The following is a 138,524-nucleotide window of genomic DNA, read 5'->3' as shown; positions in this document are numbered from 1 at the left end:
AGCTTAGTGTATTGTTACATTTCTTTAAAATAACTTTATTTAAAGACCAACAATATTACAATACTTTACAACTTTTACACAATGACACCGCGAAACCCATAGACGAATTAGAGCTGAGATAAGAAAAACTAAAGAGAAATGGTTCTCGGAGAGATGCGAAGAAATCGAACAGTGCGAAAAGGTATACGACTATCACAATATGCATAAGAAGATAAAGGAACTCACAACAAAGAAAAGCTACAATATTTTATCGAAAGGGCTATGCGATGATAATGGAAATCTACAACTAGACCCCGACCAAATAGTTAGAATCTGGGAAACTTATGTGGAACAACTGTTTAATGATGACCGTCCTAGTGGGTATACACTGAGCAATGATGATACTGGCCCTTCTATTCTAAAATCAGAAGTGGAGAATGCTATAAAGGGTCTTAAAAATAACAAAAGACCAGGCAACGATAACGTATACGGGGAAGTATTGAAAATGCTGTGCGAAACAAACAGTCAATTTCTAGACTCACTCGTCAGACTCTTTAACAATATTTATAACAGCGGGGAGTTTCCTGAAGACTGGCTAGAGTCAACTTTTGTTGCCATACCGAAAAAACCAAAATCAAAGTCTTGTGATCAACATCGGATGATAAGTCTAATTAACTACATTTCGAAGGCATACACCAAGGTTATTTACAACAGAATAAGCAAAAAATGCGAGGATAACATTGGAGATTCGCAGTTTGGGTTTCGGAATTCTCTTGGGACAAGAGAAGCACTTTTTAGTCTACAGGTACTCATCCAGCGCTGCAGAGATATGAACAAAGACGTGTACATATGCTTTATAGACTACGCAAAAGCATTCGATAACGTAAAGCACGAAAAGATAATTGAAGTTCTCCATAAGATCGGAGTCGACTACAGAGACATTCGAACAATAGCGAGTCTCTATTGGGGCCAAACAGCTAAAGTGAACGTAGGATCTACATTGACCAATAAAATTGAGATCAAGAAAGGGGTACGACAGGGCTGTATCTTGTCTCCTATTGTCTTTAATATATACTCAGAAGAAGTATTTAAGACAGCGCTGGAGGAAAGCACAGAAGGCATAAAGATAAATGGAGAAATAATTAATAACATAAGGTATGCTGATGACACTGTGATTCTAGCAACTAGCATGGAGGAACTGAGTTGCCTAATGAGTAAGATACAAAAAACAAGTGCACAATACGGACTAAATATCACAAAAACCAAATGGATATTAGTAAGCAAAACCCAACAACCACCACAGCAACTGATATTAGACAATGAAAGAATTGAACACGTGGATTCGTACATCTACTTGGGAACAACAGTTAACTCAAATTGGGATCAAGCGAAGGAAATACGTATAAGAGTAGAAAAGGCAAGAGCATCGTTCACTAGCATGAAGCAAATTTTCACCTCTAAAAGCCTCACCCTACCTCTCAAAATTCGACTTCTGAAATGTTATGTATTCCCGGTTTTGTTATATGGAATGGAGGCGTGGACAATGACCGCAACATTGATGAAAAAAGTAGAGGCCTTCGAAATGTGGGCTTACCGACGTATATTACGTATATCCTGGACTGAGCACGTGACCAACGAAGAGGTACTACGCCAGATATTTAAAGAGAGAGAGGTAGGAATAAGTATAAAGAAAAGAAAGTTGGAATACTTGGGTCACGTTATGAGACATAATAAATATAGAGTACTACAACTGATCGTTTAAGGGAAAATAGACAGCAGAAGGGGTCCAGGGAGGAGAAGACACTCGTGGCTCCAAAACTTGCGTCAATGGTTCGGATTGTCATCTGCTGAACTATTCAGATCTGCCGTAAACAAAGTCAGAATAGCCATGTTGATTGCCAACGTTCGGAACGGACAAGGCACATGAAGAAGACACAATGACAACTATTTAAAAATACTACTGTTCTTCAAACTGTTACGTTCCTGTGCGGATATACATCTTTTGACATTCCAGACATTACTAGACAATTCGAGATTTTTTTATGATATCTCGAATATTCTAGATTTTTTTGATACTTCTTCTTTTTCGTCAAAAGACTTTTCTATATGGAATAAATCTCACGGAACTGTCGTATCACTGCCACCTCCTTTATAGTTATTCGCCATTAATAACTGGTCTATCACGAACCGATAAAAGCCAACAAGGTGGATCAGTTCCATGGTATGGAGCTAACCTTTCGATATATACTACTTTGGGTTTATTTCTATCGTTTGGATCGTTTATTTTCTGTGGGACGGTGTATAGGCTTTCCCAGTTTTGTTGAAGTTTCGGACGAAGTTCTTTCTTACGTTTGGGTGTGTATGAGTTACCACTTTCGAAAGTTGTGCCAGTAGCGTACATGTCGAGCCTGGCCTTGGTTTTTTTAGTTTGAAGCTTCAAACTTTTACGAGGAAATTTATAGACTTTTTTCAATTTTTCTTTCAAATTTTCGATGTACGTCAAGAATGAAAGTTCTTCTTCGCAAGGAGGCCATTTTTCGAAAATAAGATATTCAGGAAGCTTCATATCTTCTCCGATGATCATCATTGATGGAAAATGACTGGAACTTCTTTTAGATTAAGACAATTTAATCTTGACATTCAATATTTCAAATACTTCAATGTCAGTTTTTATTTGCGAAATCTTTTAAATTCTGTAAGTGTTTTAAAATGTATTTGTACGCCATTTTTTGTAATAATCAAATTGTTTTTAGTTTACTCCTGAGGAAGCTTTTAAATAAATAGCGAAATATTGAGTAATTTAGAAAAAAGAAAGATTTTTATTATAGACCACTATACCCGATAATTTGAACGTATTTATATATATATATATATATATATATATATATATATATACAAGGATTTCCACAGTTTTCACTGTATTCCTTCACTCAACCGTTTTCTCCAATTTTTCCTGTTTAGCCAGTCCCCTTCCTGTAGGTTTCTTCTACTCATTTTTTCGTCCACTTTATCTCTGAAAGATCTTCGGGGTCTGCCTCTCTTTCTTCTTCCTATCGGGCTCCACTCTGTTATTCTATTTATCCACCGATTTTGGTCTGCTCTTCTGACATGTCCGTACCAGGTTAACCTCTTCTGTTCGATGTAGTCTATTATGTCGGAGTTCATTCCCATTCTCCTCTTAATCTCCATGTTATTTATTCTATCTCTTCTTGTTACTCTGCAGCTTCTCCTTAGGAATTCCATCTCTGTTGCTCTTATTTTGTTTTTGGTTTTCTTATTTATTGTCCAATTTTCACACCCATAAGTGAGGATACTTCTTGTCATGGTATTATATATTTAAGAATTAAAGAAGAATTAAAGTATCCCAATGATTTTGATTATTAGCGACAAACATTGAAAGTATTGACAGTTCTATTATGTATTTCGACTATTCCGTCTGATTGAGGATGGAGAGGCGTAGTGCGAGTTTTTTTTAAACTCAAGATTTTCAATAATTCTTGCATTAATTATTATTTAAAAGTTCGTCCTTAATCAGAATGCAACTCTAAAGGAACTCTATGTCTTGATACGACATCTGTTATGAGTGTTTTTGCTATTGTGGTCGCTTCTTGATTAGGAAGGGGTGTAATATTAGGTCATTTAAAAAAATAATCCATTGCAACCATTAAGTACTTGTTTCCTCCCTCTGTGATCGAGAATATCCACTATAAGTCGTTCAAAAGGCTCTCTGGAAAGATATTGTGCCATTCTACAACGACTCTCTGTTCTAGTGTCTTTTCTACCGTTACATATACACAGTAAGTAAGCAGATTCAGTTATAAGGTGAATAAGAGTTTTTTATCGGAGCAGTTAAAGCAGAAGACATTCTACGCTATCCTAGAGAAACGATTGAATACCGGAGGAGAGTGGAGTTAAGAAAAGTAGAAAGGTAGATGAAATATTTTTTATACCAATCTTCTACATCTCGGCGACAATTGATCCAGTATAATGTGTATCGAACTCTGGAAAGTGTTTTTTTGACTTCAAAATGTTCTCCAGTAAGGCTGCTATGAAGTTATTGCAACATACGTTTAATGTGTTATTTTGTCGGCACCACTGTTGAACTGTACATACTTTATCGGGACTTTTCACTTCCTGTAAACTTGACCATTGGAAAGACATAGAGATCTCTATTGAGTTCAGTACGCCTTTATAGTTCCACTGTATTTCCTGCCAAATAGGTTTTACTCCATTTTTAAGCATGACCTTTAAGACATTATCTTTTTTTGACTCTTTTTAAGGTTTTCCAGAGAAGTCTGACCATTTCTTTTTTCCTGTTTAACTGTCATTGCCTGGAGACTTACTTTTTTGGTAACATTCTCGTTTTCTTCAAGCTGACACTGATTTTGAACCTGTAATTCAATCAAAGCATCTTGAAATTCTGGTAATTAGTCATTGCCCAAAATTGATACCTGTTCACTTAACTTTTTTATTTCTTTTTATTAATCGCTAGTTGATACTTTAAATGTGCAACTCCAAATTGCAGAGTATCTTTTTTACTTCTGTGGTCACTTATGGGAAATTGATTTCTTGGAGACATAGATCTACTAAAATTTTTAGTAGGACTATGTGACGGGATTCTGGATATCAATCTAGGCGATCTTGTGTTTTGAAATTGTTTTGCAAATGTCCCATTTTTCAGACATGTTCTCATTTTGAGTATTTTGTTGAAGATTTTGCGGTAAGCTTAAAATTTGGGGTAAAATAGGTTGTTGATTATCTGCGGTTGTGACTTCTTCATTTTCACGAAATCTTCATTCTTTTAATTTTGGACAAGATCTGGAAATTATTTTTGCCGCTTCATACTCCTAATACCTCTCTTCAAAAAGAGAGACAAATCGGACCCGGAAAATTCCAAAGAAATTAATTTATTAAACACAACACTAAAATTAAGAACTTAAGTGATAACAAATAAACTGAATGAAATTATAACACTAGCAGAAGAATAACAAGATTTACTTTTAAGTCTATTGACATTATTATTAAAGTTCTTACCATTATTGCAATAATGAAAATAAATTATCTTTATTAGATTTTTATATTATTTCCTTAAGATGTTTTAGTAAAGATTTTAGGGTATTAATTTTTTTAACAAGCCTTCTATTTTGTTGTTGCAACATTTTGATTTGTTTGTTTTTTTTTTAAATAATTTGTTTACTACCACTTTATATTCCTAATCTCTGTTAGATGATTCTTGTTCAACAAAGTCACCAAGATAATAATGTAAACTTTTAGAGCCTGTTGTTTTGTCTGAGACAGTTTCTTTTTTCACTGAAAATTTTCTAGTTTTAACTTGCTTAATTAAACGGTTTGGAAAATCGAAAATGTTGGGTACAGCATCTTTTTTGAGTTGTTTTTTTGAACTCCATCCGCCAGTAATAAACGAATCCACCGTGAAATGCTTAGAGCAAATTTTAGAACTATTTGATGGTTTAAAATTTTCACGGTGCATCGTTATAATCCTTTTTTTTTGCAATGATGAATCTTTAGGAAATCTAAAACAATTTATTTTCTTTATCCTTCAGTTTTCAAAGTAATTATAAAATAAAAATTATATAAGACTCCCATATGTGTCTATTTTAAACACTTTGGATGCTAAATGGGTGCTAAATTTCTGGTAGGTTTTCCAAGTTTAATTTATAAATTTTTTTTACCCATTAAATGATATATCTGTCCCCTTTTTGTGTCGCTGCGTACAATTAAATGCACTGAAAGATAATATGATAATTTAAAAAAAAATAATGTATTGAAAAAGTTTTAAATTGGAACTTAACACTTATAAAAAGTTTGCAAATACCTATAAGCACTTCTAGTTTCTAACGTTCTCTACCATAAATGACGTCACGCATAGCTGCGCAAAGCAATTTATGTTTGCTTCACTCTTTGAAACAGGGGGTATAGCATACGGCGTGTCTATAAGCTTTAATGGTCTAAGAAAATTACCAATAGATCAATGACAGTCTTTATAATTTTATAGTCCAAAAGTTAAAATGTTCAATAGTTCAAGTTTATGCCCCTACAGCTCAGAGTGAAGACAAGGATATCGAAGAATATTACCGTCAAATTGAATAAGTATTAAAATATAATAAAAAGATGAAATACTTATTATAAGGGTGATTTACGGAACTTATACAACTAAGAACTAAGACACTAAATTACAAATAAGTAAATAAGAAATCAATAAAAATTGCCAAAAAAAAATAATAAAAAAGACTGGATGAAATACTTAAGTTGATGGAGAACATAAGGCTCATTAAAACTGTGAACAAAACGAGATGTGCCAAGATTTACACAAAAATACAAAATAAAAATTGGGAAATCAAAGGAAAATTTTTTGAATGAGAAATGCTGTGGACAATAAAAAATCTACAAAAATTGCACGTTGTGTTTAACATACATAAGATTACAGATTAATCAAAACGATCGAAAATATCTACCAAAACAACACAATAAAAATAAAAGTAGAAGAAGAATTAACTGACCCAATTAAAGCTGTCAATGCGATAAGATATGGAGATTCCCTAAGCTTCAAATAATAAAAACTGTAAGAACTAAAAATGGATACCAAATGGGAGAAAAACAACAACAAATACTAAGATGTAAATTGAAGCTGGAACTTCAGATGTTGGAACAAGTGATGGAGTTTAAATATCTAGGCATCACACTATCTAATCTATTTGCGGAATGTTTGAAGCAGAAGTAGAAGATCAAGTGAATAGAGCAAACAGAGAAACAGGTTGCCTGAATGAAATAATATAGAAAAATTAAAATATCAGGAAATAAATGAAAGGCTGAATTTACAAAATAGTCATTAGACCAATAATGACATACTCAACAAAAACACTACCTGGCACAGAGAACAAAAATGATGTTAGAGACACCAAAGATGAAAACTCTTAGAAAAATTGATAAGACACTATGGGACAAAGCTAAAAATACAGATATACGACGTAGATGCAAGATGGAAAACATCAAGGACTGAATATATGATTACTATAATCAGTATTATATATATAATACTAATTATATAAGCCGAATTACAACAAATAGAGTAGTAAAGACCAAGAGAGACGGTTCCCCAATAGAAAGACTATTAGTAGTAAAACCACGAAAACGATGGAGCGACAACTTACTGGGTAGAAAAATAGGCACATTGAAAAACAGACAGAGTCATGTCTACATTGTGGCATGTTAATTTCTCTTGAAATTCTTGAGTTTAAAACTTTTAACAATCCTGTATTTTCAGCTAACTGTGTCTATAGAAAATGTCACACTGAGAGTGCAGTACAGGTAAGATACGGCAATGCTTTTCTTATGGAGAATAAACGCGCAGGGTTGTCGGTTTTCTCCAGCTGTTGATTGCTCATTGTCCACAGGACCGGCTTGGATAAAATGCATCTGCCGGCAGTACGAGTAAAATATTTTATATCATGTATACGTATACAGTACAATAAAAAGGCATTGATGAGTTATTGACAACGAAAACTATGAATTTTGCATATAAAACGTCAACATGAGATATACAATTGAATCATATTCATAAGAGTAACATTTGAACACCTCTTTACAAGAACAACATACAATAACTGTAGTTTTAATGTTTTACATAAAATAGAAAAAACCTACATAATTTCTAGGAAGGAATTTGGAAACTTGGAAATGATATTATTTATAGATATTATATATAATATTCAAATTTCCAATTCTTTCATAGAAATTAGATTTTTTCTATTGTATGTAAAATATTAAAAATACAGTTATGTTGTTTCTATAAATAGGTCTTCATTTCTTTTGTAAAACTTCTGCTACAAATTACCATCATTAACATAATCACCTAAATATGGCCATAAACTTGTTTGTCATAATTAGTATTTGATAAACTCCAAGCTTTCCCTATTTCACCCCCTACCCATACTTAGGGTGAAAGTGCATTTGGAAAACGAAACTACACTTCAAAATTTAGTCCGAGTTTCAACAGATAGCATGGAGTCCCATAAGTTTAAATCCGGTGAATTATTTAACGGTTGCGCTAAACTCGTAGTGTTAAATGTGTTGTGTTTTTTTACAAAATACGGAACAACTTAATGTAAGTGCTGCTGTAAGACGTACTTCGTTGATGACTGGTGTTAGCGAAAGAAGCATTTACAATTTCAAAAAAGAAAAAGAACAGAGTGGAACGTTGAAATCGCCAAAAAAACGTAAAAAACGAGTGTGTCAATCAAATTCTAGAATATTCACATATGACGAGGGTGTAAGAAGTATTCTACGGAGAATTGTTCATTGTGAATTTTTCATGAAAAATTTGCCGCCATTCTTAAAGCATATACATAACTTCATACAAGGTAATGAGAATATACAGCCGTTGTCTCTTTCTACTTTATACAGACTTCTGAAAGATATTGGATTTGTTTATAAGAAACGTGGCCGAAGAAGCATCATGGTGGAGCGAGAGGATATTATTCATTGGCGCCATAATTAGCGCCATAATTAGTTTGCGAAAAGACCATTGCAATATCATATATTTTCGAGGATATATTTTTTTCGAGGAGTGTTATTTGAAATCCGAGCTATTAGAAGTAGCGCGTGCTTTTAAAGATCAATACGATAAGTATCATCTTGATGAGTATGCTTCACAACATAATGTTTATATTTTAAGGCTTCCTCCATATCACTGCGAATTGAATCCTATAGAAATGGTGTGGAACCAAGTTAAGCGATATGTAGGTACCCATAATACCACTTTTAAAAACGACGAGGTACGCCAGTTGATCGACGACGGTTTGTTGAACATGTTGTTGAGAAAACGAAAACTGAGGTGTGGACTGCGGACAACCTGCAAGATGACGTAGACCAATTGATAATACACGCGAACACAGGGGAGAGTAGCGAAAGCGAATCCGACATCTCGGATGTAGAGGACGACTTTAGTATAATTAATTGAAAATCAGAGTATGGGCTTTTCGGATATTGGGCTGGGTGCACGGAAATCTAGTTCCCGGAGGTTCCACCCTGTATATTTATAGCTATCAAGAAATGTAATTTAAAATATATTTGTTAGTTTAATAAAGTATAAATATAATATAATGTTAAATAACTTACACTATAAACCTTATACCTGCTCATCTGGTCAAGTGTGGGCAAGGAAAACAATTATCCCATATGGAATAACACAAGGTTTCGCTGAAAACTACCAGGTTGCTATGACAAGGAACTAGGTAAACTTATGTTGTGTGTAAAAAATGCGAGACTGCATTATGTTTTAACAAGGACAAAAACTGCACTTCAGATTTCCACAAAAAAAAATTTCATAGTAGGTGTTAAAATTTCGCAGTGATTCAAGTGCGCAACTTGTTTTTTGACGTGACAACGTCTTAAATTAGGTTGTGGCTCGGAGTCACTCATGAAAAAGTGTAACGCCCGCTCACGTCTGTTACGATGAGTCACCGAACGAGAGAGAGGCCCGCCGGACCGGCGAATGCCTTGCGTCTCTCTCCCACTCAAACATGATCGGTCCGCTGCGCACGCAGCACTAGAGAATTAGGCGCGTTGAATCGGTGCGTGCTTGTGTCTCTGTCTTTCTCGAGCGTTCTTGGCGTTGGAAAACCGAGAAAGCGTCATAATACAAGTTCACACGTGTGGTTAAAGTATCGTCAGCTGTGTCTGTAGTGAAAATGTGGAGTGCTTAGATTACTACTAACAATACTACAACAATAAAGGTAAATAATTGTACACTAATATTTCATTATCGTAAACTATGATTGATTGATTAATTGTTAGATTGACACAAAAGTTGAGAAACTGAGTTTATAGGTTATGTCATACTATTGACAAATGTTGATAGTGTTAAGTAAATTATTAGTTTAAATCACTCTGCAATCAATCGTAATTCAGTCGATTGAGAAGAAACAGCGCTTTTCAACTGCAAACAACTATTGTGCAATTTAATAATATTCATATCAATAAATATTCTACCGAGAAAAAGACGTTGTCACGTAAAATCTTCGCCCGTAAAACCGACTTTACAGGCAACCGATTTTTTTATTAACATCGCCGGGATTAAAAAATGTGCAAAGTTTTTTCGATATTCCCGTTTCTGATAATTTTTCACATATTTACAAAAGAAAAAGTTTTTCTTGGATATTGGACTGGGTGCACGGAAATCGAGTTACCGGAGGTTCCACCCGGTATATTTATAGCTATCAAGAAATGTAATTTAAAATACATTTGTTAGTTTAATAAAGTATACAGTTTTATAATAAAATTCTCGCTAAAAACTTAGGGTCTTTTTATTCAAATTCATGCCTCTTATTTGGCTACTTGAAGGCAATTATTTTATCAATATATTATTTTATAATAAATAACAAAGCCCGGCGTAGAGATCTGGGTACGGTTCTGTGACTACCACTTGGACCTGTTTGTATCGCCAAGCACAAGGCGTGAAATCCGGCAATTGTGCATTCCTATATTAGCCGTACTGCACTCTCGGTGTGACATTTTCTATAGGAACTATAATTTTTATAGCTTTGAATACGTCAATTTTATGTACTTAAAAATTTCCTTTTTGTTATAAATTATGTTTGGGATTAGACTATTCAATTTTCAAAGTACTCTATCACGGTTCTCTTTTAATTTAATCCACTTAAATAAGATTTTAATAATAATTTTAATAAGACTTGGACATTAAAAGAATGCAATTTAAAAATAATCGAGGCTTTCGAACTCTGGTTATACAGCAGAGTATTAAAACTATCATGAATTGATAGAATTACAAATAAAAAAGTACTGGAGAGGGTTGGTAAAAAAACAGAACTAATCACCACTATACAAACCAGAAAACTGGAATACCTAGGCCACGTGATGAGGGGACCAAAATATGAAATTTTGAGACTCATAATACAGGAAAAGATTCAAGGAAGAAGATCTGTTGGCCTAAGGCAGAACTCATGGTTGAAGAATCTACGTGATTGGTATCAATGCAGATCGATTGATTTGTTTAGAGCAGCAAGTTCAAAAATAAAAATAGCCATTATGATTGCCAACCTCCTTACGGAGATGGCACTCTAAGAAGAAGAATTCACCTGTCTGTCTTTAATCTGTACTTTTTTACCATCTATATCCTTACCCCAATGAAGCTCCTGACTTGAGTAACGTGGTCTTCGTTAAATATTGGTAAACGAGTAGCTTTTATTTTCTACTTTTGTCAGCGTTTTCGCCATAACATAAAACAAAGAAGAAAAATCGGTTGCCTGTAAAGTCGGTTTTACGGGCGAAAATTTTACGTGACAACGTCTTTTTCTCGGTAGAATAATATTGATTTAAACTAATAATTTACTTAACACTATCAACATTTGTCAATAGTATGACATAACCTATAAACTCAGTTTCTCAACTTTTGTGTCAATCTAACAATTAATCAATCAATCATAGTTTACGATAATGAAATATTAGTGTACAATTATTTACCTTTATTGTTGTAGTTGTTGTAAATGACGAATCTAAGTACTCCACATTTTCACTACAGACACAGCTGACGATACTTTCAACGATTTTCAACTTTAGCGATTCAACGCGCCTAATTCTCTAGTGCCGCGCGCAGCGGACCGATCATGTTTGAGTGGGAGAGAGACGCAAGGCATTCGCCGGTCCGGCGGGCCTCTCTCTCGTTCGGCGACTCACTGTAACAGACGTGAGCGGGCGTTACACTTTTTCTTAAATGACTCCGAGCCACAACCTAATTTAAGACGTTGTCACGTCAAAAACATTAGAGAATTCACTGGAAGCTACAGACGAAGGTACGAAAATAAACATGCCTCTTAATTCTTTCGCTAGATATTTGACTTCTCTCTGAAAAGTTCTCTAGTTTCTTGCATGTTGTTCCAGTTGTGGACATAATGTTATTAATATAATTATTTTTGTCCCTTCTGCTAAGTGTATTAAAGTTGTGTTTATGGTGCCTATCTCTATTTCTTTTTGTATTGAATTTGATGTGTCGCTTCTAAGTTTTCGTCTTTCTTTGGTTGAGGGTCTTTTCATTTATCCAATGTTTTTTCCTATAAATTTTTATTTTTGGGGTTTGTATTGATGGTGGCCTTAATAATCCACTGCTTTGTATATTCCCATTTTTGGTAGGGTCTTCGGTAGTCACTGGTAGGTAGCGTTTGCTATTGATTCTCTAAAAATTTCTGGATGTTTTAGAACCAATTTTTGGCTTGTATTTGTAATTTTCTTACTGTTTACCTAATTCTATAATATTTTATTTTTATTTTTGTTTGTTTTAGTTTATTTAAAATAATTTGTGATAAATTGATTAATTTTACACTCCGATTTTTCACTGTTTTTTTTACAATATAATTGATATGTAGTTCTTGTGAAGCCAGTATTTTGGCGTTTCCATTAATGTTTAACGACCAGTGGGCTTTTCTACAATTCCCTCCTTGTTATTGTCAGTTTTGCCATAATTGTGTATGCTCTAACCACAATTCATTTACATTTTTGTCCAATAAATACTATTTCCGTAAAAATAAATTTATCTTTCGCCGCAAGGACTGATACATGTCATGTTTTACTAACTGGTGCTTCTATAAAATAAAAAAATATATTTTTGTAATAAAATTGTTCGTGTTTGTACACCTGGCATCATCAAAACAGTAGTAGAGTAAATACTTACCTTTAAAGAAATACAGTTGTAGAATAACAAGTCGAACCGACAAATTGTAATTCTACGAACAATTTTCGCAAGGTCAATGATCAAATAAGTAATATCTTTAAATGAACTGTGGAGCACTCTTATATTATTACCACTAATTAAAAAATATTGTTTTTAGTACAGTATTGAAGATTACTAATATTCAATTTTCAATTAATTACTCAAACATTGAGCGCTAACGCTTAGAGAAAATATATGTAGACCAGGAAAATAAGATTTTTTTCCTGACACTGACCCGACCAGGAAAACGGCAGTTGATTTGAGTAGTATGGACCTCTATAACAAGAACCTATAAGTTATGTTTCTTGCAGTCGATTAATTATTAACTAATTAAGGTCAAAAAATGGTAAATTTTCGCTTTTTTGTCTATCAGCAAAAAGTAAATCATTTGAAACAAATTTAAGAGCAATAATCTTATAAATCATAGAAAAATTCTCAAAATGACGTTTTTTAAATGTTTTTATCCTTATTTGTTGCATAAAAAGTTGCAAAATAAGTCAGAAATTTCGGTTTTTTATAAATGGTAATAACTTTTTAAAAAATGAACTTAAAGCTTTCATATTACACGGAATGTTGGGTCTTGTAGTGCTTAAAATATGACCAAAATTTCAAAGCGATCGGTTAAATAGTTTATAAAAAGTTGTTTTATTTGTTTATCCCAAATAATTTTTTTGTAACAATAAAAGTTAGAAAATGATTAAGTTACAATTTCTACGGATAGCTTATGCAAGAAGAAGGATTATTCTATTAACATCATTAAAAAGAAAAACTATTTTAAATATTGCAAAATTATTTTGCAAAAACATGTCGTTTTTTTGTTTATAAACAACAACCAGAATAACATTTTAACTGTTGCCTACACGAAAACTGTTTTTTTTTTATATTTTTCGAAGGTTTACATTTTTATACAAATTTAGAAAAACAAAATTTGGGACGAAATTAGTCCCTTTTTTTATTGACAGCAGCTTTGTTTACAATAAATAAAAGATCTAATTAGCGTCATTTGAAAGAACATACTTATAAAGTTTTAATCTGGCAAATTAAAAAAAAATTCATTTTAACGGAATTGTCCACAAAGCTTTAAAGTGTGGTCTTGTTTTTGGATTTCGTATCTTGTTTTAATTTATATATAATTTTTGCGTACATTACGACTATGTATTATTTAAATAAATAAATTGTTAAATAAACCATCTAATTTGTTTAAACAATTTTTAAAATTTTTTTTGTAATATTTTTGAGGTAATTTTTATTGTAGAACCTAAATATTTATCATTAATATATACTTCTTCAATAAATATTACTATTATATTATATATTGTATATTATATATATAATATATTATATATTACTTTACAAATAAAAAAAACTCAAATAAAAATTTGAGATTTTTCTCAATGGAAAAATTTTCCCAATTGAATTATTTATTATTATATATTTATTTAACAATTTTTAAACAAATTATAAAAAATATATTTTTTTACATCTAAATTACTTTAGTCATTCTAAGACAAAATTTATTCTTATATTTTCTTCGCAAAATACTTACTTTAAACGCAAAATACATATAAACAATTAAAAAAGACGAAAAAAAAATCCGACTTAAATGTTTTTCGAGGCTATTTTTCAATAGGTTAGACATCGAATTTAAAAAGCAAAAATTATGAGGTGAAAGCTTAAGTATTTTACTTTTAGTTTTAATTAAACACATTTCTAGAAACAGTCTTTTGTTGTAATTTCTTTTCCTTCTCAATATTTCTGCTTGTCATAGTTAGGCGTGTGGCCCATCGTAATAGAATGTTAACTTAATGCACAGGCTTGTACTTTAATCAGATTAATATCACTCTTGTGCGATGTTAATTTTCCGGACAAATTTCTGGACATTTCTCCAATATATATTTATTTGCAATTACAGGGTAGAGAGTACACTTCATTGGAGCTTTCTTTAATATTTAAGGGTGTTTTAAGTTTGGTGTGTAATTTCGATATTTTTTTTATATTTCTGGTTCCAATTTTGATATTAGGTACTTCTCTAAATGCATTTAATAGTCTATTTGTTAAACCTGGAATATGGTAAAGAGTGATACAATGTAATTTGGTTGTTTGTTGAAACTTCTGTTTGATCTGTGGTTATGTCTTGTGAGACATTAAAAATGTCTTAGAAGGTTCGCTGGGAATGAATGCTCTAACATGATCGTTTTAGTTTTTTAAGACCGGCTGTTCTATATTTAGCATGTGACAAAGTTATAACCCTACTTATATATATATATATATATATATATATATATATATATATATATATTTATATATTATTATTATTATAGGGACAGGACAAGATATTAGGCAGGGAGATACCATCTCTTCTAAACTATTCGCCGCTTTATTACAGAGCGCTATGAGAAACAATAGCTAGAAAAATATTGGAACTAAAATAAATGGAGACTTTCTAAACAACTTGAGGATTGCAGACGACGTAGTCCTAATTTCAGACAGGGTAGATTACGTCCGCCACCTTCTTTTAGACCTTCAGAGCTCATCACCAACCTTTACTGGCCAAAATATTTCAACTAATGGCACGCAAATTGAGCTGGTGTATAACATAAGTATATGGGCCACGAGATTAAATTATGAAGAGACAATCAAACAACAGAGTTAAATAAGAGAATAGAACTAACATGGGCGGCATGCGGAAAATTGAGGGAAGTCTTTAGAACAGATATTCCCATGTGATTTAAAAGAAAGGTCTTTGATCAATGTGTACTCCCAGTTCTAACGTATGGAGCAAAAATATTGATCCTTACAAGAAAAGTTATCAATAATATGCAAGTGGCACAGAGAATGAGGACGCTGAGATGGAACTGCCTAATCTCCCTAACACTTCTGTATTCGTAACTCTATCTACTCATGGAATCCTTAACAATTTTCTAGATGTCCAGATTTTAAACCCGTTAAGTCGATTTATTGTATTTCGGCTTAATGTCCATGATTCAGTTCCATAGTAGAGTACACTGTGTACATAGCATTTAATAAGCCTTATTCTGAGTGCCAATGTCAGATCTTTGCTGCATAAAATCTTTTTCATTTTCACGAAGTTGGCACGTGCTTTTTCAATTCTGCCTCTTATTTCTCCAGTATAATCGTTATTTTCTGTGATTATCGTTCCCAATTAAGTATATCTTTTTACTCTATTAATCTGATGGCCGCCTATCGTTAATATTTCGTTTGTATTGTTGTTCTTGCTAATTTTCATGAATTTGGTTTTTTTGGTGTTAAGAGAGAGTCCGTATTCTCCACTATATCTTAATATTTTGTTCATTATTCTTTCTAAGCTTTCCAAGTTGTCGGCTATTATGACTGTATCGTCGGTATACCTAATGTTGTTAATGAAACTTCCGTTCACTTTTATGCCGACTTTTGTTTTGTGGATCGAGTAGCTCGACAGAACTGTTGCTGGTCCCAAGCCTGGATAAAAGAGGAAGGATCTACAGCCACTTTAGCACCTTACTGATAGAATTTAAAACCAAACAGATTATAGAAACAGGATTATGCCCCGGAAGAGGAATGATTTCATTGCGACGTCTAACGCGAGAAAGAGGACAACGAATTTATGGAAAACGAGAAATGAAACTTTTTGACTAGTTTAATTCATATGAATGTTGAAATTGTTTGCCTTTTCATTTGAAATAGACAGTTTGGAACGAATTTAAAGGATACTTAATTAATATCGCTGTTAAACGCTATCAATAACATTACGAATAACTAAACTTTTTGCAAATTTATGTCAATGTAACTTTTGACGTGATGGAAAAAAATTGTCAATAACAGTAGCAAACACAGGCGTAATGTTTAGTTTTTAAGAGCTGTAACACTTTTAATAAACTGATACATTTTTACAACAACAGTTAATATGAAGAGAACAAATGGATGTCTAAATTCTCCAGCGAAATACCTTTCTAATGATTTGCCACACATAGTCTATTTAAACTGTAGGTTTTATGGTACTGAAAGAAAAAGGGGTTGAGAAATGATAGATGATCGATAAAAGACGATCCCATAAAAGAATAAAAATCGACCTGTTTCAGCATTTTCTCAAATATTCGGTTGGATTCTTTTGAGTTGGTGCAGTCGTCAGATATTTGACCTCTAAAAATCATAGAACAAATTTTGCGGGGAATGTCAATTTTAGAACCTCAAAAAATATGCAAAAAGTTAATCAAAAAGAATTTGTACGCCGTAGAAAAAAATGTTTTAAATAAAAACTGTAGCTGAGATAAAGAATGTTTGTTAGCACTTTAGTGAAGAATATACTGTTCTCTCAGAAACAACGCTTGAAGGGGTCAGCTATTTTGAATGTCAGTTACGCGCGCGAAAGAAATTTTAAATAAAAACTTGTATTAACTCGACGGAAAAAATTGACAAATTTTGATCCAAATGTCATATCGACACTGATCAAAATGGATTTTAACAGGAAAGCATGCAAATTTTGTGTGCAACTTTTGTATTTTACCCCAAATAAAGTCAGTTTTTATAAATCTGTGCAATAAATAAACATTGCTCGATTTTTGCCACTTTTAACATACCTCATAAGTTCAATAAAATTTATCACTTTCATTTAACGAAATTTATTACTTCCATTGACCGGTCGTAGTGAAATTTCTATTTTTGGAGTTTGATCTTCCAAATCTATAATATAAAATTTCAATTTTACGCCTTTTTTGTACGGCGTACAGATTCTTGTGATTTTTCCGTTTTTCTCTCCCTGGGAAGGGAACTTTTAGGGGGAAGCCGAAGAGTGAAAGTAATAAACTTGTTTGAATATTGTTTGGAGTACAAAATTTTTACCTATATACTAAAAAAACGACTCCAACAACTAACTGAAAATATTGTCGGGGAATATCAAACCGGTTTCCGACAAGGAATATCTACAACTGACCAACTAGTCATAGTGAAACAAATTCTAAACAAATCGTGGGAATACGACATTGAAGTCCACTCAATTAATAGGAACAAGTTATATCAAATATTGCAGAGCTTTAATATCCCCCAAAAATACATCCGACTGGTAAAAAAACAATGGATTCGTCAATAGCAACTGTCAGAGTCCAAAATGAGCTCACTGAAAACTTTACAATAGTCCAAGGATTAAAGCAAGGAGACGGGCTGGCGCCGACACTATTCAACCTGACCTTGGAATATGTGATAAGACAGCTGAATATAGTAAGAGGTAATCTAACAAATAAATCAATACAGATTGCCGCCTATGCCGATGATATCAGCATCATGTCTCGCAGAACAGAAGAGGCGGCAGAAATATATTCACAATTAAAAACAAAGGCAAAAGAGACCGGACTATACGGAAATAAATATTCAAAAGACAAAAAAAAAAGTTAGATTTGGATTGAGAGATCAAAAGAGATTGCGCAAAAACACTTTTTTTAGATCTCATGTTTTTTTTTTAATATAAGAGTTTTGCATTTGAGGTATTTTAATTAGTATATCTAACATCCCAAATAATCCCACGTAACACATTTTCACATTAAACTTTGGAAAACTTAAAATTTGTGCTTTTTTTCGAAATATTCGCAGACTATCCTAGCTTTACTTTACCTCATAAGATCAATAAATCACTTTCATTGACCGAAATTTATTACTTATATTGTTTGGAGTCCCAAAATTAATATTCTCTACAAAATTCAGCTTGTTTGTATGATTTTTAGAGGTTCAGTAGCATTTTCGTCTCTTATGACTGGAGTACTGGAGTAAGTAGACAAATCCTGTATATTTTTAATATGCTTAATTAATCAATTAGTAAAAATGCGCATAAATATATTTATAATTAATCTATTTAATAGTTTTATACCGTTTCTTCTTTATTGGTTAAAAAATTCTAATTAGTTTATTGGTAATATTGTTAAAACAGTTCCAATTTTTTTCTATGTAATACATAAATATTCTAACATCGTTATGTCAGTATAACTGACCTCCTAAACCTATAAGTTTGGTGTAGAATGTTAATATAAGTGATTCATTTTGTCGCCGAATCACATTTTAAGAAATATCACTAATAGGCATATTACGGAAAGACCAGACAGTTTTAGCGAATGTGTTACAAAATTTTACATATTAAATAGGAGCAATCGTTACGAAATTTTGAATAGTTTGAATATTTATTTCATATATACGGATTTAATAATTAATTATGGGAGAAAGTAAAATGTACAATATGACAAATAATTCTTTCACTCTCACAGAGAGATATAATTGATAGATCAATGTTTAGAATATCAAATTGTTGGAATAGTTGGAATTTTTTTAATAGTTTCTATTTTTTTAATCATAAAATGTGTATTTAATATGGCCACTAATAACATAGAGGACCATCTGTAATATTAAAATTACATAGAACTATCCATAACAACAATCAGTAAATTGAATGGACCAGTACTAAGAGATCTTATTGAAGATGAAATAAAGGTCAAAAAGAAGAAAAAAAGACAAAGCGGATTTCGTATGAAGCGACAGTATATTCTATTTCAAACAAATTATTGAGAAACCACTACAACTAAAAGAAAACTACATGTATAACTACATATAACACAAAGAAAATATACATCTAACTTAAATAACATTTTTCATATATAACAACTAAAAGTGTCGGTTATTTCCATTAAATAAAGTAAATTACATAAAAATTCCACTAGAAAATAGCTTTAGAATAACATTCGTAAACTTATACAAAGCATACGATGTAATACCAACAGTGAAACACTGAAAAATATTAAAAGGTACTTTCACAAACATAAATCACACTCTCATTACAGCTCCACAAAGTATTTATAATGCAGCTAAATCAAGAGTAAAAATAGGAAAATATCATGATCATCAGTAGCCTTATTAGTCCACTGCTGAACATAGGCCTTATGTAAATAATTCCATTGATGCAATATTGAGCACCCTGAATCCAGCACAACAATCCAGTTGTTTGTTGTGGATGCTGTTACAAGGAAAATTGATTTCAGCTAGACTTCGTACGACAGTTTCACGCTATTCCCGTTCTTTATTCATTGCACAAGCTGGTTGATTTTCATCTTCATCACTATCTGTGCATTTTCTACAATTCTTGACACAACCAGTTTTTTCAAATTTAAAAATATTGTTGTGGCTTGTAAATTTTACTTTATTTCCAGAATAATACCATTTAATAATTTGAATTTTATGTTCAGTTGTAAAAACGTGAAATATCAATTTCTTTATTCTGATTTTTTGCGAATAAAAACAGAATTATTACTAATAAAAAAAAATAAACGTATATTTGACGTTTTCGTTACCAAAACTGAATGGTACTTTGACAAAACCAGAATTCAATCTTAGGTGTTAAAAACAAGCTCGTATATCGGTATTAATTTCATACTATATTCGGTGTCTCTCTGTTCAGCAGAACAACCTCATACTATTCTTTTCGCACTAATTATGCGTGCTATATGCTGTTTTCAGATTCCACAACTGTGTACCCAACAGCCTTCAAAATTAAATATATGTGAGCAGGAATTTATGGATATCGTATTGTTGGATCATTTTTTTTGCAAAAAAATTTGAACAGAGAAGCATATTTTTACATACAGAAGCATACAATTTTTAGAGAACTATATTTATAATATTTAACATTTTTTAATATAGTTATATTTTGATTTTATTTAGTCAAAAATCCCAGACGTAGTGATTAAGCAAAACTTATAACTAAACCAGATCTGGTTAGATTACTTTCTTTTTAACTGACGGATCAACATCGGCAACTTTATCTTAATTCTTATTGTACCTTGTAACAGCTACAAACTATAATCGGATTGCAACGTATTTTAATGAATCACCACACCCCGAAAATTCCTCAAAAATCGTTCACGGTAAAAATTTAAATATATACGTGGACACACAAAACTGGAATGTTTTTCATTCCCGGTATATGTATATGTGTAGGAATCTGGTGAGGAAAATACCCGACCTCAAAATTTTGCCACTTCTAATTAACGTTATTGGTTTTATAAAAAAATTGTTTGTGCCGAGAATGATATTGTTTTATAATCATTATAGTAAAAACCTGCCATCGTAAACATAGTTTATCTATATAGGGTGAACCATGAGGAATTGTACATGTACATACTTCTTAATTTCATTAATTGATCTGGGTTTTGCAGCGTTCCGAAGTTGATCGGGTTTTTAAATACTCGAAGAATACAATAAAAACGAACCATTAGGCTTAATTTTCTATTATATATTTTTTTATTTATATAAATTTATTATTATCTTAAAATTTGTATATTATTATTAATTTATTATCGACCCTTTTCCCCACTACCTATGAGGTAGAGTCTGAAGACGCGTTTTTTTACGTGATATTCCCAGTAGGCCTAATCTACGGACCATTTCCAACCGAGATAACTTTGAGCATAATTATACAGTAAGGTCTCTCTTTATGCGGATTATTTTTAAGCAATTTTAAAGTTGTGTGGTTTGTATTTCATCCAAAAATTTCTATTATTAATTATTATAATTAAATATTAACTATTCACATCCAGATGTCAGTAAAGTGAGCCTTTGCAATTCGGGGATTCCCTTGTTACATGATGTCCCTAATACATCATTGCAAGTTTTGTATTGAAAGGTATAACCTGTTATTGTGTTAAAATAATTTTTCTCTTAGCCGTGCTTTGTTTTATACACTCGCGATCATAAAATCCGGGTCACCTTGAAAATTACCGATATTTCATTTTTAACGAGCTTTATCGTAAATAATAATAAAACAAATACAAACTAATGCATGTTTCTGAGAATTGTTGCGGTTTCCTTTGTAACAAAGAATTCCAATAGTGTCGATTTCGCGGTAAAGTGCACACTTCCCAAAATGAACGCTACCTGTAACTCCGCTTGTTTTAAATGTGCAACGGACAAACGTTTATTATTACCACCATTAGTGTTTATTAGTGCCATTATTAGTGTTTATTTTTTGACAAAAATGCCTTTGACTGTTGAAACGGCACAAATTGTTGCACTTGTGGAAGACGGTCACACTCAACGGCAAGTTACAAGAACTGTTGGCGTAAGCCTTTCTACGGTTCAACGTGTGCTTCAACGCTTTCAGGAGGCAAGTTTGCTAACCAGGCGACCTGGCTCTAGACGAAGGAGAACGACGACGGCACTAGATGACCGTTTCCTTGTGTTTCAGTCTTTACGAAACCGGACCTCAACAGCGGTTATGCATTAAAATCGTCTAGAGGAAGTACGAAATCGCAATTTTAGTGTTGCAACAGTCAGAAGAAGACTTCGTTCTTCTTGACTATCTTCTCGGGTAATGGCTACAGGACCGCCACTTCGCCGGGTGCCTCGAGTTGCACGACTAGCTTTTGCTCAACAATACGCGCATTGGGGAATTAACGATTGTAGCAAAGTGTTATTCTCAGATGAATCCCGTTTCTGCCTAACTGGATCCGATGGACGTGTACGAGTTTGGAGGAGAACCGGTGAACAATTTTCACAAGCTTGCATTGCTCCAATAATGCCATTTGGTAGAGGCTCGGCCATGGCTTGGGGAGGTATATCTTCCGACTTCCACACAGAATTACCCTTCATCGAAAATGGGTCCCTAACTGCACGAAGGTACATTACGGAGATTCCGGAAGAACATGTTATGCCCAACATGGCAGGGCTTGGAGAAAACGCCGTTTTTATGCAGGACAACGTGCGATTGCACGTTGCCAGGATCAGTATGTAATGCTTGGACGAAGTTAGAATTACGAGGGTAGCCTGGCCAGCTAGGTCTCCAGACCTGAATCCCATCGAACATCTCTGGGACGATTTGAAAAAACGTATTCAAACCCATACACCTCCTCCTAACAACGCACAGGAGCTTAAGGATCTGTTAGTGAGAGAGTGGAATAACATACCACAACATGTAATCCGGAGAAAAACTGAGAGTATGCACCGTCGTCTGCAAGAGGTTATTAGAGCAAGAGGAGGCAATACACGATATTGGTCATTGAAATTTCACTGATTTTTTACCACGTTCTGTATTTTCCATATTTTTTCGTATGTCTGTTTTATCAACAATTTGACTTATTTTCTGTTTTTTTCAATAAATACAATAAAAAACCATTTTTTTTTCTTTCAAAACAAACATCGATGACAAATAAGAAATACATTAGCCAAAAAAAAGGTTATTACTGCACCAGAGGCAAAAATATTTAAGAAACTTGAAATTTTCAAGATGACCCGGATTTTATGATCGCGAGTGTATTAAGTTGTTTAAAATTTTGCTGATTCCAAGTTACAGTATAATAAACAGCACGGTTTTAGGATTGCAAGATTTTAAGTGAGTGTCGTAAAGTTTTATTTTTCATTAGAAGAGGTTTTTACCATTTCAATATCATAAGCCTAATTTTTTTTATTTCTTTTTTTTAAGATTTTATTTGGCCCAATGAAAAAAAAACATCAAAGACAATCAATTTCGTTGGAAACGAAAATTGCAATTTTAGATCGCTTAGAAAAAGGAGAAAGTTGTACGGCAATTGGAAAACATTTTAATTAAGGCGAATCAACTGTAAGAGCAATTAAGAAGAATGAAGTTGCTATAAGAAAATCTATAATTTCAGGTACAAAATTGCGACAGAGAAAACCGAAGCCATCATTCTGAAGGGGACAAGGAATAGGCAAAATATTGAATTAAAATGTGCGGGAGCATGTCTAACACCTAAGAAACATGTAAAGTATCTAGGAGTGACATTGCACCAGAATGGAAAATGGGGAGAGCACGTGCGGGAGGTGGTCCGGAAGGCTGCGAATAGTACGGCTGCGTTGGGGAGGGTGATGCCGAACATTGGAGGACCCAAATCCGAAAGGAGGAGGGTTTTACACGGTGTTGTACAATCGATCGTCCTCTACGCGGCACCAGTCTGGAGCGAGGCCGTAGAGATAACTGCCTGTAGGAGTCTCATGACACGAGTAGACAGAACAAGTCTGTTGCGAGTGGCATGCGCCTACAGGACTGTGTCTGCGGCAGCCTTATGGACCATCACTGGATGTGTTCCGTTGCATGTTTTGGCGGTGGAAAGAAAAGAGCTGTATGAGAGAAGAGGTCCAAACCTTACTGTGGCCGAGAAAAGACAGGAAAGGGAAAGGTCAGTTGAAAGATGGCAAGAAGAATGGAACAACACGGAAGATGTGGCACAGTGGACGAAAATGCTGATCTCAAACATAAGAGATTGGGTGGACTGTGGCCACAGGCGACTGGATTATTTCCTGACGCAGGTGCTCACAGGACACGGGTGTTTTAGGGCCTACCTCTATAGGATCGGAAAGGCTGATACAGATGAATGCCTATACTGTGGATACTCGGACACTGTGACACATACGATGTTAGATTGCAGCAGATGGATAGTGGAAAGGAACAGAATGGAGAGAGAGACAGGTGTGAATTTTGTTACAGTGAGAGAAATGATTGAGAGAATGATTGAAAATAAATTAGTTTGGACTAATATACACAGCTATATCCGTGCAGTAATCAAGAAAAAGAAAGAGGAAGAAAGACTGCTAAACCAACGCTAAAGGTAAGAGTGAATGATGCTGAAAGGTGAAGCTAGAAAAGTGGGTCACACTGTGTGAGTTGGAATGCGTGAGTCAGACTGTGGGGAAGGAGGAAATGCCCATCTGGAAATAATGCCGAACTAGGAGCGATGAGTGTCTTCTACGCGCTACCTGGAACGAGACAGGGAACCTCCTTGCTGATGAATAGAGTGTGGATATGTATGAATGGAGAATGAATGAATAAAGGTAGTGATTCGGAAGTGATGCCGGCCTTACAGCGGCCATTCCGCTTCCGGATCGCTGGATGACAGAGGAGGGTCTGGTTTAGCAGGTAGGCGTTCGGCGTAGACTCGGCGACGAGAGGGCATTTTAAAGTACCTCGGGAACTATCGCCGGGAGTACGAAGAACGAATCCTGCACTAAAGTTAGTCAGGCGGCGTCCTGGACTGAGATGTCTTTTGAAGATTCCAGACCCCCCCTCTATAAAGACGAAAAAAAAAAAAAAAGGTACAAAATTAAGCGCCAAATTTTCATCTACTTAAGGGATGTATTATTAGAAAGAACAGAAAGAGCCATCGCAGTTTGGATTGAAGAACTAATTTAAAAAAGAATTCCTGTAAGTGGTTATTTAATCCATGAAAAAGCTCTTCAGTTTTATCTCTTACAGGAGATAGAGTGCTACAGCGTATAAAGCAGAAGCAAAAACATTTATACAGGAGCTATCGAAAATTATTGAAGATGGGGACTATTGTGCCCATCAAGTATTTAACGCTAATAAAACGGAACAGTACTGTAAAAAATGCCTAACCGTACTCACATCGCAAAGGATAAAAACTGCAAGTGGACATAAAGCAAGTAAAGATCGAGTAACATTATTACATGCTTTGTAGAAATACATTAGGAGATAGGATGTTGAAACCGCTCTTAATAAATAAATCTCTTAGAGCACTTGCTTTAAAAGGAAAAGATTTACTTTACAAGTAAAACAATAAAAAGCAGTTGATGTTAGAAAATTGATAGAAAAACATTATGATTTAAACTGGAAGAGTATTAAAGAATTAAGCTTTTTTAAACACATTTAAACCGAGACAACTTAGGAAAACATCTACCAGCAGACGAAGTTCATAAATAATTAGTTTACTTTCATAAACAATACTAGTAAAATAAACAAGTTCCCCTGTTTTTCTGTTCATCGACACGATATGAATAAATATAAATATTCTCCGTACACAAATTGTTAATAGCACGAAATGTGCCTCAAACTCATAAAACGGTCGTAAATCATAGGCGTTCCTAAGGTTTTTATTCATTAAATAATAATATAATGTTTTAATACTGTTGGTTACTAATGTTGGTTATAATATTATATTAATAAAAATAAGAATGTAACCATTAACAATTTTGTAAATAAGAATACCTTATCTCTTTGGATATTTCAATACTAATCTTCGCGTTGAATCAGTTTAGTAGAAAACCTGGAATTCATATCCGAAGGTACTATTCGTTGCAAGATAATTAGGATGGAATTCCTCAGATTTTTAATAATATAATGGGTATAAAGATGCCAGCTTTGGCCACGTGCCTCGTCTGTTCAGTTTATATTTGAAACTTAACTTGAAAGGGTGAAGTTATTACGAACGAAAACAATTTTTTTGTTTAGTACGTTTTTGATCGCATGTAATTTACGGCTCGTCAGTGTTTCCGCGTCTACGGCAGTAATTAGCTTCTCGAATATTTCTTTTGCGAATTATATGCAGTGCGTGAGTGATTTTTTATTCCATATACCTACGAACATATACGTACCTTTCGCTCGTGCTCGTTTTGTTGGATTGTTTGTGATGGCTTCATCATCAACATCATTAAATTTTACACCAGTACTGTTGCGTACAGTCAGTAAGTCTGTCTATTCACCAAGAGACAAGACTATTGTCCTGAATGTTCACGATGCTCTGGTTTCTCAGAATCCCACAAACACTGTTCGCAACATAGTCGAAAGTTGTGCCAACATGTCAACTATATATAGGTTCCTATCAGAAAGAAAAAAACACGGTATACCTAGCCCAAACACAAACGAACACTTAAAAAGAGGGAAAAAGCCTATTGAAATTGATGAATTTGCCAAAAATGGTATTCGAAGGAAAATTCATGGATTTTTTTTCAAAAAAGAAATACCAAACCTAAACAAAATTTTACAAGAAGTTAGAGACGACCCGGATTTGCCTCATATTGGACGAACTAAATTGTGGCAAGTTTTAAAAGAATTAAATTTCCGGTGGGAGAAATCAGACCGAAAATCACTTTTGATTGACCGGGAGGAGATAATATGTCGGAGAAGAAATTATCTAAGATCCATACGAAAATTCCGGGCTGAAGGAAGGCCAATCTTCTACTAGGATGAAACGTGGGTAAACTCAGATCATACTCTAAAAAAATTTGGTCAGATAAAAATATATTAAGCTCCAGGCAAGCCTTTATGGAAGGTTGGTCTACTGGTATCTCCCCATCTTCTGGTAAAGCCAGTAGATTAATAATTTCTCACATTGGCAGTGAAAAGGGATTTGTTAAGCATGGTTTGTTGGAATTTCAGTCCAAAAGCACAAAAGACTATCACGAGGAGATGACAGCTGATGTATTCGAAGAGTATTTTGAGCAGATGATTGAACACATACCACCAAATTCAATTATAGTATTAGATAATGCACCTTATTATTCACGACTAGTAGAAAGACTTCCAACGACTGCGTGGAAGAAACAGGATATTCTTGACTGGCTGCGGAATAAGTATCTCCCTTACGAAGATGGAATGGTAAAAGCAGAACTTTTAAAAATTGCCGGCAACACAAATCTAAGTTCAAGAAATACGTAGTTGACAAAATGTCGGAAAGGCGAAACATCACAGTCCTTAGACTTCCACCCTACCACTGAGAAATAAATCCAATTGAACTCATTTGGACACAAATGAAAAGTTATGTGGCTAGAAAAAATACGTCATATAAAATACAAGCTGTACGTGAATTGTTATACGAGTCTTTACAACATATTACAGAACAAAACTGGAAAGATGCAGTAAGACATGTAATAGAAGAATAACAAAAAATGTGGGATCTTGATAACATAATTGATGCTACCGTAGAGACACAACCGCTAATTATTAACCCTTAAGACGACTCGGATTCCGAAGTTGATCCTATTTATTTTGAATTTGAATAGTTTTCTAATCGTAATTATATAAGGTAAGTAATAGTAGTTGTAATCGTAAGGTATTAAAGGGGAAAGGCGCAAAATGTCGCCTGTCAAAATGTTCAATGTGTATTAAATGTATCCATTTTTTTTCAAATCCTGAGAAAACTAAAAAGCATTTTTGAAAAATTTAAAGGCAGAATGAAATATTTATTAGAATAAATAAAAAGTTTCTTTTACATGCAATATTTTCAATTAAAAATTATACTATATTTTTTCTTTTATTTCCATCCCTGTTACATAACATATTAAAATAAACATTGTAGAAGTTTTCAGGGACTTTCTGCCCTCAGTAATAATGTAATCTTTCATTCTGCTTTTAAATGTTTTGAAAATATTTATTAGTTTTCTCCGGATTCGAAAATAATGGATACATTTAAAACACATTGAAAATTTTGCCAGGCGACATTTGGCGCCTTTCCCCTTAATTAAATAAATGGATCTTTTACAAATGGCAAGAAATTTTTTATTTTTGAATAAAATAAATAAGTTTTATTAAAAAATACAATTTACATAAGTACAATTTAAAAAATATATTTATTTAGTTCAAATAAATGTTTCAATTATATACTCTACGAGACTGGTCGGTGATCTCTAACCATTCACTATACCCTCCTAATATTATAAGGTATTGTATTCCTTCAGATACAAGGTGGGTTAGTCAAAAACATCTTAAACCGTCAGTTTCAGGTTGGTTTTTACTATTATATCGTATTACCTATCCTCTCTGTATTTCATTTCTCTAATTAGGGTTAAACTTGTAGTGAGCTATCGACAAATTGTGAACCGATTATAGTCACAAAAACGAATAGAAATAGGGACCAGTTTTTTTTTAAGCTTTTGTATACATTTCTTTCAGATAGAAGTAATTTATCATGCAGCCTATTTCTTTTAATTTCTGGAAACTTTTTTGTTTTTTTTTGTCTTGGTTTTATGTAGTTTTAGAAGGCTACGGGGCGTATCCCTACTTTTTCAATGCAAGTGATGTATTTTTTATGCAATTTTTTATAGGCGCTTTTATGTGGTACGTATCCACCGCATAAAACGAGACCTTACTGTATACGAGCCCTAGCAAATAAATTTTCAGATAAATGAAAATTTATTGAAAACCTTTATCTTCAAAACCTTGCCTATTCAATTAAGGAACGAGATCAACAATACATTAAACTTTATCATTAATAATAAAATATTGAAGTGGCTTGGTTTCTATAAACTTTGAATTTCAGTATTAGCGGTAAAATAATTGAAAATATTATATAATATCGTGGCAACTAAATGTTCGGAAATGTTCGGAATAAAACAAATAATTGTGTGGTCGGGACAAAAGCAGACAAGTCCAAATTTAAGTTTTTTCAGGAAGTGATAAAACTATTTTAAAATGAACCGCATGAGTAAATGTAGCTGTTATTAGTTATAATTATATATATATATATATATATATATATATATATATATATATATATATATATATATATATATATATAATATATATATAATATAATTTATATATATATGTATACATACATATATATATATATATATATATATATATATATATATATATATATATATATATATATATATATATATATATATATATTACAAGTGATTATTTTAACCAAAAAAATACGTTCGAATTATCGGGTAAAGTGGTTTGTAATAAAAATCTTTCTTTTTTCTAAATTACTCAATATTTCGCCATTTATTTAAAAGCTTCCTCAGGAGTAAACTTTTATTATTTCAGAGTAAAGAAATATTATTCTTCTAACTTTTCTTTTATTGTTATTTTTATTTTTACATTTGAAATAATTTTAATTTTTTATCGTATAGCTGTAACGAACGTGCTTAAGACAATTTAATCTTGACATTCAATATTTCAAATACTTCAATGTCACTTTTTTTTGCGACATCTTTTAAATTCTGTGATTATTTTAAAATGTATTTGTACGCCATTTTTTGTAATGTTCAAATTGTTTTAGTTTACTCCTGAGGAAACTTTTAAATAAATGGCGAAATATTGAGTAATTTAGAAAAAAGAAAGATTTTTATTACAGACCACTTTACCCGATAATTCGAACGTATTTATATATATATATATATATATATATATATATATATATATATATATATATATATATATAAATATATATGTATATTACCATGATCTGCTTTTTCTTACTTTTATATTAATTACTTTATATAATTACTTTAATTAATGATTTAATTAATTATCTCAGTGCCGCAAATCATACATAAAAAAAAAACAATCTCAGGGTGCCATTTTAATATACAAAAAAAAATAAATCAGCTTAGGTTATACTTATCTTTTCTCGTGGCTTCCAGTCTCTCTTAGTTGTTCCTTATCGGGGTAAAATAGGAAGAAAAAGTAAATAGAAATAACATAAATAACCAAATACAAATATCTTTTGTTTTCAAAAGAAATAATATGAAAATTTATTAAATAAATTCCATGGGCTTAAACTGTCCCAATGACAATTATTGTACCACATAAAATAATTTTAATTTACCCAAGATTTATCGGTTTGTTTTTTTTTAGAAACATTGATAAAACAACATAAACAAGAAATTAAAAAAAACAACAAAAAACAAAATTTGTTTAATTTACTAATGCTTGTATTTTGAGAACGATTTCCTAAGTGGAAATTGAAACGTCAATAAACGTACTTTAACCTTTAATTGTGGCTTATTCCCATTTAAATAGTAATTCTTCTGACATACCACAATGAAATAGCTTTAGATCTAGCTAAGTTTACAGTTGCGGACATACTTAACATTATCGTGAGAGTGGAAGTCTCCAACCTAAAGGTAAAAGTACAAGTAGACCGGGAATTGTGTCTGATAGGGATCGACGATTACTAGTGAAAATTTGCAAATTAGACCGCCGAATCGCAACACTTTATAAGCTATCACAGCACAATGAAATATGAAATGCGGAAATAGGAAAAAATTTATCAAGGGAGAGCTGCAGGAAATGGATACACAAATCAGAAATCAGTTTTTATAAGGTTGAATCGTAATTTTTTATTAAATGCGTAATTTTTTCATTACTCGTAATGCTTTAGGCGAAAGAAAAACCTCTGCTAACAGAGAAGCAAAAAACAAACGGCTTCAATTGGACAAGATCGAAGATTTCATGGACTGTTAATGTCTGGTTCATAGTTATATTTAATGACGAATTTCGATGTTTGCGTGGGAGACTTTCGAAAAATGAAACATTCCATAAATATTGCCTTAAGAGAACTGTGAAGTTTCCCAAAGGAATTATGATTTGGAGGTGCATATCATTAGCGCGTCTAGGAAGATACGAAGTGGTGAATGCCACAATGAGTTGAATTTTATATTCCAGCAGGATGGCGCTGCATGCCATTCAGCTAAAACAAGTAAGAAATAGTTTGGAGAAATAACATTGAAAGTCCTCTCATGGCTTTTCAACAGTCCAGAACTTAACGTTATTGAGACATTGTGGCATAATATGAAACGGAAATTGCGTAATGATCCCCAGAGAAATTATGGAATAGTTTCGACCCTGACCATTATACAAAACCCCATATTAAAATAATAATATCTTGAATTATTCGAACATTTATTTGTCACAATATTATGCAAATTTTTGTTAACTTTACCGCTAACACTGCAATTCAAAGTTTATAGAGACCAAGCCATTTCAATATTTTATTATTATTGAGTTTGATGTATTGTTAATCTCGTTCTTTAATTCAATCAGTAAGGTTGTGAAGATGAACGTATTCAATCAATTTTCGTTTTTACGAACATTTAGTTGTTAGGGCTCGTATTTAAAAGTATTTTTCCAGCTATTGTTTTCTCATTTTCTTTGATGGTCGGTCCATGCTGCGGTTCAGAATCTAATTCAGTATCGGAGGTAAATGTTTGCGAAATAACTGGAGCTAGAATTGGCGTCATTGTGGCTTATTCATCTTTGAATTTATTTTCCTTGATTAATTTTGATATTTCCATGATGTTACTGTAGGTTTCACTAGAACATTCAACATGTAGCTTTTCGTCAACTGCACATACTTCTACAGTCCCTTGCACCTGTAGAAAATTAATTTCAGACATTCGGAAGTTGGAGTTTTTGAAGTTTGCATTGGAATACAAATTTTTCTATACTTTTTTCAGCCCCAACCTTCAGGATCACAGCGTTTGTCGTGCCACGACTGAACCTGGTGATAAATTCGGAGACTGTGGAAACATTGTGCTTCTTGTGTTGGAGGAAGCGATGATAAGTTAAATGTATTATTGGTAACTATCTTAAAGCTTTGTATCTCATGCTGTCCAAAGAAACATCTTTATTTTCACCATATAAAGAGACGAAATACTTTCTCCAACGACAGTGAGCAAAGATGGCTCGCTTTTTCACTGAGAAATAATGCTATTCTGCTAATTGACTCAGGATGTTTCTGTAGAATTTTGCTAACTTTAAGTTTCAGCAATTAAATTTAACTTAAATTTTAGTTTTTTAACCGCTCAAAAGATTTTTTTTTATTTTCCGTTATTTTTGTACTTATATAACTATTTCATTTTCCATTTTACGATAAAAAGTAAAAAATATAAAGTTGTAGAAAATTTAATTTGCTATAGATATATATGTTTTATTCAATTTTCTGTAAGGTTGCTAGCTTACGAGATACAGCGCAAAAACTCTTTGCATCTCTTTTTCCAAGATGGCGGCTGGGGGACAATTAATAGTGACGACCCCATAAATTTTAACTTAAGCTTATATTAACACTCCATATATATCAAATAAATAAAATTGCGTCCTCTGAAAAATGCAACCCTAAATATAACTTTTCAATAGACTATTTGGTTTTCGTCATGTCTTTTTAAATTTTTGGTTTCTTCAGTTATTTTAGTATTATCTGAAGCTATATGTGTGGCATTTTTATATTATTTACTAAGTGTATTGAGAACTAATCACAATTTTAGTTTAAAATTCGTTTATTTTGACGTTCCAACTTCCACTTCGCAAACCGTTCTCAAAATACGAATTAATTTTTTTTTTACAAATTGGTAAAAATGGATGAACTTATTTATTTTGCCAAAAAGTTGTTACGAAATGTTCTTTATTAAATCATATTTCATCCAGATAAAAAATATTACTATATATTATTTTGAAAATAAAATGCACTTTTCTTAGAATTTTTTTAACAATATTGTGTATTTTCTGGGATTAACCGTCATGTACATTTAACACTTCTTCTTCACGTGCCAACGTCAACTAGTATAGAGGGAACTCGTTTTTTAAATATGTTGGTTATTTCTTTTACTTTTTGGTGCACATTAAATAAATAGTGTCTAGATAACAGTACAGTTATTAAATGTTCTGTTAAATGACTCTTTAATTTCACAGGAGCACAATTAGACGATAGTGCCATTTTTATTGTACGAGTTCACTTAATATTGCTTTTTGTTGCTAACAGTAAAAAAATAATAATTCTTCATATTAGATTTAAAGGTCTAAACAGACAAAAATATAAATCGTCACGGAAATAATTAACAATAAACAATTTTATGTGGATTGAAAATTCTAGTTTTTTCTAATAAACTTAGGTGCTTTTTAATGATAATAATTTTCACCGAATATTTAGCTCATATTATCGGTTTGTTAAAATTTCTACAACATATGAGAGAAATAATTTTGAAATTATTGGTCACTGATTTATAACATTACATTGAGGATTACCAGCTGTGTCATAAAAATTATGCCAGCAATATGTTTCAAACAGATTAGGTATACTTCTCTTTTCGCAAGAGAATTCACGATAGAAATCTAGAAAAAGAAGGAAGGATAAATTATTTATATTAATGTCCTTTGAAATTGTTAAGTAATAACAATTTGTCAAAAGTTCTTCTTTACGAGCCATATCAGAATTATCCGACGTTAGCGATGACCATTGTGAAGGCTTCTCGATCGTCTACTACATGGAATAATTTGCCATATTTGATATCTGAGTCCATTCACAAATGGTTTTTAACCAAGAGAACTGTTTTCTTCCTACACCTTTACGGCCTTCTTTTTTACCTTTAAGGATCAGGTGTAATATCCTTTATCGATTACCCCAGATAAGACATTTTCCAGTGTTTAACAGTCTTTAGCAAATTTCTGCCTTTGTTGACCCTCCTTAGTACTTCCTCATTAGTTTTTTTTGCCGTCCAAGGTATTTTCAGCATCCGTCTATGAATCCACATTTCCAATGTTTCAATTCTGTTCATGCTTATTACTTTTAGTGTCTACACTTCCGCTCCATACAAAATACCTTAACCATAAACTTAAACATCCTTTGTCTTAGCTTAGTAGTTTAAGTTATTGCTATTTTGAGTTTCATTTCTATGTCTGGACCTAGTTGATCCATTATCACGGTTCCCAAATATGTAATTTTGTGAACTTTTTCAACTTAAACTCCATTTAATTAAAGGTCTATATCTGGATGTGGGTTACGACTAAAGACCAAAAATTTGGTTTTATTTAAGTTTATTTTAATGCTCATTTCCTTTCAATGAGGATGAGTGAATATGATTTAGCAGAATTTGGAGACCATCAATATTTTCTGACAGAATTACTATATCGTTCGTGTATCTAAATATATTAAGTAGTTCCATGTTGATTTCGTCGGTGTAGTTTTCTCCAATTTTTATGATAGCAGTTTGATTCCAGTCCAGATTTTTTAATGACACGAATATCTTTGTCATCTAATCCTATATTTTTTAGCATCTGGATTAATTTTACATGGTGTACTTTATCGAATGCCTTTTTAAAATCCACGAAGTAGGCAAATACATCTTTTCTTTGATCACAGTATTTTTGTAATAAGATATTTAGTGCCTTTCCATAACATTTCTAAAACTAAACTGGATATCTTCGAGATCTTTCTCGCATTTAGTCTAATTCTGTTGTGAAGTAGTCTTAGTAAAATTTTAAGAGTGTGGCTCATTAGGCTAATTAATCGATATTCTGAGCATTTTCTAGCATTGTGTTTTTTAAGTATTGCGACAAAGATGAACTTGAGCAAGTCTGTGGGAATCTCTCTATTGTTATATATTGCAATAAAAAGTATTACTACTACTACTTTTCTGTTATCTTAATGTATTATCTTCATCAACTCAGTTGGTGTATTATCTGGACCACAAGCTTGTCTATTTTAGCATGTTTTATAGCATGTTCTATCTCTGATTTCATAATTTCTGGGCCGTCATCAATACAATTTTTGAATAATTCGGTGATATTGTGTCTGTCATCTTTAAACAATTCTGGTATAAATACAGTTGCATTTCCCTCCTTATTTCGTTTTCCTTTACAATAATTTTATTGTTATTTTCAACTAGTACATAAGGAACTCGTTTTTAAAATGCGTTACTTATTTATTTTACTATTTTGTGCACATTAAATCGTAAATATGAATTTTATGTAGTCAACAATATCCAGAGTTCATATTTTTTGACAAACCGCGTATATAACTGAAAAAATTTAATAGCTGATGATTGTATTCTACGTTTTAGATCATACAGAACTTGTTATAAAAAATAACTTTTTTTCATAAAATTTTTTCATTTATTAAAAATTTATTCATTAAAAGAATTTTCCATATGGTGCAGACTTAATTAGACACCCTGTATAATAAAATGGGTATATATATTTTATCTAAATTTTTTTTTCAAACAAATATTTTATAGTGAGCTTATTCCATCTAACGTATATGCAACCAATATTACAAAAGCAACCACATACATATCCGTCTCTTTCCATTTTTTGTCTTGTTCTTTTTGTTGATTTTTAAAATTTTTTACGGGGTTGCAGATAATATATTTGGATTTCATTATTGGATTGGATTTTTTGTAGCTCAAATCAGCAGCGATTGCCTTCTTGTATTCTGTTGTTAATCTCTTGCATAATGTAGTTGACAGAAGTAATCATAGCACTTAAATATTTAAACTGATAAACCTTTTTACATTTATACTGGTCCATTGTCACGTGCTATTCTATTCTGACTCGTCGTTCTGTTCTTGTTGCAGCCATACATTTTATTTTATCCGTGTTGATTCGTAGAACAATTTCTTATGCGGAATTTTCTTTTTTTTTTCTTTTAATAAAATCTTCTTGAAACAAATGTTGTATTCCCTACTATATCCATATCATCAGCGAAAGCCACTATAATGCGGGACAGGAATTCCTGCGCCTTCCTGGTCCTCGTTTTCCTTTTACTTTTTTTTTTGTAGAATTAATTGCAGCAACCCATATCTTTCGTTGTTCCTCATGATGTGACAGAGGTATTCGTTCTTGACAGTTTTTATTTTGATTAACAAATCTTTTTGTTTTATTATTCTTAAAACGTCCTGATTAGTAATGTGGTCTGTATAAGATATCTTTAGGTTTCGACGATAAAAAGACATTTCAAAAGCCTCAATTTTCTTGCACGTAGTGTCTGTGAGAGTCCACAACTAAAATAGAAAAGTAGGTATAGGAAATATTTAACATCGTAGTAACTTGATTTTTTATGAGTATTGATAAATCATGACATTTCAATAGCTGAGCCGTTTTTTGAAATGCAGATCTTACTTTCTCTATAATACATTTGATTTCTAGGGAATGGTCTCAATTTTCATTGATGTTCATACCAAGATAGATGTATGTTTTAACTCTGTCTATTTGTTGACCATTCACACTGATTCGTCCAATGCTGTTCTTTCTTAGAGGTCATGATACATTTTGTTTTTTTTTTAATGTTTAGTGGAAGTCCATATCTAGAACTTAATTCTGCGATCCTATTCATTAACTACTGAAGGGCTTCATCACTATCAGCGAATACCATCGTGTCGTCTTCATATCTTCTGTTATTAATTCTCCATTAATTCCAATTCTGGCTTCAACATCCTCTATTGCTTTTTGAAAGATTTCCTCAGAGTGTATGTTAAACAGTAGGGGTGATATTATATATCCCTGTTGGAACATAAGTTTGATTTTTATATCATCGGATTCTGCCTCTGCACGGATAGATGATGTTTGATTTCAGTAAAGATTGTTAATAAAACTTAGATCACATGTGTTTATTCTAATATTTGTTTATATCACCATCAGCTTGTCGTGCTTTACTGTATCGAACACCTTATAATAATCAATGAAGCATGCATAAATATCGCAATTCACGTCTCTATACATATTTGAAATAGTACTTGTATGCTAAAGAGAACCTCTCTCGTACCCACTGCACTTCGAAAAGCAAACTGTACACGGCTGATTTTTTCTTCGCACAGTCTATATATCCTTTGCTGTGTGATCTTTAAAAATAACTTTAAAATATGGCCCATTATGCTGGTAGTATGCTGGTGGTGTTTCGGAAATCGCTGCAGGATAGGGATTTTGTTTACTTTGATAAAGCAATAAACTTTAGTCATAATCTTGATATTACTCCGCTTAAATATATGTCATTAAATATTTAATATTTTTGTTAGGCGTTGAGTATCGTCGGTCTTAAATAGCTTTATGAGGTCACGTCAGATTCATGAGCTTTGCCATCTTTTAGTTGTGATATTGCTTTTCCCACTTCATCTGATGTGATTGGTAAGTGGTCATTACATATGTAGGATGGAGATTGCTAGGACCTATTATCAAAGAGGTCTTGTATGTATTTGGCCCATATGCAAATTTCTTATTTTTGATCTGCAATAATGTTTCCTTGTTGATCTCGCAATTTGCTAGCTGTGTTGGATTTCTTGTATAATAAAGCATATTAAATCTTTCTTTCCAGGGATTTGGCACTTCCTCCTCTTCCTACATTTTTTAACATAGCTGATAGAAAGCATGTAGCATAGTTTCTTCTCAATTTTTCAAACTTTTTGCAGATTTAGTGCCGTTTTCTATACCTCTATTATTTATTGGTTTCCGGATAGCTCTTGGATACGTTTTCTACTTTTACTTATTGGGGTTTTTGCTACTATGGGTTCAGCCGTAATATACACATTATTATCAACTAATGTTATTATTAGCTTATCTGCGTGCAACTTTAGCAGCGCTGGTCAAAGTATCTTCTTCAGGCCTTTATTACTTCATTCTTCCTTGTAACTAGGTGGTTACCTTCGTGATTCTTTATGAGAGCTTCAATTTTTGTTTTAAAGCCATTTTTTATATTTTTTACATCCCGAAAAATGTCTTCTTCTGTTGGCCATCTTATTAGAGTCCAGTTGTTTAAACATGTTGTCTTTATATGACCTTTTTGTTGGCTTTTATGGTATTTTTTGCCTTTACTGTGAACTCTCTCTATCTCTATATATTTTCCTAATTTGGATGCTACAGCATTTTCGGTCGAACCTGTTTCGTTAGTTTTAAGACCCTGTCGCATTTACCCACAGAAAATCCTGATTATTTTTTTAATAAACACCGCATGCCTTTGACTCGTCGATTTCTTTTCCCCTCAAACCCGCAAAGGTCTACATTAAAAATATGAGTCACTTACTGTCTGACGTTGACAAAAAATAAGACCAAATCTTTACAAAATATTTAAGTTTTTATTATTATTAAAAAAATATAATAAATAGGGTAAGTTTTTATGGCCATCCTTAACTAACAATTAAGATGTCAGACTTGTGATGAAAATCAATTTATTTGTTATGATATTATTGTGAATTATGTTTAAATTTGTCATATTCTCATGATTATATTATAAAAGATAAATTTTGTTTTCGTATTGTCCGATACATATTCAACCCTCCAAGACAGGCTCCAGTACTCACTGAGAAAGGTGGCTTTGAATAGGAGAGAAATTTCTTCCACCAGACCACAAGAAGACTCCTTAAAACCAGTGATATTCTAGCCAAAAACAGAATGCGAAGATACACTGAGAAACTCCATCTAATCATGGTCTAGTCACGTGGTTACTGAAGATAGGTCAAGCAGGGAAGTAGGTACCAAAAATAGAACTTACAGAAACGGACGTCCAGGAGCCAAGAAATATAAACAATCAGGTCCCCGAAGAGAATGCAGTCCCACAAAGAAATCAGTGGAACTCTGAAAGAAAAAAAAAGAAGACTGTAATATAAGACTGAAATACTGTTTTTATTTTTTAATATTTTGTAGCTTTTTCATCGCTGTCAACAAAATAAGAATGATTGTATTTGTCGCTAACATTCGGTAATCTAACAGAAGAATAGTTTTTTAAAGGTAATTTACTCAAAAAGTTACAGTAAAGCTATTAAATCAACTAATTATGTTGAATACTGGAAGTATTTTCATCACAAGACTGCAAAATATATTTATCACAAATTCTGTATCTACTAATTTTGATGAAATTTAGTGATTAGTTTGCTTAAATATTCATTTGCCGTTTCAGTGTGACCTGCTTTTGGTTTCGAACCCAAAACATAATTCTCAGCGTGAATTGGTATCAACGCTTGCGCTGGATCGACTCCTGCTATCGCAGTTCCGACTGGTCTGGCTATAGCTAATCCTCCTGGTCCAACTACAGCAGTAGCTATTGGTTTACTGGCTGCTACGCCACCTTCACCTAAAAATTAAAATAATTATGGTAGTACACATCAATACTTCTTAATCAATAGTATAGAAGTTTAAAAAAAGGCAACATTAATAAAAAATTAAGAAAAACTTGCTCTATTTTTCTTTACTCTCCTCTCTACGAAAGGCAACACATTTACACAGTTGAAAAATAGCAGGCCGGATTTTCCCCAGAAAAATCAACAATTGACCAGTTTCATTTAATAAGGCAGATCCTCGAGAAAACATTAGAATTTAATATTAAAACCCATCACCTATAGGAAAACTTATCCGATTAACTAGAATGACAATATCTAACTTAGCAAGCGTTAGGATACAAAGAGAAAATTCTCGATCCTTTGAGATAAAGGATGGACTTCAGACAAGGGGATACTCGGACTTGCCTCCTATTTAATATTGCCTTGGAAAAGGCAGTCCGAGACACACGAATAAGAGAGGCGGTACTACTCACAATAGATCGATACAAATCTTAGCATACGCTAATGACATTAACATAATAGGGCGTAGCAAGCGAAATGTTGAGCCATATTTCCTAGAATTGGAAACGGCGGCGAAACAGGTCGGTTTAGTCATCAACGAAGACAAAACCAAGTACATGTTGGTTACTAAGAATTCTATAGCAAATGAGGAACGGGAAACTGTATTTGAAAGTCATATCTTTGAACGTGTTGACAGCTTTACATACCTTGGCTTCATAAACCTTACAAATAGGACACGCTATGGACTTCAAAAACAATTCCTCTCAAGAAATATCCAAAGAAAATCTAAAATTATTATATACAAAACACTGCTGACGCCGGTCCTCATATATGGGGCGGAAACATGGACTCTAACGCAGAAGGATGAAAGACTTTGGTGAATATTTGAGCGTAAAATATTTGAAGCTATAAACGATCAAGGGCAGTGGCGCAAAAGTTATAATTTCGAATTATACCAACTCGTTAATGAACTAGATGACGTAACGTTCATTAAAACACAGCGTCTTAGATAGGCTGGACACATAATAATGTCTGACAATATGATTGCTAAAAAGCTAACAACAGAAACACCTATAGGAAGAAAAAGCAGGGGCGACTGCGAATTAGGTGGTTAGATGGAGTTGACCGACAAGGGTACTAGAGATCAGAAGATCGCAGGCCGTTGCGAAAAACCGAACAGAATGAAGACGAATATTAGAGCAGGCCAGGATCCCACACACAGGATTGTCGAGCCAAAAATGAGCATAATGATTTTTCTTCAATATAGGATAAATTTGACAGTATTTTTTTTCAATGATTTAGATTTAGATTGTTTATTAACATCATCAGTATATAGTGGCTATTTTTTAGATTAATTTCTATATAGACGAAGATTTCATAGTAACTGCTCGAACGGGAAAACATATGAATTAAAGTGAACAGTAAATTTAGCTTATCTGGGGGCAAACATGAGTAATAAAAACGATAGAACGAGACAAATCCACAGCAAACTCAGCAAAGGAAGTTCAAGTGCTGGAGAACATATTAAAATATAAAGCTACCTCAAGTAAAATCAAAGAGAAGGAGTATAGAACTGTCACAAGGTTGGTCACATTATAAGGATGCAAACTGTAAAATTTTAACAAAGACTCAGAAAGGAACATTAAAATATCGGAGATAAAAATCTTATGCGAGATATATGGACGGATCCAGCATGACAAAAGTTAACGAAAAAGAATAAATACTGAAATAATAAAAATGTATGATAGTCCTTCGAGAACGACTCAAAATAAATCCAAAAAATATGGTAGCAAAGTCATGTAAAGAAAATAGAATAAACGAGAGTAGCGAAGTACTTATTAAAAATAGTTATAACGGAACCTAGACAAAGAGAAACACCCAGAAGAAAATGGCTTACAGCAGTAGATGAAAATTTAGAGTTGCTAAAAGTTAAAATTGGAAAACATATAAAATATGTTATGTACGACCTACTTACCTGCTACAGCTAGTCCAACAGGTCTGGCTTCGGCCACAGAAGCTTCATCTGCGGGTAAACCGATTCCAATGCTATCGCTGTCAGTTTCTTCCTCTTTTTCTCCCTCTTCTTTCTCTCCTTGATTGCCTTCTTGCTTTTCACCTTCCTTTTCTTTTTCCTTTTCTGCTTCTAATTGTTCTTCTTTTCGTTTTTGTGCCTCCCTTCTTTTTTCTTCGTCAGCTTTGCGTTTTTTCTCTTCGTCTTTTTTCTTATCTTCTTCCTTCTTTTTATTTTTATTTTTGTTGCTTGAATTTTTCTTATTTTCCAACCAAGCACTTATACCTTCTCTATTTTCTAATCCAATAGGATTGGACTTTTCTTGTATTTCAGCCAATCTTAACGCAGATGAACTTAGGCTGTCCATATTTTCTTTATACGCTGTTTCTTGAGCCGGACTTAATTTTCCTTTCTGTTTTAGAATTTCTTGTAGTGATATTATCTTCTGAGCAAAGTTTTGTATATTCTTTAGATTTTCTCCGAAATCTTCCAAATCGAATTTTGATGGAAGTGGTGGATTTTCTAGCTCAGATGTATTAATTATGTTGTCTATACTTGTACTTTCATCTTCGTCACCTTTTGGTGGCGTCTTAATTATAGATGTTATAACCGAACCATCTGACTTTTCTATAATTTGAAGAGATTGCCCTTTTCCTCCTCCGTAGAATGGAATTAGTGTGATTTTGTCACTTAATCTAAAACAAAAAAATGTATATCAATATTATACTGTTAAGAAACTGTTATACTCTACATGTAGTTTGTATGCATAAATGTAAATACTGAATTCTTAATAATTAATGTATTAGTCCCATTATTTAATCAATCTATAAATGTGGTTATTAATAGTTATTTAACCAACAAGTGTATTAATAAGGGCGATTAACAATTGAGATATATTAACGCGCGAGCGAAGCGAGTGCGTTAATGTTCGAGATTGTTAATCGCCATTTTAATTCACGAGTTCGTTACAAAACTTTTCCGTCGACCGAACTTTTCAGAAATAAAAATATCTTAGTTTAAATTTTTATTTACTTAACGATAAATAATGACATACAATGACAGACAGTACTTACAGCGGCTATGTCATTTTAAATAATTTTTTAGTGGGAATATAAATAGGTACCTATATGTTTGGTTGCCTACACCACAGGTCACTGCCAATTACAGAGCGTTAAATGTGGTTAAATTATTATACAAGCAATGTATGTTGTGTTGCCTATACCAAAATCGTTCATTAATAGAAAATCATTCTTTAATAGGGGTCATTAATCAATGATTTTGAGGGTGTTAAAATTAATCATAAATGGATAGTCGACGGAAAACAATATTTCGACTATTTGCCAATGATCTTAGTGACTTTTTTAATATATTAAATACAAACTACATCTTAAATTGATTTGTTGAATTTACGTTGAAGCAGATTTTGAACTATATGGGCCAAAGGAATCAACTATTTTCATGGAAAATAATGACAACAGTACTAATATGTTAAGGATGCTTTTTCTTGACGCTGGCACTAAGTGTTTTAAGGAGTTTAAAGATCGCTGTCAGTATACTCAGAGTAGTATACTCTATATAAAGTGTTCTTCTATATAATGGGGTTTAATTCGAAGGAAAGAAAAGTAAAACGAGCATACCTGATTTACTTCGCCCACATAGCTAGAACCATGGGCCATGGAACTATTGGTAGAAGAAGGAAAAGTAGAAGGCCGAAGACCAAGAGGAAGATCCACAACACGATGGGCAGACCAAATGAAAACTTCTTCTTCTTCCTCTTTATAGGAAATTCTGCTTGTTCATTGGTGGATTAATACCTCTTTTGCCGATTGGTGATACTTCTTCTGCCGATTGGTGAATTATCTCTTGCTATTTTGACGACACGGGTCACCTCCATTCTGCTTATGTGGTTATTCCATTCTTTTTTTCTATTTTGTGTCCATTCATTTATACATTATACGTTACATTTTAGCCTTTACGTTGTGGCTGTGTCTGGTCTTGTTTCTTAGGCATATGTTATTATTGGTCTTACAGTGGCTTTATAAATTCTTGATTTCATCTCAGTGTTAATGTGTCTGTTTCGCCATATAGTGTTATTAAGGCATCCTGTCAGTCTATTTGCTTTTTGTACTCGATCTTTCACTTCTTTTTCCAGGTCTCCATAGCTAGAAAGTGTATTTCCATCAGTTGTTCAATACTGATGCCATCAATTTCTATTTTACAGGTTGGTTCATCTTGGGTTGCTTCATCTTGGGCTATCAATATTGCCTCGTCTGCGTTACAGAGTATTTTGATTTCTTTGTTTTCCATTCTTTATCGTCTTCCTTTGTTAACGCTTTTGATGATTTTATCCATGATTTTTTTTATCCAGGAGTTCAAATTGAAGAGCACGGGGATCAATGAATCCCCTTGTCTATTCCGCTGCCTATTTCTATAGGTTCTGTAAATTGTCCATCTATTCTGGCTTCCATTTTGCTGTTTTGGTAGATGTTTTAGATATTTTTTATAATATTTAGGGGAGCTTCTCTATTATTATACAGAAGATGGATTACGTCTTTGAGTCTTACAAATGCACCCTAGTGCCTAGGGACAAATTCACTCCTTTCTTAACGCACCCCTTTAAATGGTAGCACTCTGCGGTTTTTTATATTTAGCGGTCCATTGACCATACGAAACAAGAAACCCCTTTAACTTTGTAGTTACTTTCAGCTCTATTTTTTTGAACGTAATCAATATCCTACTATTAAAACGGCTTCATGTTACTAAACGGTATTTATGTTTTGCAAAAATATTTCTTTTAGTTTCACACCGTTTTACATTGTATGCGTCAATAACAGTGCACTTTATTTATAATACCGCTTCAAGAAAACAAGATGTGTGATTTTATTATTTTTCATAATTTTTTATAAATATAACAATTCAACTTACCGATTTTGCAGTGGTCTTAAAACCAAGATTACTATAATTTTTTTTAAATCATAGGTTTACATTTTATGTTCTTTTTTATGTATTTTGAAGAGTTTCCTATGGTTCACAATGAATTGAAACGTTATGGACATAGTCCATTAGTTAATATGCGTCAAGGCACTTGTTAGTTAAGTAGGTAAAAAGCTGATCGTGAGAAGAATTGGAGTACATGTAAAGATAGTATATTTAATTCTAAACACTCTTGTTATTCTGACCAGCTTGCTTTTATTGAACAGCTTATTTGGCAACTAATGAAAAATTAAGTAGAACATGATTTGTATTTAATAAATGTATTTACAAACACAAAAATCGTTTGTTCAAATCGTTAGTTGACAAAAATTAAAAAGATATAAATGTAAATTACAATTTTAATACTATATATGCTGACAAATTCAAATTCTTTGTTATTAATCTCTTTTTGATTTTTATTTGCCAGGTCTTCGATATAACATAATTAAACTTCTTGCTATATTTCTTTAGTAACCTCTTTCTGCTTGTTTTTTTTGTAACATGGGTTTAGCATTACTTTCGTCTTTTTTTTCTAGTATGTCTTTACGCCTCTAACTTTGTATAGCCATATCTTTTTCTTAAATATACTTTACGTGCTTACTTATGTTCGCATAAATAGGATTTCTTACAGGTTTTAAATTTTAACTCCGAATGAAAATTCTTCCGGCGACAAACCACAGAGTAATAATAATAATAATAATTCAGGAGAAAGAAGAATTTCAGGACTTTTGGGCAAATCAACTTTCCACACCAGCTGCTCTTGACACCAATACGGATAGAAGATACAACGCATCAACACTACCGGAATACTCTCTATGAACCCTTCACCATAGAAGAAGACTCCAATATACTCAAAGAGCTTCATAATTGGAATATCACCTGGTCCAGACGGAGTTCGAAACTTCTAGTTTAAGAACTTTTGGAGTGCTCAAGATCGATTATCAACACTAATTTAATCATGTTATTTCTAATATACTAAATACCATCATTCCTAACTCAGGGAACAACTTATTTATTACCGAAGAATCAAAATAATACCAGCAAGTACCGTCCAATTACGTGTCTTCCAACATTGTATAAATTGGTCACATCCTGTATAGCCCAGCGTAGTCTCCAACACTCCGCCTCAAACGATATCATAGAACCTCAATAGAAGGGATGCGCAAGGGTTCCATGAGCTTCAAAGAACAACTTATTGAAAAGTTAGAGCAATTGTAGTGAAATATTTCATATTCGAAACTGTAACTTTTTCTTTCATTTCACAATAGTATACAAAAACTTGTTAATTTGCATGTTATTTTCTAGAAGAGACAGACTCAAGGGAATCAACTTTTACACAGAAATTTCACAACAGTAAACCACATGTGTAGCATTTCAAATCACCCTGTATGTATTAACACAGAAATATTTTCTCAATCCTTTTGCGTCATTGGGATTGATAATATAAACATTTCTGGTCAGTATATAATAATTTTAATTGCCTTCCTTTGATAGTAATGACGCCTAATATTGCGCGTCAGATAAATATCCAGTTAGATTGCCGAGAAACTATTGCGGGGAAGAGAATTATATCACTATGCAATAGACCGCGATACGATTTAGGTCATTGTTTAGTCCGAATTTTCTTCAAATTCGTTATTGCTGTTCGGTTTTCGTTTTTTGTCATGGAAATATAGTATAAAATGACAGTAGCAGTTAAATGTAAAGTTTAAGTGAAAGTTGGGTTTAAAACTCGAAGGAAATAGCTTGTGGGTGCAGTATTCAAAAAGTTGGCAAATTTTTATATGTGGAGAGGTAAATTGAGTTTAATCACCAATTGTTTCGTGCTGTGGCTTATTTGAGAGATTTGTAAGACGGCATTCCCTACAATTTGGGAGGTCCACATGTTTTCAAGAAGAACTTGAGTGGCCGAGTTTTGAAGATTGCAGAAGCCCGAAGCCCGAATCAGTTTAAACTTCTTAACTATCGTCCATTTTTATGTTCCATAACTTTCTTAAGATATTAAGTAGTAATATAAGTAAGTAATATAAGTAAAAATAGACATTTTCATTAATAAAAAATTTGCTTTCATAAAAAGTTAAAAAATTGTAATAAATAAAATTATAAGTTTTATGGATTGGCTAATTGTCATATTATTCTTCTTTTAAATGCAAATAATTTTGAAATTTAATTAATATTTCAAAAAGTTTTGATATTTCATTTTGACATATGACAGTTAGTATTTATTCTATTTTCTGACATTTGTTACATAACCATAATTTTAAATTGTTTTGTTTGAATTTTAAGGTTAACCTCAATGTAAGCTCCGTTGGAAAATCTAGATATTTTCAATTTAATAATAATTTAAATTCCTATAGTGTCCCCAACTTCTAGAGTTTGATGTAAACAGTTACAAATAGCACCATTGTATGTTCTGTTTTTAAATCTCGTTATTATTATGTGTAATAATTGTTTATGGTGAAGTAGTAATAAATATGTAATATTTCTCTCTAAACCAAATGTATAATTATTTCCTTAAAAAATATTTTCACCTATTTAATATTTTTTAGGAAAGAAAAGCCTTTCTTAATAGTTTAGGAACCTTCTTGTGTTGTGTTGCCCAAGAAATCTATGTAAGTACTTTTTTATTCATTTCTTTGTAGTTACCCCTTTCTAGTCCCTCTTTTATTTACTTACTTACGACCCAGCTCTCCAACCAAACCAAGAGTAGCCGTTCGCAAACGTTCCGGCTTTTTTTGCTTACCCTATCTTCATCCCAGTAATTTCTGTCCCCAGTTTCAACCCCCTATAAGTGATAGCCAATGTGGTAGGCAAATATAACCGCTACACATGGGCTACTTTCAATTAAAAATGTAATTTGGCAAATTGACCGGATTCTGCACAAATTTCGTCAAAATTACTGCCACGTGGAATAAATTCAATATATGTGGAATATACTTTGTATATATGTTACGAGCAATGTCCGAAATTGGACAATCCTAACATTAACGAAAAATCTTGTCCACTTCTAACATTCTACCCCTTTACTGTACAATCTCCAAAATAGACATAATCGTCGGACTTTGTATAAAGAATTGCTGTACAATGGTCGAATTTCAATAAGTAGCCATGCGTCAAAGTTTTAGAGAATATGACAGATAGATTCATATCGATTTTACTAACATTATTATTCCATTGTAGTATGTATAATTTCTTCATGTTATTTATATTTTAGTTTGACACAGCATCTCATCACATTGTCGATTTGAAAACGCAAAACTCTATATATAAATAAAAAATATAAAAATATCAAATAATTAACAAGAAATGTTTGATTTTTGATTTGGTGTGTCGCTTGTCAATAATAATCGATTCGAATCGATAATGATTTTTAATTTTGGTCATTTCGAACATTGTACAGTTTGCGGGTACAATGCTAGAAGTGAACAATAATTTCCATACAATGCTATGATTGTTCAATTTAGGGCTTAGCTCGTAACATATACATATCATTTTCTTAAATAGATGGAATATTCTGTTCTAATTTCCATGCAATATTTTTAAAAGTAAATTAAAAGTAATAAATAATACAAACAAGAAGTAAAAAAATAAATTTATTTAAATATGTACAAAAATACTCTTATAGCCTACTTGTATAACTTATTACAACACCATTTAATTTTATTAACAAGAAATATTGTTCTTTGTAAATAATGCAAGTAACAAACAAAATGTGCCTTAAAGTAGATACAATTTTATATTATATGCCTATACTATTCATTTGAAATCCGTATTAAAATAAAAAATGGTGAACTGATTTCTCCTCTTCTATTTATCTGTGTCTTAGAGAAGAGTACTAGTGAAACAACAAGTGATCTTGAGAAAGCCTATGAGAGTTCCTCAAAATATTCTGTGGTAGGCACTCAAATCTATAGAATATGTAGAAATCAATAATACAATAAGCAGAATGATAAAAGAAAATAAGGGAAAAGAATAAGAAATAAAAATAGAAGAAGTAATACAGAACAACAAAAATATGAAATGCTTAAGACCAAAATTGGGTAAGTGTAAAATAAACAAAATAAAAGATGTAATCGGAGTAGAAACAAACATTAAAGATGACATCATAAATATAATCCACCATTTCTACTCAGAATTATAAAAAACAAAAAAGGAATTACCAGAAGAAATTAAAAACCAACTTAGGGCTAAAATAAAACATGTCAACTCAGAGCTACAGCCAAAAATAAGCAAATCAGAAATAAAGAAGTCATTGAAAGAAATGAAAAACAACAAATCGCCTGGAAAAGATGGAATAACTGAAGAGATGCTGAAATATGGTGGAAAAGTGGTAATTAATACTCTACATTCTCTTTTTAACAAGGTATTAAAAGAAAAAAGAATTCCAAACAACAAAAAAAGAGGCGTGAGACAAGGTGACACAATATCACCGAAACTTTTCAATCAGGCTCTGGAAGATATTTTTAAAAGATTAGAATGGGAAGAAAAAGGTATAAAAATTTGTTGACAACGCTTGAACCATCTAAAGTGATGACATTGCATTGATAACCGATAAAAAAGAAAAATTATTTGAAATGCTGAAAGAACTGGACGTAGAAGCTGGAAAGATAGGCCTTAATATGAATTACAGCAAGACCAAAATCATAACAAATACACATGAAGAGATCACAATGAGGATCGGACAAGATGAAATAGAACAAGTTCAGGATTATATATATCTGGATCAAACTATAAAACTTAACAAAGAAAACCAAACAGCAGAAATAAAAAACGAGTTAGACTGGCATGGGCGGCATTTGGCAAACGAAGCTACATTCTTAAAAACAAAAGATATCCACAGCATCTTAAGACTAAAGTATACAATCAATGCTTACTTTCAAAACCCAAAGAACAGTGGAAAGACAAATGTTGCACATAAGACTAATGAATAAAAAGAGAAACGAGTGGATAAGAGAGAAAACAAAAGTGAGGGATGTTAGACAAGAAGTTGCAAAATTGAAGACAAATTGAAAAGAAGACCGACGGAACAAAATTCTTATAAGTTGGAGACCGTGAGAATATAAACGAAGCAGAGGAAGGCCCCAAATGAGATGGGCATATGATGTCAAGAAGCACGTGGGCTCTAGTTGGATGACTGTAGCGACAGACAGAGAAGAATGGAAAAGGATTGGGGAGGCCTATGTTCAAAGATGGACCGAAGAAGGCTAATTAGATAAATATATAGATAGGCACTCAATAAGAAAGGAGTCCTCGGTGAATATGTAAATATTGTGACACAATATGTGTCAATGTAACACCTAGTATTAGGACAAGTATGGGAGAGATTGATAAATTTTATGTGAAAGTAGGATTGAACCAAGGCTTTGTGCTTAGTCCTTATTTATTCTCATTAGTTTTGGATCAAATTACAGCGAAACTACAGAGTAATGTTCCATGGTGCTTAATGTATTGTGATGATGTAGTGTTAGTAAACGTAGTGAAAGCTACTTGGAACAAAAACTGGAACAGTGCAGACAAGCTCTTGAGAAAAAAGTTTTAAACGTCTTCTACTTCTTCTCATGCCATATCAGGCGAGTTATCCAACGTTGATGATCACCTTTGCAAAAGTTTCTCGATCTTCTGAGACATTATAACTTCTGCTTTAAACTTAGGAGGACAAAAACAGAGTATTTGGAATGTTCATTTAAAGATAGAGTTACTACAAATCAAATGATTTCTTTAGATGGTGGAAAGTAATGATTTTAAGTACCTAGGATCGGTATTATAGAGTAATGGCAAATAGATGGAGCTACATGCAGTAGAATTAGGGTTGGATGGATAAAATGGAAGTTAGCGAGTGATGTGAAAAAATTCCAATGAAGCTAAAGGAAAAAATTTATAAAACAGCCATAAAACCAGCTGTGACGTAGGGAACTGTTTATTGGGCAGTTAAAGAGAAAGAGGAACAATAAATACATATCGCGAATATCAGAACCCTTAGATGGATGAGTGAAGTGACAAAGAAGGGCAAAATTAAAAATAATTATATTAGGGGAAGTCTGAAGGTGACACCAATTGCTGATAAGATAAGAGAGCATAGGTTAAGATGATTCGATCATGTTCAACGTCGAAACGTCAAATCACCCAATATGAAGAATAGCTGATCTGCAAGTTCCTCGAAGGAGCAAAATTGAAAGACCAAAGAAGACCTGGAGGGAGACGCTTAGATAGGATATACCGGTAAAGGGAATTGATATTGATATAACCCAAGACAAAAACTTATGGAGAAATGTAATTACGGAAGCCGACCCCACATAGGAGTAGAGGAAAAGAAAATGATGATGATTAGTGGATAACAACCATACCGTTAAGTTATGTAATACATATTGCACACAAAAGAAAGGGTCTGAACGTAAACCGCTTACTTTTACTGATGACCTGGCCCTGTTTGCTAATAATACCAAACCGGAAAATTTTATGTTAAAATATTCACAGCGCTCTCCCTTCCGGGAGCATCTCACAAAGCTCAACACAGTCGTCTTCCTACTGATCATCTTCCTATTAGGGAACCGTCTCTTGTCGGCTTACTAATCTATTTGTTCTCATTCGGCTTATATGATCGTCACATTCTACTCTTCTGTTTCTTACCCAGTCCTTGATGTTCTCCACCTTACATATACGTCGTATATCTGTACTTCTAGCTATTTTCCATAGTATTTTACTGTCAATTTTGCTATAGTGTGTTCATCTCTGCTGTTTCTTATAACCTTTTTGTCCTCTCTGTGTCAGGTCGTGTTTTTGCCGCGTATATCATTATTGTAAATTATGGCTCTCGTTTCTTTCCCGGTATTTTTATTTCTCCATATTGTTTCATTTAGGCAACCTGCGGCTCTGTTTGCTATATTCACTTGATCTTCCACTTCTGTTTCTAGCTTTCCGTAGCTAGATAATGCCTTGATATTTAAACTTCATCACTTTTCTTTTATTATCTGACCTTTCAGCTCCAAATTACATCTTAGTAAATTTGCGGTTATTTTCTTCTTCAAGTGCTCTCTCCGCTACGGAGTTTGGCAATCAGTCTCTTAAATTGCGCAGCCAAGATATACGTCGTCTCCCCACGCTTCGTTTGCCCTGAATCTTTCCTTGGATAATTAACTAGAGCAAGCGGTACTTTTTCCCTCTCATCATATGACCAAGATATTCCAACTTTCTTTTCTTGATGGTGATCAACAGCTGCCGTTCTTTGTTCATTCTTCGAAAAACTACACTATTTGTTATTTTGTCTGTCCAAGGTATTTTCAAAATTCTTCTGTATAGTCACATTTCGAAGGCCTCTAGTTTATCGGTATTGCTCTTGAGAGCATTAAGATGTAGCATCTAACCAATCTCATTTTCAGGTTTAAGTTAATGTCATGACTTCCCAGAATGTCCTTCATATTAACAAAAGCAGCTCGAGCCTTTCCAATTCTAGTTTTTATTTCTTCTGTGGTGTCATTGTTGTTATTAACGCTTGTTCCCAAATATTTATATTTGTGCACCCGTTCAATTTCGTTATTGTGAATGTACAGCTTTGCATTCAATCTTTGTTTTTTTCGAAATAATGATGAATTTCGTCTTGCGGTTATAACCATGCATTTTGTCTTTTATGTGGAAATTAGCATGTTAAATTTTCTGACGTTTATATTAAATTGGTGCAGCATACGTTGTAAATCATCTTCACACTGAGAGAGTAGTATTGCGTCATCTGCATAGCAAATTATTTTAAGCTGTTTTTCTCCCATTTGGTATTCTTTTTTAGTTCTTCCTTTTTTTATTATTTCATCCATATCCAGGTTGTACAAAACAGGCTCAGGAAATCTTCCTGTCTTATGCCATTGCCAGCTTCAATAGGGTCACTCAGATGTCCTTCTACATTTAGTTTTATTGTGTTGTTTTGGTGAATACTTTCGACTGTTTTGATACATTACTAGAGGTATCTCTCTTGTGTACAATAAGTGGATAACGTTCTTTAATTTGACCCGATCAAAAGCTATCTTAAGGTTTACAAAACATAGATATGCCAGTTTATTTTATTCTAATGAGATCTCTTGCACTTGCCTCATTATAAATATAGCGTCGGTGCATGATCTTCTTGACATAAAACCTTTTTGTTCTTCTGCTAGTGTTATAATTTTATGCAATTTATTTGTTATTACTTTGGTTGTTAATTTTAGTGTTGTGTTTAATAAATTAATTCTTCTGTAATTTTCCTGGTCCGATTCGTCTCCATTTTTGAAGAGGGGTATTGGGATGCTTGAGGACTTCTTTTTTGTTCTATTATTTTTTGGATTAAATTTAATAGTTGTTTAGTCAAATCTAGTCCTCCGTACTTTAGGAGTTCGTTCGGTATTCTGTCCTCTTCTGGTGATTTTTTAGTTTCTAATTTCCTAAATGCTTTCTTTACCTCTTCTTCCACAATATTTATTTCTTCGTTTGCCGTCGCCTCTGGTGTTGGTGGTTCATTATCGCCACCTTTAACAAATAAGGATCGCATGTAGTCTGCCCATGTTTCCTTCTGAATGTATTTCATTTTTATTAGTTCGTTTATCTCTTTTCATTGTCCTCTGATAATTCTCCATATTTCTTTCTGTATTCCGTAGAACTCGTGTTCCATCTGTTTTGAGAAGCTCTACCAAAACAAAAACAATGTTTAAAATTAGGTGTATTCCATCTGTGCAAAAACCTTTACCAAAATAGAAGATTATCTATAAACTTAAAAGTCTTTCACTATAATACAATGGTCAGGCCGTCAGCCCTACAACCCGGGGCGGGTCATGGCTTACTGCAAAACTCGCTTCTACCTCAAACGATCGTCCATGATAGTTGGATCAGTGGGTAGCCCCATTGTTCTTAAATCTGACCATATGTTATCTCTCCATCGCATTTGTGGACGTCCCAAGGGCCTTCTCCCTATAGGGGCGTGTCCGTTAGTCTCAATTAAGCCGGGAATAGAAAAATTTGTGTGTGCAAATAAAGATTGTGAGAAAAACTCACAATGAAGTAACAACCAGTGTTAGGGTAGATATAGGAGAGACTGACAAATATCAAATGAATGTAGTATTGCTTTAAGTTTCCTTATTTAGTGTCATTACTATTAAATCAGATAACAAGGTAACATTGTGCAGAACAGTGCAGGATCTTAAAGAATAAGAAGTTACTGCTTCTATTAAAATGGTAAATCTTCATAGTAAAATATTTGTAAAAAGTAATAATTTTAGATATCTAGGATCAGTATTTTAGAATAAGCAAAGAATATCTCTATATAGAGATAAATTCCGTTAGGTGGATGAAAACGTGGTGAATGTAGTGTGTTGAGTAACAAACAAATTCCATTGAAATTGAAGTGTTAACACTGCAGTAACACTATCTACGATGTACAGCACTGGTCGTAGGAAATAAAGTTTGCTTAGACTGTATATGTTTTATACACTAACCTAAAATACTGAATTGTACTATATTCCGTATCATGTCGATAATATAAACATCTACATAGCAGATTTTAACAATAAATATATACAAAAATATAACACTCCACAAAAAACTATTACACTCATTCATCTTCATAACTAATTTCTAGATCACTCTCTGCATGCGCAATTCCGCCTGGCCCTGCTATAGCTATTGCATCTGGTTCAAAAAGTATATCAACACTGGTGCCTTTTCTAAGAATTGCTTTTGAAACAGGAGTGGCCATAGCTTTACCGTCAACATCTGCTATTGACCTCGCTACTGGTTTTAAAATTAACGTCGTAACCTCGTCATTAATCTTATCAGTATTCCTAAAACGTAAAATCTTGTCTGGTCTAATAGTATTTCCATTTTTTATGTAATTTAGAAGAGGATGGAATCTATAGGGAGCTAATGAAGGTGGTTTTTGGATATTTAATTGAGAGTTTTTAGATTCTGTCGTTAAAGAATTTTCCTCTATTTTATCATTACTACTAGTTTCTTGAACACTAGCCAATTTTTTATTCTCTCTGTCGGATATTGGAACTAACTCTTTAATAATTTTTATTGATTTATTCGTAATTAAAGTATCTTTAGAAGTTTTGCTATCATCTGGAAATAGACGATAAGCGTACGGGTAAATGTTCTGTTGTTGGAACGGAAGAGGAGAAAATGGATAAAATCCAACCTGAGGTATATTTGTATGAGGCAGCCAATTTGGGAAACGTAGTCCAATAGGGATGATTGAAAATCTGAAGAAAGAAGATAGGTTTTAGTTAAAAATGTCTGTTTTACTATTGTTTGTTAGTAGAATTAGTTACATACAGGTTGAAATTAAATACGGAGATTTATTTATTAATGTATAGTATGTCCATTCCAAAATAATTAGGAATATATAGGTACCACTAATAATACAGGTATATATCAAACTTTATTTAGGTACAAACAAACATTGAGTGAATTAATATATTCTATTGACTCTGAAGTTACAAACAGGAAATCTTCGAGGCTATCATTATAAGATATTACATGACACTTTTTAATAATGTAGTCGATCGCTACTATTCCCTAGTTTTTTTGATACTGACCATCCTGGTCTGCTTTATGTCTGAAAGTCAAGACTTTTCTTTTTTCGGCCACTTTTGGCTTCAAGCGGCATTTAGACTGTGGAGTAGTTCATCCGCTATTTCTTGATTGTCAATTTCAATAAAACTCTGCTATAATTTCTTCCTATTTTTTGACCAGTCAGGAATGTATTATCTGTGATATCCCCTTAGTATGTGTTTCTTGTCTTTGCTTAACACTGCACTAACAAATTATCTGTTGTAGTTTTTGATATTATCCACGCTAGGCATTTATCCAGATCGGTAGAGAAATCATTCCAGTTGGCTTTCTTAAGTTTCCTATTGGCCGTGGAAGAGAACCGATTAAAATAATATACGTTTCTACTAGTACTAGAGTTTCTTCTCTCTTTTTTATTTCGATTTCTTTGCTATTTCTACTATTACTGGACGATGTTGGCTATGTGGAAAATCAAAGTTTTCGTGGAGCCCCTAAAGATAAGTCTCTGTTGTTGGTCGAAACGAAGCATAGATTAGGGTTGTATTTCCGCCTAAACGCTGCTGAACTGAAGGTCCGTCGAGGTTTGGCGTCAAACAAAAGATACATATAAGCGTTCAGTTTCTGTCGATTTTACTTGCTTGTCTTAAATATATATCTTTATATTATATCTTTAAATTAAGGTAAAATTACTTACGTTTAGGCGTTTTTCGAAAATGAGCAGACTATCATCTTTGATGATAGTCTGCTCATTTTCGAAAGGAAGATACTAAGAAGAATAATTGCGCCATCTGTGAGAATAGTATTTGGAGCAAACGAAATAATTTCAAATTGCACGAGAAGTATAAAGAAATAGTAAATGATCGGGATTTCATATCTTCTAAAAAAAAGGTAGCTACCCCCCCCCCCCAGACAAACCCTATTGAAGAGATGAAGGGACGACTTAGATGAGGACTCGACTAAGATCGGCGCAGCAAACTGGCAACGGTTGGCAATGAACCGAAACGACTTACAAATAGAATGAGGAAGTTCATGGTTCAACCAGTATTATTGCACCACTGATGATGTTTTACCGTTTTCAATATTATTTTTCCGAAAACAGTTGTTACATATAGTCCGGATTTGACGGTTTTCTGCTAAGAATTGTTTTTATATACATAAATTTGCTTGAAATTTTGATAGTAAGTAGAAAATAGCTTAAAAATCAAAATCTACCGTAAGTTAATATGTGCTTTTTACTTGGGTGTGACCACAATCAGTCTGGGAAGAAAAAAAATTGTAAAAAAACCATGGTAGTCGCTAGAATAGTGAAATCTAAGACAAAAATGAGGGTTTTTTAGAAAAGTCATTACTTTTGGAGCATTCGTAACTGAAAATTATCAAATTACATGTAAAAAAAGCATGTTTTTAACCGGATTTTCGCCAATAACTCAAAAAATTTAGATTTTATCGGGAAAACTATTTGTAAACTTCAATTTTGAAATCCAAAATATGATGTTGAATAACCGGAAAACGGTAAGTTTTTCATGGAAAACTTATAGAAACTATACTTTTTATTATACAGAAAAAGTAACAAACTACTCCGGGCCAAAACCACCCTGGTGGTCGAAACTATTTATTGTTCATTTAAGATTTATTTCATTTATATGCAAACATTACATTCTGGAAATTTAATTGATTTGGAAGGTTTAGTTTTGAAAAAAAAAAAAAAATGAAAAAGATGGAGATAAACGAATGCGAATACAACCTTTAAGAAATCATATCTTGCTTAATTGTTAGTTTGTAGAAATAAAAAAATTAAAATCTTGAGAAAAAAAGCTGTTTTTTGTATTTTTCTGTATCTTTTTTAGTTGTTAAGTTTTTTTGAAAAAAGGGATTTTTTGAGAAATTCCGAATATAGTGTCTTCATTTTAAACATGGATTTTCCCAAAACTAAACCTTCTAAACCAGCTAAACTTCCATAATGTAATGTTTGTATATAAGTGAAGTAAATTGTAAACGACGAACAACGGAACTGCGTCACAAAAAATATAAACAGACTTTATTTTAGTTATAATTTGCCTTAATTTTCATGCAAATCACTTTAATCAGTGGTCATTTTAAACTCCAAAACTAATGACATTTGAAAAAAGAATATTTTTATCTTACAATTCACTATTCTAGCGACTATCACTTCACTATTCTGGAGTTGTCAAGCAAATGGATGTACCTATATACAACAAATTCAGAGGTTTTTTACTATTTTTACCGTCAAAAATACTGGACTAATGTGTTATACATGCTTTGTGTTGTAATCTTTAATAAAATTCAACTATACAAATAAAAAACTGGACTTTTACGTTATGCAAAATGATATTTTGCTGAGTTAAGATATAAAATTTTATAATTTTTGATAATGTAAACTCAGTATCTGCCACATCTCAAAGTATATGAGTATCAAAAGAGAAGACAGTTAAGATTTGATTTCACGTACAGTGCGTTTGTGTATCCGCTTTACGTCATCATCATCACTGGCTCGACAACCCTTTTTGTGTCTTGGCCTGTTCTAGGATTCTTCTCCATTCCGATCTGTTTCGTGCTTTTTTTCTCCAGTTTTTTATTTTTAAGGTTGTTATATCATTTTCTATTTGTTCTAAGTATCTCAGTTTCGGTCTTCCTCTTGTTCTTTTTCCTACTGGCATCTGTTTGAATATTTTGTTTGGTATTTCGCCTTCTTCCATTCTTTCTACATGTCCTATCCAACGCAGCCGTCCTATTTTGATGAATGTTATAATATCCGGATCCTGGTATATTTTGTATAGTTCAGAGTTGTATCGTCTTCGCCATATTCCGTTTTCTTTTGTGCCCTTATATATGTGTCGCAAGATTTTTCTTTCGAAGGTGGCTAACAACGTTTCCTCTCTTTTAGTAAGTGTCCAGGTTTCTGAGCCATATGTGAGTACCGGTCTTATTAGGGTTTTATATATTTGGCATTTTGTCTTTCTTGCGACGTTATCTGATCTTAGGTGTCTAATTAAGCCATAGTAACATTTATTTGCAATTAATATTCGCCTCTTCACTTCCTCCGTAACGTTATTATCAGACGTGACTAGGGATCCCAAGTATATAAAGTTTTTTACCTCCTCTATGTTGTATTCTCCTATTGTTATATTTTGTGGCTGCCTTATTTCTGCGTTTTTCCTTACCTGCATATATTTTGTTTTGGTCTGATTGATTTTAAGACCACTATTTTGTGCAGCTCGTTCTATTTGGTTGTATGCCTCTATCATTTCTCTTCTTGATCTTGCGATTATGTCAACATCATCTGCAAATGCTAGTATTTGCACGCTTTTATTAATGATTGTTCCTCGTGTATTGACTGTTGTGTCTCTCAGTATTTTCTCGAGCACGATGTTGAACAAGATGCATGATAGAGCGTCTCCCTGGCGTAGTCCCTTTTTCACATCTATTGTTTCCGTTAATTCATTTTGTATCCGGATTCTACTTTCTACTTTTAGAGATTCTTTTATCAGTTCTATTAGTCGTGTTGGTATATTAAATTCTTTCATTGCTTTTATTAAGAATTCTCGGTTTATATTGTCATATGCGCTTTCAAAGTCTATGAAGAGATGATGGGTGTCGATGTTATATTCACTTGTTTTTTCGAGGATCTGTCGCAGAACAAATATCTGGTCTATTGTTGACTTCTGTCTACAGAAGCCACTTTGGTATTTGCCAACTATTTTTTCAGCGTGTGGTCTAAGTCTTTCATAAATGACATTGGACATTATTTTGTATGCTGCATTCAGCAGCGTGATTCCACGGTAGTTTCCACATTCTAACTGATTTCCTTTTTTATGTAGTGGTACAATAATACCGCTATTCCACTCCGTTGGTAGCTGTTTATTCGACCATATCTTTGTTATCAATTCATGTATTGTTTTTTGTAGTGCGTCTCCTCCTTCCTTTAGTAACTCCGATGCTATTTGATCCGATCCCGGTGCTTTATTGTTCTTTAATTTTTCTACTGCTGCTCTAATCTCGGCTATTGTTGGTGGAGTCTCTTCTCTGTTGTCTGCTTGGTCTAATGGTATGTCAGGGGTCGTCTCTCTCCGATCTCCTTCAAACTTTTCCGTAAAATGTTCTGTCCATCTACTTAGTATCTCTTGCTGTTCTGTCAATATATTACCTTCCTTATCTCTACACATCGTTGTTCTCGGTTTGAAGTCTTTTCTGCTTTTGTTTAGTCTCTGATAAAATTTTCTTGTCTCTGTTGATTTACTTAGTTCTTGTAGTTCTTGAAGTTCTTTGTTCATATATTCTCTCTTTTTTCTTCGGTGAGTTTTCTTTTCTTCTTTGCGTAGTCGTTTATATTCTTCCTCTGCTTGTCGGGTTCTGTGCCCCTGTTGCATCAGTAAATATGCTCTGTTTTTTTTGTCTGTGATGATCTGACATTCTTCGTCAAACCAGTCATTCGTTCTTGTTTTTCTTTCTCTACCTTTTATGCCTAGTACTTCTTTAGCTGCCTCTTTTATGATGTCTCTGCATTCTTCCCACTCTTTATTTAGGTTTTCATGTGTTATTCTGTTTTCTAGTTTGTTGTTTATCTTTTCTTTATACTCTTTATTTTTGTTTGTTTCTTTGAGTCTTTCTACCTTGTATCGTTCATGTTTAGAGCCTCTTTCCTTTTTGATGTTTGAAATTCTAGCCCTTACCCTACGTTCAACCAGGTAGTGATCAGAATCCGCTTATACGTATTTCACTCTAAAAGGGATCTTCGGAGCGGCTATTCACAACCGCTCTGAACGTGAAAATAATCTTTTCTGTCATATTAGAAGCAACTATAAAATGGCTTCGATCTGGATGCAGATCGAAGCGACATCTGATAAATAAATCCGTAAACTAATTTTCGAAACCAAGTTCAGAAATCTGAACTTCCCGTCTTCCTCGTCGTCTGCCTGATACTGGTCTTCATTTAGTGATTTTCTTAAAAACTGCTTCTGGGTTTCTCCTTTCTAGATATCCCATCCATCTAAGTTTCTGTGCCTTGATAAACCTAACGATATCTTCTCCTTTCAAAAGTTTTCTTACTTCAGGGTTTATTAGTTTCCTTAATTCATTATTACCTATGTATAGTGGGCCTGCTATTCTCCGAATGATGTTTCTCTCTAAAACTCACAATCTTTCTTCATCTTTCTGTGTCAGGCACATTACTTCAGCACCATATCTGATTACTGGTCTAATTGCTGCTCTTTAAATTTTCAGTTTAGTATTCTGAGTGAGCTTCTTATCTTTAAGAAAGTATTTCCGGTAAGTTCTGTTTCCTGTCAGAATTCTTTCATTGATTACTATGGTTTTTTCATTAGTTCCATTAACGGCCACTCCAAGATATTTAAAGTGTGCTACCTTTTCAAACTCATATTCTCCAATATTTAACCTTGTCACATTAACTGTACTTTTTCTTAAGCATATTAGGTATTTGTTTTTATTTTGATTTATTGCCAAACCCCTCTTGGATGCTTCCTTGCAAATTACTCCTTTAAACTGTTTAGGTTTCTACTAATCAGTGTTATGTCGTCAGCGTACACTTCAAGTTGCGACGTCAATGTTATAATTGTATCTTTAATTTCAGTAGCTCTTATTGTTTCTTCTATAGCAACGTTGAATAATGACGTTGATAGAGAGTCGCCCTGTCGTACTCCAATTGTTATTTCTATATTTTTGGAAATGCCGTCATCTATTATTGCTGTTGTCGATCTCTTCATTGTCATTTTCGTAAGCTTTATGAATTTCATTGGGATATCTAGGTTTTTTATGCCTTCTATTAGGTTGAGTCTCATAAGACTGTCAAATGCTTGCTTAAAATCTATGAAAAGGATGTGAGTGTCGATATCATGTTCGTAACACTTCTCAATTGACTGTGTGATTATGTGTATTGCGTCTATAGTTAACTTTCGCTCTCTAAATCCCTGCTGGTATTCTCCTATTTTAGTTTTAATGTATTTTAAGAATCTTTGTCTGATTAATGATGTCGATATTATGTAGCAGCTGTTTAACAATGTTATTTCTCTATAGATGTTACATTTTGTGGTGACCCCTTTCTTTAAAATAGAAAATATCCACCCTCTTTTCCATTCTTGGGGCATTCTTTCATTCTTCCTAGAAATCCTCATTATTAGCTTGTATATTATTATTCTTGCTATTTATTTCAAACTCTTCTATATATTCAACAATAAATCTCTTTTTTCTATTTGTACAGCATTTCTCTGAGTCATTCTTTCTTTTCTTATAATCTTTCAAGTCTTCTACTCTACCTGTCTTTAGCCATTTCTTTGTACTAGGTTTTTCCCTAGTTGCTGTTTCGCAGTCTTCGTCGTACCATTATTTTTTCCTAGTTTTTCTATGTTGTTAGGGTTTGAGACTTAAATTTGCTTCCAACTCTTTAGAATAATCTTTCTGAATAATATCTAACTCTAGTTTCCCTACATTCCACTTTTTTCTTTTTGTGTATTGCTTTGTGTCTTTAATTATTTTCATTTCCATATTTCCTATTACCAGAAAGTGGTCAGAATCTGCATTTGCAACCCGATATAACCTGATATCTTGAATTGTTTTTCTTAATTTTTTTTTAAATCAAAATATGATCTATTTGATTACCCTCAGTTGATCCTGGTATTAGCCATGTTACCTTATGCTCTTTTTTGTGTTTGAAAAGTGTGCTCATTATAAATGTGTCTGTTTCTGTGGCTAAGTAACAAAGCCTTCTCCCGTTAGTGTTCGTAATTTTGTGGAAGGTTATATTTCCAGCTACGTATTTATTTATGTCTTTCTTTCCTATCATTGCGTTGAAATCGCCTACTAAAATTAATATGTTATTCTTAGGGTATATTTTCGTATATCTCTTCGAGTTTCTCGCAAAACTCGTTTTTGTCTTTGTAGTACAGTCACTTAAGATTTTCACTCCGATTTCGTTGAACCTCCATCGATTTTCATGAAAATTGGTAAGTAGTTAGAGGATGCCATAAGAAACAAAAGTGACATGGTGTCAACTTGCGCTTATACTCTGGGGGTGGATGCCACCCCTTCTCGGGGGTGGATGCCACCCCTTCTCGGGGGTGGAAGGACCAAATCTTAACAAAATTTATCTGATAAAGTTATTAAAATAAATCAATACTTTTTGAGTTATTGAAGATCAAAGATTTCGATTTTTCGTGAAAAAAATGCATGTTTTAAAGCGGTTTTTCATAAATAACTCAAAAACTATAAGTTTTATAAAAGAGTTAGCCTTATTAATGTACATGCCCCAACAGAGGACAAGGAAGACGAAGAAAAAGACAATTTCTATGATGAATTAGAAAGAACATATGACAGTTGTCCCAGAAATGACATTAAAATACCAATCGGTGATCTAAACGCAAAAATCGGAAGGGAAGAAATATATCTACCGCACATTGGTAAATATAGTCTCCATAATAATACTAATTCGAATGGACACCGAGCAGTCACCTTCGCAGCCTTCAAGAACATAATCGTAGGAAGCACATGTTTTCTACACAAAAAATACATATGGGGACTTGGACCTCGCCTGATGGATTAACGAACAACCAAATTGATCATGTGATAATAGATGCTAGACACTTCTGTAACCTTATGGATGTCCACACCTATCGAGGCGCCAATATTAATTCAGATCATTTCATAGTTGGCACAAGAATTCGGGCTAGATTCTCAAATGCGAAAAAGGAGAGAAGTACCAAAACAAGGCGCCTTAATATTGAACTCCTCAAAAACCCGCAAATGGTAGAAAGGTTTCAAAACTATATCGAAACTAAATACATAACTAAAGAGAATCTAACAATAATTAGTGAACAATGGGAAATGTGTAAAAATTATATTAAAGGCGCAGCAAATAACATTCTAGGGCCGCAAAGACCACCACCACGCAATGAGTGGTTCGATGTTGAGTGCGAGGATATTACAAGAAGAAATAACAATGCATATAAACTGATGCAGCAAAGAAGAACCCGAGAAAAAGAATAAGATAAAGATCTCAGACGAGAAGAGAAGTACATCCATCAGGGAAAAAAGCGAACTTATGAAAATAGAATATTGGAAGAACTTGAGGCATTAAAAAAGAAAAATCAAACAAGAAAATTTTATAAAAATCTAAATAAAGCAAGAAAAGAATTTGAACCAAGAATCGGACTATGTAAGGATAAGGAGGGGCATATACTCAATACAAAAGAAGAAGTATTGAAAAGGTAGGTGGAACACTATAAAGAACTACTTACTATCGAAGTAGAAGATCCAGATCAACCACCCCCAGGAGCAAGCAGCAATACACCATTGGAGCCTCCATCAATTCAAGAAGTACGGGATGCAATAAAACACCTTAAAAATATTAAATCTCCAGGAAGTGATGGTATACCCACGGAACTTATTAAATGTGGAGATGCTACTCTGACTAAAGTGTATTCGTTTACCAAATTCCCATCAGTAAACATGAGCACGTGTTGATATTCGCCGTCTCATTCGTCAAGAGGCGATAAAATATAATTTATTACCGTAAGCGAGACAGATTCTCATGTTACAGATCCCCATTCGCCATCATTTTAAATTCTAATTGTATCGTGTTGATTTTTAAGTTAATATATTGTGTTATATTTATGTTATAGTTATTGTTAAGTTATTTACTGGTCATGTTATTTTTTAGAGTTTAGTTTAATTGTGATATAATAAGAAATTTTTACACTAACAGTTTCAAAAGTAAATATTTTTAAAAATCGTATGATACATAGGTCGTACATCAGTACGACCCTGTTTGGCTTACACGTGGTTCTATTGACGATTGGGCATTTGTAGAATGAATAGGGTTTAATCATATATATAAAATCATATGGAGAGCCTGCAATGAGGAACAAATCCCCGAAAGGTGGTGTATTGGGATCGTTTGTCCGCTACACAAAAAGGGTGATCAATTGGAATGTAGAAACTATAGAGGAATAACCCTCCTTAATACAGCATACAAAATATTTTCGAGTATTTTATATGGTCGTCTGAGTGCACATTCAGAGAAGCTTCGTGGCGAACATCAAAGTGGTTTTAGGCCTGGTCGATCAACAACAGACCAGTTCTTTGTGCTAAGGCAAATACTGGAAAAAATCAATGAATTCAATATCGACACATATCATCTTTACGTAGATTTTAAATCGGCCGATGATATTGTCCTAAGAAATAAATTGTATGAAGCCATGGATGAATTCTACATCCCCGATAAACTGATAAGATTGGTTAAGGCTACAATGCGTAAAGTTGTTTGCAAAGCCGAAATACAAGGCCAACAATCACAGGCATTTGAAAAGCATGTTGAAATGCGACAGGGAGATGCGCTGGCGTATTTCCTTTTCAACATAGCTCTGGAAAAGATGATGTTGACCTAGTTGCCCGAACAGGCAAGCTAGAAGAAATGTATACCACCTGTCAAATGCCCCAAAAAATATGGGCCTGAGGCTTGAAGAAATCAAGCGAAGAATAATCCTAGCAAACAAATGCTATTTTGGACTGAGTAGACATATGAGAAGCAGAAACTTAAGCCAAAAAACAAAAATAACCATATACAAAACCCTTATACAACCAGTGTTGACATATGGGTCGGAGACATGGACCATTTCCAAGGCAGATGAAAACCTTCTGCTTATAATTGGACGAAGGATCCTGAGAAGAATATTTGGTGGCATCTGTGAAAATGGTGTTTGGAGAAGGAGGTACAACTACGAGATATATCACAGATATAAACATATATTTGGTGGTAAAGACGTAGTATCCCTTATAAAAATAAGAAGACTAAGATGGGCAGGGCATCTGGCAAGATCACAGCAGAACAACCCTCCTAGAAGAATCCTTATGTCACAACCTGTGGGAAGTAGAAGTAGGGGTAGGCCCAAACTCAGATGGAGGGATGGTGTAAATGAGGATGGTAGAAAAATAGGCGCAGCAAACTGGCAACAGTTGGCAATGGATAGAACTGACTGGCGTAATAGACTTGGCAAGGTCGAGGCTCTTTTAAAGGGCTGTAGCACCAATGATGATGATGATATTCAGTAAATAGAGAACACCCAATTACAAGGCCACGATACATTTTCTATAGATATCTTCTCTCTGTCATGTTTATATTGTTTCCCACACAACTATTTCTACATGCAAATTCAAATTGCCGTTGGTAATATTTCCAATACTTCCAATGAGAAGGATACGGTTGGCTTGGGTATCCTTCGGAAAACTTTCCTATATACTAAAAAATAGAAAATACCCCCAATATTTAAAAACCAGAGTCTTCAACCAATGTATACTTCCTGTTCTCACCTACGGTTCTCAAACTTGGACGTCTAGAAAGGAAAACATGGAAAAAATAGCAAAGACCCAAAGAGCCATGGAAAGGCAAATGCTAAACATCAGGCTATCAGACAAGAAAAAAAACTTGGATCCGCAACAAAACAAAAGTGACCGATGTATTAACGCAGATAGCAAAACTTAAGTGGAAGTTCGCTGGACATACCATAAGACAGAAAGACGACAGATTGAATAAGATGATTATACACTGGAGACCATATAGTTACAAACGAAAAAGAGGAAGGCCACAAATGAGATGGTCAGATGACTTGAAGAAACACGCAGGCCCGAAGTGGATACAAACTGCCTACAATAGAGGGACGTGGAAGAAGAAAGAGGAGGCCTATGTCCAAAATTGGACAGCAAGGGCAGTATAGATAGAATATTTCCAAAATTTTGTTTTTAAAATTTTTAATAAAATTTAATTGAGCCATTTAAATGTTTTAAAATTTTTCAGAATTAAGTCTATGTGGTGCAATCCCATTCTCGTTTATTCGTATTCTCAAAATTCTCATAAAAATACAAAAAAACTCGATTTTTTATTTATTAAAAAAATACAAAATTGTAATAATATAAAAATTCTTAAAATGTATTATTTAAACAGTACACTTACATTATCCAAAAACCACATAAAATAGACTTTGTGAGAAGACAAGTTAATTTGATTGTTAAAAAAACCAAAAAATCTGCAAAACTTAAAAATTAACATGAAATAATAAAAAGTCTTATAGAATAAAAAGATGATGAAGAAGCTTTATTTTTTGTTAAACTCTGTATAGGAGGATTATGTTTTATAGCACTTTGTAAGCTGTTCAATTATCATAATCATTTAATCGCCGATACACGCCTGATACACGCCTGAAAATGAATAGAGGATTCAATGACCTCACACAGCGACAAGTTTCCATAGTTGGCACTATTTTTAGCAAGAGTATATGCAAAACAGTACACTAGACAAATTGTTCGTTCTTCACATACAATATACCTTGTATACTCAATGTAATAATTTTTGGTCGTTGTTTCTTTAATCTGCAATGCCACGTGTTTTGCTCTCCCTAGTAGAGTCCCGACTCTCACGCGTTACTCTCACTCTGACGCATTATATAGCGTCATTTTTCTCCTTGTTAATTAATTTATAAAACTAACTAGTTTTAGTTTAAATATCAAGACCTTCCTGTAAAGGTCTTGATATTTATTTTAGGACCTTTCTATTTTTTAAAAGTAATAATCTTTTTGTCTGGGATATATTTTTGTTGAATATATGTTTGAAATAATCATTTTTCTTTTTTCTTTTTGTTTCAAAATATCTTAACTCAAATTGAATTACATACTTTATAGCACACTCATTTATAATTTTGGCTTTTAGTGCAATAGCTGTTTCTCTTTTATAGATAATCAACTGTAGATTCCATTCTGTTTTGTTATTATGCAAATCTCTCTCTCTCTCTCTTTCTCTCTCTCTTCGTTCCCGACCCCTCGGAGGGAGTGTAGTGGTTATCCTGTTGTCGTGTATTGTCTGTCTCTACAGATCTCTTTTCTTGGTAATTTCTTTTAACTGATGCATAGGTCTTTTGCATATTCCTATAATTTGGTCGGTCCATCTTGTTGGGGATCTTCCTCGTGATCTTGGGGCTTCTATCTGACATTAAATAAGTTTTTCCATGTTTTCTGAGTCTGCTCTCATAACATGTCTAAAGTATTTTAATTATTGGAGATGGACTTGCTGGTGAGCCGTTTCCTGACCTTTAAGTCGTTTGAGACTTTAGCAATACATGTCATAAATTAACTGTAGATGATCTTGTTTAATGCATGACAATGAAAGACGCAAGAACCATGCAAGATTATAAGAAAGAAGTCAGTTTTCTAGTCTTGGAATAGCCAGCTTGCTCTGTCGACTTGAACCCAATCAAAAATTTATGGGATAAGTTAAAGTAATAATTCGAGATAGACTTCATACCCAAAACGTAATCTTACAGCTTCTTACTGCAGTAAAAGAAGAGTCGATTAACATCCCACAAGTAGCGATAACGAACTTGATTAAATATATGCTTAATCGTACGAGATATATGTTAGTAAGATAAGAGCAGCTCATACCCATTATTAAAAAAATAATTATTAACTTTTAATTTTCAATTAAAATTTAAAGAAATCGATAATACAACGGAAAGCACAGAAGATAAGATAGAATCCCTTAAGAAAACAATAGACGACATTAAAGACAATTTTATGAAGAACGAGGAAGGTAAGAATAAGACATGGATGACGACAGAGATTCTGCAACTAATGGAAGAAAGAAGGAAAAACAAGAACGATAACTCCATGTATAAAACATTACAGCGAGAGATACAGAGAAAGATCAGAGAAGCCAAACAGAAAGAAATCGAAATTCTCCAAAGTAAATACGACGACTTCAACGTGCATAAGAAGGTAAGAGAAATTACAGGTAAATGTAAAAACAGAAGAATAAGTAAACTTGTTAATGACAATGGAGAGATAATCGTGGACAAAGAGAGTATCAATGATACCTGGAAAAATTACATAAGAAATTTATTTTTTGATGAGAGAGAGAACCAGCCCCCAATACCTACGGAAACAGGACCACCTATACTAGTGGCAGAAATAAGAGCAGCCATAATATCACTAAAAGAAGGTAGAGCTCCAGGACCAGACGGAGTACAATCTGAATTTCTTAAACTTCTTGATGATGAATCTTTAAGAGTACTATGTAAAATCTTCAATAATATCTATGACACAGGCAATATCCCAAAAGATTGGCTACTTTCAGAATTTATTACCTTACCAAAGAAACAGGGAGCAAAAAAGTGCGGAGAATATAGGCTAATAAGTCTAATGAGCCATACATTAAAACTTTTTCTTAAAATTATACATCGTAGAATATACAAGCTATGCGAAGAGAGAATACAAGACACACAGTTTGGATTCATGAAAGGCGTAGGTACAAGAGATGCACTGTTTAGTCTACAAGTATTATTTCAAAGATGCAGAGATATGACTTGCGATATTTACACCTGCTTTGTGGACTACCAAAAAGCATTTGATACAGTTCAACACCAAAAAATGATGGATATTCTAACAAAAGCCCAAATGGATGATAAAGATCGGCGTATAATACAAAATTTATACTGGAACCAATCAGCCACAATAAGAACGAATTTTGGAGGTGAACCAATGGAAATGATCCAGATTCTACGAGGCGTTAGACAAGGTTGTATACTTTCACCTATATTATTTAATCTATATTCAGAGGAAATATTTAGTGAAGCCTTGGAAAAATGCGAACATGGAATACTTCTAAATGGAGAACGCCTAAACAACATCCGTTATGCAGACGACACCGTTATTTTTGCAGACAGTTTGAACAGTTTACAGCAACTAATAAACAAAGTAAATGAAGTAAGTGAAAGATTTGGACTTCAAGTAAATATAACAAAAACTAAATTTATGATCATCAGCAAAAATAAAGTTAGAGACGCGCAACTATATATATATATATATATATATATATATATATATATATATATATATATATACATATATATGTATATATATATACCCGGTATTTAGGCGTTCCACGCCCTTCCGGTAGGGATCTATGGAGGAGTATCACCTAGCCGCAAGCCCTTATCTCTTGCCGTACTGCTCCACCATAGGCCGATCAGATACCAGCATATTCTAGACTAAGCCGCAGATTCATTTTAGAATTTTAAACTACTCGTCGATCGGATAGCCAAGCGGGCTGGGCGGCTGGCTTCTCCTTCGCTTCAATGCGAGAGATGTCAGTTCAAATCCCCGGCTCGGTGAATAGCAAACAAAAAGGCTAGAGACGCTTAACTACTTATCAATAATACACCAGTGGACCGAGTAAAACAGTATAACTATCTTGGAACAACAGTAAATGAACAATGGGATCACTCACAGGAAATAAAATGTAGAATAGAGAAGGCTAGGAGTGCATTCAATAACATGGCCAAACTCTTTAAAAGCCACAATCTTAATCTGGAGATAAAAGTAAGGCTCCTACGATGGTATATCTTCTCAATATTGTATTACGGAGTTGAATCCTGGACACTAACTGAAGCAATGGAGAAAAAACTTGAAGCCTTCGAGATGTGGCTATACAGGCAAATTCTAAGGATATCATGGACAGACAAGATAACCAATGAGACCGTATTACGAAGAGTGGGCAAAGAAAGAGAGGTGATGTATACCATTAAAAGGAGAAAGTTGGAATATCTCGGACATATAATGAGAAACAGCACTAAATACAGATTACTGAAGGTAATCCTACAGGGTAAAGTATTCGGAAAGCGAGGAATTGGGAGAAGGAGAATATCATGGTTGAAGAACCTGAGGAAATGGTTCTCCACAACAACAACGAATCTATTTAAAGCATCAGTCAATAAAATAATTATAGCCAGAATGATTGCCAATATTCGGAACGAATAGGCACTGAAAGAAGAAGAAGAAGAATTTTCAATTATCCTTTTTTGTTGCCAATAAAAAAAGTTAATAACAAGATAACAAGCAAAAAGTTAAACATAAGTAGCCGAAATAATTTTTTACAAATTTTTCTTTTTTTTTCGCTAATTCTTAATAGTTTTCAATCTCTTAATACATATTAATCACTATAATATATCTCTCCGCAGGTAGATTGTCACTTGATCTCTTTGGCTGCCTTTCTTGCATGCGCTTTCCTATTGGTTTTAACTATACTAACTGCAAAATTCTCTACTATTATGTTTTTCCTTATTCTTCCCACACAACTTATACCATCTTGTCTCTTTCATCTTCATCTTAATTCATCTTGCTCCCAACATTGTGCTGGCAACGTTGTGCTCTTTATTCTCATTAAACGGAATAGCTTTAGCCAATGCAAGCAGAGAAACCACCAGCCAACTCAATCTTTCCGAGGAGGAATTAACAATAGAAATTGTAAGAATCGGATTAATAAAAATTAATGTGCCAGATCTCTCTAATATGAAACTTTCGCTATCAATTCGGCTAAAGACACTGAAATACTATGGCTTGTGACCCGCAACTAGATCAGCAGAGATTCGGATGAAACAATCTGGAGAATGATAAATACCCAATCGCAGCTTGAAAACAAGATTTAAATAATGAAAGTGATATATTTATGACACATTATGAGGCATTCCAACTGTAAGCAACTGTAATTGATAATAAAAGGAAAAAAAAAATAAGAGAAAAAGCATAATCAGAAAAAAGAAATTCTGGCTCAGAAACAGGAAGACAGAGAAGGACATTGAACCAGAGATCTGAACTCTTGTTTCTTCTTTTCTCTAGAGCCAGGAATCAGTAAGTACCAAAATAAGGTTATGACCTTACGGAAATATTTTCTTTCTTTTGTTTTCATTTGGTAATAGGCAGTTAAACGAATTTTTTCTGATTTATGGTGATATGTATGGCTAGTTATAAGTTTTTATTAATATAATATAGTTATTCTTCTTTTAAGGTGACCGTTAATACCTATATGGCTTTTAAATTTTCCATGTAGCAGTAAGACCCCTACTGTGGAGCCGCGGTTAAGGTTTTAGCCAGAAGACGGTTTATCCGGCACTACCATGAGGTCTTCTAGGCTAGTGTCATACTCGACTAGAAGATGCCAGGGTGTCTTGCTCCGTGACGTTAGATATCTAAAAGAGATTTCCCATACCGCTGCAGAATTCAATGTAAACCCCCTTAGGCTCGTACTGGAGTCAAGCAATACGGCAATTAAAAAAAAGTTTTGTTATTTACCATAAAGTTGCATCCTATTGGTTTTCTGGCTATGTATAGAGCTCTCTACTTATTTGATTAAACTAATCTAGTAATCATTTAAATAAAAATAAGCAAAGAGTGTCTTTATTTTTCATTTTTTCTGGACGTAGTAAAATTCCTGTTTTTTACAGCATTTTTAAAAATAGTAAATAGTAAATCATGTTCACCAATACTTCTAGCAAATAAACTCTTTTGTCCTATGTAGTTGTTGTGTATTCAATTAGCAGTGAAACTTTTATTGCTTTTTATTTATATGAGCGCACCGAAAATCCAAATTAACACCATTATGATCACCGAAAGGAAAATCCTTAGATTCTGCATGAGGAAGTGTAGATAATATCCATCAGCATATATACATCAGGTAGCCAATCTAACACCGATTAAGGACAGAATCCTATCCCTCAGCAGGAGGTATGTCGTTCGAACCATTACACGCTCGAACAACCGAGCCAAACAAATATTAAAGACGCCATACAATCGCCGAGGGCAAATAGTCACCAGGGTTCCTAAAAGAAAAGTTCCATTCTCTCCAGCTAAACTTCTACACAACACTGGACACGAACATCCTGATGAGTATTTTGATATTCTAGAATCGTTCCCTATCAAATATCGCAGCTAATAACTGCACGCCAAAAACGCTGATTAAGAGCCGTTCCTAGTATGGCTGGTAACCGCTGAAGTACCTCCTTCGACTTGTTTGGCCTTCTCCACCAACAATTCTTCTTGTGCGCTTCACCAAATCGTCCACATCACACACGCCACCTTATGAACCCCAGCTTTTTAGCAATCCACCTCTATATCTCCACAAGCATTTGTCATCACGTTTATCACACCCTCCTTACTCCGAAAAAAAAAGGAGTTCCTTAAAGAGACACAGAGCCTAAACAAGGTCAATGGATCAAGGACATTGGATTGAAATCCATTATCCTGATATTCTACACACCAAAAATCTTAAAGTTCATTCACAAACATATATCAAAAGCATGTTATGATTGTATAACAAACATAATTTGAATTCCGTAGATGCATCGATACGTACGGATTTAATATATTAATCCAGAGATTTTGGACGTTAACCAAAATATGTACGTCTTTAAAATTATAACGAGGTTTACGTTAAAATCCGCAACAAAGAGCTAATGGATATCCTTTACACAAATAGATTACAATATCATTGGACTTTTAGCAAATCTGTATTAAAAGAAACGAACAAAAATTTGAACACATATGAGAAGAAATTCAAATTACAATAGGAGCGAGACAAGGTTGTGTATTGTCATCAATCTTTTTTAATGCTTTTCTAAATATTAATACTCCAGTCATCAAAGACGAAAATGCCACTTAACCTCTACAAATTATGTAAACATGCTGAATTTTACTGAGAATGTCGATTTTGGGACCCCAAAAAAGATACAAAAAAGTTTGCCATTCCTACCACCGGGCTTCCCCATAAATCCCTCTAGTAGGTGGGAAAACGGGAAATATTGATGTACCAACAATCTGCACGCCATAGAAAAAAATATTTGGAAACAAAAAATGTAGGTGAGATAATTGTGAACAAAAATGTTTATTAGAACTTTCTGTCCAGAATGAACCGTTCTCTCAGAAAAACGCTTGAATCTACCGGCGTTTTTGAATATCAGTTACAAGCGTGAATCATTTTTTGAATATTTGTATCAACTTGACGGTAAAAGTTCAATATCTTTCGATCAGAGCATTCTATCGACAAAAATCAAAATGCGTTTTAAAGGAGAAGAGTGCTGCTTTCGTACTATTTCTTTTGTGTTTTGCCCCAAATGATTTTATAAAGCTGTTAAATATATAAAAGTTACGCAATTGTTGCCATTTTTTTCTCATGAAATCAATAAAATTTATCACTTCTATTGACCAATCACTATGGAATTTCCATCGTTAGAGCCTAATCTTCAAAACTAAAAGCAACTTTCACATTAAAAACGATCTAAAACATTTAAAACTCCATCTTTATTATTGCAAAAGTACATATTTTCAAACTGAACAACGTCAGCTAAAAATTACATCTAATGGCGTCTACGTGGAATCATCTCCCGTGACGTGAAATATCATTTATAATGTGAAAGTTTAAATTCAGGGTTTTTTAGGCATATTTCAAATGCTTGTTGTCAAAACTCAAAATCGAAAATATAAGTTATAAATTATGAAGATTAGGCTCTATCAATGGAAATTCCACAGCGCCGTAGAAACTGACTTCATTTGTGGCAAAATTCAAAGATTAAATACAAAATCCGCACTCTTTTCCTTTAAAACCTATTTTAATTTTTGTAGATAGGACACTCCGATCAAAAGATCTAATTTTTATCGTAAAGTTGATACAAATTTTATTTAGAAAATTGATTTCGAGCGTGTAATTGACATTTAAAATCGCGTTCAAGCGTTGTGTCTGCTAATTAACATTTTTGTTCATAATTATTTTTTTAATTGAAACATTTTTTTCTGTGGCGTAAAGAGTGTTGGTAAATCGGTGTTTCTTGTTTTCCCCCTTACAAGGTGTGGTTTTTAGGGGGAATCCCGGGGTAGGAGTGGCTAACTCTTTTACATCTTTTTGAGGTCTTAAAATTGAAATTCTCAGCAAAAATAATTTTTAGAGGTCAAATCTCTGACAACTGGACTCTTAAGAAAAACTCTTAAGAGAGAAACAGATTAAATACAGGTCTAAGGAAAACTATTGAAGGAGATAGTTGAGTCTAGATGAGAATGTAGATTAGCAGCAAAAAAAACCAAATTTATGAGGTAGGACTCATGGAAAAAGTAATATTAATAATATTGTGTAGGTGAGTTTTTGCCGGGAAGATTTCTTTGGATTGTTCCGCGCAAATTGCATCTGTAATCCTGTCGATACATACTAGCCCAAAAAGATCGATGGCTTTACGTGCCCTTTGAAGCACGGTAACGGCTCGTTATCATTTTTAGAAATGAAAATGCCGTTGTTGAGAATCGACGTCGAGCGCTTACAAGGTCAGTATCTTTTCCGCTGACTTAGTCGCCACTGGAACCATGGAACAAGTAAAGAACCATTACTTAGAGTATTACATAATATTACATATACACAAGTGATTACTCTAAATAAATTAGAGTACGAGGAAACTTAAACAGATTGAAAAAGATATTTTATATAAGTTATCTGAAACTAGACTTAGGCTGCCAAGATGTTATATTTTCATCACTCTATACAGTGGAATCACACAGTGGGTCCTAAATGCATTTCATTTCAGAGCAGCTGCATCTGAGATCCGATTAGCCATGATTATAATAGACAACCTCCGCCGTGGCGATGGCACGTACAGAAGAAGATTTTTGCGAGGTTCTATAAATTATATCTATTTTAAAAACAGTATGTCGAGTCGGGAAGATCATGCATCAACGCTATATTTATAATGAGACAAGTGCAAGAGACATCATGAGAATACAACAAATTGATCGATCTATGTTTTGTGGACCTTAAAAATGCAATTGACTAAAACGATTAGGAAGATTAAAAAAAGTAGAAAAAAGATGGGAGAAAAAGAAAAAAATAATCTGCTATGCAGACGAAGCAATACTGCTCTCTCAAAGTAAGGATGATTTACAGCGTATGCTGCAATAATTTAATATAACCGCCAGAAAACTTAACATTCCCCTTAAGTTAATTTTTAATTTCTCCAAATAAGACAAAATGCATGGTTATAACGCAAATTTACTAAGATGTAAATTGGAGCTGAAAGGTCAGATAATAGAACAAGTGATGGAGTTTGAATATCTGGGCACCACACTACCTTGCTACGGAAAGCTCGAAACAGAATTGAAAGATCAAGTGAATCGAGCAAACAGAGCTGCAGGTTGCGTGAATGAAATATTAAGAAAGAAATGAAAGGCAGAATTTACAAAACAGTCAAGAGATCAATAATGACTACGCGGCAGAAACAAGAAAAATAATAATATTACGTTTCTTTTTGAATATTATACAATCTTGTCAGAATGTAAATATTTTTATCAATATTTATTTTTCTTACCACATTACTTATAGGTTTTAAAGTTGGACAATTCTCTTTGTTGTCCATTTTTTTGCATTCATCTGTTAATTTAATTATATAGGATGTTAATTATCATTATTATTATTATCAATTATTGTTAACAAACATGTATTTTTTAAGTCATAGTGTATTTAAATATATTACTTGGTCTATCTTTGATCGTTTGTGACCACATTGATGGAAAACCAGAGATAATTTACCATTTTTCTTTAATAATGTGTATCACATAGTATTTTTAAAATGCGTAGACATTTATAGTCAACGATAATCGGGTTTTACAGATTTTTCTAAGAATTAGCTTTGAAATGTTGCAAAAATTTTAACTATTTTACAAAATGCAACCAACAACCATATAACTCGAATCCTCAAAAAGTCAAATACCCACAAATACATTTATATAACAAATCAGTCTTTTCCTTTGTTGTAATAAATGACAGGTCCCACAGCGACAACTTTTCCTATTCTAGAAGGTGGAAATATAGGATCAAATCTTGTTTTATTTCCAAGACCATTTTCCTTGACCAGATCACCTAAATTAACTGTAGGGTCAACAGCTACAACTTTGGTTCCAGATCCAGCAATGGCGAGACTGTCAGGCTGAGTATAAGCTACTCCACCGGGACCAACAATAGCAGTACCACCGCTACCTGCAGTTGCTATACCACCAGGTCCAGCGATTGCAACGCCTCCTTTTCTTACTTTTAGTCTATGAATGAACACGCCACTTCCGGTATTATCGCGGCTAAACAGCTTCTTATTATTATCGTTAGATATTATTTCCTCACTCTTTTCTTCTTCGCTTTCATCTCCGAACTCATCGGTTTGATGTGTCGGATCTCTTGATGGCGGAGAAATGATTGGAGTACGTGTTGGTTTAATAGGTTGATTTTTTACTACTGTAATAGGTCTTAAATCCTTATGGAAATCAGATGGAAATTTACTACTATGCCTAGCATTAGAAGAGTTTGTATTTAAAACTAACGAATTAGATTTTCCCACAACCTTAATTTTATCCCAACTATTTCTACCCGTTCCAATATCATCACTATCATCTTTTACTTCCCTCTCTTCCTTTCTTAGGTTTAAAGTAAACTTAAGACTACTGTCTCCTGTAGCCCCTATATCAATGTCCTCGATATCCAAGTAAGTACCGTTTCTGTCATCTCCATTTATGGATATCTGTGGAGAGGAACGGCTACCATCAACTTGAACGCTAATTTTGGCCTCATCAGAATTCTTTGCTTCCCTGATAATATTGTCAGATTTGATTTTGATTGTAGCTGGATTTCTACCCTTGTTACATGGATTTTGCATTCCAGCATTTGGACCATATTCTATCATCGTAGTTATGGCATTATACATTTGGAGAAAAGGGTCTTTAATGTGCACTGGAAAATAATTAGCTCCTGGCCAATTCCAGTTTTGTCTAGATGTTTCAGGATTAACAGTAGGATAAGGTATGTATATATTGTAGCTATTATCATTATTAGAAACTTGTCCCAAGGGACTCTGTTGTTCCTGTTCAGGTTTGTTTGGGAAAGTGTAACCGTAGAGTTTATTTTGGTTGGGAGTATTATCGATGGGTAAAAATGTATTGTAATATGATGGATATCCTTGGTTCTGAGAGGTACTAATAATATTTCTAATATTGGAGATAGTTTGTTTTTCGAGGTTTAAATATTTTGTATCTGCGGGGGTACCTTCTGGGCTTTGTTTATAAACGCCAGGATTATTTGGTGCAACCGGATATTGAAATGGGTATTGATATCCCATCGGAGTTTGCATTGCATAGTTAGGGTTTGGTACCAGAACAGTTTGCTGGTGCACAATTTTTCGCTTGATCAATTGGCCAGGAATTACATCTTCTGGTGTAATTTGTGCATTATGATCTGTCGAAGTTATTTGAAAACCTTGAGCGGGAGTTAAGTCTTGAGACTGGCGATTTGTTATTTCGTAAACTGATGGATATTGATTACTGTTTTGGTTTCCAACTTTTTCTTGTTCTAAAAATTCCAGAATTGGATTCTGAAAAGGACTTGTTGGAAATCTAAATTCACTGCGTGCAGTTTCTTCTGATTTACTGTTAAGAAAGTGAAGATTGTGTTGATTTTGTGAACGTGGAAGCCCTAGAGTAGGTTTTTGAGGACTAACTGATTTTTGTGTTTTATTATCCAAACCATGTTTCTTGTTTACTTCTGCTATTTTTTCCAAAATATCTGTAGTTTTCTCAGCTATTTTTTGTAATTGATCAGGTTTGTTTTCTGTATTTATGTTCTTCGACCTAAAAAATATTGATTGTAAGTACTCGGATTACAGTACTGAAAAAATACAAACCCGTGTTAATTATATTAATACAAATTAGTAAAACTTACCCCAAGAAAAAGAGGCCATCTAGATTCCTATGTCTTCTAAAACTACACTATAAGTTCTATAGTCACTAAAGTTTCCCAAGTAAACAGAAAAAAGCATTCATTCTTATATCTACTTGAACAACTATGCTATAAGAAATTAAAAGAAATATTTACTGTCGAAGTAAAGAAAATTGAAAATACTTATAGAGATAAGGCTAATAGGTGATATTCAATGCTTAATGACTGTGAGAAATTTTATGTTTACTAGACTACAATGTCAATAGCTATAATAGAACCGTAGATATAATAACCGTAAAGTCTAACTGAGATCAGAATATCAAGTGAGCATCATGATTCCATTATGTCATTTACGTCAATAGTTTCATTTTTTTAATATTTTTTTTGCATTAGTTTAGGTCATATTAAATAAATATTATTTGAACAAGTTATTTAGTGCAGAGTTTATTAAGCAGCCAGTTCTTAAAGCACGCAATAAAAAAACATACGCGGTGGTGATTCCTCAAATAAACGGCTAATACTATTTGTTTCCACAAAAGTTAGCTACCTTGGAACTTTTCGCAGTATAGTAGTACAACTAAGTTCTCTTTTTGTGTGGATTTTATTCCTAATTTTTCATCACGTTACGAGGATTTTTCCCGATAGTATGTACATAAAAAAACAATTCTGGTAGGTTGCTGACCTTGGTGGAGTAGGATTATTTTTGGACTTTTATATTCTAGTTTGACAACATCTAAATATTCACTACGATGTAAAATCGAAATTGATGGGAAAATAATAAAGCAGGAAGCAAGGTTTAGATATCTTGGAATAGATATAACTATTTACGGAGATGTTGAAGAATAAGTACGACAACAAAGCTTAAAAGCAAGTAAAGCGGCGGGATCTCTTAATGGCATAATCTGGAAGAACAAACACCTAAGACAAGACACAAAAACAAGAATCTATAAAGCAGCAATTAGACATATATTAACATACACGGCGGAGACAAGACCTGACACATCTAAAACGAGACGACTACTAGAAACAGCAGAGATGAAAATACTCCGACGAATATCAGGGAAAAGTCTGTTGGATGGGGAGAGAAGCGAAAACATTAGAAGAGCATGCAATATAGAAGACATAAATGGATGGGTGACAAAACGGAAACAGGAGTGGAACGAACACATTAGTAGAATGTGCGGATGATAGAATAGTACGAATAGCACGAGATAAGTATTCGATATAATAGACGAAGAAGTATTGGCAGACCAAGAAAAGATGGTGCAATAATTTAAACAATTTATTAGGCTAATATTGAAGAAGAAACAGGCTTTAAAACCTACATAAAAGAAGGAAGAAGAAGGAGAAGATATTCTAGTTTGAGGTATAGATCATTAAGAGTCACTGAGTCACACGCGAAATAAATAAAAAAAAAGAAAGAAGAAACTAAAAACACAAATTAGTAGGAAGAACAAAAAACTCCGCCTCTGGCAAGTGCTGGATGGATTTAGTAGCTCAGTAACTACCAATGCCGGTCTCAAGCACGGATAAAGGAAAAGAGTTGGACGACAGGCTAGTAACCTATTCCCGCAAAAAATCCATTACTACGAAAACCGCAAACAAGCCTCAAAATTGAGTGATATTAAGGCAACGATATTCGCAACAAAACACGGATTCCTCTTTTGGGACTTGGAACGTTAGAACTTTAAATAGACCCTCATAACATATTTTTAAGCAGTTAATGAACGAATTTGTGGGATATGAATAAAGACTCACTCCTTCAACTTATCCATAAAAAACGTTCACTACTCAACGAATAAACAAGATGAGGACACCAAAGTAGCTTTTTCCAATTACTAGAGCAAAACATGTCCTAACACCAAAAAACAACAAAATAGTTATAGGTGATATAAACGTGAAGTTAGGAATTGAAAAAGAATACATCGGAATAACTAGGAAAGATACTTTACATAGAGACACAAATAAAAACGGCCAATATCTGATCGAATTTGCAGCTAGTAAAAAATGATCATCACTTCTACCATATTTCCCACAAAAACATACCAAAGGTACTTGGATATCCCCTGGAGGAGATGTTTTGAACCAAATAGACCACGTCTTGATATAAAAGCGATCAGCAACAAGCATTCTGGACGTAAAAAGTAGACGAGGTGTGTGCTGCTACTCAGACCACCTACTAGTTTAGGTACCCTTCAGATGTAGGATCAGCCGACAGACAAAGAAGAATCAACCAAGAAAAGAAATTCTAGATCGGAGGAAACTAAAAAGACTCAAAAGAAATTTAAAGAAGAAATGAAAAAGAAGCTTACTGGAAGTGAATAAAAAGGAAATGAAGAAAGAACAAAAACGACGAATAGCTAATAATGTGTGTAGACAAAAGAGAGAACACATAAACAAACAATTATTGGACATGGAAATAAACTTTAGAGAAGACAAAATACGAAATGCATATAAATTTATCAAACAAATAAAACAAGGATATAAACCCCAAGTTGGAAGTTCCCCTCCCAAGGCAAATGTCTAGATCCGCCACTGCATAAATGCCTATAATGTGTTTGTCAATTTAAACAAGGATAGGACTTATTAAACAGGGCACATTTATACAAAATATTAAGCGAATTTAAAGTATCACCCAAACTAGTTAGGCTTGTCCGAATGACTATGACGGGCACAGTAGCTCAGATATAAATACAACATGAGATGACAGACCCATTTCAAATAACACAAGGAATAAAACAGGGTGATGGACTGGTACCAATACTGTTTAATTTAGTATTGGAATGATTAGTGAGAAAAACAACACACTTATCAATAAATCAGTTATAATGTTTCTATTACAGATTTTAATCATATTTTCCTAAAATGCAAAATTAACGAGAGATACATAAACCAATTATATTACAGTCTACAACAAAAACAAGTATATTTTCCAATTAGTATAGAGTATTTACTAAGTTTCCATAAAATAAGATTAATTAAATTACTGATCGACGATAATCTACAATCTGAATCTACAACACCAGAATACGATCAATAGTGAGCTATGGATGTGCTTTGAAGGAAAAAACACTGTTGAATGCAAGATTGCAGGGGAAGAGACCTATTCGATGACCAAGAAACCAATAAGAGGATGACGTGGATGAAGACGCCAGAAATTTCCTTGGCAGTCGACCGTGGAGGAGAATGGCTACAGACTGTAATAAATGGAGAGGAGACTAGGGCTGGAATTGGGCTTTAGAGCCATAGGATGGAATGGAATTTTAAACTGTTAGTATTTTTATTTTATTTATTATTATATTTATAATAGTGTATCTTGTGTTGTATCATTGGGATGATAACTTTTAAGTCTCTAGATTTGAAAGCCTTTTTGAGGTAATTAAATAAATAAACATTCTAGTCCTTAAAGTTGAATTTTTTTATACTCATAGCACAACGATTGGAATATAATAAACAAAATTTAGTTTTTGGAATTTTGAACAACGCATTTTCAATTTTTGCAGTGTAAAAACGTATATTTACAATAATATTACATATAATTATTAGATATTATAAACATTTTAAATTTATATTTCGTTTAAATGTACTCTCCTTCTTATTTAAAAATCGTCGTTTTTATTCTTAAATTTTACCGATAATTTTCAATAAACAAATTAGATGGAACTCAAATAATTCGCATAAATTAAACAAAACTTTGGCACAAAAATAGTATGTACATTATTTACAATGAGTAGAAAAATTAATTTTCAGCGGAAGTTTGAACTAAATGGCAAATTAATTCGTTAATTTGCAATGTAAATAAAAAGGTAATTACATATTTGTATAGTAGGTACATAAAAGCTAATACAAATTAAAAAAATATATTTATTTATGTTAAATAGTTTTCGAGATATTACAAGTTGTAACAAAATTACTATTTAAAGTTGAAGTTGTAATTTCACTTTTCATTGCTTTCCATTCATAATTCTCCCTCTATACTCCCAGACGCTTGTTCAATAACAGAAGCTTTGCTAAGGGTATTTAAGGTATGCGTGTGTGTGCTGTTGGTTTCTTTTGACTGTGGACTTAATCCATTAGCCGAACTAAAATTACTCTTATAATATATCTCTTATACTCATTATATTCATGAGTAAACGTGAATGCTGTATTATTAAATACTTTTTTTGTTCCTTAATAAATGAAGCGGTGTTGAATTTTTGACGAAAAAGGTCTCATATCGTTCCAAAGGGTCGTAGGATAATTTTTTTTAAATTCGCGTGAAAATACCAGGCTTTTGAATAAAAAAACTTGAAACTCTGTGTCAATACAAAAAAGTTATATAATTTATTTATCAGATGAAAAATACTAAAATTTGTAAAAAAGTTAAAAACTAATTTTATGTTATTTTCACGATTTTATTTGATAGAACAACTCTTCTTTCATTTAATCGTCATAGAATTGTTCTAGTTTTATTATTTTCTGTTTTATAGCGTTGCAACAAATTGTTAATTTTCGCAACTTTGGATAAACAAATTAAATTTTTTTTAATCTTTATCTCTAGAAGAAACTTTTTAATGAATCAAAGGAAAAGGGTAAAATCCCAGTACTTCGTTGTAAACATTAGTTTACAACGTTTAAGAGAACGGTTCATTCTACACGAAAATTGTTTATTAACATTTTTGTTTGTAATTATCTCAGCTACATTTTTTATTTAAAACATTTTTTTCTACGGTTTATAGATTCTTGTTAAATCGTTTTTTTGCGTTTTTACCCCCTATGGGGGGGGGGGTTTAGGATGAAGCCCAGAGGTAAAAGTGGTAAACTTTTTTGCATCTTTTTGGTGCACTAAAATTAATATTATCTGCAAAATTCAGCTTGATTGTATGATTTTTAGAGGTTCAGTGGCATTTTCGTCCCTGACGAGTGGAGTAGTAGCTACCAAAAAAATTTTACCACAGCTAATTTTAGGTTTTTAATGAACCAAGCGATTCTTTTTTCAGTGATTTGATTGGGCATAATAGTTTTAACTTCTAGACGAAAATTCTAGAAATCAGCCATTTTTCACTTAAATTAGTAATAAATAAAAGTAATTGAAAAAAATTTGGATTAATTTGCATCACTTTTGTTATTCTACCCATATAGAACCTAAAAAAATTGTTAGATAGTAGTTACAGTGACTGCCAAAGACACTGTTTTTTGCTCATTTAGCTAATTTTTAATTTTTAAAATTTAATCGTGACTGTAGTTTTTTTCTCATAAGGACGTTATTTATTGCAAGGAACTTATTTTACTATCGGATTAAAACATGCTTGCACATTAATTACATTCGCATACTTATCATTTTTCATGGGCATTTTGTGTTGGTGTTTTGTGGATATAATTGCTCAATAAACGGCACGTGCCAAATGGTGTAAGAAAAGTAAATCGCATAACTTCAAAAAGGTCTAAAAGTTAGTGCTCGGTGTCGACATGAATTTATGCATGTATCCTGTATTCAAATTTCCAGTAATCGCATTATGATTACCATACCATTAGCGTTGACAAAACGTCATCATTATCTTCTGGCTTTACAACCCTACGTGGGTCATAGCCTCCTCAAGAATTTCTCTCCAATCGTCCCTATCCATCGCCTTCCTTCACCAAACAGGTATTCCCATATTTCTCGTGTCTTTATCGATGGCAGCAAGGAACCTTGTTCTGGGTCTTTCTTTTTTTCTTTGGCAAATGGGTCTCCCAAGGAGCGATTTTCTAGCTGGGTCAGTTTGTTCCATTTAGACGTCCTATCTTAATATGTTTAACGATATCTGGTTCCTGGTATATTCTATAAAGTTCGAAGTTGTATCATCTTCTCCACACTCCAATCTCATTGACTGCTCCATAGATTCACCTTAATACTTTTCTTTCGAAACATCCCAACATGTTTTCATTACTTTTAATTAGAGTCCAGGTCTCTGACCCATATGTGAGGACTCGGCATATTATTGTTTTGTAGCGTTAATAGAACGTAGATTTGACAAATATGAATAAAACACCACCACTTTATCATCATCATGGTGGGTCTTGGCCTGCTCAAGGATAAGTCTCCATTCTCTCCTATTCTTCGCCTTGGCTTTCCAGTTTCGTACTCCCAACATTCTCAAGTCTTCCTCCACCTGATCCTTAAATCGTGCTCTGGGTCTGCCTCTCCTTCTCACTCCATCTATTCTTTAGTTATAAATATGTTTTGGTGGGCTCCATCTCATTCATTTTCTCTATGTGACCTAATCACCGCAGCCGGTTTATTTTGATGGACCTAATAATATCAAGTTTGTAATGCAGGCGGTAAAGTTCGAAATTATAGCTTCTACACCATAACCCATCCTTCTGTACTCCTCCATAGGTATGCCGGAGGATTTTACGTTCAAAGCATCTTAAACGTTCTTCATCGCTCTTTGTCATCGTCCATATTTCCGACGCGTAGGTGAAAATGGGCCTTGATAAGAGTTATGAATATCACTAGTATCGTTCTTTTTGTAACTAGGTTTGTTGTTAAAAATTTTTTTAATCCATAATATTCTCAATTTGCCAGATATATCCGTCTGTTAATTTTTGCACTTACTGCATTATTCTGATTAATTTCTAATCTTAAGTTCTGATCGTTAGATATTCGGATTGTGCTGCTTGTATATAATTTGATACTTTCATATACTTCGTCTTACCAGTGTTAACCTCTAGTCCCATTCTTTTTGTTTCTGCTTCAAGCGCCTTGAATGATTCAACCACGTCCGCCTTTCTTCTTGAAATAATGTCAATGTCATCGGCGTACGCTAGTAATTGTACGCTGCGATTAATAATAGCTCCTCTGGTTGTTATTCCAGATTCTCTTATCGCTTGCTCTATATATCTAATATTAAATGGAAGGCATGATAGGCCTCCTTGTCTAAGTCCTATCTGAGACTAGAACGTTCTGGAAACTCCGTTTTGCACTCTAACTTTACATTCGACTCTTGAGAGGGTCGCTTTCACCAATTTTATTAAGTGTACTGGTATACTGAATTCTATCATGGTCTTGTACAGTGCGTTTCTTTCAACACTATCATAAGCACATTTAAAATCAACTAACAGGTGATGAGTATCAATGCCATACTCATATGTTTTTTCCAGAGCTTGCCTTAGAAGGAATATTTGATCGGTCGTTGATCTTTATTTACGAAACCCACACTGATATTTACCTATTATGTTTTCACAATATCCCGATAGTCGGTCGTAAAGAATATATGCCAATATTTTGTATGTTACGTTTAGGAGGATTATTCCTCTATAGTTGTCACATATTGTTTGATCTCCTTTCCTGTAAATAGGTACAATTATACCTACATTCCAGTCTTCTGGCAACTTTATTTGCTTCCAGATCAGTTCTACCAGTCTACATATACAGTATGTCAGGTTTTTTTGCCATGCTTTAAAAGTTCTGAAGGAATGCCATCTGCCCCATGAGCTTTGTTTTCTTTCAATTTTTGTATAGCTTGGATGACTTCTACCTTTGTTAGGATGTTATATTTCTCTCTTTCGTCGTCAATGTCCTCGAGTTGGATTTCTGATTCGTGGAGCCCTGTCTCACCTCTTATATTTAGCCTTTACTCGAAGTTTTCTGCCCATCTTTCTAAAATCTGGTCCTGATCACCAATGATCTCCCCTGTTTTATTTCTAACGATTGATAATCTAGGTTTAAATTCTTTCCTGTTCTGGTTAATCCTCTTGTCGAACTTTCGCGTTTCTGCTTGTGCCTTATAGTTCTCTAGTTCTTTTAGTTGGCTCTCTATATGTTCTTTCTTCTTTTTTTTAAGTATTTGTTTTTCTTCTCGTCTCAGCTGCCTATACTCTTCCTTTGTTTGTCTCGTTCTTCGCCCTTGGAGTCTTCTATATGCCTGATTTTTTCTTTGCGTTGCTTGTGCGCATTCCTCATCGTACCAGTCTGACCTTAATTTTTTACCTTTTTGCTTTCCGATAACTTCAGTTGCCACTTCTTCCAATATGGCTCTACACTGCCTCCAATAGTTGTTAATATCTTCAACTATAACATCCGTGCAGCCTTTCAGCTTGCTTTCGAGACTTTCCTCGAATCTCTTAGCTATCCAGGGTTCTTCAACGCTGCTACTTTAAACCTTTCCTCTTTAACTCCTTTTTCTTTCTTTGCATTGGAGATTCTAGCTCTTAGTTTAGCTTGTAGTACGTCTTGCACGTACTTGCGCCACCATTTTATCCCAAGAAATATTCATAGAATTGCGGATAAGCTTAAATAAGCAATTTTCTGAGTACTAAATACATCAAATTATTAAAGTCATTCGCCATTCGATCCATTTTTTATAGAAAATGATTTTTGTTGACTCTCATTTATCTTGCCTGCCTCATGCAAGCTCTAGTGATGCTTTTTCAAATCAACAAGGAAACTAAGTTCCTGTAGCTGGCTGTATACCATGTATCACAAAAAATTTTTGTTAAAAAACTTTATAAAAGGTATATAAATTAAAAAACCCAAACGGACTATGTCATGAAGACAAAACGTTTTCGGAATCCATATTCCATCATCAGTGTCTAGGTGTAGATCTTTTGAGCCACTAAATATCTGGGTAAAACCCGTTAAAAGTTATATGTTACAATTTAGTTTACATTATTTAGTCTTATATATTAGGATGTTAAAGTTACCAGTGGATATGATAACATGGCAACGTACGACTCTACATGAAGTTGCTGGTCCTGAGACGAAGTGTCTACGAGAACTTGATGATAGCAACTAAAATGTATTTTAAATTTAAAATGCTTTTTAAAATGTATTTTAAATTTAAAATAAGTTTATTCTTTATACTTTTAAATACAGTATCAGCAGTTTAATTTCTTAGTTTACCAAATAATTTATCGATATTCTGATCTCAAGTTAGTCTTCCAAACTAACAGAACACTTTGGTGACACATAAACACAGAAATGTTATAATATTAGTAAGAATTAACACTAATTTCAGGCAATTAGATTGAAAAAAATACTTACTCTACTGACGGTGGAGCTGCATTATCGTTCAATTGTGGTCTACTGCAGACTTCAACCAATAAAAATATCTGAAATAAAATGAACCATTTCATAACGATTATAAAATGAAACTTTAAATGAGACAAAAAGTTTATTTGATAAAAATGAAACTAATAAAATATAGATACAGTAAACTCGCGATTATCCCAGATTATAACAGTCAAGTTATCCAAGCCCCTGGGTTAACCGAGGTAAAGTTTATTCACAATTATAAGAACTGAATTATGCAGAATTTAAAAGTATCCCGCTTATATATACGAAGCCATAAATGGATTTGCCTTGTCAGGTAAATAGTAAAAAGGGCCGGCTTAACGAATTTTATATTTTATTTGGCATTTACATTACATCTTCTTCTTCTTCAGCCTGTATTCGTCCACTGCTGGACATAGGCCTCTTCTATTTGCTTCCATTGATTTCTACTCATCTGCCACCTCTTTTGTGGTCTGCCTACTCCTCGCCTGTTCTCTCTTGGCTCCAGTTTGTTAATCTCTGTGTCCATTTTTCGGGATTGTCCGGGCAACATGTCCGACCCATTGCCACTTGAGCCTTGCTATACGTTCTGCTACATCAATAATCTTTGTTCTTTTACGAATGTCGATATTTCGAATCCTGTCTCTCAAACTAATCCCTAGCATGGCCATCTCCAAAAATACTTTTCATTATCAATAATGATAATTTTACCAGGAAAATGAACACGTCTCAATGCACGGCAACATCTAGGAATTTTTTCCAACTAGGATAGTGTGTACTTAGGAGCTTTTGTTTTTTTATATCGTTTTAAATTATTTCTAGAAATTGTTCTACTTTAGGAATCGACGGGAGAGGCGACTTCTCTGCAAGCATGCCTAGATCCACAAAGAATTGTCACGCAAATTATGATAATGATAAAGCATGAACGACGATTACAAAATAGATGAAACTATAAAAGATTTGCAAAAGCCAGAATGATTAACTTCTTACAGTTGTACAAAATCAGAGAAGAGTTTACTTTGTGATAACTATAATCTAGCAAGACGAACAAAACGATGAACTTTGGCTGTTTTCTATCACTTTTCTTCTTTATTATCACATGAACAATACACGACTGATTTAAAGCAAAATATTTTTGAATTAATTTTCTGAGAAAGAATTCATCAAAAAACTCAGATTTCTCCCTTACACCTTTTTGCGCGGACCGCCAAGACACTAATAAAATTTTAGGAAAAAGCAATCAAACTTAAGGTGCCTTTAAACGAGAAATATTTTACTGCGATACGTGGTTTCCATACTAGCAACAATGGTTCAGCTATGTATGACATTTTATTTTGTCAAAAAATAAAATAAAATAAATTCGTGCAATAAAGGGTTAAGGATTATATGTTTTGCTGACTCTTTGTCATTTTTATGATTGAATAAAATTCAGATTCAAATATGGATATGATTATTATTCTAAAATACAGAAAGATTTAAAAATTAACAAGAATTAGATTAAAATTAATTTAAAAATGGCATGTTCCTACTTCTCTATAACAATTTTGGTAAACATGTTTAAAAGTAGGTAACCAGCAAATATTCATGTTTGCTAAAACGGCAAATTTACCATAAAAACCTCGACACCAGCTACACAAATTCAATGGTACCGTTGTGTGGCTCAATTTGGACATAATTAACATAAATAGGTAGGTGGTAAACTAGATAGTTAGCTAGCTAAATAGTTTGAATTATTATCATGAAAATCAAGCACAGTTATTTGAATATATGGAATTTAGTTTTTGCTAGATTTTTATTAAGATAAGATGGTAACTATGTACAAAACCACTTAAAGAAGTATTCAATGCAGCGGAATAGTTTACGCTGCAATAGACACGAAACGTTGAAATAACGGTTATATACAAAGTATTTTAGTTTTTTATGCAAGGGTCGGCATTAAAGCTATGATGGTTAAGAAGTTTATATGAAAAAGTAATTATTTTCTGTAAAGTTGATTTTTATGGTGTAACGCAAGAAATAAGTTATTTGTACTCGTTTCGGTTCTTCGAAAAAAAGATGAAATGACAAGCAGGAGGTCGCATAAATAGACGAGGAAACTAACGATTTTCTCATGACTCTCGTTGATACAGGTATCTAATAATTGCTTTTAATAAATTTGGTGGTACATATGTAATAAAGAAGATATGCAAAAGATTGAATGTCGTTTTTTACTTATAAACAATATCTAAGCAATGTAAGATTGCTATTTGATTTTAAATACTGAAAGTGAAGACAGGTAAATTATATGGAAAAGTACACAAGTTTCCCTAAAAAAGCATAAAAAATCCTTTAACATGAGTGTTTGTAAAGATATTTTTGTTAATGTGCTTAATTATTGCAAAAATAGCTTCAAAAGTCAATTTTTTAAAATGTATTAATAACTTTTCTAAAAATGCACATACAACTTTGATTTCGCGTGAGAATGCGGAAAATATCACAAATATTTAGCTTTAAAAATCTAAGAAGTCTCACCTAATAGTTATTGCAAAATTTAAATTGTTTACCTCAAAAATCTTTTATCTACAACGTTATTGTGAGTACACTATTGGGTCTACATGAATTCTGAAAGCACCAAATTAAAGAAAAAGTCTAATTGAATTAACTCATTTAACGAATAAAAAGTTTATGATAAATCTTGTAAAATAAGTCTGCGAAAGTACTATGATTTTAAGCTTAGGTATAAACAATTAAAATAACTTGGAAGCAATACAATGTAGGAAGTCAATTTTTTTTATTCGCCATGTTGGCATTTTATCACGAATTCAACAAAAAACATATTGTCCTACGTCTCTCAAAACCCGAGTTAGCCTTTTTTTATTTAACCGGGGTTTTGTTTATAAACAATAAGCAATTTAAAAAGAACCATTTGAAGGATTAAGAGTTCAAGTTTCACTTTATCCAATAAATAACATTTTAGACATATTTATGGCTAATGACTCTTCAAAGTTCAATCTCTCATATTTCCGCAGAATTTATCATGCAATGAACCTACTTAACTACAAGCAGTTTCCTCCCTTATATATCAATACAAAAATATATCTTTATCTTCACATTGGACATAAAAATTCCAACAGTCAATTGCATTCTATTACAATTCCAAAAAAGTAGCACCAACCCTAACCTTATCATACAACTCTTCAGAGATCTAATTAACTCCCATTAAGATTACATATGAACTTCTATCACTTACCGATAATTTTAACTATGAATACAGTGATCAAAAAAGAGTTCAATTCAATATTGACTAATAAAAAAATTGACTGTGAGAGCTTCAAAATAAACCTTGAACACAAAATTAATCTTTCTGTGCCATTGAGAAACACGAGGGAACTTGATGACGAATTAGAAGTTTTTATAAAAAATATCCAACAGGAAGCTTGAGAAAATACTTCCACAATAACTTCTAGAACAAAAGGGAACAACTATCCAAAAGAAATCAGAGAACTTATAGTAAAAAAAATGAAGTTAAGAACAAAATGGCACCACGAGACAAAACTAGTCTAAATAATGCTACACAAAAACTAAAAAGGGAGATACAGAATATAAAAAATTCAACAATTAATTCCTTTTTAAGTAATTTAACAGCTAACAAGAACACAGATTATTCGTTATGGAAGGCAGCGAAACGAATGAAGAGATCAATTATTCATTCTCCTTCTATCGAGTTGGAAAACGGCAACTGGGCTAGAAGTAACGAACAGAAAGCAGAACGATTTGTAGATCATTTAGAAAGCACGTTCAAACCCGACAATGATGGTGAAGAACTGAGATGCGAAGAACCATTACAAAATGAAGAAAGAATAACGTTAACATCACATAGAGAAGTATGAACAGAGGTAAAAGAGAATATAAATCCTAAGAAAGCTCCAGGATGTGATCTCATAACAGGAGAACTATTAAAAAATCTACCAAGAAAAGCCATAGTTAAATTGACACACCTAATAAATGCTGCTTTTAGATTGAGATATGTTTCCAGACTCCCAGGAAGTAGCCGAAGGCATTATGACCGCCAAACCAGGTAAACCTCCTAATGAAGTGACATACTATCGACCAATATCACTTCCGGTGATGTCAAAACTATTTGAAAAACTTCTTTTAAAAATATTAAAACCAATAATAGAAAGAAAAAATCTTATACCAAATCATCAATTTGGCTTCAGAAATAAACATTTCACTATAGATCAAGTTCACAGAATAACGAATATAATAGAAAAAACATTATAACAAAAGAAAGTCTGCTCTACAATCATCTTAGATGTAGCACAGGCGTTTAATAAAGTCTGGCATGAGGGTTTAAACTATAAACTAGGAATATTTATACCTAGACAGTATTTAGAAATCTTAGAATCATACATTGCGAATAGATATTTCAGAGTAAAACAAGAAGAAGTGTACATCTACTTAAGAGAGATCAAAGCTAGCGCGCCATAGGGGAGTGTATTAGGTTCGGTCCTGTACCTATTGTATACGTGTGACATTTCAGAGCCAGAACAAAACACTATTACCCCCTTCGCGGATGATACAGCCATACTAGCGATAGAAAATACTAGTAAAGAAGCGACTAATAAGTTGCAACTATCAGTAAATAAAATACATACCTGGACCAGAAAATCGCGAATAAAATTTAATGAGACTAAATCTACACACATTAACTTTACAAATAAAAAAATAGAAAATTTTTCCGTTAGAATAAATGATATCCAAGTCCCTTATGCAACATCAGCAAAATACTTAAGCATCACCCTAGACGCTGCGCTGGTAAGTCTATGTCAAAAAGAAAAGAGGGGGAGCTTGATATTAGATATAAGAAATTGTATTGGCACATACATAATAAACTATCCATTTACAAGCAAGTACTGAGGCCAGTATGGGTATATGGGTGCCAACTCTAGGTCTGTACCAAAGCTAGTAATTTACATACTATTATCCAGAAATTTCAAAACAAAATACTGAGGAACATTGTTGATGCTCCTTGGTGTATCCGTAACAGCAACCTCCACCAGGACCTGGGTATGAAAACGAACAGAGGCTGCATAGTCATGTGAATGTCGAGGTAATCCAGTTTCTTGACAACACTAAACTAAAGAGAAGACTCATAAGGACAAAACCATTAGTTAGTGTAAATGTGTAACAGTTTAGTGTAAAAAGCAGAGTATAGTGCTGTGATGTTCTTCTTCCTCTTCCTACTTTATAAATAGGCTTAATGCCTGTTTTACTTCGGTTTTTAGCCTCAATTGACGTTGTCTGATCATCTTTTCCTCGGTCGTCCCCATGATCTTCTTCCATTTGGCGATTTGTCTCTTGCTATTCGTACTATTCTATTTTCTGTTATTCTTTCGATGTGTTGATTCCATTCCACTTTTCTTCTTTCGGTCCACGCGTTTATTTTCTCTATACCACATCTCGCTCGTATTTCTTCACTTCTTACTCTGTCTCGTAGAGTTTGGTTTGTTATTCTTCGTAAGACTTTCATTTCTATTGTTTCCAGTAGTCTTTGTGTTTTCGTCGTATCTGCTCTTGTTTTCACTGTGTACGTCATTATCGGTCTTATTGTTGATTTATATATCCTGGTTTTCGTTTCCGTTGTGAGGTATTTGTTTCTCGAAATTGTGTTGTTGAGACAACCTGCTGCTCTATTTGCCATGTTCACTTGTTTTTGTACTTCTTCCACTTTTCCGTAGCTTGACAGTTTTATTCCCAAGTATTCAGTTTCCATCACTTGTTCTATTATTTTGTTATTTACGACTAGTTTACATCGTCTTGATTCCGCTGATATGACTATCGCTTTAGTTTTCTCTGTTGAGATCTCCATGTTGTATATGAGCGCCGTATCTTCGAATTCTTTAATTAATCTGTGTAGGTCATCTTCATTTTCGGCTGATATTATGGCGTCGTCGGTGTAGCATATTATCCTTATTCCCTTTTCTCCCATTCTATATCCTCTTCTTTTTTTAACTTTCTTTATGATTTCATCCATTATCAGATTAAATATTAATGGGCTCAGCGAATCTCCTTGTCTAATGGCAGTTTCATATTTGATAGGTTGCGATAGTTTTCCTTTACCTTTTCCTTTAGGTGCTGTGATGTTTTTGCATGTTAAATGTAGTGCATCAATTGATAGAAAAAATAAGAGTAAGTCATAGAGTAAGCTCTGAGATTTACGTATTTGTTATTTATCAAGTTAGGTCAGAAAATAACTGATAATTGGTTATTTGTGACCGGATAACAGTATACAAACACCTTACAGGTGGTATACAAAAAAAAGATTACACAGTATACCATACAGATCAGTCTAAAACTGAAAATGGAGTCGTAGTGGCAATAATTGACAGTACAGAGATTCTCAAACATTACAATTTCAGATACTGCAACCATATTAACAGGAGAACTCTATGCAATCTACCAAGCGATACTACACGCAAATGCAAAAAAAATGAACAAAATATTAATCGTGACAGATTCTATGTCATCACTACAAATAATCAGAAAAATATACACGCAGCATCCATTAGCTTTACTAATAAAGGAAGAACCAAATAAATTGCATACTAAAGATACAAGTATCAAGCTTCTCTGGATCTCATCACTGAAATAGCAGGTAACGAAGCAGCAGACAAAAATGCCAAAAAGTTGTAAAAATGCAGCTGTAAATGACAACGGTATCCCCATATTACCCAAATCTGTAAGTTTGGATCTAAAAAGCTACTTCATATAGCACCTGTTCGAGAACTGGAACAATAAATGGAAATCCACACCATCAAAGCTTCAGGAGATAAAAAATAAGATTGGACCATGGCAACCACCCGAGGTATCCAGATGAAAGCAAATAATTATTTCCCGTTTAAGTTGGACATACCCAGTTTTCTCATGACATTTGTTAAAGAAAGAAGAACGCCCAATTTGTGATGAGTGCGGTTCACCCCTTTTGGCGAAACATGTGCTAGTGGAAAAGTGCGAAAAGTTCAATCGTCACAGAATTAAATACCATTTACTAAACAATCTTAAAGACATTTTAAATTCAAAAAACACTATAGATAACCTACTTTTGTTATTAAAAGACTTTAATTTACTAAGCAAAGTGTAAAGGTAAACTGTTACCTTACCGCTAATAACCTTAATAGGTTAAGGTCAACCTTATTAGGTTGACTTATCAAGTTTCACATCCATATAGTAATACAGGATACGCATAATATTTTAGGAACTTGACTTTTAGTTGTAATTTCAGCTGAAAATTGCAATCGCTTTGGCGTAGTTATAAAGCAAATGCAGGACTTGTAAAGTGAAAAGTGCTTCTAGTGTACCCATGCAATTTCGAAATCCAAACTGCAATTCTCCTACATTTTCTTTGCATTTTTTTTAATCCTGTCAGGTGTGACTAAAAAAGTGCGTTACATATGAAGGCTTATGGTCCGGAATTGCTCGCATGTTTTTGCAGATAGTTTCTTTGACAGTGCTACAAATGTTGACAACAGCCATTCCTCTGGAATGTTACCTGAATCGTATACAGCGTTGAACTCCACTGTGCTCACTTACACATTAACTTCATAAGTTCAGCCGGTAATTCGTCTGGACCTTTGTCTTGCTTTACCGTTCTCATCACCTACACGAAGAAAATTGAACGGTACAGTTGATATTGTCTAAACAGGATCTTATCTATAAGCTTCCCTGCTTAAGGACCGTTCCTCTTAAAAATAACACGCTCTTAACAGAACGTTCCAAGTGATTATGGAAATTTGGTGAAGTGGACTGAAGACATTGCGTAATGAACTTTTCTAGAGCTCTGTTTTGGCACAGATTTTGTTTGTAGAAAATATTTGATACGCGTTCTAAACCTTTTAAATGCGCAAATAGTCAAAAAAGGCTTTCGACCGCATTCAAGACGGAGATGTCTTCAATCCAGTACCTAAAATAGATATATCTATTTACCTTAGAAGGGCCAAGGGTGAGTAAAAAGTATGCACAACATTGCATTATATACGATTTCCTAATACCTTTGTTATTAGAAATCTCAAATAATTAGTAGTTGTCGGGATACTACTGCGCTATTAGATGCCTTAATTAGCATTTTTATAATTTAATTCATTTCCTCTTACATTTATAAAAATTTTACGGTGGACTATATATAACCCCCCTTGGTCCATTATGGAGCGCTTACTATAACAGAGTAGCGCACCATGAATTTTCCTGTGGGGGGGGGGGGTTTGATTGGTTACCAAAATTTTTTTATGCTACTTCCATTTTGAGGCCTTAAAATTTGTGAGTAACAGCGTTGGAATAGTGCCCTGGGGTGGGGGGTTAACCCCCAAAACCCCCCTGGGTGCGCCACTGATTGACAGTTATCTAGACCGCTCGGTAGTTTACAACTGACAACGTCGTAAATACGAGTAAACAGTTACGTTGAAATTATATTTTGCAGCTTACAGTATTTGAACTGCCTCTGCCGTGTTAGGTTGTTGTCTCGCGCTTCTGTTTTGTTTAGCCGTTGGTTTAGCGCAGTTTGAATCATTTTTCGTATATAGTGTGTATGTGAAAAGAAAACTGAAAATAAATAAATATTTAACGCAAAAAGAATTGGAACAAGTGGTGGAAAACCTCTTTGATTTTGAGGTTCTGTCAGACATTAGTTCCGGCAACAGTGACTCAGACGTGAGTGAAAACGAAGACCATATTGAAGTGTTCAGCGAAGACGATGACATTGAAAATTCAACTGAGGATAGTTCCAGTTTCGACACAATTGATGAAAACTGTGACACGCCACATTAATATAAATCAAAGTCAGGAATAATCTACCTAGCCCACTCACCACTCCCTATGCGGCGAGCTGTACCAAACATTTTTCGTGAATAACCAGGACTTCGACACAAAGGCAAAGTAGAAAATATATTACAGTCGTTTCAAAAATTCTTTACTCCGGAAAAACTGCAAAATCTTGTGCGGCATACCAATGAAGAAGCTGAACGTATAAACGTGCCAACAACAGATAATAACGAGATTTAGCCTTACCCAGTATTTTCGATTTGATGAGAGCAAATGATGACACCAACTTGGATTATCAGGGTTTGTGGTCAAAAAATTAGGCAGATCATCGTATATTAATTACTATTTAACTGGGAATAAGCCACAATTAAAGGTTAAAATACGTTTATTGACGTTTCAATTTCCACTTCGGAAATCGTATATTGCCTCGATTAGTCGATTTCGAGAAGTGAGAAAAATTTTAATATTTGACGATAGAACCCCAGAGCCGAGAGGAAATAGGCAGATAAGTTTGCACCCTTACGTAATATATTCGATTTGCTGAACGATACATTTTTGAAATATTTTACACCAGGTATGAACGGTCTAATAAACGAAATGTTATCTTTATGTCGGGACAGATGTATGTTCAAAATTTTCATGAAGGAAAAGCCTGGTAAATATGGTGTTCTTATTCAAATACTTGCAGATTGTTCAACTCGTTATGTTTTGCGTATGGAGGTTTAAGCAGGAAAATATGAAGGCAGCAAGCACACCAGCATCTGGGGGTCCACAAGGAATAGTAAAAAGATTGCTGTCTCTGATTGAAAACTCTAGACGTAACGTAACGACGGACACATTTTACTCTTCTGTAGAGCTTGCAGAAGATCTCCACAAAAACTTCGGTCTGACTTTAGTTGGCACCTTTTAAGAAAACTTAAGAAAACAGAAGGAAGACAATTGTATTCAAATATGTTTACATTTTCAGATCCAAAATCCGGAAACTCACCAGTTACTCTTCTTTCTTATGTAACACGTCAGAAGCTTACAAAGATACTTCTCTTTCTATTAACCCAGCATTCTGATGATGTAAGCGACGAATACAAAAATAAATCACATACCAATCTTTTTTATAATGAGACTAAGGAAGCGTTGATACTTTAGACCAGATGGGGAGAAATATGAAATGTAATAATACATAAAATAATACAAGCAGTACATCAAAGTCATGCTTACAGAATGGAAAACAAGGTAATCCGAATGATATGCTATGCAGACGACCGAATATGATCTCCAAAGATTAACGTACATCGAAATACCCACTACGACGTAAAATCGACATCGACAGGAAAATGATAAGGCAAAAAAGATAGTTTAAATGCCTGAGAATAGATACAGATACAGATACAAAACAGTCTGGAAGAACAAGCATCTAGACAAGATACAAAAGCAAAGATAAAACAGCAAATTAGACCTATACTGACATTCAGAAGATATAAATACATGGGTAATAAAATGTAAACAGGAGTGGAACGAACACACTAGCAGAATTGCAGAAGATATTTGGTAGTCCAATGTAGGAGGCTAATATCGAAGAGAAAACTGACCTAAGGAGCCTCTTTATAAGAAGGAATAATAATTGATTATGGAAGGAAAAATACAAATATAGAATCTCCTACCTGAGAAATCAAAAAGATTGGTGTGGTTGCAACTTATTAAAACTCTGTAGACAATAAACTGGAGAAGAATAATTACTGTAATCAGAAGAATTCGTAAAGTAGGAGACACGACTTAGGAAAAATGGAATTCGTTTAATTTCTCGGTATAATTACCTATTAGATAAATTCATTTTGCTCAAGAGTTCTTTATTGTTACTTTATTTTATAATATATATTTTCACATTGCCAGATCCATTCATCTCGATTAATAATATTATGAGTATAATAAATGTGTCAATGTATTCAACTGAATTATAAATGAATCTATTGAATTTCGCAATCATCTATCATCACAAACGAATAATACGAAGTACCGTTAGTTACTGAGTAGCGAAGTATTGAATTTTGTAGGTCTGTGACGTAAAAAAATTGTATTTAAAATTATTTTAAATAGCTTTTTCATTGTACACATTCTTACTGTAAATTATAAATTGTAAATAATTTTTTTATTGACATATTTTAATTTTAATTTTCTCAATATAAATTATTTATCTAAGAATATAATATGTTTGTCTATTGAAATCTAACCGATTTTTATTGATTAATGCCGAAATTAAATAATATATGATTATTTCTACTTCGCTTCGTACAGCTGAACAGGTATCGCCCTCTATAGGTTGTTATATCATTACCATAAGATTTACACCATTGAAAACATTTATAAATCTGCAGGAATAAAATGAAAAATTTGTAATTAATTGTAAATTGTCTGTATATTAATTATTTATACAGGGATGAGTGCCTTAAGAACCGGCAAAATAACGCAAAAGATAGAAAACATAATACGTTGTGAAATAAAAAGATGAAAGTAGTAGAGGTGAGAAATTATCGATATTAACCTATAATTTACTTTACATTTCATTAGAATTATCGAAAATTTCCCACCTTTAGACGTTAGCTTATGAGCTTGTTGACTTGAGTCATAGTAATACGTATCACGTAATGTAAGTAAAAACAGTTTAAGTAGGAGTATTTTTTTATCCAAAATTAAAGTATTGATCAATAATAAACTATGATTTGAGACGTCGCATACACTCTTCTCAATACAGAATTATCATAGCGTGTTATTCTGTATTCGTCAAAACAGAATTAATTATCAAATTACTACTAATTAAACTGTTTACTTACATTTGCTTTATTGCCTTCAATCAGTTTTTACTTTATGCGAAATTTAAAAAATGTAAATATTCGACGTCGTACTTGTAATATTATGACTGAAGTCAACTAGCTCATAAGCTAACGTCTAAAGGTGGGAAACTATCGATAGTCCTAATGTAATTTAATGTAAATTAGAGGTTTCTATCGATAATTTCCCACCTCTACTACTTTCATCTCTTTTTATTTCACAACGTGTTATGTTTTCTATCTTTTGCGTTATTTTGCCGGTTCTTAAGACACTCATCACTGTATACATGGTGTCCAGAAACTCTCCAAAGCAGACAAACGAAGTCTGTCTGCTTTTTAAGGGAGCTAGAGCTCTTTGAAGATGGCGCCTTGTAATTAGTTTCTTTTTAACCTTAAAAACTCTTCTAGTTAGAAAAACGAAAACTACGATTATTAATCAACCAGAGTTGAATCCATTCTATCAATTGCGAATTTGTAGTACCGATCATAAGCGTCCGTTTTGAGTAGCTCAACGGTTATTTTAATGCATAACTTTTTTGTCTTTAAATTTTGAGCATTCGTTATACTATATTAGGTATTAAATTTTCAAGTATTCTAATACTAAAAGGTCCTTCTATTTTAAGTCGATAGGATATACAATTTACTAGAAAAATCGATTTAAAAATTTTTCGTTTTTTGGGCCAACCTCAACAATCCGCCAATCCGTCAACTGGGCCGCCTCTTACAATCCAGTGGTATTTGTAGTTGTTATCAAGAAAGTCTCATACATTTCTGCTAAAGTGGGCCAGACAGCCGGCCAGTAGAAACCATAAGTTTTGCCGAATATTTAAAGGCACATCATTTAATGAATTAGATAAAACTTTTACAGGAAATGAAAATAATCAGTACTATTTAAACGAGCAGGAAATTGTACATGGGGCTTTAATTATATATGGGGCTGAAACGTGGACCTTATCAGACCAAAATGATGAAAGACTTCTTGACATTTTTGAGAGAAAAATTCTTAGAAAGATTTTTGGGGCCGTAAATGAAAATGGACTATGGCTTGTGAGCAGGCCAACATCCACCACGGATTGTCGAGCCACTTATGATGATAATGAGGCAATTGTACAGGCCCAAGTTGATAATCGTTAACTACTATTAAGATGTTTATGCTAAACCTATGCTGATGCTTAAATTCTTGTACAACGTGGGAATTGTCACCAACATACGAATTATATAGTGCATTGCGCACACTAAATATTCCATTTTTTGTGAATTAAGCTTGGTCGAAAACAAAATGTACCTGAAAAAATTATCATTTTGATTTTGTAACCATCTAGAGAATTCTTCACGAGCAGGAAAATCTCCTTGTAGCAGTACTTTTATCTTTGTAAAATAAAAAGGATATACATTTTTGTTGTTTAAAATATTTCCTACGGAAGATTTTAAAATTGTGTGATACATGGCAGAGTCTTCGATGAAGAGCTGTAAATATTGAGTTAGTGGAACCACAATTGGGAAATTTTTCAGAGTATCTACGTTGTGCCGCTCGAGCGTTATACCTTATTTCGCCATAAACTAAAGCATTTTTGTTGAATTGAAATTGTTATATTTGAATGCCACAGAATAAAAAACTAAAAGATAAACTTTAAAAAACTACCACAATTCGACAATGAAAAACGTAGGTTATACTTCTGTTGACAGGTCAAAGCCAACTAGTGCAAAAAATATTAATTTAACTTTCATGACTTTTTCAAATCGATTTTTCTGGACAACGGTGTATCCTATTGACTTATAGTAGGAGCACCTTTGACAAAAAAAGAAAGCGTTAAAATAACCGTTGACCTACCCACAACGAACGCCTATTTTCGGTACTAGAAATTAGCAATTTATAAAATCGGTTTAACTCTGGAGGATAAATAATAGCATCAGTTTTCATTTCTCTTAATAGAAGCGCTCTGGAGGTATTAAAAAAGCTAATTACAAGGCGCCATCTTCAAGAAGCTTTAGCTCCCTTAGGAAGCAAATTCGAACTAGGTGAATTGGGTTAAATTGACTTAAAATTATCTGAGGAATCTCCGGTTTTCGTTTGCCAGGAGAGTTGTTGGACACCCTGTATAAATAACGTTATCGTAGTAGTTATGTATTAAACATAGATTTGTTGGCAGTTCAATAAGTAATATTAAATTATGTATTAAAGAAAGTGTATTTTAACTTTTCCTATAGTTAACACTGACATTACAAAAAATATTGATTTTTGGGAGAATTTTTTTTTATAAATTGTTTAAACAAATTACACTGTTTATTAGTTAATTAATTTATAAACAAATTACACATTTGTAACGTACGCAAAGAGTAGATACAAATTAAAAAAGAAAAATTAAAATCCGTCGAGTAGATCCGGAGATAAATAATTGTAACAGTTTGAAGATGCGTTTTCATTTTTTTAACGCGTAGATTTGTGGGTTCTCCCTCTACTTGCCACTATTAGTCTTAATTTAAACCATATTTTTGTCAGTTCACAGAGGATCCTATTATAGTGCAACTTTTTGTACAAAGACTACGAATCCTTTACTTATAAATGCCTAAAATTGTGTTCCTAATTGTTATAAACAAATTAGCTGTGAATTAAAAAAAACGAACTTTGCCCGAAATTATCGTAGAACAACTTTTTTTTTAAATTCGTGTAAAAATGTCAGCATTTCGAATATAAAAAAGATTTTATCTTTGAGCAATAGTTTAAAAGATATTCTAAATGTTTATAAATCAAAAATAACCGTAATTTTGTAAAAGGTATTGCGTTGTAAAAAATTAATTTTGTTCATTTTTGGTGTATATTAATAGTTTAACTCTTAAGCTTTCATTTAGTTTGCGTAGAATTATTATATCTTCATTATTTTCTGACTAATAAACAAATACAATACATTTTAAACTAATTAATGAATCGATATGAAAGTTTGAGGGCTTATTAAAGACCACAATAACCAACTTTGGGCGGAATAACAAATGCCTAGGTTGATTTTCACAATAGTTATAAACAAATAACGTTTTTGTCTTATTTTGCAGGTTTTGAAGCAACAAATTAATTTTACGACTTTTAAAAAATTGCCATTTTACAGCTTTTTTTATGTTTTAAAAGATAAAGTTTTGTAATTTTACCTTAAATATTGGCATTAAAAAATGGCATTATTTATACTAAATTGTAAATAATTAAAAAAAGACGCCGAAATTTATGAGGAAAACATATAGGTTTTCTTTATATAGGTAATAACTAAGGGAGGATATTTTAAGAGGGGTGCGACAGGGGTGTACTTTGTCTTCTATGCTCTTTAATCTCTATGTGGAGACCATTTTTGCAGAGGCATTGGAAGGCTCTGAGTGTGGAATAAAGGTAAACGGGTTCCCGATAAACAACATTCGTTACGCCGACGACACCGCGATAATAACAGACAACGAACATAATATGCAGTTGATGTTAAATAAAATAAACACCGTAGGAAAAATATATGGCTTGAAGATAAATGCTGGAAAAACTAAATGCATGGCAATAAGAAAAAACGCACTTTAAAGAATATAACTGCTAGTAGATAATGCTCCAATCGATCAATTGAAAACATTTAAATACTTGGGATTGATGATGAATGACCAATGGGATCCTCAACAAGAAATAAAATGCCGTACCGAACAAGCAAGACAAGCTTTTATCAAAAATTTAAACCACTACTATGTAACCGCAATCTTTCCTTCAATCTCCACTACAGGATGGTTAAATGTATGGTTCATATTGTTATATGGCATGGAAACATGGACGAAAAGTACCTTCCATTAATAAGTTGGAGGTCTTCGAAATGTGGACATTGCGAAGAATGTTCTGCATACCATGGACAGATAGGGTGAGAAACGAGGAAGTCTTAAAAGAGGCAAATACTGAGAGAGAACTACTCAATTTGATCAAGGTATGAAAAATTGGATACCTCGACCATATTCTGAGAGGAAAAAAATACGCAATCCTTCAACTAATCATCCAGGGAAAGATTGAAGGCAAGAGAGGAGTAGGTCGCAAACAAATGTCATGGCTACGGAACATAAAGAACTGAACAGGCATAAATACCACTGGCGATCTTTTGCATGCCGCAAAAGACTGGCCTTAAAATAATTCTCCAACGCACTATAGGTGCAGGACACTATAAGAAGGAGACAATACCTAAATAAATTGTCAGATATCTGGATTAGTCACAGTTCCGAGAGAAATCTTATTTCCCCAGACTAGGTTTGCAAAATAATATTTTTTAGTGAATAAGGTATTGTTATAGTTACTTGATTATATTGTTAGATAGCAATTATTGTATATATAATAATGATTTTTTTTAAATTTAAATGTATAACATTTATTTCTGCTTTATAGTGCAGTCATTGAAGCATTATTGCTCCGAATTTTTTTACTGTGAACCGAATTGCATACAATTTTGGAATTAGGTTCATCTTACCCTTAACTTTAAAAGTGAAAATGATTTGAACCCCGCAACCACCCTGGGGGTGGTTGCCATCTTGGGGTGAACTTTTTTTTTCAAAATACCCTCGGATATCGATAGAAGGCCTAATTTTAAACAAAAAATTGTGTATAAAGTTTTTCAAAAATCCAATACTTTTCAAGTTATTGGCAATTGAAAATTCGCAATTTTTTCACGTTTTTCATCGGTTTTGACGGTTGACGGTTTATTAAATCCACTTAAGTCTGTAGATCCACCCGCACCACAAGAACTCCTGAAACTAATTTTTTGCAACTGCAAAAAAGGATGTGGAGCGTCTTGTGGATGCAGAAGAGTTGGTCTGTTTTGTAATAGTACCTGTGGAACGTGCAGTAGAGATAACTGCCAAAATATATCTCCAATTCAGCCAGAAGATATTGAATGTGACAGCGACTCCGACATTGAGATTAATATTAATATTATATTTTAATAATAATAGTACAATTTTATATAATTTGTAAATATTTTATTCAATAAATGGCAATTTTTTACTCTAAATGAAATTATTTTTAAATATGAAATCATATATATTTACTATTTTAATTTAGGGGCAGTTTTAAGGGTAGAAAAGCTTAAGAATATGATAATTATTTTCGAGAGTGTAGAATAATATTTAAATCCTTTTAATTTTATCAAAAAAAATTTTTAACAATTTTTTATCAAGAGGTAGTTTTCAGGGATTGAAAGAGGGTTAAAAATTTGATAATTATTATAGAGAATATAAAGTATTACTTACTCTATACTTACGTCTTTTTATGTCATACCAAAGTATTTTTTTGTGATTTTTTCAATTTAGAGTTTGTTTACAAAGGTTGTAAGATTTTCAAGGGGTTGAAAATGATTTTAGTATGAGGTAATTGTGTTATAAAACACTTTACAATTTCACCACTTACTATTAGACATGTTTTCTAGCGACAAAATGGCTCAATGTCAATTTTTCTATTAAGTGGTTGTTCACACCCCTTAAAAATAGTAGGCGGAGTTCAGATCATCTTCACTTTTGAAGTTAAGGGTAAGATGAGCCTACTTCCAAAATTTCATGCAAATCGGTTCATAGTAAAAAAATTCGAAGGTAAGACCGTATTTTTCGCTTCAATGACTGCACTATTATACATCTTTGTAATTCTTGTATTTATACTGTTAAAAGTGTTAAAAACGAAAAAATTATTGTACCATAATAAATATTCTTCAGTTTGAATCGTATGAAATATTTTTATATCTCTTTTTAAGTAAAATAGTTATTTATAAAAAATTCTACATAGAATAAAGAACAATGTGATGGAAAAATAATACGATTTCAACTTCTTTGCTCGAATGGGAGTCAAAGAGTTTAAGAATATAAAAAAAATCATTTTTATGTACTAATCTCAAAAATGTTCAAATTGAATGACATAAAATTTTACTTGCCTTAAAACCGATTTAGAACCAAAATTAAATATTACAAAATTTTAGTTTTGCTTATTTCTATTGACACTCAATGATATACATCAAAAAATAATATTATGGATAATTAGTATGGAAATGAAGTTGAAAAAACATAAAGGAATTCAAAAAAAAATATTTTGAATTGTGGATAAAATTGCAAAATATTAATTCTATATCACGATTAGATAACTCATACTTAATATGGAAAACTTCAATTAAAAATTAAAAGTTTCACGTATAGAAGAAAACATTTTATTTTTAAGAAAAATTTATTATTTTTACGAAATAAATGTAAAGATTTGATATCTGATGATTCTACATAGTTTGAAAGTTACGCAGCTTTTTCTTAAAAATAAAATTGTTCTCCATACATTTCTATCTAAAGTAAACACACTGCAGTACCATCACCACGATCACAATAAATCACTAAACTTCACTAAAATAGTTCTTACCAATATAATAAACCACTTGCTATCAAACACCATCGCTGTGCGTTCTTGATGACGTTAACCTCTGGTGACAGTCCACTAACTACGAAGAAGCTCCCGATTACGTGATGGACTTGACTGTCTAGCGGCAATGTCCGTCCTGCCTTTTTAACTTCTTGCTTCGACGAAGACGATTTTGGGCCCTCTTCGTCGGTTGGTCAACGGTCTTCGTGTTGTGAGATGTAACGATTATGTCGATTCTTGGTAAAAGGAAATTAAATGAGATTAAATCGTTAGAATACTCTTGTATTTAAATGACAAGAGATTTGGTTTTACCAATAATAATACGAAGAATATTGGAGAATAAATAAATATTCTTACGAGTTTATGATACAATATGATAAAAAAGAGGCCAATGTATAGAGACCTTAGGTTCATATATTCACATATAATCATGTAGATATTGAGTATGCCAATGAAAAGATTATTAATATATTACTCATGAGATTTGAAAGAGCGATGAGCCTTTTTGTGTATGCGCCAAGAGAAGACGCTCCTCCGAAGAAAAAGATGACTTCTATCAAAAAACTACATTTCGATATAAAAAATACACCCTCATTGTCGCAGCTTATAAGAATAGAAGAGTAAATGTTATTGATAACCAATAATAATAAAGGAAGAGTGATTAAGATATTTAAACAAATTATTAACTGAGCAAAACACATTCGTGCAATATAAAAAATTCGCCTGTATATAGGGGAAACATCTATCCTTAACCAAATATTAATCATCGACTTATTTGTAACACAACAAACGATGCCAGAAGTGGTAAAGAATATTGCAATTATAACAATTAAAAGAGAAACCATTTGTAGACAAATAAAATCGGAAATGAAGTTTTATTACAATAAAAGTAAATGTATTCATTTCACTAGAAAACGTAAGGTTAAAAGTCCAGAACTTACAAACTTTAATCAAAAAATAGAATATGTTGATTGAATCAAATTCGTTGGAATTAATTTTGACAAATATTTCAATCTTAAGCCAATAATATTTAAATATAATGAAAGTCCTACTAAATATGTGGAAAGCGATGAAAGTACCAAGTTTCTTGACACAACTACTGAAGTACCTGAAGTACCTGACCATGCCGAAGCGGTAATTCATTAAACATTAAAATATGATCTCAAAATCGCAAACATTCAATTAGATGCTTTAAACTAACGATTAGTAATCAGGTTTATATTATAAATTTGCTACAAAACCTAGCAAATTTGGAGGTTAAACACATTCCAAATACAAACAAACAAAGAGGTGTTGCCGGTCATCCTCCAAATGCCGTCCTCCAAAAATTATGGAAAAAAAATCAAGGGTATACAAGAGACACGTGAAAATATAACAATTACAAATCAACAATTCTCAAGCGCATTAAAGCAGGCACAACAAAGTTTGAAAATGAATGATATCCACAATCTTGGTCAAAATATCAACCAACCTCGGTCAGATATAAAAGTTGTGGGTAATAACAGCGATAGTAAGGAGCTAGCATCAAAAGACAAAGTGTGGATTTAGTCCGCAAAGTATAAACAATCTTATAGTACAGAAAAATTGGAAACATATCTACAAACAAAGTTCCCCGGGCAAGAGTTCTCGTGCACTTTGTACACGGTAAATGGATGGATCCAATTCTTTCGGAATTACGGCAGATGCAGAATTGAAGGATATTCTTTTTCAACCACAGACGTTGCCGAAGATCATAGAGGTGAGTGAATATTTTTTTTACAGAAAACATTCTGTCGATAAATCTTCTAGGCAAACCTGATACATTAACCGAAAAAGACAGAAGTGAAAGGGTTATTTCGAATAACTCTGTACCATTTTATATTAAACAAAAATCTTTAGCAAACTTTGACCAGATTAGTCTAGTTTATATTTTTCATGTAAACACACAAATTTTATTAAACAAAATAGATCAGCTTAATAGTTTTTAAAAAATAAAAGATACAATACATTATGTTTCTCTGAATACTGGCTCGGAGAAAACGAATTGACAACATTAAAGCTTGATGGGTATTTTTTTGTCAACTTTTTATTGTTGGAAGGTAAGGGAACATGAGGTGTTGTAATTTTCAGCGATAATAAAATCTCCACATGACCAGTTTGCTTAAATGATATATCATATGAATATGAGGGTGAATTGTGTGCATTAGAAATTATAGATATTCAAACTATTTTAGTAACAATGTATAGAACCGGAAATGGGAATTTTGAAGTTTTTCTAGACCTGTTTGAAAAGTTATTGGTGTTTAGCTCTCCTAATTGTTTAAAAATAATAAGAATTGGAGATTTCATCATTGATTTCAAAAAAGCTTCTAATGAACTAAACAGTTTCCTTGATCTAATTTCTACTTTTGGTTTAACCATAAATATTAATGAATTTATTAGAATCACAACTGGAGCAAATAAAATATAAATTTATAAGATTAGTAGATTATCTGTAGATCCAGAGTGGGGATAGGTAACAAACTCTCAAAATCTTTTGAAATAAGCAGTGACCTGAAACAAGGAGATGCGCTGTCACCTCTCCTCTTTAATATCATCCTGGAGAAAGTAATAAGAGCAGCACAACTTAAAACAGAATTACTGACAGTAAATGGACCAAAATTACTACTAGCATACGCAGATGATATTGCGGGAAACACAGTCACCAATGTGAAGGAGACTTTTAATAAATTGGAGGTAGAGGCAAAGAAAACTGGTTTAAGGGTAAACGAAGAGAAACCAAATACATGTGCATCAACAGACAAAGGGACGAGATAGAATAGGGCAAAATGTTACAATAGACCCATATAACTTTGAAAAAGTGGAGAGCTTTAAATATCTCGGAGCAACAATCACTGCAGATAACGATATAGCGGAAGAGATTAAAGGAAGAATTCAGGCAGTAAAAAGATGTATGTACAGCCTCCACAATACTATTAAATCTAAAAGCCTAACACGAACATCAAAGATTAGAATATATAAAACGTTGATTAGACCGGTGCTTATGTATGGGTGTGAGACCTGGACCCTGACCAAAGAAACTGAAAGAAAACGTATATGTTTTGAGAAAAAAATCCTCAGAAGAATCTTTGGGCCTTATCACGACATTGATAGCAACCAATACCAAATGAGAACAAATGCTGAGGTCAAGCAGATGTATAGAACGAGCAATATTGTCCAAGAGATTAACGTCCCAACGTCTAAGATGGGCTGGCCATGTCCATAGACTCCCTAATAACCGCCTTGCCAAGTTAATATGGGAGGAAGCCCCCACAGGAAGAAGGCTCTTAGGACGTCCACGAATGCGATGGATAGACAATATATGGTCAGATCTAAGAACAATGGGGCTACCCACTGACCCAACTATTATGGACGACCGTTCAAGATGAAATCAAGTTGTGCAGTCAGCCAAAACCCACCCCGGGTTGTAGTGCTCCGAGAAGAGGGAGAACAACTAGAGCAGCAACATGTTTAGATAACATCTTAACAAACATAAGCAGTGAGATAGTTGGTTGTGGAATTGTGGACCCATGTATTTCTGATCATCTTGCACAATTTCTCGGAGAGAAATACATACAGAAGACATATAACAAGTAATGGCATCCTCATGTTAAAACAGTCGTTAAATAACGTTGACTGAGTTTCAGTTGATTCTCTCCAAACAGCAACAGAATTAATTCAATTTATGACCAAAATGTATGTAGTTAACTGAAATTAATTTTCCAATAAAAAAATTACGAACTCATAGCAAAAGCTCTAATTTCTTGGTTTGATGATGAACTAGTAGTAATGCGAGAAAATCTTTCCACGTTCAAGATAATTGCTGATGTTACAAAGAAATATAGTGAGTATAAAAAGTTTAAAAAGCACTATAAATTAACAATATCATTAAAGAAAAAACTGCCATATGCCTTATATCTGGGACAGTTGAAAAGTTATAAATTATTACTGAAATTGTTATTATCATATATATATATATATATATATATATATATATATATATATTATTCAAAAATAAAACAATCTGTCCAAGCGCGATTACATCAAACGATTTCAATAATTATTTTACTTAAGTAGCTAAAAATATTAGAAGTTCCTTTAATTCCACAAATGAAAATGTGGCCATAGATTTTTTGAAAGATGTACACTCTCCTTGCAACTCTTTATTTTTATTACCTGTTAGTGATACTGAAATCAGGAATGTTTTGCATAGATTGAAAAATTCACACTGCACGGATTTTTGTTTCTTAAACAAAAAAATAATTGTGGAAACAATCGACATAATTATTGACAAATTAATTATACCTTATAATAGTTGTCTTACTGAAAAGATTTTCCCGGATGTACTAAAAGTAACGAAAGTGCTACCAGTGTTCAAAAAGGGAGCTTTAGATGAAATTGGAAATTACCGTCCCATTTCAATCATTCCCATTTTCGGCAAAATTTTTGAGAGTATTCTAAATGTTCGTTTGATAGAATATCCAGAAAAACACAAAATACTTCACTGTAATCAATATGGCTTTAGAAAAAAGTGTGGCACTACACTAGCTATACAGAAAATTGTGAGAGATATAGTTGATTGCTTGAAGGAAGGTCATTTTGTGTCTTTGACATTGTGTGATTTATCCAAAGCTTTTGACTGTGTGTCGCATGAATTGCTGTTGGAAAAAATGGATAATTACTGTATTAGGGGAAACACTCTTAATCTTTTTAGATCGTACTCAACAATAACAATCAGTTTTTCCTAAAAAAAACAGCTATTCTGAGTTTAACACTGTCGAATATGGGGTTCCTCAAGGTTCGATATTAGGATCCACTTTGTTTCTTATTTATTTGAACGATTTATTTCACTATACTTTTCCTATAAAATGTGTTTGCTTCGCAGACGATACAACTCTCATTATTAGTGATATTAATCAGTATCATTTAAAAATTAAAATAAATAGTGATACCTAGAAAGTATAAAACTTATTTTTACATAATGGGCTGAAGCTAAATGAAGAGAAAAATCAGAATTTGATTTTTAGTTCAGATTGAAAGTATATCTCAAGAAATACTGTTAAACTATTAGGAATCTTTCTAGATGATACCTTGGATTGGAGTATTTATACATATTACTTAAGTTCTAGACTTGCTACAAGTATATTTTTAATAAGCAACTTTTATATTATTCTTAAAATTACCCTTAGAATGTGCTACTTTGCACTATTCTATAGCCATCTACAGTAGCGATAATTCTTGGGATAATTCTTGTCACGCGGATTGACTTTTTAAACTACAAAAAAAGTAGTGAGGATACTTACAAGAGCAGAGTATAGGAGACACTGTAAACCTTTATATATATATATATATATATATATATATATATATATATATATATATATATATAAAGGTTTACAGATTTACCTCAACCCCCCTTTTTCATCTACCAGTTCAGCTGTTATTTTAGAGGATATAAATATATATATATATATATATAAATATATATATATATATATATATATATATATTTATATATATATATATATATATATATTTATATATATATATATATATATATATATATATATATATATATGAGACGACGCTGATTGAAATTCATGCCAGAGTAAGAAGTCTTCACTTATTATGGTTTAAGCTTAAAATCAAATCATACTTTTTAAAACATTATTTCTATTCAAAAAAGGAGTACCTAAGTTTGGTCGAGAATTACCGACCAATATCCTTGCTATCACATCTGTATAAATTACTAACGAAAACCATAACCAACCGCCTAACACATAAGCTCGATTTCTATTAACCTATCGAGTAGGCTGGATTCAGAAAACATTTTAGTACCATAGACGACTTGCACACTGTAAGAACACTGATAGAAGAATGCACCGAGTATAATGTTTTAATTCATACGGCGTTCGTCGATATCCATAAAGCATTCGATTCCATCGAATTATGGGCAGTGCTTGAATCTCTAGAAAATGCACGTATAGATTCAAGATACACTAACATAATTAAACACATATATGAAAATACCATCATGTAGATAAAGCTGGAGAAAAGCACAAAAACTATCCCATAAGACTACAACGGGGAGTAAGACAAGGAGACACCATCTCTCCCAAACTATTTATCCTTGCTCTAGAAGACATTTTTAAGAAACTAGAATGGAACAACAAGGGTATCAACGTCGACGGATCATACTTAAACCGCTTGAGATTCGCAGATGACATAGTTTTAATAGCCGATAATATCCAGGAACTAAATTATATGTTACAACAATTGAATGCAGTTTCAGGAGCGGTAGGCTTAAAAATGAACTACAACAAAACAAAAATACTGAGCCGAGACCAGACAAATATAACAATACAAAATCATACCATAGAAAATATTGAACATTATGTATATCTAGGTCATGTCATCAAACTGGGAAAACCAAATCAAGATGCTGAAATTAAAAGAAGAACACAACTGGCATGGTGCGCTTTCAACAAACTAGCATATATCTTGAAAAACACCTCCATTCCTGTAAACTTAAAGAAAAAGGTGTATAACACAAATGCTTACTACCAGTTTGTACCTACGGCTTGGAGACAGTAGCCCTTACCAAAAAATCTGCTAAAAAATTAAAAACAACGCAAAGAGCAATGGAACGAATCATGCTTGGAATATCACTGAGAGACGAGATTAGAAACACTGAGATAAGACGTAGAACGAAGATTAGGGATATCGTAGAAGAAATTACAAAAATGAAATTCTAGAATGGAGACCAAGGACGACAACAAGAAGCATGGGAAGACCTCAAAAAAGATGGGTAGATGACATAAGAGCAGTGGCAGGCAAACAGTGGATTTGATTGGCGCAAGATAGAGAAAGATGGAAACAATTGGGAGAGACCTACATTCAGAAGTGGATGGAAAATGGTTGACAAAGAGAGACTAGTTTGGTCAGGGTATTTGCCTATTATGACGATATCTCATGTTATTATATTTTTATTTAGTGTGTTTATCATTTCTTAAATTGTTTATATTAAATATCTGTTTGTAATGTTTAAATTCGCAAAAATTTTATATGTATGTATTTAAAAATTGTCACTATTCCTTTGACTTGTCAAAAACAAATTTATTTTTATATATTTACTAAATAAATTATATTCTATTCTAAACTAAAACAATTTTATGCATACCAGGAGTGCATCGCAATAAATCACAAAAAAATGTCAAAAACATTTTAAAAATTTCTGTTATTTTAAATGTAATAATGTTTCATCAATATGAATTAATAAAACAGAAAACCTTTTAATTTCTATATTATTATTTTAAGTCCTATGTTGATATTTGAAGTAATAGACTATGGTCCAAGAAGACATCTGCGCCTGGATATGGTTTTGCTGGGGTGATAGAAGGTATTTATGCTAATATTTCTGCATGTTTAATCGTCGGGAAAATCGGAGATGACAAATTCACGTACAAAATGAAGGCCAAGAAATGTACCCACGGTATAAATCGTACGAATGTACTTAGTATGAAGTAAGTACATCTGAGCCCAGAATAGATAAAAATAAGGAAGTCAAAAAATATATAATAAACGTAAATCAACCGTCCTAATCACTGCACATTTGATAAGATATATTGTCTAAAAGCAGAAGATTTCAAAATCAATTTTCTGTACCTTTCTTATAATTTTATTTTCTTTTATGACTCATTTACTATATTTGATGGAAATTAAATACAATTTTAGATGAAATTACGTTTACTTTGACGTTTTATATAATCATTTTATAAACCAGTCACATTGTTTTATCTTGTTATACCTAAAACAATTAATTTAGCATGTTCTTATATCTTACAGATTTTAAATATTTTACCCTATTAGAGAAACAAATTATATCTTTGATTAAAAACTGTAATATCTATATTTTTGAAATTGTACATGACAAAAATTGATGGATTACCATTAAATTATTACGAAAATAATAAATTCGAATAATCTTTCACATTTTTCAAACAAAACAGTTATTCTTGATTATCCTAACAATGACTATAACGAAGAGGTGTGTGATTTATTGCCTCTTATGCAACATAGGTCCACGATATTATTTGTCTAGGAAATATTGTTCTTTGATTATCCTATAGTTGATCTTCCGGTCGTTGACTTGCAATGTCAAGGTTCCCTACAGGCAAGGTAAATACCGCTCATCTTGACTGAGTTGTTCAGTGTCGAGCTAAATGCACCCTGAACGATCTTGCTGAAACAGTGACGTCGAATGAAAAAGAAAAATTTCTAATAGAAAAAATAGTTTTTCACACTGACTGGATACCGAATATTGGTTATATATACAGTGTGTAAAAGCCAAATGGAATATATTCATTATTTAGGTTACTGTACATATTTATAAAAAATCCCGAAACACTTCAAATTTAAATTATAACTTGACATTCTTTAACGTGAAAATGCAACCCCTACCTTCAACCCCCTTAGAATGACAGGTACAACCACCAATTTTTAAAATAGGAAGTATAGGCTTGTGATATATCGTTTGAAAGGTCTTTTCATTCTCCATTCAAAAATGTTGTCGCTTTCAAGTTTATTAAGATTAATTAAGATAAAATAAATTAAAATCATGTGGTTACCGAAATTCGCTACAATACAATCAAAAACTAAAATGTAATGCAAAATGTAATAAAATGTAGAACACGAAAAAGAACTATTAATGTTAATGAAGAAAATGTTCAAAATGTTCACCGCGAACGTCTTGGCAACATCCTAATCTCAAATAAAACTGTCTTCTAACATTATTTAACATAACAGGCGTGATCGACCTAATCGCAAGCGTTATTCGTTCTTTTAAGTCATTTAAATCAGAAGGTTTAGTTTTGTACACATGGCTCTTCACATATCCCCATAAAAAGAAATCTAATAATGTAAGATCAGGTGATCACGCTGGCCATTCAATCGATCCTTGCCTCCCTATCCACCGATTGAGAAATATTGTATCGAGGTACTGCCGGACATTAAGTTGGTAATGTGGTGGTGCTCCATCCTGCTGAAGCCATATCGTATTCGCTGGAACTTGAGGGTTTCCTGGATCAGGATATAAATTTGCCAACGTTGAAATAACATAATTTTGAAGTAGTGCCAAATAATTGTTGCCATTCAAGTTGGCCTCAATGAAAAAGGGAACAATGATATTGTTTCCTACAATCCCTGCCCAAACATTAACCTTTTGAGGGTATTGAGTGTGTTCTTCTCTCATCCAGTGAGGATTTTCCGTGGCCCAGTAGCGGCAATTTTGCCGATTAGTATGACCGTTAAGTGAAAAAGTACACTTATCAGAAAACATAACGTCTTCTAATTGGATAATATTGTTATCCAACATGTCCATCATTTGCTAACAAAAAAAAGTTCTCCTATCAAAATCGTCTTCCAAAGCTCTTGAGTAGGTATCATCTTATAGAGATGCAATTTATTTTCTTTTAATATGTTTTCTATCGATGTATGGCTAGCATTGAATGTAGTGGATGCCTGTCTACTCGATGTATGTGGATTTTCCTGAAACTCAAGCAACACATCTAATTTGAGTTCATCACTCAGTGCATTGGCAGCTGTTTTTTTTATCTGCCTTACATGACCAAACTCGCGTAACTGCTTCTCTATTTTACTTATTGTTCCTTGGGATAGGCGGTAAATTAGGAAATTTCTCATGAAATAGGCGAGTTACTTCCTGTTGTGTTCGGGTGTTATCTCCGTAACCAATCATTTGTAAAACTGTTATTTTATGCATTTCCGTTAATCTAATCATTTTTCAAAATTGAATTGAACGAACTTTTTACTTAAATTAAAATACTGACAACTTAAATAAAACAATTTACTAATGCGTGTTAAAATAACGTTGCCACGAAAATTCTTTAAAGTTTTTTAATGGTTACCATCTAAAAATCACATTGGTATGGTTTTTGTTCACTTTCTCATTATCAAGACCTAAACGGGAAATAAGTTTTGAGTATATTTTAGCGAATTTCGGTAACCACATGATTTTAATTTATTTTATCTTAATTAACCTTAATAAACTTGAAAGCGACAACATTTTTGAATGGAGAATGAAAAGACCTTTCAAACGATATATCACAAGCCTATACTTCCTATTTTAAAAATTGCGGGTTGTACCTGTCATTCTAAGGGGGTTGAAGGTAGGGGTAGCATTTTCACCTTAAAGAATGTCAAGTTATAATTTAAATTTGACGTGTTTCGGGATTTTTTATAAATATGTACAGTAACCTAAATAATGAATTTATTTCATTTGGCTTTTACACACTGTATATTTAATATGGCATCATAACATTCTAATCTTAATCTTAATTAGAAATTTCTTTTAACATTACTCAACATCTCAGGCGTGACCGATCTAATCGCAAGCGTTATTTTTCTTTTAAGTCAGATAAGTCGAGATGTTTCCTTTTGTATACAATATTTTTTACATATCGCCATAAGAAGAAGTCTAACGTCGTCAGATCAGGAGATCGAGCTGGCCATTCCATCGATCTCGCCTTTCTCTCCACCGTTGAGGTACTGCCAAAGTTGGTATGACATATTTTTGAGAAGTGGTAAATAATTATCGCCGTTCAGATTGTCATTAATGAAAAAGGGTCCTCTGATATAATCTCCTACAATTCCTACTCATACATTAACTTTTTCAGGGTATTGTGTATGTTCTTCTCTCATCCAGTGAGAATTTTCCCTAGACCAATAGCGGTAATTCATACAAAATGCTTATTTTTTGTATTTTTAAGTTTTAAATAATATTTCTAAAATTTAATAAAGTAATTTTAAATTAATCCTAATTGTTACGTCCCTCCACATATTCTCAGTTTTTAAGTAATAATTTTATTATTTTATTTTTATATTTTTTATTATTTACTTAACGTGTGTGTATGCTCTGTCATCGTAAATTAATACGGACCTGTACAGCCCCCCTACTCTTAAGGGAGCAAGCGACGGGACGACACGCATATATTTCAATCTTAGTTTAGAGATAGTCCTGTATAAATCGGCGCGTTAAACACTCCAGTATTTTAACCTGACAACGTGACCTTGTGAGATTTTGTTCCCGAATCGCCCAGTGCACTGAGGAAGAAGAAGAAGTATACATCAACATCACAGCATCACAGGTACCGTAGTTTGATTACATACACACATATTATTTATATTAATTGATAAATTTACATATAACTTATTTTCATATTAAAATTGAGCCAGCACCTAAATAAACATTATGAATGCGTTTCTCTTATAGAACTTAACTTCATTCATTGGTCCTTCTATCCGCATTAAAATTAGTTTAAATAATTTATTCAATTAAAAACGTGATCAAATTATATAAATTTTTAAATATTTGGGCAAAGTTTCTTACCAAAGGTCGTTTAAAATCATTGAAAAATTTCCACTATCGGTACATAAATTCCACAGCGGTACACATCTTGCAACAGATGCGATAATCCCAAACCAGGGTCTCTACCTGACCCATTGTTAAATCGACGTCCAGCCTTCAAAACTCTCAAAAATCACGTACAATTTCTGTGGGTAGTACAATTTAGAATTCTTTAAATACAAGGGGTTTATATGATTATATATTTTATTTATATAACTTAGGAAATTTTAAAAACGCAATATTAATTGAACACTGGTTTTAAAAATATTTTAGGCGTATATTTCTAGTTACAATTAAATAAATATATATTGATTTTGTTTAAATAATACTTGGAGTGTTGTTTTTTTTTGTTTGCTCGATTATACATACGCATATATAATAAATATTTATTCTTACTGATACTTATTGAGTTTCATAACTTTAAAAGTATTACATATACGAGTACATATTGAATTTATTGAGATCATTCTTTAAAGGTTCTTTGTGTTACATAAATTTCTTTTTCTATATCTACAATAATGTCTTCTAGAAGTTCAAATAGAATTGTTCGTTTGCGTGCATTGAGAAACGTTGACATTTGTAAGATTAAACAAATGGAAAAGCTGGCAGAGGAAGTGTTGGTTGATGGTTCATTAATTCCAGGGTTTCTCTTTGCTGCAAAAGATTATGAAGCTATCAATACTAGCTTCAATAATCAGCATACTGAATTAATTAATTTAATTGCTGTCGAGGAAGACGCAAATTTGGATACGGAAGAAATAATTAGGTTTGAATTTGCCAATAGTATTAATAAAATAGCTTCTCTTTATTTTAAACATAATTCTTTATTAAATAATACAACTAGTGGAACTCAAAATGTGTCCGCTGATCCACAAATCAAATCAAAACGTAACGTAAATCTTCCTAAACTAAATTTAAGTATATTTGCGGGCGAGATTACAGATTTCCCCACTTTTATAGACTTATATAATGCTCTTGTACATAATAATTCTGATCTTTCTAATATAGAAAAGTTTAGTTATCTTCTGCAATCACTTAAGGGAGTACCTTACAATTTAATTAAAAGCATTAAGCTGCAAGATTCTAATTATATAATTGCTTACAACACCTTAATTGATCGCTATGAAGGTAAACGAGACTTATCTAGAGCATTATGGAAAAATATTCAAAATGCCAGTGTGGTTAAAACTGATGATCCTGTTTCACTTAGAAAATTATTAGATATTTTCAATGAAAACCTAGCCTCTTTAGAAAAATTACTTTTTTCTCCCGCTCAATGGGACTTTATTCTAATGAATTTACTGATGGACAAATTGGATGTAGAAACAGTTAGAGCTTTCGAATTACACTTTGCTTCAAAAAATGTACCTTCCTATGAGGAAGTTTATAAGTTCGCATTGCAGCGTTGCACTTCATTGGAGTCATATAAAAGACAAGTCAGCAAAAATGTTAAATCTATTAATTCCGATACTTCTAATAACGTAAGGTATTCATCTCGTCAAACTTCTACATTTTTGACCAGTTCTGTCAAAAATAAGTGTCTATTTTGTGATTCGGATCATGCTTTATTTAAATGCAATCAATTTCTTGCTGAATCACCTCAAAAACGTTTTGACTTTGCTAAACAGAATAAATGTTGTATAAACTGCTTGTCTAAAACTCATGTTACGATCAAATGCCCTTCATCCAAAAGATGTACACATTGTAATAAAAAACATCATACTTCTCTTCATTTTGATAATCTCAATGCGAATGATCATTCTTCTTCTTCTTCTCACAACGAGGTTGCTAGTTCATCTAACGATCCTATGCCTTCTGTATCCGCCTTATCAAATACTTTGACAAATAATGTCTTGCTAGCTACAGCTACAATCTATGTTCTCGATCGTTTTGGTAAAGCCTTGGAAGTTAGAGCCTTATTAGACAGTGCGTCTCAAGCTAACTTCATTAGTAAAGAATGTGCAGACAAATTAAGTCTCCCTAAATTCAATGCGGCTTTATCGATACAAGGTCTTGATAGAATGTGCACCCCAGCCAAATCAGGCGTAAAATTGAATATTTCTTCGTCTTATGACATAAACTTTCATTGCGAGATAGATGCAATAATTCTTCCTCAAATCTGTCAAAATATGCCAACTGTTCCAATTTCTTTAGACAACTTGCCTTATCTTCAACATTTAAGGTTGGCTGATAAAATGGCAAATATTCCAGGTAAAGTTGATGTTCTATTAGGAGCAAATATCTTTCCTTACATCTTAACAGGAGGAATTATTAAAACTCGTAATGATCAGCTTTCAGCTCTTGAAACAAGTTTCGGTTATGTTTTGATGGGAAATATTCCACCTACAAATATAACAAATATTCATTCCTTTTTCACGTCATTTTCTGCTAATGATTCTGAGCAATTAGATGCGACATTAAAACAATTCTGGGCCATTGAGGAAGTACCAGAAGTTAAATCTTATTCTCCGGAAGACTCATTCTGTGAGAAGCTGTATACTCAAACCACTTGTCGAAATTCCGAGGGCAGATTTGTAGTAAAGCTGCCTTTCAAAAACGAAATACCTTCTTTTGGCGACACAAAACGTTTAGCCTTACAAAGATTTAGTTCTTTAGAGCGCAGATTTGCCAAAAATGAATCACTTAAGATTCAATATTCAAGCTTTATCAAAAGTTTCATAGATAATCATTATTTAAATCCTATTCAGCCAAGTACGGCAATAAATAATGCTTATTATCTACCACACCATTGTATTTACAAGGAGTCCAGTACTACTCCATTGCGCGTTGTGTTTGATGCTTCCGCACACGCCCCTAACTTTCCGTCTTTAAACGATACGTTATATTCAGGTCCAAAATTACAAAATGATCTTGTAAATTTATTGCTTAAATTCAGGTTTCATAAATATGTCTTTACTGCAGATATTAAATCCATGTTTACTCAGATTCTTATCGCTCCTGAGCAACAAAGATTTCAAAGAATACTTTGGCGTTTTTCGGAACAGGAATCTATTGCTGAATACGAACTTACTCGGGTTACTTTCGGTGTGTCTAGCTCACCATATCTTGCAATTCGTACTCTACAGCAGCTAGCACTCGACGAACCGGACTTACCTGTAGCCTCATCTATACTCCTAAAAGATACTTACGTAGACGATGTGGTGACAGGAAAGGATTCTTTAGAAAATAGTGTTCTTGCTATAAAAGAATTAATATCTTTATTGAAACGTGGTGGATTTGAGTTACGAAAATGGGCAAGTAATGCCCCTCAGTTATTCTCTCTCGCTAATATTCCTTTAGATCATATTCTGCAACAGTCTTTTTCATTTGACTTAGATCAATCTTCGTTGAAGGTATTAGGACTTGGATGGAATCCATCATCTGATGATTTCTTTTACAAAATTTTACCTCTTCAAGCTTCCTGTACAAAGCGAAATCTCTTATCCCAAATAGCTCGCATATTCGATCCTTACGGTATTCTTAATCCTGTCACTTTGATAGTGAAGACTATTATTCAACGTCTTTGGCTACTTAATTTAGATTGGGATGCAACTCCACCTTTGGAAATTACTTCAAGGTGGGAACAATTTAAAATTGAACTGCCTATACTGTCTAAGTTTACTATACCTCGTCATATTTCTTTAAATGCAATTATTTCCTGTGAGCTTCATGGATTTTGCGACGCTTCTTTACGTGGATCTTCTGCTGTTACATACCTTCGTGTGTGTTATGATACAGGAGTCATCAAAACGTATTTTCTTTTAGCCCGAACAAAGGTATCTCCTACCAGGGTACAAACTATTCCTCGTCTCGAGCTCAATGCAGCAGTAATTCTTAGTAAATTATTATCTTATATACTGCAGACTCTCACTATACAGTTTAGTAGAATTTACGCATGGTCAGATTCGACTGTTGTTCTTCATTGGATTAATTCACAGCCATATAAATGGAAAACCTTCGTCAGTAACAGAATTTCTTATATTCAAGACAGGATAGCTTCAAAGCACTGGCGATATATTCCTTCTTCATTAAATAGTGCGGATCACGGATCCCGTGGACTTTTCCCTGAGGATTTCTTAAATACTCCTGCTTGGTGGGTGGGTCCGGAGTTTCTTCGCACTACTGAAGATAACTGGTCATTCTCTTTGACCGATTCTATTGAACATAACTTAGAATTGAAACAGAAAAGTTGTCTTTTGTCTTTTCCATCTGATGAATTTGTCGATAATCTCTGTAATCGATTTTCTTCCTTTTCAAAATTAAAACGTATCTTTTCCTATGTTCTTAGATTTGTTGGTAACCTAAAATCAGCCAATCAACGAACAGTTGGAAAGCTTTCTATTCAGGAACAAAGTAACGCCACTAATCAACTAATTAGATTAGTGCAACAAAGATATTTGAAGGAGGAAATAGAACAGATTAAAAGTAATTCTATAAAATTCAAATATTTGAAAAAATTAAATCCCTTTTTTGATTCACATGATCTCCTAAGAGTGGGCGGAAGACTTAGCCAGTCAGAATTAGCGTATGACAAGCGATTTCCTCTTCTTTTACCTTCCAAAGGTAATTTTATTAAATTACTCATTTCGGAAATCCATATTGTACATCTACATGCAGGCATTCAAGGTACGCACTTCGCCTTGTCACAAAACTTTTGGATAATTTCATCCAAACGTGTTATTCGTAGTGTTCTTTCAAAATGTCTTTCCTGTTGGAGACTAAAACCTCAAAATTATCAGCCACCTATGGGGGCTCTTCCCGACCTACGGATATCCAAGGCCAAACCATTTTCTTGCGTTGGCGTCGACTTTGGCGGTCCTTTTCTGATACGAGCCAATAAGCTTAAAAATGCTAAACGAACGAAAGCCTATATTTGCCTATTTGTATGCTTTGCCACTAAGGCTTTGCACTTAGAATTGGTATCCGAACTTAGTACCGAGGCATTTTTAGCCTCATTCAGACGTTTTATAGCACGCCGAGGACGTTGCTCTGTTGTCTATTCTGATTGCGGAACAAATTTTGTAGGAGCAAAATCCTATTTAGAAGACATTAAGTCACATTTTGACAAAAACGACATCATTACATGGCATTTAAATCCTCCGGCAGCTTCCCATTTTGGTGGATTGTTTGAAGCGGGTATAAAAAGCGTAAAAACACATGTGTCTAGAGTCATAGGCGAACAGGTTTTAACCTATGAAGAATTCAACACATTACTAATACAAATAGAGGCTGTCTTAAATAGTCGTCCCTTATGTCCTGTCAGTAATGATCCAAATGATTTTTCAGTGTTAACACCTGGCCATTTTCTTACACTAGAGCCTTTAAAGATAATTCCCGATCGGGATTACAGTGATGTTAATTTAAATAGACTAAGTCGTTGGCAATTGCTGCAACGATTACATGCAGACTTTTGGCAAAGATGGAGCAGAGAATATTTACATACTCTCCATCAACGCTCGAAGTGGCATAAAAATGAGGGTAATCCTAATATAGGTACACTCGTACTAATACGTAATGAGACCAAGCCTCCCTTACAATGGCAAATGGGTCGAATTAAAACTTTAATTTTTGGTCAAGATGATATTGCTCGCGTAGCTATCGTACAAACCGCGAAAGGTGAACTTAGGCGACCTTTGGTTAAGCTATGCCCTTTGCCTTATATTGACTAAAAATGCAAATATGCATTTTGGTGGGTGGGAATGTTACGTCCCTCCACATATTCTCAGTTTTTAAGTAATAATTTTATTATTTTATTTTTATATTTTTTATTATTTACTTAACGTGTGTGTATGCTCTGTCATCGTAAATTAATACGGACCTGTACAGCCCCCCTACTCTTAAGGGAGCAAGCGACGGGACGACACGCATATATTTCAATCTTAGTTTAGAGATAGTCCTGTATAAATCGGCGCGTTAAACACTCCAGTATTTTAACCTGACAACGTGACCTTGTGAGATTTTGTTCCCGAATCGCCCAGTGCACTGAGGAAGAAGAAGAAGTATACATCAACATCACAGCATCACAGGTACCGTAGTTTGATTACATACACACATATTATTTATATTAATTGATAAATTTACATATAACTTATTTTCATATTAAAATTGAGCCAGCACCTAAATAAACATTATGAATGCGTTTCTCTTATAGAACTTAACTTCATTCACTAATAATAAAAATCCTGTTTGTTAATATCCTTGTTGTAGATTTTATTAAAATTAAAAATGTTGCATGACGTATTACGGAACAAAACTATTATAAAAAATATTTTTGCTATTTCATATCGCTAAAAAGGAACACTGAAATAGTTTTAGCTTACTTTGTCACTATCAATAGACCTATATGAAAAACAAGCATTGAGTTTATTGTAGCAAATTTTGCAATAAATCGAACCATCGAAAATGTCCAAACAGTTAAAGATAGGTATAGGACATTGTACATGAAATATCTCTAAAATATTCCGGAGAATAAAAAAAGTTAATACTCTACAGAGTTGGTATTGACCACTGTTATATGACACACCCTGTATAAAAAGTTTTTATTGCGAAATATGCGCAACTAAAAATACCAATCGACGTGTAGGAGCGTTTTTTTTCCACACGCCTCCATTTATTGATTATCGAATTTATGCCATTTGGCAGTTCCACCCTGTATATTCTTTGTTGCGCTCTTTTATCTTTTGAGACTGCACTATAAATTTACCCTTTACAATATCAAAAAAGGTTAACCCTTAAATACGCTCGTGGGATCCACGCGAACCCCACCTACAGTGTAAAGTTGCGCAGTTGTCGCATTTTTCTGTCAATTGACAAATACGTCCATTTAATCTACGTAGCCATGAGTATTCACAAGTGGCTTAGCAGCACGTACAAGTTGTAAGTGTATGTGAAAAAAAAATATTTTTTTCACTTTTTCGATGAAAAATAACATTCTGTACATAGATACAAGATATAACTGCCGTTTTTTATTAATGATTATTTTATTTTATTTCAGTAATGAATAATAAGAATTGGAATACGTATATACCTCTACCTGAAGAGGAATTGGGAACGATACTAAATGACCCACTTTCTCTCTGATAAAGAGAGTCTCGCCGAAAGCGATGATTTTGAACCAAGTGATTACGACCTTGAACGACATAAAGTTAGAAACTGCCGAAAATCAAATTGCCGAAATTACCAGAAGAATAAGGTTAGCGTGGACAGGATTTGGAGAACTGTTGGATCTTAAAAAACACTAAAATAGAACAATATTTGAAAACCAGAATTTACGATCAGTGTATCCTCCCTATACATACGTATGGTTCACAGACGTGGACACTGACCAAGTCTAATATGGATAAAATAGTAAAAGCACAATCAGCGATGAAAAGATCAATGCTCGGAGTGAGATTTATAGACAAAAAACAAACAAATGGATTAGAAGCAAAACCAAAGTAAAAGACGCAGGAGAACATGCTGCCAAATTAAAATGGAGCTTCGCAGAACACAACGCCCGACTGAAGAATTAAAGATGGAACCACGAAATACAGCAATGGAAACCATGGTTATGAAAGAGAAGCAGAAGAAGACCACAAATGAGATGGGCTGATGACATTAAGAAGATCGAAGGACACAACTGAAAGCAAGTGGCGCAAAATAGAAAACACTGGATTGATTTGGGGGAGGCCTATGTCCAAAGTTTGATGACTTAAGGCTGAAGAAGAAGAAGATTACGACAGCGATTCTGAAATATTATCTGATGGAAGGAAAAGAAATTTAAGAGACTCTGATGCGCAAAACGAATTAAGTCAAAGTAAAAATAAGATTTTTACGGTAAAAACCGCAATTATAAATGGCATAAACAGTATAACTGAGGCATCTGTACGCGTAAGCATAATTTAGTAGTTCATCTACCGGGGCCAAAAGGAAAAACAAGAAATATGGAGCATAGTAACTTTTTGGAAGCATGAAATTTGTTCGTGACCGATGAAATGCTGCAAATCATTTTCACACAGACTAATGTAAAAATTGAAGCAGTTCGATCAAAGTTTAAAGAACCGTTTCCAACTTACAATAGTTACATCAATATTAATGAGCTAAAGGCATTCATTGGTCTCTTATAATACTTATCAGGAGTGATGAAATCTAACCATGACAATGTAACTTCTCTTTTTGCAAGTGATGGAACAGGAAGCGATATTTTTCGTGCTACAATGAACGTAAGTCATTTTTTGTTTATTTTATGTTGTTTGCGTTTCGATAAGGCAACAAAGAGAGAAGGAAGCTAAGCCGAAGATAAGTTAGCAGCGATTAGGAACATTTGGGACATATTTATACATAACTGTCCGTCTTCATATGTCTCTGGAGAATATTTAAATGTTGACAAAATGCTTGTACCATTCCGGAGCAGAAGTTCGTTTAAAATGTACATGTCCAAAAAATCAGCTAAATATGAATTGAAAATTATGTGTTTATGTGATTCACGTACATTTTACATATGCAATGCTTTTGTTTATACCAGCGACGTTCTAATTCTTGTCACTTTTTTAGAGAAAACAAACCGCAACATAAATACGGACAACTGACTCTCTTCAATTAAATTGTGTGAAAAACTGAAGAGTCAATCCTTGCTGAGGGAGCACGGATTGACTCTTTTTGGAACTATTAGAATCAATAAGCCGCAATTACCACTTGAATTTAAACTAAATAGAAACGGACAAGTGGGATCATCAATATTTGGACATAATAATGGAATTACAATATGCTCTTATTTACTATATATACTATTTACTATATATACTAAGGCCGGCGTGGATGCATTAGATCAATAATTGTGCATAATTATTCTGTTGGGTGGCGAACAAGGTGCTGGACAATGGTGATTTTTTACCAAATTCTAAATATAGCTGCCGTTACTAGCCAGATATTTCTAAAATGTCAAACTGATAAACAAGAGACGAGAAAAAATCATCTTCTTACACTAGGAAAATTACTGGTGATAAATCATATACGACAAAGAAAACTGGACAGATTACCACGTTAACTCCAAGGCATCATTAGAAGACAATTATTCCAGGAAATACCCATGACCTTTCATAATTAGAAAGTTAAAACAGTGTATAAAAAATGCAAGAAACATTTGCCCAAATCACACTGCCAATATATGTGAAAATTGTTTATTAGTATATTATATTAAGGAAAGTACTGTTCTTACCCTTACATTTTTCTCATAATTTTAATTTTTGAAGAACTGTATTTTTAGTGTTAAAAAAATTGGGGTGTTCGAGGATCCCACCCGTAACTATGTGCAACATTATTTCACCTAAACCGTTAAGGGTTAAATAGTATCATCTGATTACTAATACATACAGTGTGTCAATTTTAAAACTTAAAATGGGCTGTATCTCACGAACAAAAGCTGATATCGAAAAATGCTTGAAATTGTTTCCAGGATGGTAAGGGAGAACTAAAATGACATAAAAAATAACTCACCCCCCTATCAACCTCCTAGGCTTCACCCATTACAACCAAAAAAGTTTAAATTGCAAATCCCTACTTGTGATACATCGTTGAAAAGACTGTAAAAAATGCTATCCAATGGTATAAATAATAATTATACAGGGTGAATCAATAATTGTGAAACTTTGGCTTAAATGGAAAATTTAATGAGGTTTTTGTTAATTCTGTTGATGACCCTGTATAATTATTGTTTAATAATTATACAGGGTGTTAATATCAGCCGGCTTACTATGACTTTTGTATTTGTAAAGCTATTTCTCGGACTATTATTTTCAATGATAAGTGCCCGTGGGATTTTTTTTATTAAATAAAAACTCAATTCGCCGTTTTTGCAAAACAAGTTGAAAACATCTCTGTTTTTTGGATTCTGTCAGATTCAATAATTTCTGGTTTTTTGGGAATTTTAAATGTCATTAGTTTTTATCATTTGTACGATCGGTACTATCATTCAGCTGTAATTGTCACGATGGTTTACAGTATACCTGAACTCGTGGAGGATCATTTTCATATTTGTCTCCCAGAACCAGTGTTATTTACGAACAGCTCAAATATTTCATGAAAGGCATCCGGACAAAAATGTAAGTCACGTGTACGTCCGAGATTTAGTTGAAAAGTTTAGAGAAACGGGATCAGTGCAAAATAAAAAAAAAGAGATACCCCAAGATTACTGAATGAAGCATCCCAAATTGAGGTCCTTGGAAATTTTGCAATAGAGCCTACTACATCAACACGTCAGGTATCTGTAATGACATGACTTTCACATGAGTCGGTTAGAAAGGTGTTGAAACATTAGGCCATGCTATAATTGGCCCCTTGTTCATACCAGGCAATTTAAGTGGCGACATTTATCTCAATATGCCGGAAAACACCATCGAACCTTTAATTGTGCAAGAATTAAATGTCGGGCTATTACTAGAACAAGATTAGCCAAAGTTCATGAAGAATTTGAAAATAGGCTGTATTATTGTTTACAAAATAAAGGAACCCACTTTGAATATTTACTTAATTGACATTTTTAACAAATTTGTAGTTCAACAAAAACCTCATTAAATTTTCCATTTAAGCCAAAGTTTCACAATTATTGCTTTACTCTGTATAATTATTATTCATACCATTGGATAGCATTTTTTATATTCTTTTTAATTATGTATCACAAGTAGTATGTATCACAATTATGTATCATTTAAAATTTTTTTTGTTGTGGTGGGTCTAGGGGGTTGATGAGGGTGAGTTCTCTTTCATGTCCACCTTTAGTTCCACTTTACTATCCTAGAAACGGTTTCAAGCATTTTTCGATATCAGCTTTTGTTCGTGAAATATAGCCCAATGTAAGTTTTAAAATTGACACACTGTATATTAAAAAATAATATTGTCAATTTTTTTAATTATCTACACTTAGGCCTACCCTTCTAGTACTGTAAATTAATAAGTAATGTATAAAGAGGTTCTGAAATTGTTTTCTTGTGTTTTTTTGGTATAATGTATATTTGCGAATAATAATTATGATCATAAAAACCTTTTTATAGAAAATATGTAGTTTTAGTTTAATTATACTTTTCTCCCAAATTATTTTGTGCACTACGTGTTCAGATTTTTTATTCATATCCCGTAGCAAATTTAACTACTAATTTATAAAATACAAAATGACTTCTAAGTACACTCCTACATGTCTTAAACATTTCTGCTGCCGCCTATGTATTGCTATATATGTGCATTTTATTATAAATACCTGCGTTTAATAATTTAAATTGCTAACGGAAACTGTAAATTCTTATAATGACTATCCTATAATAGTATTCACATAGGGAATTAATCAAGAAATGTTCAAGTCAAGTTGTGTAGATAGCGAAGAAAAGACTAAAAGTGTTTTGTCTGGTGCATCACTCAATTTCAGACAATTCTAACTGAAAAACTTTTTACTATTGTCAATTATAAATTTGTATTGTTGTAACTCAAAATAGAAGATGACTTATCTCAAGTAATAGCATGTGACTTCTTAATAATTTTATATAAAACGATTTAATTGGTTTGAAACGTTCTGTTTTTAATTAAAAACGATATAAATATATACAATATACCAACATAAAAAGAGTTGCACGACAGTGATCCATACTGTCCCTATTATTATTTAATACATATTCAGAGCACATTATGAACCTAGCGCTAACTGATATAGACGAGCGAATGCTTATTAATGAAAATCGATTGATCAACATAAGATAAGCTATTGCCACTGTCATTTTGGCAGATTTGGCAGGTTGAAAGGCCTGCAGACGCTTGTATCCAGAATAAAAGCTCATATTTGGGCTTGACTTTTTTTAATTTTTAAATGCAATATACAATCTGCTCATAAACAATACATTAAGTAATTAGTAAATGTGATAACAATATTGACTTGATTTGGTTACTGTCCAGCTACAGTTCTCCATTTTCACCTATGTAACCCGGTTTTCTGGCCAAGTCCTCCATCCTCAGGCCTTCAGTCTTTGATAATTTAGCTGTGGTGCGTTGAATTAAGAATTTTGTCCTTGTTGACGTGAGGTGATATGACATCTTTTACGGTTGGTGCTCCTAGGTCATTGTGGATGGTTGCATTGTTCACATACCAAAGAGCTCTAGCTATCATAAGCAGTGATTTTGATTGGAAGGTCTGCAAAATTTTTGTGTTTGAAAGCTTGCTACAGCCCCAGAGTTCTACGCCGTTCAGTAAGTCCATATTCGTTTAGTATGACTTTGTAAAGTAGTATTTTGTTCTCCAATAATAGTTGAGACTTTCTGCCAGGTAACCAATTCATTTGTTTTAATTTTATATTGAGTTGAGTTTTTTTGGCGTTAATGTGTTGCTTGCAGGTCAGCTTTTGGTCCAGATGCAACCGAAGATATTTCACAACGTCTCTAGCAGGAATGGGGGCATTGTTTAGACTAACTAGTGGACAAGTGCGTCTTCTTGTTGTAAATGTGATTTGGGGATATTTTTAGTTATTGACTTTAATTTTCCATTTTACCAACCAATTATACTATAGGACCAACAACATAATATAGGACACTTCTTTTTTTCAATGTTTTTATTTTTTATAGAGACTAACGCAGACTTTGGGCCTCTTCTTCTAGATTCGTAACTAAAAGCCTTCAAATATTTAAGACCTATTTGTTCGTATAAGTGGTTGCCTTTTATTTGTTTCATTTAGTTCGATATTGTCCTTTCGGCTATGCTTCTTGCTATGCCAACGACAGGTTCTGGGCCCACGAATGTTTCTTTTGCCTTTTCCCTGGCACGTAGGTACGCTTGTTCGTTCCCTTCAATACCAGTATGTCCAGGCACCCAGTGTAAACTTACTTTGTTACTTTTTCATATCCAAATCAAATTCTGATTTGGATCGGAATCGGAAAGTTCCAAACTTTATATTTAGTGTTGTATCTGGTACCATTTCCAACTCCGATATATTTTTAATTATCTCTCCAGATGTGATCCCGTAGTCCTTTTGTCCTTCTTCCTGGCATCTTTCCCGCCTTGTGTATGCTCCTACATTCACCCCCTTCTCCATTCATATATGTAATGAGGAAAAGTCAAGCGTGACCTCCTTGAGGGCGGTTGGGGTAGTCGATATAGGCCCTGTTGTGATTGAACATGCTTTCGTTGAAGCTTATTCAGCTTCTCTTTAGTGGTCATTTGTTAGCATTTAGACCACTATATACCACCATAGGTCTGACTACAGTCATACATAGCCAGTGCATCTGTTTGGGTTTCATACTCCATGTTTTACCACATATCATTCGACATGTAAAAAAAAAGCTTTGCTGTGTTGGTTACTCTTACCAAATGAAGGTTCTATATTAGCTGCCTATCTAGACTTCTTCTTCATCTTCTTCCTCCTCTTTATAAGCAATTCTGCTTGTTCATTGGCAGATAAATATATCTATGGAAGGTTGTCACTCCATCTTTTGCTCGATCGTCCGATACTTCTTTTGCCGATTGGTACTTATCTCTTGCTATTTTGATCACACGGGTCTCCTGCATTCTGCTTATGTGGTTATTCCATTCTTTTTTTCTATTTTGTGTCCATTCATTTATACACTGTAAAACACTGAAAGACTTAAAACAATATTAAAATAAGGCATCAACATATTCTAACAGGAATAGGAAAATTTGTATAATTTAAGGCATCTTAAATAACAGATCTATTGCTGTAACAGTTGATGACATTTTATAATACGGAATTCTGTGTACATCTAACAATATCTCATTTTATGTAAATGGAATAGCTTTACGAGTAACACCTAATGCGATCGTTACCGGAATAATAAGTAGCCAGTCATTTTTTATTAATACAAATGAATAAAAAACTTTTATGCCAACCCAGTTTCGCAAAATGACTGTATAGGTATAAAGAAAACTTTCATTATTACGATTAAAATCGTGATGGGCATTTGTAGGAAGCGTTCGTTTACAAAATTATTCAAATGAAGCGAAAAGTTTTCCGACGTAATAAAATAAAAATATAGGTAGATTTTTTTTATCGTTATATACAGACTTTAATACTGTCTTAATGGGGATTTAAAATAGACTAGTTGTACAAATTCGAATGTAATTATACGTTCTAATTGTTTCTAATATCCTGCGTTCGATTCTTCTCGATCGACGATGATAAAATAAAATGTTAAAGTCGTAGAGTAAAATATAGTTTTATTGACAGCTACTGAATGATTACACTATAGTTGTTGTCGAGGTAAAAATTTATGATAGTCCTGAACTAGTCCCGAAGCTATATTTGTAATCTTACTAAAATGCTACGATTCATCAAATAAGTGTATTGCCCTCTGCATATAACAAAAATCTTTGACTTTTGAAAGCTGGCAAATATAATTTGAAATGAGGAAATGATTCAGGCATTTCCTCAATAAAATATTTAGCAATAGTTTGCAGTAAGTTAAACAAACTGTAATTAAGATACTAATCGATATGTTTCACAATTGAATCGCTAACTGCAGAAAGGCAACAAGTCCAGTTTTGCCAATTTTTCAGGAGAGACAAAAAACTTGGTAAACTCAAACACACTACTGGTATTAATTTTTTTGCATTTTAGGTTTATGTGATTGGACATTAAGGACTACTACATACCTTATAAAATATTTAAATATTTTAAGAGGAGAGTGTAGATAATTTTTTTGTGTAAAGGACATGTTCCCTTTCTGTCGTAAACAAGAAACTAAAAAGTTCCAAGGAAAACAATCAATATACAAACAGAATATTTTATGAGAATTAATTTTAATAAAATAAAACAATGTCATACATGAAATAAAGCAAATAAATCTTAAATTAAAACTTTGAAGTAAATTTCGGTTCAAGTTTTTAGTTTTCTTCTGTAAATGCCGGTGTAATTGGCGATGACAAAATCGGATTCTAAAAATTCATTTTTTCTTCCGGGATGTATACCAATGTAAGAGCCTGAATTGGCTGTACTGCATTCCGTAGTTTGAATTTATCCCTTATGAAGCCGCCGATGTTCATCTTACGTTGAACCGTGTTAGGATTCTTTGAAGAAAAAGTCATTTCTCTATATTGTGATTTGGCAAAAGCCCTTTTTTGGTCTCTTGGGACATTTTTGCCATAAGAATCATCACTTAGGCAGGTTTTTTTTTATAAAACTGGGACCACCATGAACTGATGTCAATGAAATCATCAGCAGTCTTTTTAATAACAGAACATTTGCCGTCAATTTTTGATGATTTCATTATAAGCTCTTTAACCTCATTAATAGTATAATATCGTTCTTCTTGCTTTAATTTTCTTTTGATGATGCTAAAATCTGTCATTTGGCATAAAAGAGTGGCCCCTAACAGGAAAGGTTAGTTTGACTTCATTAAACTTTTTTATCTCACACAAGTACATCATCATGCGAATCGCAGTATTATTTTTATTTTGCCCTGCGCAGTTGTCCCCAAACAGATAAAGGTTTTTTACACCACTGCCAATTTTGTTTTTTATGTACCAATCTAATATAGTACAAACTTTGTTTGAGCCTTTACTCCCTTCACCTTCATGATAGATAAAAATTTTACATTCCCGTGTCGCGAGATTATGCACACCAAAGACGTTTGAAGTGAGCTGTCTAAGGTAATAGGTATCTTGGACAGGAATACAGGTAAGAGATATGTTGACCATAAAATCTATGCAGATGCCAACATTTTCTTCAGGCTTACTGACACACTGCGTGGTCACTTCTTTCAGTGATGCGTAGATAGAACTTTTTAGATTTACGCTTGTGTACTGTTAGCTCAGCGACAGCTGTTCGCTTTGCATTCTCATTCAAAACAGGACTTTTTATTTTTAAATTTAATTCCTTACATGTAACACATGCACCTTTAACTGGTTGGGCAAAGCCCATAGAAGGGTAGTTTTCCGTGAAATATGTCCAAAAAAACTTGTAGGAGAGCCTTTTCTCAGTTCCTAATGTTGAAATATGGAAACTATGTTCTTTTTTAATGAACATGTCGTACATGATTTTTAAATTTATATTAGCTGAAAATTACTTTCTTTCTTTTCCTGTATAGTAATGTACTTTGGTGGGGAATGATTCTTCATGGTCCCTTAATTTAGACAGCACTGACCCAGGTATTGAATTTCCTTAAACGTTTTTTTCTGTGTTGTCAGTTGGTGTTTCATTTAGTTGCAATAGATGGTCCAAACGGTAACACTGCTTTGCAGTGTATCCATAGGTTTTCATAAATCCATTTTTACATACTTTTGTACGTTTTCCATTGTGGACTACATAATAAATCACACTGAAAGCCTTGGGTTTCGGGGTTGACGAACTAGACCTGGGTCTTTCCCCGTTATGTAGTTTGGCGGATATTTCAATCATATCTTTTTCAGTAAAAACTCCGAGGCAATTATCATTAAAAATAATAGTCCAGGAGATAGCATTACTAGTACAACAGTCATAGTAATCCGGCTGATATTAACACTCTGTATAATTATTAAACAATAATTATACAGGGCCATCAACAGAATCAACAAAAATCTCATTAAATTTTCCATTTAAGCCAAAGTTTCACAATTATTGCTTGATGAGGATGAGTTCTCTTTCATGTCATTTTAGTTCCCCCTTACTATCACTACTTGATATCAGCTTTTGTTCGTGAGATATAGCCCATCGTAAGTTTTAAAATTGACACACTGTATATGTACCAAATAAAGTTTTTGGATCTTTAGACTGTATTTTATATTATCCAAAACTTTATTTTTTTTGCCCTTTCTAATTTCCACTCTTCAATTCTCAATCTTAGAAACTACTAAAAATTTTAGTTGAATTTAAATATCTTATCGACATTTAGGTATCTTCGGAGAATAATATGAAAAGCATAACTTTAAGTTAGGAAAAATATTCTAATTTAGTAAAATATGTTTAAATCTAATTAAATTTCACAATAAAAACCAAGTCTACTCTTTGTCAAGAACTAGTTTTGTTCATTGTTACAAAAACCTGCTTCTGTAACTGTACAAAGTATGTAACAAAATGCATGGAAGACTTGAGTATCTTGGTAGTATTAAGATGATATCTCCGTTACTTAAGATAATTTAAAATGTGGTTTTCGTAATGGGGCCAATAAGTCAAATTACGACCGCGAAGCATCGTTTTTGCATAATTTTTACAAAATCCACAAAAATAAATCGGGGTACGTGAGCTTGTTGAAATAACGGAGGATTTCTTAGAGTGACAGTAAGAACTGATTGCATAATAGAATTACTAGACGAATATTTAATCGGGATTAAAAGAAACCGTTGTTTTGTATTTATTTTTTTTAATAAATTTTGCTAAAAAATAATTAAATAAAAAAGCCGACGTTAATTATAAAAAAAAACTTTACCGCATCATTGACTTAAAATATATAAATATGATAAAATTGGGTACCGTTTTCAAACAAAAATATTGATAGACTGGAAAACTAGAATTAAACTTCAAATGCCAGTCTATTCCAAGAAGATTCGTTGAGGTTACTATTGTTGCACAAGCAAATAGCAAACAGAAAGGCCCTCTTCGGTACTGTTAAAAATCGAGAATGATTTTTTTTTCAATTATTAACAATGTAGTGTAAAAAATTCCATTTTTTTTATTTTTTCCCCACCATTAAAAAGCATAATATTCCAGAAGCACAATATTCCGCAGGAATCCAGAACGAGCCGTAGACTCGTCCTGGAGACTTCCTACTCATCCCCTAAAATATCACTGTCGGAACTTGTCAGGTAAATTACTATTAAACTTTTAGCAATCGCCATTTAAAAGCTTTTTTATGTTTTAAAACATAACATTTCTCAATCAATTTTATAAAGCTTTTTAATGATAAGCAAAAAATCAAAAAAATTACATTTTTTACACTAAATTGTTAGTATTTAGAAAAGAAATCTCTGCAGATAACGTATAGGCTTTCTTTATATAGGCCTTTAATAACTAAAAAAAATCAAATGTTTCCACTCGAAACTAGCTAGATCATAAAGTAAAAACTCTAGAACCATTTTAAAGCCTCCCAAAGAGTAAGGCGCGTCTCCCTTGGGTGGCGTGAGGACATGTCAGGGAGGGCGCAAGACAAGTTGAACATTAAATTAAATTTAGGTAGTTTTTCTAAAATCCTAAATTACCCATGATGTTTAAAAAATTAAAACAAACCACAGTAACATCTGACTTTACTGCATAAACTTGAAATCAAAGGCTTGAAAGAATGGAATGTGAGCCGTTTAATGTGGCAACAGCGCGCATTTGGCAACAGAGCGTTTCCAAGCACTGTGTCCCTCCTTCCCTCCCATCACCAGACACAGGTCTGCTAACCAATTGTGACTCAATGTTTGATACCTCGGCCTAGCCTACATGTGTTACTTTCAATATAGCATGATTTGAGTGACAGAAGATATTGTAGTCAAGATGATCTCAGCAAAGAAACATAGGTATAATGATCAAAATGATAGTATCAAATACGGGTTTATTTGTATGCTTAAAGACAATGTCGATCACCCTCAGTGTGTATTTGCTATGAAGTATTAAACAATGATGTAATGAGACCTAATCGTTTTGAAAGACATTTGTCATCCAAACATAACTCTTTTAAGCACAAACCAAAGGAATGTTTTGCTATAAAATCTGAAAATTTAAAACGGTGTAAAGTTGGATAGTACTGGTTCTACTGCTCAGTCATCTTAAAAAGTGCTTGAAGCTTCATACGAGCTATCACTTTGTATTTAATGCTTGGTTCTCGCTTAGGTTTTGTGCAATTATTGGTAAGAGAGAAAAATGCTGATGTGATTGGGACTAATTGTTTTATACATCGACAAACCTTAGCAGCAAAAACCCTTCCAAATGAACTCAATGCTGTCTTAAAAAGTTGTGTATTAAAGTAGTGAATTACATCTTTGTGAAGATTTAGGAAGTGATCACAAAATACTGCTATTTTATACAGAAGTACGGTGGCTCTCAAAAGGAAACAAGTTGGCAAGATTTCGAGATGAAGTAAACACATTCTTGGAACATCAAAAGCAAAATGAACTAAGCGTGGCCTTCAAAAAACATTATACTCAAGTAATATTGGCTTATTTGTCAGAAATCTTTGACTCGTTGATTAGCCTTAACCTAAAACTGCACGGTGAGGACTCAAACATAGTTACTTATCGTGATGCGATTTAGATGTACCTATATCGAGAAATCTCAACTTTATAGGCGTAAAATTATACCCTATTAAACCCCTGAAATTATTCAAATTTCCCTACATTTCAACGATATTTATGAAGGATCAAGTGTAAAAATCTGACAAATACAACTTTGATATGATTGGACAAACCTTCGTTATGGTTAAAATATGTCAAAGTGGATCCTAGTGTATCAAGGGAAGTTCTTCGTTTATATTTGCCCTTTTCAAGCACCTATTTGTGCGAAAAAGCATTTTCAACACTAGTCGCAATTAAAACAAAGTATCGGAATAAAATCGGTAAGATAGTTTCGAAACAAATTCAGATTTCTGCTTTAATCTGGAGCCTTCTAAAAATTGCAAGGCATGGCCAGACGATGATAAAGATGTTAATAGAGACATGGGGAATCTAAAATTTGCATTCCACGACATGTCTATTCATCTAAGCAGAAATCTTTAACGAATTTGTTTCTCGTACTCATACAGAGTAGATCCGAATAAAATGAAAAAGACAGAAAAGATTTGATTTCACGTTCAAAGCGTCTATGTATCTATTGATACGTATTTCGACTTAATAAGTCTCATCAGAATAGTTATTCATAGCCGTTCTTAACGTGAAAAATAATCTTCTCTGTCTTATAAGGAAGCAACAATAACATGGCTTCGTTATGGACGCAATAGCAAATTGCGAACGAGAAACAAATTCGTTAAGGATTTCTGCTTAGATGAATAGACATGTCGTGGAATGCAAATTTTAGATTCCCCATGTCTCTATTAACATCTTTATCATCGTCTGGCCATGCCTTGCAATTTTTAGAAGGCTCCAGATTAAAGCAGAAATCTGAATTTGTTTCGAAACTATCTTACCGATTTTTCTATCAGATGTCGCTATTGCGTCCATAACGAAGCCATGTTTTGTTGCTTCCTTATAAGACAGAGAAGATTATTTTTCACGTTAAGAACGGCTATGAATAACTATTCTGATGAGACTTATTAAGTCGAAATACGTATCAATAGATACATAACAAATTCGTTAAAGATTTCTGCTTAGATGAATAGACATGTCGTGGAATGCAAATTTTAGATTCCTCATGTCTCTATTAACATCTTTATCATCGTCTGGCCATGCCTTGCAATTTTTAGAAGGCTCCAGATTAAAGCAGAAATCTGAATTTGTTTCGAAACTATCTTACCGATTTTTTCATCATATGTCGCTATTGCGTCCATAACGAAGCCATGTTATTGTTGCTTCCTTATAAGACAGAGAAGATTATTTTTCACGTTAAGAACGGCTATGAATAACTATTCTGATGAGACTTATTAAGTCGAAATACGTATCAATAGATACATAGACGCTTTGAACGTGAAATCAAATCTTTTTTGTCTTTTTCATTTTATCGGAATAAACTTAATGTTGCTAGTGACTACTTACTAAAACTCAGCCACGAATGGGCATACTAGTAAAGAAAATGCAAGCTCATCGATCTCACTAACCAACCTAATCTATTTTACTTTTATTAATAATTTTTGTATTTTATGAAAACTGATATTGTCGTACTTATTTGTTTTTATTTTGCTTCTAGGCCCATACAATTGATTGTTAAGGGGGGGGGGAGAGAAGCTTTAATGTCAACAAAAGGGGGCGCGGTACAAAAAAATTTCGGAATCTTGTTTTAAAGTGATATGCACTTCGAACTGGTTAAGTGTCTTGATCTTAACATAGTCAGAGGAAAGATTTAACCGGAAAATTCGATATGGCAAATCACCAAAATATCAGGAACAAATTGCATTTAGTAAAAATGATTTAAATTTGTTAGTTTACGAATTATAATCATTTAAACAATTAAATTGTTTATGAAAAGTTCCCGTCACTTCCGAAGCAAAAGCAAGTTTGAAATTCGAGTTGAGTGAATAAAAATGCATATAAGAATATACTCCGTGGACTTTGATCAAACACAAAACAGCCCTGGCGCCTAGATTAATAATTAGTAGTTAGTGGAATTAGTTTATTATTAGATTAGTTATCCATACACGAATTTACAAGAAGTGCGAGTTCCAGATGAGTGACAGTCAATTCGGATTTCGAAACTGATTGGGAACACAAGAGGCTCTTTTTGCTTTAAATGTGTTAACGCAACGATACAGTGACATGAATGTAGATGTATATGCATATTTTATTTATTATCGAAAAGCATTTGACTTCGTTAACCATCAAAAGATGATCGAAACTCTGAGAACAACTGGAGTTGACGAACAAGACTTACGAATTATCTCAGAACTATACTGGCACCAAACGGCAACAATTGAAATTGACCACACAACATCCGAAGATATACAAATCCGACGAGGAGTGAGACAGGGTTGCGTCTTATCACCGCTACTGTTTAATTTTTTGTTCGGAGTCTATATTCAGAGAAGCAGTCTTAATAGCAAGCAACGCACAAGAACTACAAAATATAATAAATGCGGTAGTTCACCACAGCGAAATATACGGTTTACATCTAAACGTTTCCAAAACTAGAACTTTAGTATTTTCAAAGACACCAATAAACGTACATGTGTATGCCAAGGGTCAAATAATAGAACAGGTAAATTCCATAAAATATTTGGGAATCAAGATTGAACACGCAAGGAAAGCATTCATGAGCATGAAAACATTTTTTACGAGATCAGACCTTAGTCTGCAGCTTAGAATCCGAATGATCAGATGTTAAGTTTTTTCTGTCTTACTGTATGTCTGTGAAAGTTGGGCAATGGACTCTGAAATAGAAAAAAGTATAGATGCTTTTGAGATGTATATATACAGACGAATGTTGAAAATTTCATGGGTACAAAGAGTTACTAATGTTGAGGAATTCGTCGCATGTGTAAACAAAAAGAATTAGTAAGAATAATCAAAGGGAGGAAAATGCAATACTTGGGTCATGTGTTGAGAGGCGAAAGATACGAATTACTTCAAGTTATACTTAAAGGAAAAGTACAGGGCAAATAATTGTGGCTTAAATAAAAAAAATAGTAAATATTTAGACTTGCCACTAGGGAAATAAAGATGGGCTGTATGTATATCTTTGACCAAAAATATTTACCAATTTCATATAACATAAATATATTAAAGAACTAAAAATACAACATAACTGTTCATTTATTAGTAGGTATAATAAAATTTCTAGTCTACAAAACTGTTATATTCTAAACTAGTTTTTACTCTTTTACAAACATTTTAGAAACAAAAGATGTAAAGTAAATATTTTCAAGAGAAGAAAGACATTGTGTTTCATACAGTTGTCTGGCTTTACTGGTTTTGTGAAAAAAGCAACCTGTTTAATTACGGTTCTTTTCCACCACAAAAACTTATTTGAAGCGTTCGGCCGAACAACGGTCTGTTACAAAATTATTTTGACGAGAAAAAAGGAGAAAGTATTTAGAACCTATTACTTTTCATAAATTTGATGAGCGAAAATCGAATAGTGACTAAAAATACGTGGTTTATTGAAATATTTATACAGTGTGGAAACCACTTATAGAATAAAATTGTTTGTGTCCTTATTATAGAAAATAATAAAAAACTCTTTAACACGTTAACTTTTAAATTTAAATGTGCGCATTTTAAACATAAATTTAAATGTACAGGGTGATCCATGCAAGTCTGGCAGAGTCCATAATCCTTATTTTTAATGAAACACCCTGTATATTTTTATGTTTTTAAAATATTCTAAATAACCTAATTTCAACGAACTATAT

General features: G+C 33.1%; 1 protein-coding gene across 1 annotated transcript; it reads right to left on the bottom strand.

Annotated features, from left to right (window-relative positions):
* Positions 1-38,054: 38,054 nt before the first annotated feature.
* On the bottom strand, positions 38,055-104,332 carry LOC140446630 (uncharacterized). Its single transcript, XM_072539214.1, has 9 exons — positions 104,168-104,332; positions 86,153-86,220; positions 75,187-77,060; positions 61,200-61,400; positions 60,078-60,525; positions 53,611-54,256; positions 42,477-42,610; positions 41,031-41,761; positions 38,055-39,069 (listed from the first exon to the last, which is right to left on the bottom strand). Exons 1-9 carry the CDS (start codon positions 104,198-104,200, stop codon positions 38,840-38,842), a joined length of 4,365 nt encoding a protein of 1,454 aa, XP_072395315.1. The 5' UTR covers positions 104,201-104,332; the 3' UTR covers positions 38,055-38,839.
* Between the last annotated feature and the right edge of the window lie 34,192 nt (positions 104,333-138,524).

Source organism: Diabrotica undecimpunctata, chromosome 7 (genome assembly GCF_040954645.1).
Source record: "Diabrotica undecimpunctata isolate CICGRU chromosome 7, icDiaUnde3, whole genome shotgun sequence".
NCBI classification, from domain to species: Eukaryota; Metazoa; Arthropoda; class Insecta; order Coleoptera; family Chrysomelidae; genus Diabrotica; species Diabrotica undecimpunctata.
The sequence above is the reverse complement of the archived record's forward strand: the minus strand, read 5'-3'. Positions and strand labels throughout refer to the sequence as shown.

What these genes read in the sequence shown, in the direction of transcription:
- LOC140446630 (XM_072539214.1), bottom strand. Translation starts at nt 104,200, where the DNA reads ATGGTGTTTGATAGCAAGTGGTTTATTATATTG. An exon ending in AATACCAGGATCAACTGAGG is followed by an intron (nt 60,526 to 61,199) that starts GTAATCAAATAG and finishes AAACTAAAATAG; the next exon opens with GAGAATACCAGCAGGGATTT. An exon ending in AAATTAGTTATGAAGATGAA is followed by an intron (nt 42,611 to 53,610) that starts TGAGTGTAATAG and finishes GTATACTGACAG; the next exon opens with CGATCTTTAAACTCCTTAAA.